This window comes from Microcebus murinus, chromosome 18 (genome assembly GCF_040939455.1).
Source record: "Microcebus murinus isolate Inina chromosome 18, M.murinus_Inina_mat1.0, whole genome shotgun sequence".
Taxonomy (NCBI): Eukaryota; Metazoa; Chordata; class Mammalia; order Primates; family Cheirogaleidae; genus Microcebus; species Microcebus murinus.
This window is the reverse complement of record NC_134121.1, coordinates 12,299,550-12,435,452: the sequence shown is the minus strand read 5'-3', so window position 1 is coordinate 12,435,452 and position 135,903 is coordinate 12,299,550. Positions and strand designations below refer to the sequence as shown.

Here is a 135,903-nt window from a genome sequence, read left to right as displayed (position 1 = left end):
AATGATTCACAACGTGGCACTCACTCTAGCCTGGGCGACAAAGCGAGACTCTGTCTCAAAAAAAAAAAAAAAAAAAAAACATAATACAAATTGAATGGGATCTTTGGGTCTTCCATTTAGGGTTACTCCCTAAATAGTTGCAGAGACTTTATCATTGATGAATAAGACATTCTTTTATTTCCTTTGGTTTTTTTTTAATCCCTATTCCCATTTTACAGATGATGTCTTTTATTTCTTGTGTGGAGTATTTTTTTTTTTTTTTTTTGAGACAGAGTCTCACTTTGTTGCCCAGGCTAGAGTGAGTGCCGTGGCGTCAGCCTGGCTCACAGCAACCTCAATCTCTGGGGGTCAGTGATTCTTCTGCCTCAGCCTCCAGAGTACCTGGGATTACAGGCATGCGCCACCATGCCCGGCTAATTTTTTTTTTTTGTATATATATTTTTAGTTGGTCAATTAATTTCTTTCTATTTTTGGTAGAGACAGGGTCTCTCTCAGGCTGGTTTCGAACTCCTGACCTTGAGCAATCCGCCTGCCTCGGCCTCCTAAAGTGCTAGGATTACAGGCGTGAGCCACCGCGCCCGGCCTTTGTGTGGAGTATTTTGCACTGAGTCCGAAAAGCTGCCTATGGTCACCTTTATGGTAACAGAAAGCATTTCCATTTCAATTCAGCTCAAGTCACCAATCTACTGTCAATATATTTTTTTTTAACAGACTTAATTTCACTTTATTTTTCTCATATAAAAATGCTATGTGGTAGCCACAGCTGGAGCCTGGGTCCTCTGCACAGAGACTCTGGTGTGGGTCTTGACAAGATGGTCGGTGAATTCCTGGTAGGGAGACTTGGTGAATACTGTCTCTTTCCAAAGGTCAGGAGTCAGATAGCTGTAGGTCTTGGAGATGGCATTGAAGGTGGCCTTTGCGAAGTTGCCCAGGGTGGCAGTGCAACCCCTGGCTGAAGTGTAGCAGTCATCAATACCAGCCATCAGCAGCAGCTTCTTGGGCACAGGGCCGAGACAATGCCAGTTCCTCTAGGGGCAGGGATGAGACGCACCAGCACAGAGCCACAGCGGCCTGTCACCTTGCAAGGAACAGTGTGGGGCTTGCCGATCTTGTTCCCCCAGTAGCCTCTCAGCACGGGGACTATGGAGAGCGTGGCCAGGATGATGGCCCCTCGGATGGCAGTGGCTACCTCCTTGGAGCACTTGACACCTAGACCAACGTGGCCATTGTAGTCCCCGATGGCAACAAACGACTTGAACCTGGTCCGCTGGCCAGCGCGGGTCTGCTTTTACACTGGCATGATCTTCAAAACCTCATCTTTGAGAGACGCTCCCAGGAAAAAATCAATGATCTCAGACTCCTTGATAGGCAAGGAGAACAGATAGATCTCCTCCAGGGATTTGATCTTCATGTCCTTAACCAGGCGGCCCAGCTTGGTCACGGGCATCCACTCCTTGTCCTCGGCCTTGCCTCCGCAAGCTCGGCGACCTTGGCCCCCGCCCCAACCACGGCCACGAATGCCGCTGCCGAAGCCTCCACGGAAGCCGCCGCGGCCTCCCATTCCAGGGCCCCCGGGGCCTCCGGGCCCTCCCGCTGCACCGGCGTCATCCGCCATTTGGTGTTTTCCCGGAGAAGAAGCCACTGTCAATTTTAATGTTAATTTTTTGTATTAGAAATATGCTATCAGGGCCAGGCGTGGTGGCTCACAGCTTGTAATCCTAGCTCTCTGGGAGGCCGAGGCAGGCAGATTGCTCGAGGTCAGGAGTTCAAAACCAGCCTGAGCAAGAGTGAGACCCCATCTCTACTATAAATAGAAAGAAATTAATTGGCCAACTAGTGTGTGTATATATATATATATAAAATTAGCTGGGCATGGTGGCACATGCCTGTAGTCCCAGCTACTTGGGAGGCTGAGGCAGAAGGATTGCTTGAGCCCAGGAGTTTGAGGTTGCTGTGAGCTAGGCTGACGCCACAGCACTCACTCTAGCCTGGGCAACAAAGTGAAACTATGTCTCAAAAAAAAAAAGAAAGAAATATGCTATCAGGCTGGGCATAGTTTGCTCATACATAGTTCAAGCCTAGAGCTTTGGGAGGCAGAGGCAAGGAGGATTGAGACCAGCCTGGGCCAGGCGCGGTGGCTCACGCCTGTAATCCTAGCACTCTGGGAGGCCGAGGCGGGTGGATTGCTCGAGGTCAGGAGTTCAAAAACAGCCTGAACAAGAGCAAGACCCCCATCTCTACTATAAATAGAAAGAAATTAATTGGTCAACTAATATATTACAAAAAGTTAGCTGGGTATGGTGGCACATGCCTGTAGTCCCAGCTACTCGGGAGGCTGAGGCAGGAGGATTGCTTTAGCCCAGGAGTTTGAGGTTGCTGTGAGCTATGCTGGTGCCACGGCACTCACTCTAGCCTGCGGAATAAAGTGAGACTCTGTCTCAAAAAAAAAAAATTACTTGACCAACTAATATATATAGAAAAAATTAGCTGGGCATGGTGGCACATACCTGTAGTCCCAGCTACTCGGGAGGCTGAAGCAGGATTGCTTGAGCCCAGGAGTTTGAGGTTGCTGTGAGCTAGGCTGACGCCACGGCACTCACTATAGCCTGGGCAACAAAGTGAGACTCTGTCTTAAAAAAAACAGAGAGAGACCAGCGGGTAACATAGCCAGAACCCATCTGAGGACTAAACTCTGATCTTTTTCTTTTGCTAAAAACTCCTTCCTAAGGAGGCCAGCTGGGTCAGGCTGACAAATGGTAAATTCCCACTAAGCTGGCCAACTTGATTCTGGTATGGCATTAACATCACCTAAAAGATAAGAATTCCCTGACTTAACTCAAGCATCCTAGCAGATGCCTATCATAAATTTAAAATATCTTAAAGCATCCTAGCAGGCGCCTATTGTAAATTTAAAACGTCCTCCTGTTTGGACCTCCCAGAGTGCTCACACCCTTATCTTAAAATAAGCATATCCTTTCTAGTCTTCTAAATAAAGTCTAACTCTCTCAGCCAATTGCCAGCCAAAAAATCTTTTAACCCACCTATAACCTGTAAGCCCCCGCTTGGAGATGCCCCACCTTTTTGGGCCAAACCAATGTATGCCTCTCATGTATTGATTTGTGACTTTGCTTGTAACCCCTGTCTCTCTGAAAATGTATAAAACTAAACTATAAACCAGCCACAGCGAGCCCACTTGCTCAAGGCCTCTTGGCAGTGGCTCCGGGTCATGGTCCTCAAATTTGGCTCAGAATAAACTTCTTTCAAATATTTCAGGGCTTGAATTTTTTCTGTCCACACATCTCTACAAAAAATAAAAAATTATCCAGACATAGTGGTGCGCTCCTGTAGTCTCACCTACTTGAGAAGCTGAGGCAAGAGGATCGTTTGAGCCCAAGACTTAGAGGCTGCAATGAGCTATAATGACACCACGGCACTCTAGCCCAGGCAACAGAGTGAGACTCTGACTCAAAAAAAGAGAAAAGAATAGAAATATGATATTGTTATAAAGAACAGTGAGACTAAGGAATGATATATAATTTACCATGCTTCTGACTTAGAAGGAAACTCTTATGTGCACAGTGCTTTCAACAATACTCTATTAGGTTTTTTTTTTTGAGACAGAGTCTCACTTTGTTGCCCAGGCTAGAGTGAGTGCCATGGCGTCAGCCTAGCTCATAGTAACCTCAAACTCCTGGGCTCAAGCAATCGTGCTGCCTCAGCCTCCCGAGTGGCTGGGACTACAGGGATGCGCCACCATGCCTGGCTGATTTTTTTCTATATATATTAGTTGGCCAATTAATTTCTTTGTATTTATAGTAGAGACGGGGTCTCGCTCTTGCTCAGGCTGGTTTTCAACTTCTGACCTTGAACAATCCGCCAGCCTCCGCCTCCCAGAGAGCCACCGGGCCCAGCCTTGCTTTTTTTTTTTTTTTTTTTTTTAAGACAAAGAGTCTCCCTCTGTTGCCCGGGCTAGAGTGCTGTGGCATCAGCATGGCTCACAGCAACCTCAAACTCCTGGATTTAAGCAATCCTCCCGCTCCCAGACTCTCAATTTCTGTCATTGCTTTTTCTACTACAAGTTGATCCTCCTAGAAGCTCTAGGCCATCTTTAGGGTGGAGCTGAGTCACCTGAAGGGTTTGTTAAAACACAGAGTTCTGATCCTGCTGGTGTGGGACAGGTGAAACACTGCCGCTGGGGAGGTCTTCTGCTCTGGAACACGTTTTTCCAGCATCTGGTCCCACTGGGTGGGGTCCTGCTGGCCCTGCTGGCCCTGCTGGCAGAACCCCCTAGGCAGAGAGTCTGGCCCTGAAGCCTAGGGGTGCATCTGCCTGCATAGTTTATACCCTCTACCTCTGCCTCCAGCCCTCCTCTATGGTTGAGTCATTAGGGCTTTTAGTCGAAATCAACAAAAACCATCCCTGGATTTAAGCAGAGAGGGGGTTTATTGGAAGGCCATAGGTAGCTCCCAGAGCCACCAGGAAGGCAGGATAACCAGGCTCGGAAAACAAGCTGGGTCAAGGAAACTGCAGCGTGGACAGTGGCCAAAACTCACTGCAGATCTGGTGTGGTGAGGACACGGGTGCCCTGCAGGACACGGACTCATGGCCAGGATGGCCATCACCACTGGCCCTGGACGCTGGAGGCCGCTGCTGTCCCTCGGATGGAAGCCCTTTTTCTTGCTGCTTCGATTTGCCCCACTAGCCCTCAACCCAAAGTCAGAGGGGGCAGTCGTCTCCCCCCTGCCTCCCCGCCTCAACCCCTGCCAGGCTCAGCCCGGGTCGTGGGCTCCCTGTCAGCTGCTAGGGGTGCCGGGAAAGTGAACCTGTGGCCTTGAAGCCTCTGTGAGGGCAGAAGTCGCTTCCTCCCACCAACATGCCTCCTCCCCTTTGTCCTCTGAAGAGAAAGGGGCGGCCTTGCTGAAATAAAAGGAAAATATCTAATCCCATAATTTCCTAATATCTAAAGATCAATCTTGAGCTCTCTTTCTCTCCCTAGCTGGCAGGCACTCTGCAGGGACTCTGTTTTCACAAACATCGGAAAGGAGCCAAACAGACAACAAAAGAAATGTAAATCTCTCTCTTTGCATTCCCCGGAAACTGCTTTTAGAATTTGGGTCACAGGGCCGAGCTCAGTGGCTCACGCCTGTAATCCTAGCACTCTGGGAGGCCGAGGCGGGCGCATTGCTCGAGGTCAGGAGTTCGAAACCAGCCTGAGCAAGAGCGAGACTATGTCTCTACTATAAATAGAAATAAATTAATTGGCCAACTAATATATATAGAAAAAAATTAGCCGGGCATGGTGGCGCATGCCTGTAGTCCCAGCTACTCGGGAGCCTGAGGCAGGAGGATTGCTTGAGCCACGGAGTTTGAGGTTGCTGTGAGTTAGGCTGACGCCATGGCACTCACTCTAGCCTGGGCAACAAAGTGAGACTCTGTCTCAAAAAATTAAAAAAAAAAAAAATAGAATTTGGGTCACAGCCTCAAGAGGTTCCTGAGAAGCTCCGGGACCGACTGCAGGGGGCAAACTCCAGGCCTTAGTGTCCTTCGGGAATTGGCATCTCAAGGGTAAAATTGCGCCCCCTGCCATAAGCCTGACTGCATTTCAGAGATAACCAAGTCTCCAGGAGCAGAAAAAGCAAGAAAGACAGACAGACAAAAGGCTATCAGCTGCCTGCTAATGACCCCACTGCCACTTTTGTTTCAACTGACAACAATCACTGGTTTTTTGTTTTTTTTCCTTTCTCTTTGTCATCATAAAATTAGCTAGCCTTCTGGCTGGCACTCCCTTCTCTTTCTCTGGGGTGCCAGCACGTCTCACTGTTCTCCCTCCCTTTCTTGTCTTTCTCATTCTCCGTCCTTCTAAAGGATAAAAGAAACTTTTTTACTTTTAGATCTTAATCTCTACATGAGAAATTTTTCTCCTCCTGTACCGTGAACACATACTAGGCTTTCCACCCTAACATGAAGGCTCACTGAAAAATTAACTTACAAATGGCAGATTGATCAGAGAAAAGACACACAAATTTTATTAACATGTACTTGGGGAGAACTACCTTAGTGATGACCCACCTCCCAGCGAGTGCAGCGCTCACAGACCCTCCTGGCAAGGGAATTCTACTGAGGGGATTACCAGGGAGAATGAATGGATTAGGGAACACAGAACAAAACTTGGACATTATCTTTTTTTTTTTGAGACAGAGTCTCACTCTGTTGCCCAGGCTAGAGTACCTTGGTAGAGTGCCATGGCATCAGCCTAGCTCACAGCAACCTCAAACTCCTGGGCTCAAACAATCCTTCTGCCTCAGCCTCCCGAGTAGCTGGGACTACAGCCATGTGCCACCATACCCAGCTAATATTTTTTTCTTTATATTTTTAGTTGGCCAATTAATTTATTTCTATTTATAGTAGAGACGGGATCTCGCTCTTGTTCAGGCTGGTTTCGAACTCCTGACCTGGAGAGATCCTCCCACCTCGACCTCCCTGTGTGCTAGGATCTGTTCAGATGTGGTCACATGCTTGGTCTTACAGGGAGGGGAAGAAAAAAAATCTTCTTTTTGGTGGGTCTCGATCTTGGGCAGATAAAGGTGAGATGGTTTTGGGGCGAGGTCAGGTCTTGTATGTTCTTAAGTCGTGTTTGGGCTGGTCAGTCAGTGGACAATTACGGAGGCACCGCTATCTGCTCCCCGCTGGCACATGTCTGCAGAGCCTCACCGGCACGCGAGGAGCTGTGCAGGGCAATTTTCATTTTATGAAGAGGAAATTGTAGTTGCATATGAAGAATGTGCTCTGTATTCTGCCTGATCAAGCATCATTCTGAGAAAACATACCAGGCTTCTCTCTCTTTGTTTTTTTTTTTTTTTTTTTGAGACAGAGTCTTGCTTTGTTGCCCAGGCTAGAGCGAGTGCTGTGGCATCAGCCTAGCTCACAGCAACCTCAAACTCTTGGGCTCTAGCGATCCTCCTGCCTCAGGCTCCCGAGTAGCTGGGACTACAGGCATGTGCCACCATGCCCGGCTAATTTTTTCTATATATATTAGTTGGCCAATTAATTTCTTTCTATTTATAGTAGAGACGGGGTCTTGCTCTTGCTCAGGCTGCTTTCGAACTCCTGACCTCGAGCAATCCGCCCGCCTCAGCCTCCCAGAGTGCTAGGATTACAGGCGTGAGCCACCGCGCCCGGCCCAGGCTTCTCTCTTAAACCACACTGGACACCATGGTGATGACCATGACAGTGATTGCTTTGAAGTGATACTTGCCGGTAAATCTAATATTTTGGCTGGATAAACTAAGAAACGTCTATAATCAAGTAATTTTTAGTTTTCTATTTTTTTTTTTTTTTGAGACAAAGTCTCACTCTGTTGCCTGGGCTAGAGTGCCGTGGCATCAGCCTAGCTCACAGCAACCTCAAACTCTTGGGCTCAAGCGATTCTTCTGTCTCAGCCTCTCAAGTAGCTGGGACTATAGGCATGCGCCACCACGCCCAGCTAATTTTTTCTATATATTTTTAGTTGGCAAATTAATTTCTTTCTATATTTTTTAGTAGAGACAGGGTCTCAATCTTTCTCAGGCTGGTTTCAAACTCCTGACCTTGAGTGATCCTCTTGCCTCGGCCTCCCAGAGGCTAGGATTACAGGCTTGAGCCACCACCCCCGGCCAATTTTGAGTCTTCTTATTCCACAAAGATTCAGTCAGTCTGGAATCCTGGAGCCGCTCCAGGGAGCTGTGTCTGGATTCACACTGTGGCATGGGTGCAGCCCATCCACCTCCTGCATGTGTGCTCCGAGTCTCAGTGTCTCACTGTGTCCCCCTGTCCCCTGGGTGGAGAGTGAGGACTGTGCAGAGCTGGGCAGATGTGCCTGAATGCCCTCAGAGCTGTTGGGATAGGGCTAGATTAACACAAGCACAGACTCCGCAGAGCTAAGGAAGGTGTTGTGATCAGCCTGTGGACTTTGATTCTGTTAGGTTTGTTCCAGGTGAGAACTCAAAAAGTATGTATGGGACAGATACCTGCAGGAGTCTAGAGAGTCCCAAGCTTGTAAACCTAACAAACAGCTGCAGGCAGCATTCCTATCCCCCCTATAAGGACAGAACTACCCTCTTCCCTTATCTCTGCAGGATGAGACTGACCCAGGGGTCCCAGAAATCAGTTGTGTAACAAAAAAATTTGGGGGCCCGCCTGGTGGCTCATGCCTGTAATCCTAGCACTCTGGGAGGCCGAGGCGGGAGGATCACTTGAGCTCAGGAGTTCAAGACCAGCCTGAATAAGAGTGAGACCCCGTCTCTACTAAAAATAGAAAGAAATTAGCCAAACAACTAAAAATAGAAAAAATTTGCCAGGCATGGTGGCGTGTGCCTGTAGTCCCAGCTACCTGGGAGGCTGAGGCAGGAGGATCGCTTGAGCCCAGGAGTTTGAGGTTGCTGTGAGCTAGGCTGACACTAAGGCACTCTAGCCTGGGCAACAGAGTGAGACTTGTCTCGGAAAAAAAAAAAAATTATTGCAGTGGCTGTTCTGGCCCAGGTACTCACTCCCCCCTAAGAAGCCATCTATAAAACCCAAGGCTTTCCCCTCCCTCAGGGTGGATGCTCTCTGGCCTCCACATATCTGCAACCAGATGCCCCAAATAAACAGCATTTTGTTACACATGAGGCCTCATGCGTCTCTCCTCAGCTCTGGACCTAGCAGATTCCTAAACATTGGTATAAATAGATCTGTCTTTTCATACACATTTTCAAAGTCAGATCTGTGTAATGTCAACGGAAAAAGCCAAACTCTGTAAAATAATTTTAAAGAGATTTATTCTGAGCCAAATTTGAGGACCATGACCCGGAGCAACTCCCAAGGAGCCCTGAGCAAGTGGACTCCCTGTGGCTGGGTTACAGTTTGATTTTATACATTTCAGGGAGACAGGGGTTACAGGCAACGCCATACAGCAATACGTGAGAGGCATACCATTGGCTTGGCCCAAAAAGGTGGAACATCTCGAAGCAGGGGGTGGAGCTTACAGGTTACAGGTGGGTTTAAAGATTCTTTGGCTTGTAATTGGTTAAAGACGTGAAGCTGTATCTAAAGGCTTGGAATGTTTCAACTTAAGGAGTTGTTATCAGAGATAAGCCACTGAGACATACATTTGTTATGTAAATTGAGGACCCGCAGGTTGGTAGCATATACCCTTAGGCCTGTCAATGGATCACAAAGACTTCTCCAAGAAAGGAGGGGGGCATGATGAGGCACGTCTGACCTCCCTCTTCCTGGCAGACAATTTAGTTTTAGGGTATTCCTTTGGCCAAGACGGGTCTATTCAGTTAGTGGGGGGCGGGGGGCAGGGGCTCAGGGATGAGCCTTAAAATTTTATTTTAGTTCACAGTAACTATTGAGACAAAAGTGTCTGTCGTCTCTCAGTGGCCTCTGGAAAATAACATCTGACAGACTGTTGTGTGGATTTCCCGTTCAGTGTTTGCTGGGGCTCTTTCTTAATTCACCTTTTATTTTCACCTAATTCTTGTCAACAGAAAAAAAGCCAAGTCTGCAGAATAATTTTAAAGAGATTTATTCTGAGCCAAATTTGAGGACCATGACCCGGAGCCACTGCCAAGAGGCCTTGGGCAAGTGGACTGGCTGTGGCTGGGTTACAGTTTGGTTATGGGTAAAGCCATCAATCAATGTGTGGGAGGCATACATTGGTTTGGCCCAAAAAGGAGGGCCATTTCGAAGGGGTGGGGGCTTACAGGTTATAGGTGGGTTTAAAGATTCTTTAGATTGTAATTGGCTAAAGACATGAAGCTTTGTCTAAAGACGTGCAATGTTTTAACATAAACTGTTTACCAGAGATAAGCCACCATTTGTTGCAAATTGAGGGCCTGCAGGTTTGTCTTGCATACCCTTAGGCCTGTTAATGGGTTACAAAGGAAGTCTCCAAGAAGGGAGGGGGGCATGATAAGGCCTGTCTGACCTCCCTCCTCCTGGCAGGCAACTTTGCCCTTGAATATTCCTCTGGCCACGAGGGGGTCCATTCAGTCAGCCGGTAGGGGTTGAGCATTTTAGTTCACATTCTTTAACCAATTGATGAGTATAGAATTTGTGCACAGGGCAGTCTGCCTGACTTGTGAGGAATATCCTGCCTAAATTATGCTGTCAGAGATACTAATGCAGCCTTTGAAAATGAAGTTTCACGTGTGGGTTAAAAAAAAAAAAAGCTGCAGTGGAGGGGGAGGTGTCATTTTCAGGGAGCAGAAAGAATGCCTGTATTAAAGCATTCCTCACCCAACCAGGCAGTTCCTGGCCTGCCGTGTGTCCAGCTCTGTGCTTTTGGGGATGGTGGATGACAAGGACAGAGGTCCACCAAATTCACCTGCATGACCAATGCAGCTAAACAGGTGCCCACTGGGAGGCTGAGCAGTGACCAGTTAGCGCAATCCAAGAGGTTCTTAGCAAAGGATTGAAGACTGCGGCACCTAGTAAAGAGCTTGGTTCTTCAGACATTGTGGAAGAGATTTCAGACTAGCAGAGGTTTGCAAGCTGGCCCTCTGTATCTGTAGCATCTCCCCCTTACGTCCATCATGCACCTGCTGCCAAAAGAATCTTCCAGAAACAGTATTTTATCACGTCACAGGGTGGTTCCAACTCCTTGCTGGTTCCCCCCATCCTTGTAGGCAGGTTCACACGCCCAGTGAAGGCTGGGCCCCCACCCCCACTCCCACCACCCCTGACCCCAGCACACCCTGCAGACAGGTCGCCTACCAGGTGACCTTCACAGCCTTCCTCTGAGATGTTGCCCAGCATCAACAACCGATTCTCTGATTCTCTACACACCAACTGGGTGTTCAACAATTCCATTCAATTCTGACACTGGCTACCCAGAGTTAGCACAGACCCCACAGCTGAAGGGCTCAGTCCCACAAGGCTGCCCACCAGGGCCACCCATACTTCTGACTCTGTAAATCGGATGTTCCCACGATGGCCTCCTACAGGCAGATAATTTGCTAGAATTCACAGAACTCAGGAAGGTACTTCACCTGCATTGACAGTTTACTATAACGGATACCACCCAGGAGCTGCCAAGTAGGGAAGAGGCACAGGGCAAGGTGCAGAGGAAGGGGGCGTGGCGCTTCCGTGCCCTTCCTGAGCGAGCCCCCCTCCCACCTCCATGTGCCTACCAACTACCCACCAGCAGCTGATCAAATCTCATCCAGGAGTTTTTATGGAGCTTAATCTCCAGCCCCACCCACTCTCCTTTCCAGAGGTTGGTGGGTGGGGCTGAAAGCTTCAACCCTCTAATCACTGGATCTTTCTGGTGATCAGGCCCCCATTTGGGGGCCATCTAGGGTCCCCAGCCTAAGTTACCTTATTAACACAAACTCACGTGTGATCAAAAGGACTCATTATGAATAAGGAAAGATGCCCCTGTCACTTAGGAAATTCTGAGGGTTTTAACAGAGCCATGTGCCAGGAACCGGGAACAAAGACCAAATGTATTTCTTATCATACCACCTTTGCCCATTCCCCCGCCAAGTACAGTATATGTTGTTCCCTCCAGCTAGAAACCCTTCTCAAAGGCCTTTCTCCTCCAAACCCTTCCTGACCTTTAAGGCTCAGCTCAGACCTGATCTCTTTCTGACCAGACAGATTTTTTTTTGAGACAGAGTCTCACTCTGTTGCCTGGGCTAGAGTGCCGTGGAGTCAGCCTAGCTCACAGCAACCTCAAACTCCTGGGCTCAAGCGATCCTCCTGCCTCAGCCTCCCAAGTAGCTGAGACTACAGGCATGCGCCACCATGCCCGGCTAATTTTTTCTATATATATTAATTGGCCAGTTAATTTCTTTCTATTTTTAGTAGAGACAGGGTCTTGCTCTTGCTCAGGCTGGTTTCGAATTCCTGAACTTGAACGATCTGCCCGCCTCGGCTTCCCAGAGTGCTAGGATTACAGGTGTGAGCCACGGCACAGTGACTTTATGGGGGAGGAGGGAATGGGCATATATACACATAATGGGTGCGGTGCGCACCCTCTGGAGGGATGGACACACTTGAAGCTCTGACTTGGGTGGGGTAATAATATACCGTATTTCCCCGAAAATAAGCGCTACCCATAAAATAAGCCCTAGCAGGATTTCTAAGCATTTGCGCAATACAAGCCCTACCCCAAAAATAAGACCTAGTGATGGGCGTGGCTACGCATCATATCTGCACAACCCATGCATTTTGTGGCTGAGCGGGAAAGAAGACGAGCAGCCCTTCTTATCTGCCCCATCGTGACAGCTACTATCCCAGAGGTGACCGGAAAGGTGTGGGCAGCCCCACCAACCAAATTGGCTCCCCCTGTTAGGTCCCGGCCATTCTGTGCGTGCTGCAAGCTGAGACTTTGAGGGGAAAATAACATATCCCCTGAAAATAAGCCCTACGGTGTCTTCTTGAAGAAAAATAAATATAAGACCCTGTCTTATTTTCGGGGAAACACGGTGCATAATCTAAACATTTATAACCCCATGATATGCTGAAATTAAAAAAAATATTTTAAGCAATAAAATATTTGTTAACACAAATAATATATTTTTGTAGGTGTAAAGAAAGAGGATTCCCAGAAGGCAGATGAAGGCCCAGGACAAGACCCTGTCTGGGTGTGGTGATGGGGAGGCCGTGCCCACGGTACTCCACATTTTGGAGTTTATCCTAAGGGGAGAGGATACAGCCATTAAACTGGGTTCGAGTCAGGGAGGAATGAAACTTGTGTTTTATTTATTTATTTTTGAGACAGAGTCTCGCTTTGTTGCCCAGGTTAGCGTGAGTGCCATGGCATCAGACTAGCTCACAGCAACCTCAAACTCCTGGGCTCAAGCAATCCTTCTGCCTCAGCCTCCCGAGTAGCTGGGACTACAGGCATGAGCCACCATGCCCGGCTAATTTTTTCTATATATATTAGTTGGCCAATTAATTTATTTCTATTTATAGTAGAGAGGGGTCTCACTCTTGCTCAGGCTGGTCTCGAACTCCTGACCTTGAGCAATCCGCCCGCCTCAGCCTCCCAGAGTGCTAGGATTACAGGTGTGAGCCACTGTGCCCTGCCGAAACTTGTGTTTTAGAAAGATTGCTCGTGGCCTGGCCAGGTGGCTCACACCTATAATCTCAGCACTTTGAGAGTCTGAGGCCAGAGGATCGCTTGAGGCCAGAAGATTGAGACTAGCCTGGGCAACATAGCGAGACTCTGTCTCTACAAAAAAAAAAAAAAAAATTAGCCAGGCCTGGTGGCACACGCCTGTAGTCCCAACTACTTGGGAGGCTGAGGTGGGGAATATAGTGAGTTATGATGATGCCACTACACCCTAGCCTATGCAACAGAGCGACACTCTGTCTCTTAAAATAAATCAGAACAGACTGGAGAGAGCACAGAGGAGTCAGGGAAACTGGCTGGAGACTCCTGGCTCCTGCGGGCAAGAGACTATGGCAATTGCCTTGATCCGTTTGGCCTGCTATAAACTGTGTGGCGTTTAAACAACAGCCATTTGTCTTTCATAGTTCTGGAGTCCATGGTATCTGGTGAGGTTCAGAGGTTTGCTTTCTAGCTGTGTCCACACATTGTGGAAGGTGCTAGCTAGCTCTCTGGGGTCTCTTTTACAGGGGCACTAAGCCCAAAAGAGTGTAAAAGAGAAACCTATATCTCGACTTACAACACTTGACACCAAATGTGTGGGTTTCCACATGAAGCAATTCAGTTCTCTGGCAGATACCAATTGGCTGTCCTAAGATTTAATTCAGTCTGACACTAACTACCCAGGGCTTGTGCAGATCCTGCATATTAAGGCTCAGTTGGACGAGACTGCCCCCAACTTCAGACACCAGTTACAAGTATTAGGCACCCAGAGTGCTCACATTTGTGTCTGACTTGGCTACAAATTGGAGGTTCCCATGACCTCCTCCTCAGGTTCCATATTTGTTCCAATGGCTCACATAACTCGGGAAACACCTCCACTTATGTTGACTGGTTTATTTCAAAGGATATCATAATGATATGGATGAACTGCCAGATGAAGGGGTGTATATATAGGAGGAGTCTGGAAGGTCCCAAGCACAGGAGCTTCTGTCCCCATGGAGTTAGGGTGTGCCACGCTCTGGCACATGGATGCACTCCCCAGCCTGACAGCAATCCTATGTACTCCATAGTTCGGGAGTTTTTTAATAAAAGTTTCATCACTTAGGCAAGATCAATTATTAACTCCATCTCCAGTCACTTTCCTCTTCCCAGAGGCCGGGGGGTGGGACTCACCGTCCCAAGCTTCTAAGCAAGGCTTGGGACTTCTGATGATAAGATCCCAACCGGGAGCCCACCAAGAGCTGCCTTATTAAAACAAAAATTGCTTCTATCATCCCGGAAATTCCAAGGGACTTAGAGGCTCTGTGTCAGGAACAGGGGACAGAGACCAAACATAGATTTCTTATTCTGTCACGGAATGCATAAGAAGCATTCACACAGCCAGGCAGCAGATATTCCCAGCATCTTTCGTAATAAAGGAAGTCAGCAGTTCAGCAGGGTGGCCCTTCATCTCAAGTTTCCTGTGCTGAAGGATTGTTGCGTGTGTTTGATCTGAGGAAAAGAAAGTGTTACAAGAGTATAATAAATATCCAACCAAGATTTCCTTCAGTTTTAAAGTCTACAGGAGAATATTCTGAAAAATAAAACAATTCAGGGACTATAACAAAGCAATTACGGCCCCTTTCTGAAAAAAATTACTAGAGAGATGAATAAAAAAGATGACAGGGTAGAAGCAGTGGTAAAAAGACTAGACACTAGCCATTTACACAAATAAACAAGACTACACAACTGGGGGAATTATATAGTTATGTGCTGTATAACTACGTTCTAGTCAACAACAGTCCTCAGGCCGGGCGCGATGGCTCACGCCTGTAATCCTAGCACTCTGGAAGGCCGAGGCGGGCGGATCACTCAAGGTCAGGAGTTCGAAACCAGCCTGAGCAAGAGCAAGACCCCAGTCTCTACTAGAAAGAGAAAGAAATTAATTAGACAACTAAAAATATATAGAAAAAATTAGCCGGGCGTAGTGGCGCATGCCTGTAGTCCCAGCTACTCGGGAGGCTGAGGCAGCAGGATTGCTTGAGCCCAGGAGATTGAGGTTGCTGTGAGCTAGGCTGATGGCATGGCACTCTATCCCGGGCAACAGAGTGAGTGAGACTCTGCCTAAAAAAAAACAGCCTGCAAATGCAATGGTGGTCCCCTAAGACTATAACAGAGCTAAAAAATCCCCATTACCTAGTGCTGTTGTAGCACAATTACTTTATTTTTCTATAGATTTAATGTAGCCTAAGTGAACGGTGTTTATAAGTCTACAGTAGTGCATGGTAATGTCCCAGGCCTTCACATTCACTCACCACTCACTCCCTGACTCATCCTGAGCAACTTCCAATCCTTTAAGCTCCCTTCATCGTAAGTGCCTTATACATGCATACCATTCTTTCTTTGTTTGTTTTTCTTTCTTTTTTATATTAATTTACAATATTTTACTTTCTTTTTCTTGTTTTGACCAAAGATGAGTGAATCTATCTGCGCATGTTTCTTCTTTTTTGAGACAGGGTCTCACTCTGTTGCTCAGGCCAGAGTGCTGTGGCATCAGCCTAGCTCACAGCAACCTTCAACTCCTGGGCTTAGGAGATCCTCCTTCCTTAGCCTCCAGAGTAGATGGGACTACAGGCGCGTGCCACTGAGCCCAGGTAATTTTTTCTATTTTTAGCAGAGACAGGGTCTCACTCTTGGTCAGGCTGGTCTCAAACTCCTGAGCTCAAACGATCCTCTGGCCTCAGCCTCCCAGAGTACTAGGATTACAGGTGTGAGCTACTGCACCCGACCTATTCTTTATCTTTTATGCTGTACTTTTACTGTACCTTTTCTATGTTTAGATATATTTTGATACACAAATACTTAGCACTGTGTTACAATTGCCTACAGTATTTGGTGCAGTAACATGCTGTACAGGTTTGTATCCTAGGAGCAATAGGCCATATATTAATATATAGCCTAGGTGTGTAGTAGATTATACCATCTGGGTTTGCATAAGCGTGCTCTATGATGTTCGCACAATGACTCATTTCTTAGAATGTATACCCTTTCGCTAAGCAATACTTGACTGTATTTGCAGAACAGAAAGTAAATATTATAAATGCCGACAAAATAAAAAGGTTAAAAGCCACATGCAGGTGGAACGGCAGACAAGATATCCTAAATAACTCTCCTAATTGAGACTAAAATCCTGGATGAAATATTTTGCCCAAAAAACCCCACAACTTTAATTTAAAAATGCTCCTTCATTGGCACAAGTACTAGAAGTATTCCTACAGAGGCCAAAAATGAAGTGACAGCAGGGAGCTTGGAGATAACTGAGTGCCAAAGTCAGCCTTTCTCCCCAAGGGTTTCTGTAAAACACAGGAGACCTTGAGTTTTGTCCCGAAGTTTCTCTGGGATGTTGTAGAGGACAGAAGATAAAGCCCTGGGCTCTACCAAGATAATGGGGGCTTTCTGCATATGGCAGGGACCTCCTACCACCTCAGTGTAAAGGCATATAAGAAAACAAAAGCAGGCCAGGCGCGGTGGCTCACTCCTGTAATCCTAGCTCTCTGGGAGGCCGAGGCGGGCGGATCCTTTGAGTTCAGGAGTTCGAAACCAACCTGAGCAAGAGCGAGACCCCGTCTCTACTATAAATAGAAACAAATTAATTGGCCAACTAATATATATACAAAAAAAAAAAATTAGCCGGGCGTGGTGGTGCATGCCTGTAGTCCCAGCTACTCGGGAGGCTGAGGCAGAAGGATCGCTTGAGCCCAGGAGTTTGAGGTTGCTGTGAGCTAGGCTGACGCCACGGCACTCACTCTAGCCTGGGCAACAAAGTGAGACTCTGTCTCAAAAAAAAAAAAAAAAAAAACAAAAGCAAAAACCCATTTCAGGTAAGAAGGCAGCAAGAAAACTTGCCTGTCTTAATCTTGGACAGGTTCTCAGTGAAACCTCGAGTCAGTCATGCCATACTTTGTGCTGGAAGGAAGGTACATGGCCCGTGTAGCTCAGGAAAACCTTAACAACAGAACTCAGAGAGTTCCTGGGTTGGTGGTGCAGCCAGGTGCCAGGCAGGAGCAATACACATTCTCGCTAGAGGAGCACAAGAATCAATCAATCACGGACTCAAAGGTCTCCCACAGATAAAGTTCCAAGGAAAAAGAGAACAGCTCACAATCAAAAGCTGTCAAGCAATTAAGGCGCGATGAAAGAGTGAGAAGAGACAAGAGACTGCAGAATTACACCTACAACCTAGAATTCAATAACCAGTAACACCATCTTTCAAGAACAAAGTTAAAAAGAAACAAGTCACAAAAGGCCACATACTGTGATTCCATTTACACGAAATGTCCAGCATAGACAGTTCTATACAGACAGAAAGTAGATTAACGGTTTGTTTAGAGCTGGGGGTGGGGTATGAGAGGATGGGGGAGGCCATAGCTAAAGGATATGAGGATATGGGTGTCACTTGAAGTACTACCTGGCGGGGGAGGGGGGGTTCTTTTTTTAGAGACTGAGTTTCACTCTGTCGTCCAGGCTGGAGTGCAGTGGCATGATCATAGCTCGCTGCATCACTGCAGCCTCTAACTCCTGGCCTCATGGCCTCAAGCGAGTGATCCTCCTGCCTCGGCCTCCCAAAATGCTGGGATTAAAGGCATGAGCCACTGTGCCTGGCTAGGGTTTCTTTTCTTTTTTTTTTTTTTTTTTTTTTTGAGACAGAGTCTCAAACAGAGTCTCAGACAGAAAAAACTAGCTGGGCATGGTGGCACATGCCTGTGGTCCCAGCTACTTGGGAGGCTGAGGCAGGAGGATTGCTTGAGCTCAGGAGTTTGAGGTTGCTGTGAGCGAGGCTGAAGCTACGGCACTTACTCTAGCCTGGGCAACAGAGTGAGACTGTGTCTCAAAAAAAAAAAAAAAAAAAAAAAAGAATAACAGTACATATATATATAAATATCTCTCTTTTTTTTTTTTTTTTTTTGGGACACAGTCTCACTCTGTTGCCCAGGCTAGAGTGAGTGCCTTGGCATCAGCCTAGCTCACAGCAACCTCAAACTCCTGGGATCAAGTGATCCTTCTGCCTCAGCCTTCTGAGTAGCTGGGACTACAGGCATGCGCCACCATGCCCGGCTAATTTTTTCTATATATATTAGTTGGCCAATTAATTTCTTTGTATTTATAGCAGAGACGGGGGCTCGCTGTTGCTCAGGCTGGTTTCGAACTCTTGACCTCGAGCAATCTGCCCGCCTCAGCCTCCCAGAGTGCTAGGATTACAGGCGTGAGCCACCTCGCCTGGCCCTTGATATTGATAGTAGCAGAACCTGTGCAGGTAGATGGATGGGGAGGGTGTATATAGGAACTCTTTGTATTTTCTGCTTAGTTTTGCTGTGAACCTAAAATTGTTCTAAAAAATAAAGTCTATTTTTAAAAATGTATTGCTTTAAATGCTTTCATTAGGGAAAGCATGCCTGAGAGTTCCACCTCCAGTTTGATGAAGTAAGCTCCTAACAGACTGATGGTCCAACAGAAAACAGGGGTAAACTCTGAACAAAATGACAGTAAACTACCTGAAGGCTCTGGAGTGAACAAAAGCAGGCAGATTTTGGAGGGAGGCCGCACCTCTAGTGTGGAGCATGGTGGCTACAGTGATCTGATAGAAAAGCCACTGTTTTTCTGGCAAGAAGAACAGGAGGACAGAGGCCAGGATAACCATAGCCCCAGGAAGTGAGTGGGAAATCCTGGAAAAGAGAGTCAGAGAAGGGAAGCCCCGGTTGGGTGCCGTGGCTCACGCCTATAATACTGGCACTTGGGGAGGCCAAGGCAGGAGGATCACCTGAGGCCAGGAGTTTGAGAACAGCCTGGACAACATACCAAGACCCTGTCTCTTCAAAAAATAAAAAAATTAGCTGGGCATGGTGGCGCATGCCTGTAGTCCCAGCTACTCAGGAGAATGGAGCAGGAGGATTGCTTGAGCCCAGGAGTTGGAGGCTACAGTGAGCTATGATGCCATAAGAGTGCCACTCTAGTCCTATCTCAAAACAAAACAAAACAAAACAAAACAAAACAAAACTCTCAGCAGAGAGAGGGAGAGACAGACACACACATACACAGAGTTGATACTTACCGTTCATGGATTCCAGATTTACAAACTCACGTACTTCCTCAAATTCATTTATAACTCTGAAATCAATACTTGTGATTATTTGTGCAGATATGTGCAGCCTGGCAAAAAATGTGAGTCACCCAACACATATGTTCACAGCTGAGGATAAACAAAGCAATGCTCTGCCTTCTTGTTTTCTATTTTCTCAGCGTGTTTAGTGACACGTTTTTTCATATACATTTTTTTGACACAGAGTCTCACTCTGTTGCCTAGGCTGGAGTGCAGTGGCATCATTAGAACTCACTATAATCTCCATCTCCCATCAGGAAATCCTCCTGTCTCAGCCTCCCAAAATTCTAGAACCACAGGCATGCCAACATGCCCAGCTAATTTTTTTATTTTTTATTTTTTGCAGAAATGGGGTCTGGCTACATTGCCCCATGCTGGTCTCAAACTCCTGGGCTCCAGTGATCCTCCCACCTCAGCCTTCATAAGTGCTGGGATTATGGGCATGAGCCACATTGCCACATTTTTCATATTTTATGCTTTTTGTTGATGATTTTGTTGGTTTAAATGCTCCCTCCACCAGCATAGTGCTGAAATGTTGTCCGGTGTTCCTAAATGCAAGCAAGCTGTTATGTACCTTACAGAGAAAATATATGTGCTAAATAAACTTCATACTGGCATAATTGATAATGCTGTTGGCTGTGAGTTCAATGATAATTAACAACATATATTAAATAAGGTAAAACAAGGTTATATATGGAAGAGTTCATAAAAATTCTGTGACCAGAGGCTTTCAGGAGTGAGTCTAACTGTATTTTTCCTAGGAGCAGCAGTTTACAAAACATAACTGTCACAAATAGTCGACTACATATACTAATAAAAATTCTAGAACTGAAAAATACAGCATCTAATATAAAGAGTTTAATGGATAGGCTTAATAGCAGATGACAGAGGAAGGTCAGTAAACTTGAAGATAGATAAATAGAAATTACTTTAAAAAGATAAAAAGGAGAAAAGATTGCAAAAAAATTAATAAGAGTCTCAGGAACCTGTGGGGCAAAATGAAATAGCCAAATATGCATGTTATTGGACTCCCGGAAGGAAAGAATAGAGCAGAAAATATGTTTGAACAAACTATCTAAAAACTTCCCAAACATGGTGAAAGACATAAATGTTCAGAATTAAAACTCTCAGGGAGGCCAGGCGTGGTGGCTCACCCCTGTAATCCTAGCACTCTGGGAGGCTGAGGCAGGTGGATTGCTCAAGGTCAGGAGTTCAAAACCAGCCTGAGCAAGAATGAGACCCCGTCTCTACTATAAATACAAAGAAATTAATTGGCCAACTAATATATATAGAAAAAATTAGCCAGGCATGGTGGCGCATGCCTGTAGTCCCAGCTACTCAGGAGGCTGAGGCAGCAGGATTGCTTGAGTCCAGGAGTTTGCGGTTGCTGTGAGCTAGGCTGACGCCATGGCACTCACTCTAGCCTGGGCAACAAAGAGAGACTTTGTCTCAAAAAAAAAAACACAAAATAACTATGCCTGTCATATTGAATGGCACAAGTCTAGGTGAAGAAAAAAGAAAAAAATATTTTAAATAAAATAAATAAATAAAAAGAAAACTAGGCCAGGCGCGGTGGCTCATGCCTGTAATCCTAGCTCTCTGGGAGGCCGAGGCGGGCGGATCACTCGAGGTCGGGAGTTCGAAACCAGCCTGAGCAAGAGCGAGACCCCCGTCTCTACTATAAATAGAAAGAAACTAATTGGCCAACTAATATATATAGAAAAAATTAGCCAGGCATGGTGGCTCATGCCTGTAGTCCCAGCTACTTGGGAGGCTGAGACAGAAGGATCGCTTGAGCCCAGGAGTTTGAGGTTGCTGTGAGCTAGGCTGACGCCACGGCACTCACTCTAGCCTAGGCAACAAAGCAAGACTCTGTCTCAAAAAAAAAAAAAAAAAAAAAAGAAGGATTGCTTGAGCCTAGGAGTTTGAGGTTGCTGTGAGCTAGGCTGACGCCATGGCACTCACTTTAGCCTAGGCAACAAGTGAGTGTCTGTCTCCAAAAAAAAAAATAAAGAAAAAGAAAAAAAAAGAAAACTATGCCTAGGCTGCACGCAGTGGCTCACACCTGTAATCCTAGCACTCTGGGAGGCCGAGGCAGGAGGATCGCTCAAGTTCAAGAGTTGGAAACTAGCCTGAGCAAGAGCAAGACCCCCATCTCTACTAAAAATAGAAATAAATTGGCCAACTAAAGGTATATTTAAAAAATTGGCCAGGCATGGTGGCACATGCCTGTAGTCTCAGCTACTCTGGAGGCTGAGGCAGAATAATTGCTTGAGCCCAGGAGTTTGAGGTTGCTGTGAGTGAGGCTGATTCGACAGCACTCTAGCCCAGGCAACAGAGTGAGACTCTTGTCTCAAAAAAAAAAAAAAAAAAAAAAAAAAACCAAGAAGAAAACTATGCCTGGGCACACAGTGATGGTTAATATTATGTGTCAGTTAGACTGAAGGAACATGCAGGTAGCTGGAAAAACACTGTTTCTGGGTATGTTTGTGAGGGTGTTTGTGGAAGAGATTAACATTTAAATCAGGAGACTGAGCATAGAAGATTCTCCCTCCCCAGTGTGAGTGAGCATCATACACTTCATTAAGAGTTCAGACAGAACAAATAGGTGGAGGTAGGGTCAGTTCTCTTTCTCTCCTTGAGCTTGGACATCCATCTTTTTTTTTTTCTTGAGACCGAGTGTCGCTTTGTTGTCCAGGCTAGAGTGAGTGCCATGGCATCAGCCTAGTTCACAGCAACCTCAAACTCCCGGGCTCAAGCGATCCTCCTGCCTCAGCCTCCCAAGTAGCTGGGACTACAGGCATGCGCCACCATGCCCGGCTAATTTTTTCTATATATATTAGTTGGCCAATTAATTTCTTTCTATTTATAGTAGAGACAGAGTCTCACTCTTTTTTTTTTTTATTTCAGCATATTATGGGGGTACAAATTTTAAGGTTTCAAAAAGTGCCCCTCCCCCCCTCCCCCCACAAGTCTGAGCTTCCAGCATGACCATCTTCCTGATGGTGCACATCTCACTCATTATATAAGTACATACCCGCCCCCTTCCCTCCTCCCACCTGCCCAATACCCTATTACTGTAGTACCTATGTGTCCACTTAGGTGGTACTCAGTTTAATACCAGTTTGCTGGAGAATATATCTGGTGCTTGTTTTTCCATTCTTGGGAGACTTCACTTAGTAGTATGGGTTCCAGCTCTAACCAGGAAAATATAAGATGTGCTATATCACCGTTGTTTCTTAGAGCTGAATAGTACTCCATGGTATACATATACCACATTTTATTAATCCATTCTTGTATTGATGGGCACTTGGGCTGTTTCCACAGCCTTGCAATTATGAATTGTGCTGCTATAAACATCCGGGTGCAGGTGTCTTTTTTGTAGAGTGTCATTGGGTCTTTTGGGTAGATGCCAGTAATGGGATTGCTGGATCAAATGGTAGATCCACTTGTATCGCCTTAAGGTATCTCCATATTGCTTTCCACAGAGGTTGAACTAGTTTGCAGTCCCACCAGCAGTGTAGGAGTGTTCCTCTCTCTCCGCATCCACGCCAGCATTTATTGTTTGGAGACTTTTTGATAAAGGCCATTCTCACTGGGGTTAAGTGATATCTCATTGTGGTTTTGATTTGCATTTCCCTGATGATTAGAGATGTTGAGCATTTTTTCGTATGTTTGTTGGCCATTCTTCTGTCTTCTTTAGAAAAGTTTCTGTTCAAGTCTTTTGCCCACTTTTCAATAAGGTTATTTGATTTTTTCTTGCTGGTTTTCGTGAGTTCTAAGTAGATTCTAGTTATCAGGGGGTCTCGCTTTTGCTCAGGCTGGTTTCGAACTCCTGACCTTGAGCAATCCGCCCACCTCGGCCTCCCAGAGAGCTAAGATTACAGGCGTGAGCCACCGCGCCCGGCGTTGGACATCCATCTTTTCCTGCCCTTGTACACAGGAGCTCTTGGTTCTTGGGTCTTTAGACTCTGGGACTTACACCAGCGCCAGCCACTACCACCACCACCACCATCACCACCTCCACCACCCACCTCCAGTTCCCAGGCTTTGGGACTTAGAATGAATTACACCAACTTTCCTGGTTTTTCAGCTTACAGAGGGTACGTTGCCAAACTCCTTGGCCTCCATAATCCAGTGAGCCAATTCCCATAGCAAATCCCTCTTATACGTCTATGTGTGGCATGCTGGCTCTGTTTCTCTGGAGAACCGTGAATAACACATGCACCAAAGTCAAACTGTTGAAAACAAAAGATAAAAAGAGCCAGACGGGGTGTCGCTCTTGCTCAGGCTGGTTTTGAACTCCTGACATTGAGCAATCTGCCCGCCTCGGCTTCCCAGAGAGCTAGGATTACAGGCGTGAGCCACCTCGCCCGGCCCCAAAATGAACTTTTAAGGAGTTCTTGTAAACTTCCTTTTGAGTCACATCAACTGAGGAAATTGTCCTAATTATCCTTGTGAACATGACTTATATAAGGTATCTAAACAGTGTCCCAGGAGTATTTGGAACAACTGAATTATATAAAAGGATTTTGTACATGTTAAAAGGAAGGCTACCAGAGTGTATTGGCATTGGGAAAATTCTTGTCTTCCAGTCTGATATAAGTGGCTGTTGGGACAATGAAGCCAGCATGAAGAGACTATAAAAGCATCTGCTCTGAAACATTTTGTGGGTGCAACTCTGGCCAGCACCTGCTTTTACAATAACTGCCAGCGTTTGTATGGTGCCTCCTTCATGCCTTCATGCCAGACACGGTCCTGACCCCTTAACATGCATTAATCCAGTCATCCTCACATAGCCCTTAGCAGGTAGCTACTGCTATCATCCAATTCTTCAGTGAGGCATTTAGAGTGTCTTTTATTTTATTTATTATTTTTATTTCCATTTTTAATTTTGTTTTTTAATTTATGTTCTTTTTTTATTTTTATTTTATTTTTATTTTTTTTTTTGGAGACAGAGTCTCGCTTTGTTGCCCTGGCTAGAGTGAGTGCCATGGCATCAGCCTAGCTCACAGCAACCTCAATCTCCTGGGCTCAAGCAATCCTGCTGCCTCAGCCTCCCAAGTAGCTGGGACTACAGGCATGAGCCACCATGCCCGGCTAATTTTTTTTTTGTATATATATATATTAGTTGGCCAATTAATTTCTTTCTATTTATAGTAGAGACGGGGTCTCGCTCTTGCTCAGGCTGGTTTCAAACTCCTGACCTTGAGCAATCCGCCCGCCTCGGCCTCCCAGAGTGCTAGGATTACAGGTGTGAGCCACCACGCCCGGCCTCTTTTTTTTTTTTTTTTTTTTAAATCTTCATACTCACCACTATATTAATGAGGAAAAGCTTTACCTAGAGTTTAAATCAATTGCTTCAGATACCACAGCTAGTAAGTGGCGGCTCCAGGATTTGAACCCAGGAGTCCTGGTCCCATCATGTGTAGCTTTAACCAGCTACCCCGCCCCCCCCCAAGACTCTATTCTTAAAGGAGAAACTCATATATCTGATCTTGCCATTTTTCCTTTTGGAAAGGGGGCTTAGATTACTTTCTTCTCCAGCTACTAGAAACCTTTGCAACATCTCCAATTATTTGCAAAGAAAAACACTTTTAACTTTTTTTTTGAGGGAAAATGTCAAACATACACAAAAGCAGAGGGAAAACTCTAATGAATTCCCACGTTCCCATCGCCCGGCGTCACCAGCTTCCAGCACACGGCCATTCTTGTCCAGATCCTGCACATTTTTCTCCTCTGTTCAATTATTTTTAAAGCAAATCCAGATATGTTTTATAAAATGACTTTTTTTTTTTTTAAGAAAAAATAATCACAATTCCTTGCCCCAAGTCATGCCCCTGCTGGCAAATTGACGGTTTTCTTCCTGAGTCTCGGTTCCCTGTCTGCTCATTTTCCAAATGCAGATGAATTTCTGCATGGTGTGATGCTGTCACCCTCACGATGTCCATGGCCCATTTTCTGTGACTCTGTACTCTTGGCATCTCTCCAGGTTGCTCTGAAGCCTGAAAACGATCCTTCTTTTTTTTTTTTTTTTTTGAGACAGAGTCTTGCTTTGTTGCCCAGGCTAGAGTGAGTGCCGTGGCGTCAGCCTAGCTCACAGCAACCTCAAACTCCTAGGCTCAAGCGATCCTTCTGCCTCAGCCTCCCGAGTAGCTGGGACTACAGGCATGAGCCACCATGCCCGGCTAATTTTTTCTATATATATTAGTTGGCCAATTAGTTTCTTTCTATTTATAGTAGAGACGGGGTCTCGCTCTTGCTCAGGCTGGTTTCGAACTCCCGACCTCGAGAGATCCGCCCGCCTCGGCCTCCCAGAGAGCTAGGATTACAGGCGTGAGCCACCGCGCCCGGCCCGATCCTTCTTAATGACCGAGGACAGGCTGGGGTTGCTTGGCAATCCTGTCCTCTGAGGTAGGACACTTTCGTCTGCGTGTGGCTTTTTGCCATGACCATGGCTTCTTACCTTATTGGGTTTATTTTCTTGATCCCTCTTTACTCAAATCAGGTCTGGCTTCTTTTAACACTCTTTGCTTGCATGGCCGCGCATGGTGGCTCACGCCTGTAATCCTAACACTCTGGGAGGCAGAGGTGGGAGGATCGCTTGAGGTCAGGAGTTCAAGACAAGCCTGAGCAAGAACAAGACCCCGTCTCTACTAAAAATAGAAAGAAATTAGCTGGACAACTAAAAATATTTAGAAAAAATTGGCTGAGCATGGTGGTGCATGCCTATAGTCCCAGCTACTTGGGAGGCTGAGGCAGAAGGATTGCTTGAACCCAGGAGTTGGAGGTTGGTGTGAGCTATGATGGCACCACTACACTCTAGCCTGGGTAACAGAGGGAGACCTTGTCTCAAAATGCAAATAAAAAAAATTAATAGAGTGAGTTCTGAAGGGTTTTTTCTTCTTAAGTTGAAGCACATGTGATTTCTTTTCCTGTTAACTTTTCTTTTTTTCCACAATAGGTTTTACTGGCCTAAAGGGTGAGATGGGAGGCCAGGAGCCCAGGGAGGAGGCCAGGCAGAGACAAGTGTGAGAAGACAACATTGGACCAAGGCAGAGCAGTAAAGGAGAAGAAGAGGGCAGGCTTGAGACGACCAGGAGTCCTCGAGGCCAAGCTGTGGAGGTTCATGGGCCGGGCTGGGGTGGGGATGGGGAGGGAGACATCCAGACTGGGGCACAGGGCTCTCTGGGAGCCTGGAGGGCCACCTGAGACAAGGACTGAGGGGAAGAGTGGGCTTGAAATTTGGGACATGGTGAGTGTTAGCAGCCCAAGGATCAACAGTTGAGGGGTGGGTAGGACTGCACACTTCTGATCAGAAGGGCAGAAGATAGTAGGACATCTTGAAAGTGCTTAAAAAAAAAGTCACATCAGGCCAGGCGCAGTGGCTCACACCTGTAATCGTAGCACTCTGGGAGGCCAAGGCGGGCAGATTGCTCCAGGTCAGGAGTTCGAAACCAGCCTGAGCAAGAGCAAGACCCTGTCTCTACTATAAATAGAAAGAAATTAATTGGCCAAATAAAATATGTAGAAAAAATTAGCCGGGCATGGTGGCACATGCCTGTAGTCCCAGCTACTCGGGAGGCTGAGGCAGGAGGATCGCTTGAGCCCAGGGGTTTGAGGTTGCTGTGAGCTAGGCTGACGCCACGGCACTCACTCTAGCCTGGGCAACAAAGCGACACTCTGTCTCAAAAAAAAAAAAAAAGTCACATCAGAATCCTACATCCAGTGAAGAGATCCTTTAGGGATGAAGGCAACATAGACATTCTCAGATGAAAGAAAACTAAGATCCTTCGTCATCAGCAGCACTGCTCTGTGAGAAACACTAAAGGAACTTCTTCAGGCAGAAGAGAAATGATGGGTGGGAAGGACTCAGACTTTCAGGAAGGAATGAGGGTGTAGAAAAGGCTAAATATTTAGGCAAATATCCAAGACTATTGTTTTCCTGTCAGTTTCTTTAAAATGTAATGTAACTGTTTAAAGATATTAATAAAAAGCAACCAAATGTTAATGAAACCATTAATAGAATTGTAGAAAAGGGCTGGGCTGAGTGGTGGCTGACGCCTATAATCCTCCCACTCTGGGAGGCTGAGGCGGGTGGATCATTTGAGCTCAGGAGTTCGAGACCAGGCTGAGCAAAAGCGAGACCCCATCTCTACTAAAAAACAGAAAGAAATAAGCTGGACAACTAAAAATATATAGAAAAAATTAGCCAGGCATGGCGGAACAAGCCTGTCGGCCCAGCTACTTTGGAGGCTGAGGCAGGAGGATCGCTTGAGCCCGGGAGTTTGAGGTTGCTGTGAGTTAGGCTGACACGATGGCACTCTAGCCCAGGCAACAGAGCAAGACTTTGTCTCAAAAAAACAAAACAAAAAAGAATCGTAGAATAAACTCAAAGAATGTAGAAAGGCAGGAAACTATATAGCTAAGAATAGAAATTAGTGAATTAGATTTGACCATGCCATAGAGAAAGAGTTAACAAACCAAAAATTCATTGTTTAAAAGTAAACAAGAGCAATACTCTGGTAAGATGGCTAGCTAGATAAAAAGAGAACCAAATAAACCTTGCAGGAAACAAAATGGTGAAATAACTCCAGAAATAGCAGAAATCGCCAGGGAAGGTGGCTCATGTCTGCAATACCAGCCCTTTGGGAAGCCCATGAGGGAAGATCACTTGAGGCCAAGAGTTCAAGACCAACCTGAGCAACATGACAAGACCCTTTCTCTACAAAAAATTAGCTGGGCCTTGTGGTGCCCACCTGTAGTCCCAGCTACTCAGGAGGCAAAGGAAGGAGGATTGCTTGAGCGTGGGCATTTGGGGTTGCAGTGAGCTATGATCTCACCACTGTACTCCAGCCTGGGAGACGGAGCAAGGCCCTGTCTCTAAACAAAGAAAGAAAGAAAAAGAAGAAGAAATATCATAAATCAAACAGAAAATAAAAACTAATAAGGTATTAGGAACAACTGTATTGGAAAATAAGTTCCTAAATCAAAAAGAAGTGGCTAGTGCTATAATTAATTGAATCAGTACATAACCATCTTTCCACAAAGAAAATACCTTGCGTCTAGCCCTGACCACAGTCCAAATGAGCACTACCAGATATTTAGAGAACAGATAATCTAATACTCTTTGAAAAAGAAGAAAATCCCAAACACTTTCTTTCTTTCTTTTTTTAGACAGAGTCTTACTTTGTTGCCTTGTTGCCCAGGCTAGAGTGAGTGCCATGGCGTCAGCCTAGCTCACAGCAACCTCAAACTCCTGGGCTCGAGCAATCCTTCTGCCTCAGCCTCCCGAGTAGCTGGGACTACAGGCATGCGCCACCATGCCCGGCTAATATTTTTATATATATATATATATATTAGTTGGCCAATTAATTTCTTTCTATTTATAGTAGAGACGGGTCTCGCTCTTGCTCAGGCTGGTTTCGAATTCCTGACCTGGAGCAATCCACCTGCCTGGGCCTCCCAGAGTGTTAGGATTACAGGCGTGAACCATCTCGCCCTGGCCCCCAAACACCTTTTGAGGCTAGCAAAACCTTGCAGGAAAAATGTTTCATAAAATTTAATATTCATCCATAATAAGATCTCTTAGCAAACTATTGACAGATAAAGAAGGGTATTTCCTTAACTTGATAAAAGGGTTTTTTTTAAAAATCAAACTGTAGTACATATTGTACTTAATGGTAAAACAATGAGAGCATTCTTTTTTAAGATCAAGAGCAAAGATGAGTTAGTCTCCTAGTGAACAACTTGCTTAAATTCCTCAGAGTGCAGTAACCCAGGAAATGAAAGTTACAATTATTGGAAAGGAAGAAAAAACTTGGCACTATGTGCATGTAATATGATTGTGTATAAAACAAAAAAATCTGGTCATGAATTACCAAATTATTAAGAGAGATTACAACGTTTGCTGTATATAAAATTGATATACAAAAAGTGATTTTATTTCTGTAGATCCAGATATTAGAAAATGAGGTATTAAAAATACACTGTATCCGCTGTGGCTCACGCCTGTAATCCTAGCTCTTGGGAGGCCGAGGCGGGCGGATTGCTCAAGGTCAGGAGTTCAAAACCAGCCTGAGCGAGACCCCGTCTCTACTATAAATAGAAAGAAATTAATTGGCCAACTGATATATATATAAAAAATTAGCCGGGCATGGTGGCGCATGCCTGTAGTCCCAGCTACCCGGGAGCCTGAGGCAGAAGGATCACTCGAGCCCAGGAGTTTGAGGTTGCTGTGAGCTAGGCTGACGCCACGGCACTCACTCTAGCCCGGGCAACAAAGTGAGACTCTGTCTCAAAAAAAAAAACAAAAAACAAAAAACAAAAAAAAACAAAACAAAAATACACTGTATCATATCAATAAAAATGGAAAGAATGTAGAAACAAATCTAACAAAATAAGCACAAATTATAAAGAAAAACTATACAATTTTATTAAAGAACAGAAAAGAAAAACTAAAGAAATGGAGAAAATTGGCCGGGCCAGGTGGCTCACGCCTGTAATCTTAGCACTCTGGGAGGCCGAGTCGGGTGGATTGCTGGAGGTCAGATGTTCGAAACCAGCCTGAGCAAGAGCAAGACTCCGTCTCTACTATAAATAGAAAGAAATTAATTGGCCAACTGATATATATATAAAAAATTAGCCGGGCATGGTGGCGCATGCCTGTAGTCCCAGCTACTCGGGAGGCTGAGGAGGCTGAGGCAGGAGGACTGCTTGAGCCCAGGAGTTTGAGGTTGCTGTGAGCTAGGCTGACGCCACAGCACTCTAGATCAGGCAACAGAATGAGACTCTGTCTCAAAAAAAAAAAAAAAAAAAATAGAGCCCAGAAACATACCGAGGTACATATGGAAATAATTTAAACAGAGAAGATAGGTAATTTGAAATGGATGGGTCATTTAATAAATTATGCTGGGACAATTAGTTATCCATGTGAAAAAATATGAAATTGGATTTCTTCTTTCCACCAAATAAAAATCAATTTTAGATTGATGAAAGACCTAAGTGTATGAGGCAAAACTATAAAACTTTGGGAGGATGATATGGGAGAATATTGTATAGGGTAAGGATACGTTTCCTAAATAACATACAAAAAACATAAGCTGGCCGGGCGCGGTGGCTCACGCTTATAATCCTAGCACTCTGGGAGGCCGAGGCGGGCAGATTGCTCAAAGTCAGGAGTTCAAAACCAGCCTGAGCGAGACCCCGTCTCTACTATAAAAATAGAAAGAAATTAATTGGCCAACTAATATATATATATGAAATTAGCCGGGCATGGTGGCTCGTGCCTGTAGTCCCAGCAACTCGGGAGGCTGAGGCAGTAGGATTGCTTGAGCCCAGGAGTTTGAGGTTGCTGTGAGCTAGGCTGACGCCACGGCACTCACTCTAGCCTAGGCAAGAAAGCGAGACTCTGTCTCAAAAAAAAAAAAAAAAAAAAAAGGCCGGGCGCTGTGGCTCACGCCTGTAATCCTAGCTCTTGGGAGGCCGAGGCGGGCGGATTGCTCAAGGTCAGGAGTTCAAAACCAGCCTGAGCAAGAGCGAGACCCCGTCTCTACTATAAACAGAAAGAAATTAATTGGCCTACTGATATATATATATAAAAAAAAAAAAAAAATTAGCTGGGCATAGTGGCGCATGCCTGTAGTCCCAGCTACTCGGGAGGCTGAGGCAGAAGGATCACTCGAGCCCAGGAGTTTGAGGTTGCTGTGAGCTAGGCTAACGCCACGGCACTCACTCTAGCCTGGGCAACAAGCGAGACTCTGCCTCAAAAAAAAAAAAAAAAAAAAAAAAAAAAAAAAAAAGCTATTTTTAAAATAGGTAAATTCAACTACAATAAATTACGAATTCAAGACACTATACAGTGTGAAAAGCCAAGCCATTAAATTGGAGGGATAATTGAGAAAGGATTTGTATTCAAAATACATAACTCTCTCCCACAAATCAATCCCCAAAAGACAAGTAAAGAGGAAAAAATGGCTAAAAGAGAAACATACATTTTCGGAAGTAGAAATAATTGGCCCTTAGTCATAAGATGCTCAGCCTCTTTAATAGTTCAGGAAATGCAAATTAAAAGCCTAATAAAATACTATTTTACATCCAATAAGCAAAAATTTTGTTTTTATAGTTTTTTTTAATTACAGGGTCTTACACTGTTGCTCAGGCTGGACTGCAGTAGGACGATCGCAGTTCGCTGTAACCTCAAAGTCCTGGGATCAAGCAATCCTCCCACCTTAGCCTCCCAAGTAGCTAGGGCTACAGGTATGCACCACCAGGGCTACCTAATTTTAAAATTTTTGTAGAGACAGAGTCTCAATATGTTGTCCAGACTCATCTCGAACTCCTCTCCTCAAGTGATCCCCTGCCTTGGCCTCCCAAAGTGCTAGGATTACAGGCATGAGCCACTGGGACTGGCAGCAAAAATTTAAAATTCGGGCAATACCATATATGGAAGAGATTGTGGAACAAGGGAATTCTCATCCATTATTGGTGGGATTGTAAACTACCAGAATCATTTTGGAACAGTTTGGTATTACTTAATGTCTTTTTTTTTTTTTTTTTTTTTGAGACAGAGTCTCGCTTTCTTGCCTAGGCTAGAGTGAGTGCCATGGCGTCAGCCTAGCTCACAGCAACCTCAAACTCCTGGGCTCAAGCAATCCTCCTGCCTCAGCCTCCCGAGTAGCTGGGACTACAGGCACGAGCCACCATGCCCGGCTGATTTTATATTATATATATTAGTTGGCCAATTAATTTCTTTCTATTTTTATGGTAGAGACGGGGTCTCGCTCAGGCTGGTTTTGAACTCCTGACCTTGAGCAATCCGCCCGCCTCGGCCTCCCAGAGTGCTAGGATTACAGGCGTGAGCCACCGCGCCCGGCTACTTAATGTCTTAAGTCTGTTTGTGCTGCTATAATAAAATACCTGAGACTGAGTAATTTATAAACAATAGAGATTTACTTCTGTCAATTCTGAAGGCTGGGAATGCAGAGATCAAGGTACTGGCAGGTTCGGTGTCTGGTGAGGGCCTGGTTTCCACCTCCAAGATGGTGCCCTGTTTTTGGGTCCTCACATAGCATAGCTGGGAGGGTGAAGGCGGAGGAACGCTGGTTGTGTCCTCACATGGTAGAACAGTGGAAGAGAAAAAGTCTCTCTGAAGCCTTTTTTATAAGGGCCTCAATTCATTCACGAGGGCAGAACCCTCCTGATCTAATCACTTCTCAAAAGGTCCTACATTTTAATACCACCACAATGGGGATTAAGTTTCAACATACATTTTGCAGGGGACACACATTCAAACCATGGCACCTGGGACACATCCAGTGATCCAGCAATTCTACTTCCAGGATATATCCAAGAGAAACTCACGCATGTGTGCACCATTGGACAGGTACAGGAATTTTCATGGTGACACCATAATAAATAAATATCCACTGATAGCATGGATAAAGTATATGTAATTTTTTAAAAAATAGAGTCCAGATCTTGCTCTGTTGCTAGAGTACAGTGGTGTCGTCATAGCTCACTGCAACCTCCAACTCCTGGGCTCAAGTGATCCTCCTGCCTCAGCCTCTTGAGTAGTTGGTACTACAGATAGGCACCACCACGCCTAGCTAATTTTTAAAAAGTCTTTTGTAGAGATGGAGTCTTGCTATGTTGCTCAGGCTAGTCTTGAAATCCTGGCCTCAAGCCACACTCCCACCTTGGCCTCCCAAAGTTCTGGATTACAAGTGTGAGCCACAGCGCCAGGCCTATTTTTTTATTTTTCTAGATACAGGGTCTCACTCTGTAACCCAGGCTGGAGTGCTGTGGTGCAATCATAGCTCACTGTAACCTCAAACTCCTGAGCCCAGGCAATCCTTTTGCCTCAGCCTCCAGAGTAGCCGGGACTACAGGTGTGCATCACACTTGACTAATTTTTTAAAAAAATTTTGGTAGAAATAGCGTCTTGCTATGTTACCCAGGCTGATCTCCAACTCTTGGCCTCAAGCGAGCCTCCCAGCTCAATGTCCCCAAGTGCCAGGATTAAAAATCACTGTACCTGGCCTAAATGGTTTTTTTAACAGTATAACATCACCAACTGATCAATAGTTTTCATGTTTTTCACATTAAAGGGACCTTTTGGAATATTTCTTGTGGAAGAATCACTATGATATTCTGTAAATTCAAGTTTCCCTTCACACTTTTCTTAATTACTGAATGTATTAAACAGCATATAAAAAATCCCATTCTTATTGCACTCCAACTTAAGTGACATACTTTATCTCTTGCCAGGCGGTGTGGCTCATGCCTGTAATCCTAGCACTCTGGGAGGCCAAGGTGGGCGGATTGCTTGAGGTCAGGAGTTTGAAACCAGCCTTAGCAAGAGTAAGACCCCGTCTCTACTATAAATAGAAAAATTCATTGGCCAACTTATATAGAAAAAATTAGCCAGGCATGGTGGCGCATGCCTGTAGTCCCAGCTACTCGGGAGGCTGAGGCAGTAGGACTGCTTGGGCCCAGGAGATTGAGGTTGCTGTGAGCTAGGCTAACGCCATGACACTCACTGTAGCCTGGGCAACAAAGTGAGACTCTGTCTCCAAAAAAAAAAAAAAAGTATGTAGGGAAAAATACCAAAAGAAAGTATGCCTCCTAGTGGTGGGATGAAGGGTGATCGTTTTTCTGGTTTTCCATTACACCTTTCCATACTTTTCCAAATATCTACGATAACCAGGAAAATGGGTTAGAGAACTGTTATGTTCAATATTGCCTTAATGGAGGGCAGGGGCTGTATCTGTTTTGCTCACTGCAAATCCAGTAGAGAGCAACACCTGGCACACAGTGGGGACTCAGTATTTGCTCAATGAACAACTATGTCTGTTCCCACTTTCCTGCCCCCCGACCCCCAGCAGAGATCAACTACAACACCCTAAATGGCCAACAGCAGCCTGGGATGGGGAGGAGCCTGGGTGTTCTTGCCTCCCCTGAATCCCTCTCAAGCAAATGATGCACACACTTTTGGTCAAAATTAGTAAACTTTATTTAAACTTCAGAAAAATAAAATAACAGACAGAAGGCAGCTTTAGCTTTGTTCTTCCGGAGGATCAGATGCTCTCAGACCCAGAGCAGGAACTACCCCTAAAAAGTTAAAACACCCTTTCCCCCCAGTCAAGCCACAGGCCAGGAAGGATCTCCAATCGGGGGACAGGCACGGGGTAGGTGGGGTAGGGAGAACACCACGAGACTGGCGGGTTCTGAGACAGCACAAGTGGAGAACAAGACAAGAAGTCCCATCGCAAATGGGATCCAGAATTTCAACAGGAAACTTTGTCACAAGGAGTTATATACAAGGAGGCTGGGCCGGGCTGCACCCCACGAGGGAGGCGAGAGGACCTCAGAGCACACTTGAGCTGTCCTGGGCCCTAGCCCGCTGCTGCTGCTGCACCAGGCTCACCCTCAGTTCTCCTCATCGCTGTCGTCCGGGCTGATGGCCGGACTTGTGAGGCTGTAGGTGGGGCTGGTGGGGGAGTAGCCAGGGGAAGTGGGGGAGTAGGTAGAGCCTTTGGGGGAGGTGGGTGAATAAGTGGGGCTGGTGGGCGAGTACTTGGGGGAAGTGGGCGAGTAAGTGGGGCTAGTAGGCGAATACTTGGGGGAGGTTGGGGTGTAGACGGGAGAGGTTGGGGAGTAAGTAGGGGACGTCGGGGAGTATTTGGGGGTGGTAGGTGAATAGGTGGGGCTGGTAGGAGAGTACTTGGGAGAGGTGGGTGAATATTTGGGGCTGGTAGGCGAGTACTTGGGAGAGGTGGGGGTGTACTCTGGTGAGCTGGGACTGTAGGAAGGACTGGTTGGGGTGTACTTGGGCGATGTAGGGCTGTAGCTGGGAGAGCTGGGGCTGTAGCTGGGAGAGCTTGGGGTGTAGGTCGGAGACTGTGGTGTATACCGTGGACTGGAAGGGGAATAGCTTGGTGAGGTTGGGGAGTAGCTGGGTGATGTTGGGGAGTAGCTTGGAGAGGTTGGGCTGTAGTTAGGGCTGGTTGGTGTGTAGTTGGGACTAGTAGGCGAGTAGCTAGGTGATGTCGGGCTATAGCTGGGTGATGTCGGGGTGTAATTAGGACTGGTTGGAGAATAGTTAGGGCTAGTGGGTGAGTAACTTGGGGAAGTGGGTGAGTAGCTGGGAGATGTGGGTGAATAGCTTGGAGAGGTGGGTGAGTAGCTGGGGGATGTGGGGGAATAGCTGGGTGAAGTTGGCGAGTAACTGGGAGATGTTGGGGAGTAGCTGGGAGAGGTGGGCGAGTAGCTGGGAGAAGTGGGCGAGTAGCTTGGGGAAGTGGGCGAGTAGCTGGGAGAGGTTGGGGAGTAGCTGGGGGAAGTCGGGGAGTAGCTGGGCGAGGTCGGGGAGTAGCTAGGGGAGGTCGGCGAGTAGCTGGGAGATGTGGGTGAGTAGCTGGGAGACGTGGGGCTATAGTTGGGACTGGTTGGGGAGTAGGATGGAGAGGTAGGGGAGTAGGAGGGTGAAGTGGGAGAGTAAGAGGGACTCTGGGGGGTGTAGCCCCCTGGGGAGCGGGGCTCGTAGGCAGGTGACGTTGGTGAATAGCTGGGAGACATGGCACCACCTGTGGGAAAGAAGCCAACAAAGGGGATAAGCAATGGGAAAACTCGCCCAGAAGGACGGACCAAGAATGAAATGAACTTGGTCTGCCAGACAGCAACGACTCACCTGGTGAGGGGATGTATGGGCTTGAGGGGCCTGGGGAGCCCGGGGAGCCCGGTGTGGGGGACCAGGCAGGGGAGTAACCTGGGCTGAAGCCACTGGCATCTGAAGCAGCACTGGGAGAGAAGCCGGCTGCTCCTGGGGTCATTCCACTCCCTGCAGAGTTAGAGAAACAGGTTAAACCCAGAGCTGCAGCCCCGCCCCCCCATAGCTTCTCCCAGCCCTCGGTGGCCTCTGGAGTTCCAACAATGGGTAGCATTCATGGTCCTAGCCCACCCACCTCCGAACCACCAAGAGGGCCCTCTTCCTGGGCCAGGTTACTCACCAACACTGGGGGACCAGGCACCATAGGCTGGGGTTGCACCCTGGTTCCAGGGTGTCATGGCAGGAGAGATTCCTCCCATGGGACTGGGCGCTGAGCCAAAGAACATGCCAGTGGCTGCAAAGAGGCACACAGAGACGAATGAAGACAGGAACAGCACCCAGGGATTGGCGACACCCTCCCACCCATGGCCTGCCCCACCCTTAGACCCAGCCAGGTGCTGTGCGGCCGGGGCCCTCATACTCACGTCCAGCAGCGCCCAGGCCAGGGATGTTGGTGGGGATCTCCATGCCGTACTTGCACTTCTCTGCATCAAGCAGGAGGTCAAAACAGCCAGTGCCGGCTGGAGCGAGCTGGCCCAGCATGATGTTCTCAGAGACCCCCTTCATGGGGTCGCTCTCGCCGTGTGCGGCTGCTTCCATAAGCACATCCACCTGAGCAACCAGAGAGCACAGGCCACATCAGACCCCTCCACACACGGCGATCAGGTGCTGCGCCATCGTCGCAGCCCAACCACCCAATGCCCGTCCTCCCACAGCTCTCCCTCCTTCCGCCCTGCTCAGAAGTTCTGCCATTACCGTTTCCTCAAAGGAACATTTCATGAGAGGGCCCGTGTCCTGGCGGTTGACTCCATGTCGGGTGATGGCCATCAAGTGGCCGCGACAAGTCATGGTATCACACAAGAGAGCCAAGTGCCGGTAATTGACATAGGAGCCATCGAAGGAGATGACATGGTAGAGCTCCCGCTCCAGGGCCTTCCGCACAGCCTCGATGCCCAGCACCTGGCCCGGGGAGAGGGGAGGGTCAGGACTGAGCAACTCTGCTCTCTCCTCTCTGCTCCTGCCGCCACCCGGACGCAGAGTGGTCAGAAGCAAGTGCATCTCACACTCAGAAACGGGACTCAGACAGCACCAATCAGAGCCTGAGGCAATCCTGTGAGTGGACAGCATGGCGTGAGGGGCCTGAGAACGAGCCAGAGATCCAGGAAAGGCCCTGGGCAGGGTGCCGGGGGCTCACCGTGAAGATCTCCACGATGTCGTTGGACGTGGTGCGCACAGGGTCCACGTCCTTCTCACTCAGCACCCGCATCAAGCTCACGCCGTCCGTCTCCAGGATCCACTCCTGCAGGGCCTTGAACTCCCCGTCCTCTGTGATGATGATCTTCTTCTTGTTGTCCGTCTGCGGCAAGTGCATGTACACCTGGAGGGGGACAGAGCGTGTTTAGGTTGGGCAGGGCGGCTTGGAGGGGGAGGCGGGTGGGGAGGGCTGTGGGGAGGGAAGGGCCGACCTTGCTGATCTGCTCGATGCCCTGCAGGGTCATATCCGTCAGCATGTTCGACTCGATGCAGCGCAGGAAGACGTCATCGTCCATCTTGTCCACCACCTCTTCCTCCTACAATGAGCAAGGTTGGCACTCTGAGAATCCACTGGTCCCTTCCCTGGCTCTCACCCAAACCGTAGCCTCCTCCAAGACCTGCAAGTCGGCCACCACACTTTGCCCCTCGGTTCCAGTGAGACTACTTCTTATCATGGTTTTACAATATTAAAAGAAACCCAAGAAAAGGCACCCACCCACACCCCACCACCCTAACACAACTTCCACTTTCGTTTCATCCTGTCTAGCGTGAGTGCCCAAAGGCGGCACCCAGGCGCACAGCACTCCCTGCTCTGCTGTCTCGGCTGCCATCTCTTCCAATGTGGGTACACCGTGTCCATCAAGATGCATCACAATTTCCTTCACTGTTCTCTGACAGTGCAATAGTTAATGAGTCCTTGAGTTTTTATTATTAGTACCAGGCACCCACACGTGCTGAACAATTTCTTAGGAGCCACACCCAGGCGTGAAGTCACTGGGCAAGCACTTTAATGCGTCTTACTATACCTGCTGTCACACGACTTTCCCCAGGACACAGCAATTCCTACTGCCCAATCTGCCCCTAACTCTGGCCCCTGGCCTCATAGCAGAGGTTTGTATTGCCCTAGGCAAACAAGCTGCAGGAGCCTTGAGGAGAAGAGTGCCAAGTGACATGGCCCTGAAGACTGTCACTTGTGTTAGGGTGGTGGGATGTGGGTGCCTTTTCTTGTTTAATATTATAAAATCACGATAAAAAGCATTCTTTTTCTTGAGACAGAGTCTCGCTTTGTTGCCCAGGCTAGAGTGAGTGCCATGGCATCAGCGTAGCTCACAGCAGCCTCAAACTCCTGGGCTCAAGCAATCCTGCTGCCTCAGCCTCCCGAGTAGCTGGGACTACAGGCATGCGCCACCATGCCCGGCTAATTTTTTCTGTATGTATTAGTTGGCCAATTAATTTATTTCTATTTATAGTAGAGATGGGGTCTTGCTTTTGCTCAGGCTGGTTTTGAACTCCTGACCTCAAGCAATCCGTCTGCCTCGGCCTCCCAGAGTGTTAGGATTACAGGCGTGAGCCACCGCGCCCAGCGGATGATAAAAAGTATTCTGACTCCCATTTCAATGCATTTATTTTATCTACTTGCTGCTGCTTCAGATTTCAAAGATTTTTGCTGTTAAAAGTTTTAAAAATTACTGGTAACCACCATTCCCTGTTCCTTAATTAGTGGGTGTGACCAGCCTGCAGTGCTGCCTGCAGCTCAATCTCTCCAGCCACTAATGCAATTTAACGATTTTCTGTGTCTGATTTTCTGTATCAGCTTCCTTTACCTCCTGCATCTTGTTTTCATCACTGTTCATGATGCGAATACGGAGCACCAGCTTCTCTGCATTATCATCGTTAAAGATGCAATTCAAGTCATCGCCAAAACCTAGTGAGGGCAGGAACGAGTGTGAGAAGGGCTGCATTTACAGGACTTGCTTCCTGGTCACTGTCCACTTGCAGCTCTCCCCCAGCAGGGCTCTCTTCTGGCTCTCCCTCCTGACAGACCCCCCTTAGAAAGAAGGAAGGGGAACACCAGGAAGAGAAAGGGAGTACAGGAGGGACGTGGAGAGTCTGAGGACCAGGGAACAGTGACCCTGGAGAAGAGATGCCTTAGAGGCACAGAACTGGCACGTGGGTGGTGGTGAGGATGGGGGGCTCTTTCAGATCCAAGTGCAGTGAACACAAAAGAGGTGGGAGCCCAGGTAGCGCTCCTGAGCCAGGCAGGCCCTCCTAGCCTCACCTGCATTGATCTTTTCAGCAATCTGCTCCATGGTCAGCTTCCGGTCAGTCATGTGCTTCCGGTCCAGCTCCACCCGCAACAGCCAGGGGGAGATTCGGGCCACATCAAAGTCAGGCATCTCGTAGTAGACGTTCACCCACTCCTGATCCTCTGCCACCACCGTGCTCTGGGGGTTGGGGTCATAGTAGATAGCTGTGTTGGCAGTCACCTTCCTCAATGTTGTATGCTCCAGGCGGCACAGAATGTCCTGAGAAGAGACAGGGATTAATGACCCAGGCATCTGGGTAGCTCCAAGTCCTCTTCAAACCCTCCTATTGAGGGAATCCCCAAACTCTATTCAAGGGAAAGCGTTCACTTCCTTTTCTCCCTGCCAAGAAGCCCATCGCTCCAGACCCCTACCTTGGCTCTCTCAGCATCTCGCGCAGATTGGCCCAACAGGAAGACGGTAAGTGAGGGGGTCTTTGGCTTCTTGGAAATGTTGATGAGTTCCTTAAGTCTGGGCACACCCAGCGTCACATTCTTGGCAGACACACCAGCGTAGTGAAAGGTGTTCAAGGTCATCTGGGTGGCAGGTTCTCCAAGGGACTGTGCAGCCAGAGCTCCCACCATTTCCCCAGGATGGGCCTATGGAAAAGCTAGCATCAGACAAAGCCATCCCCTGTCTTCTGGTGAATGAGTGGGATGGGGTCAGAGCCAGGACTATAATCTAATCTTAAGGGACATGGGGCAGATGAGCTGGAAAAAGGCAGAGAGACTTAACTAGTAAGTCTTATTTGATCGTCTTCTTCCTCAGACAGAGCCCACTTACACCATTTGGCACCTGATGTGCTACGCATCCAGAAAAGGCTGCTATACCAGCTACAATCCGAATTTCTAAACATATTAAAGTTATAGGGGAAAAATTCATTTTTTAATACTCATCTAAACAGGAAGCTGCCCATATGCATTATTTTAATTGATATATAAACACATACCATAGAATTTAACCTTTTAAATTGGAATCTTACAATACGTAGCCTTTTCAGACTAGTTTCTTCCATTAACCACTTCAGTACGGCGCTCACCAGCTGCGAAACCTTGCCCACAGCCGGCACTCATAGTCCGCACAATAGTTTGTGCTGTGCATTGACGACAAATCCGTTTTGCTTTTGTGTGATGAGGAAAGCTTTAAAGCACTGAAAGCTTGTTTTACTTTACAGGCAGCTTAATGTAAATCAGAATAGGTAACATATACATATATGTTTTTATTATGTTATTTTTAAATGTTCACAATTTTATTTTGATAAATGAAAAATTAGAAAAGTCATATCACGGCTGTCAGCTAAAGTCGACGCTGGGCTGTGCGCGTTCATCTGTGGCTAGCGACTATAGTGACGCTCGTACCGGAGTGGTTAATATGCATTTAAGGCTTATCACTATCTCTTGTGGCTTGATAGCTTATTTTTTATAGCTGAATGATATTCCCTTATATAGACAGATCGTTTTGTTATCTGTTCATCAGTGGACATTTAGGTTGTTTTCACTGCTTGGCTATCATAACAGTGCTATGAACACTTGTGTATAGGTGTTTGTGTGGACATGTTCTCAATTCTCTCAGGTCTATACCTTGGAAGGAAAATGCTGGACCATAGGGTAACTCTTTCATTTAACCTTTTGAGGAGCTGCCAGACTATTTCCTAAAGCCACTGCACCTTTCCTGCCAGTACGTAATGTATGAGGGTTCCAATTTTTCCATATCCTCTACTTTTCTTTTTTTTATGAGACTGAGTCTTGCTCTGCTGCCCCAGGTAGAGTGCAGTGGTGTCATCATAGCTCACTGCATCCTCCAACTCCTGGGCTCAAGTGATCCTCCTGCCTCAGCCTTCCAAGTAGCTGGGACTATACGTGTACACTATAATGCCTGGCTAATTTTTCTATTTTTAGTACAGACAGGGTCTTGCTCTTGCTCAGGCTGGTCTCAAACTCCTGAACTCAAGTGATCCTCTCACCTTGGCTTCCCAGGGTGCTAAGATTACAGGCGTGAGCCACCACGCCTGGCCTAAGTTTTAAATTTTGGTGAAGTCCAATTTATCTATTTTTTCTCTTGGCTGCTTATGCTTTTAGTGTTATACCTAAGAATTAATTCATTGCCTAATTCATGGTTATGAAAATTTATCTTTATGTTTTCTAAAAGGTTTATAGCTAGCTCCTAAACTGAGGCATGTGATGCATTTTGAGAGCTTTATATATGGCGGGCAGCAGGAACACAACTTCAGTCTGTTGCATGTGGATATCCAATTGTCCTAGCACCACTTGCTGAAAAGACTACTCTTTGCCCATTTAATTGCCTTGGTACTCTTGTCAAAAATCAAATGACCATAAATGTGAGGGTTTATTTCTAGACACTCAATTCTATTCTATTGATCTATAAATGTATCCTTATGACAGTAGCACACTGTCTTGATTACTGTAGCTCTGTAATAAGTTTTGAAATCAGGAAATGTGAGCTCTTCAACTTTTTTCTTTTTAAGATTGTTTTGGGAATTCTGGGCTCTTTGAATTTCCATATGAATTTTAGCATCAGCTTGCAAATTTCTCCCAAAAAGGCAGCTGGAATTTTGACAGCAACTGTATTGAATCTGTACATGACTTTGGGGAGTAATGCCATTTAGCAATGTTAAGTCTTCCAATCCATGAACACGAGATGCTTTTTAATTTATTTAAGCCTTAAAATCTTTCAATGGTGTTCTGTAGTATTCTCTAATGTATTTTTATAATTACTTAATTGTAAAACTGAATTTACAGTAAATAGATTTCAGAGGCACACCTATAATTATAATGCTTTCCTCTTCTTCTATTATGCTGTAAAATCCTTAAACACAGTAAAAGCATGTTCCAATTATCTATGAATCTTTTCTACTTACTCCTTCCAATTCCCCACCTCTAAATTAGAATGCTTCACACAACAGCCATTTTAGGAAAATAAAAACAATACTAGGCTGGGCACAGTGGCTCACACCTGTAATCCTAGCACTCTGGGAGGCTGAGGCGGGCAGATTACTCAAGGTCAGGAGTTCGAACCAGCCTGAGTAAGAGCGAGACCCAGTCTCTACTAAAAATAGAAATTAATTGGCCAGCTAAAAATACATGCATATATATATAAAAAAAATTAGCCGGGCATGGTGGCTCATCCCTGTGGTTCCAGCTACTCAGGAGGCTGAGGCAGTAGGCTCGCCTGAGCCCAGGAGTTTGAGGTTGCTATGAGCTAGGCTGACGCCACGGCACTCTAGCCCGGGCACCAGAGTGAGACTCTGACTGAATAAAAAAGAAAGAAAAACAATATTATTTCACATCCCAGTCATGTCACTTGTTTCTTGTATGACATCACTCTCTCCAATGAAGCTGTGTCTGCAACCTGGAACTAACAATCCCTCCCCTGCTACAGTCATTTTAGGGTTGCTGTGGTATAAAGACACAGCATGCCAAACACAGGACTAGGCACACAGCAGTCTCACAGTGAATGAGAGCTATTATTAGGTGATTGTGGACAGAAGTGGGCTGTTTTTGGAAACCAGAGAAGTCAATAGGTAAAAAGAAGAAAAGGCTGAGGTGAGAAGTACAACACTCACAATGGCTTGGTTGAACTTTGACTCTATCTCCCCAAGCAGCCAGTCGAAAGCCTCTCCACTGAGCCGAAACTCCTCAGCCATGCGGCGGGAGCACAGCGTGGATCGCAGGTGGATGTTGAAGAGCAGTGTGGCATTCTCCTGGGCCTGCCGGCTTAGGGGGTCATCCCCATTCACAATCACCAGCTTCTTGCTCAATTCCTTGACTCCTGGGGGCCAAATGGGGGTGAAGAGATCATCAGACCAGGGCCCAGCAGACCCCTACCCCTCAGCCTTGCCCAGAGCAAGTACTTACCCTCCACTACTTTGATGGGGTGCAGGTCGGATGGAAGGCGAGGGTTGATGTGGAAGATTTTCTGAGCATTCCAGATCATGCGCAGCAGGTTACAGGGGAGGACAACCTGAGGCAGGAAGGGAGGGAGGGATGACTGTGAGTCAGGCGCCAACCATCCAAGGCAGCCCTTCTCCAGCATAGCACTTCCCACCCACACGCACCTTGCTGTCGCCAGTTGGGAAAATGACCCTGAGCACCTCCCGATCCTCACGCATCTGTTCAAATTCCCGCTCCAGCTCGTTCTGTATGTGTGCATTGCTCAGCACATCCTTCACCAGATCCTCCTGCAGAGTCCGCCGCAGAGCCCTCTCATTGGTATAATCAAAGCGGAATCTGCAAGTGGCAAGCGGTGGAGTCAGGGAGCAGGTGGGCTCTGGGGCAGGATCCCCATAAGTAGCACAATGAGGCTGCTCTAGATAGACGACCCACCAGGTACAGGGCTTTAGGGGCCAAGAATCCTGGACTGAGAAATATAAGATCCAGGCCCAAGGACTGCCAGTGAGTGGGACCTTCATATGTGCCTGCACATCTGTGTTTGAACTGTGCCATCACCAGGGACAAAAAGGGAGGACCAATGTCAAATCTGCCTCTATTCACCGCCTCCTGCATAACACAACAGCTGTTTCAGCAGGGTACGGAAAGGGCACTAAAAGGTAAGATTCCCCGAAAGACATATTCTAGGCCATCTCTCTGGGGTGGGGATAGGAATCCTATAGCTCAGGTGAGAGCCCCCCGCCTGCCCGCCTCCTCACTTCTTCTCAAAAGCCTTGTTGGAAGGCTTCAGCGTGGCCAGGTTTTGGAACTCGACGCTCTCGCCCGCCAGGCCGTCCTCGCCGTAGCGCAACTGCACCACCTGGTTGATAGAGTTCCGCACGGTCGCGTCGTACTTCACCATCACGGACTCCATGGACTTGATCAGCCGCCGCTGGATGTATCCTGTGGGGAGGCAGTCAATTGTAGGACCCACAGCAAGAAGAGGATGACAAAGCACAAAGATCCAGTCTGGGCCCCAACCTTCCTGATTCCCAGAAGAGCCAGCCCCCCATCCCTGAGGTCTTTTAATGAAAACCATGTCCACGGCCAGATGAACGGAGGGCCTAGCAGAGTCCCATAGAAACTACCCCAAATGACAGGCCAGAAGCAAAGGCCCCGAGGCTCTATCCCTCCATCATGGGATGCGGTAAAACAATCATGACAAGGGCATTTGCTTAACTTGAGTCTCTATTCATTCCTCGCAGGCCAAAATCACACCTCTGGGAACAGAGGCCTTTAGCCTGAGAAGTCCTACTGTCCACCCATCAGGGGTTTCTCAGCCTGTGGCATTCCCTGGTACCAGCCCAGGGAAGAACCCCGAATGGCCAGGCACAGTGGCTCACACCTGTAATCCTAGCACTCTGGGAGGCTGAGGCGGGCAGATCGCTCAAGGTCAGGAGTTCGAGACCAGCCTGAGCAAGAGCGAGACCCCATCTCTACTATAAATAGAAAGAAATTAGGCCGGGCGCTGTGGCTCACGCCTGTAATCCTAGCTCTTGGGAGGCCGAGGCGGGCGGATTGTTCAAGGTCAGGAGTTCAAAACCAGCCTGAGCAAGAGCGAGACCCCGTCTCTACTATAAATAGAAAGAAATTAATTGGCCAACTGATATATATATAAAAAATTAGCCGGGCATGGTGGCGCATGCCTGTAGTCCCAGCTACCCGGGAGGCTAAGGCAGAAGGATCACTCGAGCCCAGGAGTTTGAGGTTGCTGTGAGCTAGGCTGACGCCACGGCACTCACTCTAGCCTGGGCAACAAGCGAGACTCTGTCTCAAAAAAAAAAAAAAAAAAAAAAAAGAAATTAATACTAAAATATATCAAAAAAATTAGCAGGGCATGGTAGCGCATGGCTGTAGTCCCAGCTACTCGGGAGGCTGAGGCAGGAAGATCGCTTGAGCCCAGGAGTTTGAGGTTGCTATGAGCTAGGCTGATGCCATGGCACTCTAGCCCGGGCAACAGAGACTCTGTCTCAAAACAAAAAACAAAAAAAACTTGAAGAAGGCCTCACCCGTCTCAGCTGTCTTGACAGCTGTGTCAATGAGCCCCTCACGCCCACCCATGGCATGGAAGAAGAACTCAGTGGGCGTGAGGCCAGCCAGGTAGGAGTTCTCCACAAAGCCACGGCTCTCGGGCCCATAATCATCCTTAATGAAGTGAGGCAGAGTCCGGTGCTTGAATCCAAATGGAATCCGCTTGCCCTCCACGTTCTGCTGCCCGACCACAGCAATGACCTAGGAAACAAACAAGGCAGGTGCATCTAACTCTCTTTGTCTTAAGAATAAGAGCTTCCAAGATTTTCCCTCAACTTCTCCTCACTCCAACATACACACACACACAGCTGTCTTCCTCCCCCAAACCACCTGTGGCTCTATATTTGGAGAGACAAGGCTCCTCACCTGGGAGATGTTGATCTTGGAACCTTTAGCTCCAGACACAACCATAGACTTAAAGTTGTTGTACTCAGACAGGGATTTCTGGGCAGAGGAGCCAGTCTTGTCTCTGGCATCATTGAGAATGCGATTCACCTGATTCTCAAATGTCTGTCGCAAAGTGTTCCCTGGGGTGGGCTCTAGCTCATTATTATGAGCCTTTTCGATAACCTGGAAGCACAGTTCTCAATGAGAATCAATCGCTTTCCCTTAACCCTTACACCCCCCTTCACTCTTGCTGACGTTAAGTTCAACGTCCCCCAAAAGTCCTTTATTCAGTTTCTGCCAGTCTTCCCTCGCACCTCGATTACATCCTGTTTGGCCTTCTTAATAGTGTTCTGAATGTCCTGGTAAGTCTTTGAGTCAGCAATGGAGTCCCCGATGCCAATGGTATGACCTGGAGATGAGGAGAAGCATCAGCAACACCCTTTGCATGGATGGAATTGTAGCCAAGAGACACCAAATCCAAGGAGGAAAGAGAAAGCGATGGGAGAACAGTAAGGGGTGGGAGAAGATGCACATAGAGCCCCTAAACTTACCCTCGATGAGGAGCCAGTTGTTAATGACAGTCTGAATGTTGGAGTAGAAGAGGCGAGTGATGTCATGGCCCATCTCTAGGTAGGAGATGTGGACCAGGGAGCCAGCTGATGTGCCCAGAGACTTCTTGCACAGGATGCCCATTATCAGCTCCCCATTCTCCACCACCACCTGTGGGCAAAAAGCACCTACTCAGGGCCCCTGTTCTGATCCTGGCTCCCATGTCCAAATTCCGTCCCCACATACCCAGAAGCCAGGCCCTACCTTGGTATCACCAGGAGAGATGTGCTTGTAAGGGCCACTGTCCTCATCATCAGGATGGGTGCTGTGAGTACGAATACAATTGATGTGGCCGGGTATGATGAGGGAGAAGATTTGCTTGCCTGTCCACAGGGGCCGGGGCTTCAGGATGGCCGGCTGTGGGACCTTCCCGTCCCATGTGGACAGGAACATGAGGAGGTTCATCACTTCACCCTGTAAGACAAAGAGTAAAAAGACAGGAAGTCAGATTGCAGGCCTCACATCTCAGGAATGTGAGAGGAATGTTGGGGAAGCTTCCTTATCCCAGGGGAAAGCCAGGTTTTGGAGGTAAAGAGATGCCAGAAAAAGTGTTTTTCTAAACTTTTAATAAAAAATCCATGGTAATAGTGAAATTTTTGTTTTAGTTTTTTTTTTTTTTATATAGAGACGGGGTCTCGCTATGTTGCCCAGGCTGGAGTGCAGTGGCTATTCACAGTCGCGATCCCACTACTGATCATGTTTTAGTTTTTTTTAAGGACAAATTTCTCTTTTTTTTTTTTGGACAGAGTCTCACACTGTTGCCCTGGGTGGAGTGCAATGGTGTCATGATAGCTCACAGCAACCTCAGACTCCTGGGGGGGCTCAAGTGACCCTATTGCCTCAGCCTCCCAAATAGCTGGGACTGACTACAGGTGCGTGCCTCCAGCTAATTTTTCCGTTTTTAGTACAGAGTCTCTGTCTTGCTCAGCCTGGTCTCAAACTCCTAAGCTCAAGCGATTCTCCTGCCTCAGCCTCCCAGAACACTAGGGTTATAGGCGTGAGCCACTGCACCCACCAATTTCTTTTAATAATTAGAAAGTAAGTAAAGGTAAAAATAAAGAAATACAAAAATAAAATTTTTAACAAGTCCTATTTACTTTTCCCTTCACCTGTACTTTATAGATGATACCTGAAATTATATGAAACGTTAAGGAATTAAATGGGTAACTAAAGTCTATACCTTTTTTGGTCTGTGATCTTTCCTAACCCCCTTTCCTTCCTCCTCACCAGAAGAGGCCATCTCACATGAAGATCAATGCAGAACACGTCAGGAAAAAACCTACAGCTCTTCCTGCCCAGTACCCCTCTGCCCATCAGAGCCAGGTTCCATATGGGCCACATACTCGCTCCAGGAAGACGTCTCTCTTGGTGAATTTGCGCACTGCCGTGAGTGTGTCCTGCACAATGCCCATGACAGGCCGATTGCTCTGGGGGGTGACAATCATGCGAGGCACCATGGCCAGCTCCTGGATCTCCGCCCGCGTCTCCAGAGACTGTGGCAGGTGCAAGTTCATCTCATCCCCATCAAAGTCTGCATTGTATGGAGTTGTCACACTACAGCCAAAGAGAGAACTGAGTTAGGAAGATGTCCACAGCAAAACCCAGGGAGCAACCCAGACCTTGCCCAATCCCAGCCAGCAGACTGACCTAAGATTCAAGCGAAAAGTAGACCAGGGGAGGATGCGGACCCGATGCCCCATCATGGACATCTTGTGCAGAGTTGGCTGCCGGTTGAAGATCACAATGTCCCCGTCGCACATGTGCCGTTCCACCTTGGGAGGTGAAGTAAAGAAGAGGTCTCAGTGTAGAAGGTACGTGCTAAGAATGAAATGACAGTGGACCTAAAGTCCTTTGCAGACTGAAAGAGATGATGCTGTGGTGTCACTTTACTTGAAACACTTATTATCAAACACCCCCTCCGGGCCATGATGGGCCTGGCCAGACACTAGGTTATCCAGAAAGGAATGAAACGTAGTACCCACCAATCTCGAGCAACTCAAGTCTGGGGAACAAACCAAGAGAGACTCTAAACACAAGGCTATCTGTGTTGTTCTTCCATGGATCCCTCTCTTTCCTGCCATATGCATACTGCCCCTCAGTTTGCCCAACCCCACCCTGCATGCCAGTGGCTGGCAGCTCCCAGCACACCTGGGACAGCACAGCCTTTAAAAAAGACAGCCAACAAGTCTAGATCCTAAGGATCAGGACAGCCTCTGATGGCCCACCCTGGCCTGTTACGTGCCTTATAGCCAGTCTGCAGGTGAAGGTCACTGGGCTTGGGGTGGAAACGCAAGTCAATACGATCACCATTGTCTCGGATGATGTACTTGGCCCCTGGGTACTGGCTGTTCCCTCTGCGCACTAGTTCTTGAAGTCTAGGAAGGAAAGAGGTGCAGTAAACAAAATGCTTCCCATCAGCCTCTGATGCTACCCTCAGCCCAAAGCCCTGAGTGAAAGTCACACTTCTTTTTTCAAATTTTTAAATTTTTGCAGCATCTGAATTTAAGAGAAAGTCACACTTCTAAACCTCAATGCTCCCCGCTCCTTGCTCCAAGTCCACTCCTCTAGGTGGGGAGAGCACACTTCTCTCAAAGCCTCACCACTGAGGCCATGTCTCCCCTAGGAAAGGGGAGTCCTCCTCCAGGCAGGGCGTCTGAACTGAGGCACACCTGTCAATGTTGAAGGGGGTGACAATCTCCGCAAAGGTCATGTTGGCGGCAATGGAGCGTGGCACGCCAACCTGGTCGATGGAGAGGTTGGGGTCGGGGGTGATCACAGTGCGGGCTGAAAAGTCCACTCGTTTGCCCATCAGGTTCCCTCGTACCCGACCCTCCTTGCCCTTCAACCGCTGCTTCAGGGACTTGAGGGGACGCCCAGACTTCTGCATGGCCTGTGAGGAAACACGGGGTGGGGGCAACCCAGCAGTCAGCACTGAGCCCTCCTCCAGACCTCTGAGGCATCAAGCCAGCCCCCACTCTGGCTCTAGTCCACAGGTGGGTTGGGAGTGTGCTAACTCACACGGGGCAAGCCTGGCAGCTCGTTGTCCACCATGGTGGCCACATGGAACTGGAGGAGCTTCACATCCTCTGCAATGACATGGGCCGCTGCGCCATTCTGCTCATTGCGCCGCAACTGATTATTGATCTTCACGATGTCAGCCAGTTTGTGAGTCAGGTCATCCTGTGGTAGGAAGCCGGAATCATCACAGTCCAGCCACCGCCGACAGCGCCCAGCAGGCATGTGCGGGGCACCCGGCGCAGCCCGTCCTCACACCACCCCAGGAGGCAGGGCTGCTCACTCATTTACAGATGCAGAAGACCCTCTGTGACCCTTAACCGTGCTGAGAGCCTCAACAAAGGTCATAAAGCTAGTAAATGGCAGAGTATCTTCAAACCCAGATTTGTCTGCCTGTCCCCCTGGCACCCCCACAGTCTCACCTGTGGGGCTTCCTCCCTCCCCCCAGCTGAGAGGTGAGCCCCGGAGCTGCTGACCTGGTTACGGGCAGAGCCCTGCATCACAACGGCAGGCCGCACAGAGAGGGGGGGCACAGGCAGCACGGTGACAATCATCCACTCAGGCCGCGCGTAGCGGGGCTCCATGCCCAGCACGAAGCACTCCTCATCGGAGATGCGCTTGAAGATCTCATGCACCCGCTCCGGACTCAGCAGGATCTTCTTCTCCTGAGAGTCCTCATTAACATGCTTCCACTCTGCGTACAGCTCCAGACCAGAGCGCCGGATCCTGGGCTGGTACCGCCCACAGCCACCGTGGCCCTTTGGCAGGGGGGGGGGGGCGCGCCATCAGAGCCCAGAGGTCGGGCCATTTCCCTCCATACCAGGCCAGCGCCTGCTACTCCTCCATGTCCTTCCTGTTCCCGTTTCCTCTGCAGCCTCCGCTCGTTCTTCCCTCCAGGCCTCTATGCCACCTCCTGACCCCTTACTCCCCCAGTCTCTGCCAGCCCCAGCTACCTTTTCTTTGGTCAGATCCTCATCACCCTCAGGTTGCTCCACGCCGAACTTGTTGTCCATCTCCTCCCCACCCTCGCAGATGTTTTTGCCCTTGCAAAGGTCGTAGACATGTGTGAGCCGCTTCTTGGGCTGCCCCTTGGACTTAGCCAGGATGTCCTTGATCTTTGGATTATTCTGAGGACAGGAGAGGAGAGTCAGTTGGGGTTGTCTCCCTGCCCCTACCAAGCAGCCTCCCACCCCCAGGCCAGGGCCCATCCCCCACTCACAGAGTCCACAAGCAGTTTGGAACAGAAGAAGCAGACACAGCGCAAAACTTTCATTGTCTTCACCAGGAAGCCCACATGAAACACAGGCTTGGCCAGCTCAATGTGGCCAAAGTGGCCAGGACACTCTGTCATGTTTCCTGTGGGACACATACCAGATGCTTTCCTCTCAGCTCCCACTTACCTCAGAAATTAGGTGTCCAGCCCTGGTTTGCTCTGAGAACCAAGCCTCTCTCCTTCCCTTGGGGAGCCCACCCAGCCCCCAGCACTCACCTGCGCATGTCTGGCAGCGGCCAGTCCGCTCAATCACTCCCTGCCTTGGGTCCATCAGTCCCCCAAGCTTGGGGCGGCCTCCCTCGGTCGTCTCTGGGTATTTGATACCACCCTCTGTCACAGACATTCGCTTCTGGAGAGAAGAAAGGCAGGCCAATTGCAACTAAATAGGAGTCCTAGTTTCCAGCCTTCACGGCAGGGGAGCTCTGTACTTAAGGCCTGAGAAAACCCCAGACTACTTACAGAAGAACTAAACTAAGTTTAGCCTGGGTGAGGGGAATGAGGGATGATGTCTGCAAAGGCCAGCTGAGTATCACAAGTCAAAAACTTATCCCAGTCACTGAGTGGACAGTACTCAGAATACGGCTGACTCTGGGCTCCATGCCTACCTCCCTCTAGGACTCAAACCCTAGACATCCCTCTTGTTAAATTCTATGTCACTGACATCCACAGGATTTAACCTCAAAAAGAAATAAAAGTTGTTTCAAGGAAGGGGGAAAAAAAAAAAACCAACCACCAAAAGCCAATGCCTTACTTCTTTCCCCAAGCTGAAAGCAAGCCCATGAATCTGAGATCCTGGCAGGAAGCTCTCCGTATCTGTACCCTCCATGACAGCTCAGGGGTCCTACCCCAAGACATACCCTGCCAACTCTAACTTCCGCCCTTGATGTCTTGTCTCTTCACCCCTGTTTGTCACACCCTCCTTCTCAAGGTGACCTGCCTGAAACCTTCCATGTCCAAATGGAGATTTTTTTTTTTTGAGACAGAATCTCACTCTGTTGCCCAGGCTAGAGTGAGTGCCATGGCGTCAGCCTAGCTCACAGCAACCTCAAACTCCTGGGCTCAAGAGATCCTACTGCCTCAGCCTCCCGAGTAGCTGGGACTATAGGCATGCGCCACCATGCCTGGCTAATTTTTTCTATATATTTTTAGTTGGCCAGTTAATTTCTTTCTATTTTTAGTAGAGATGGGGTCTCGCTCTTGCTCAGGCTGGTCTCGAACTCCTGAGCTCAAATGATCCTCCCATCTCAGCCTCGCAGAGTGCTAGGATTACAAGCCTGAGCCACTGTGCTCAGCCCACATGGAGATTTTATTAAAAGATAGGAGAACCAGGTGCAAGGGGGACAGGCCGGTAGAAATGATTTAGAGAAGGGAATGGCTGGAATTCCAAGGAAGGTGGAGCCAGGACTCAATGGGGCCACTTTAGTGAAGAGATTTAAGAACTCAGCAGATGAAGAGATTTCTGCCCTGGGCTAGAGTTGGTCAAGGCAACCTTTAGCATCCTTTCACACACACACACACACACACAATGGAAACCAAGGACTTTTTTTTTTTTTTTTTTTTTTTTTTTAGTAAAAGGCGAAAGATTTATTCATTTTGAAGAGAAACCAGAGTATTAAGGACTTTTTAATTAGCTAAGGTTTGGTCCATAAAAATTCCAGACGGAAGAACTTAGAAGAATTTAACAAAAAGGCCAGCTGGGCGAGGTGGCTCACGCCTATAATCCTAGCACTCTGGCAGGCGGAGGCAGGAGGATCGCCTGAGCTCAGGAGTTCCAGATCAGCCTGAGCAAGAGCGAGACTCCGTCTCTACCATGAATAGAAAGAAATTAGCCAAACAACTAAAAATAGAAAAAAAAAAATTTAGCCAGGCATGGTGGTGTGTGCCTGTAGTCCCAGCTACTCAGGAGGCTGAGGCAGGAGGATCACTTGAGCCCAGGAGTTTGAGGTTGCTGTGAGCTAGGATGACACCATGGCACTCTAGCCCAGGCAAGACAGTGAGACTCTGTCTCAAAAAAAAAAAAGGGTATTTGATTTGAGTGTCAACTTCAAGCCAGGGGCCAAATTTGTTTTCTGGTCCCAAACATATGCTCCTCCCACTCTACCATGCTGCAGCAGAAATAATTATTTAAACTCTAGAATACATCTTCTTGGTGCCAAACACAGTGCTAACTGATTCATCTCATCTTTACAACTAACTTATAAACTAAGCATCACTGCCTCTGTTTTGCAGATTACAAAACTTGAAAGACCCAAGATCATACAACTAGAAAGTGGTAGAGCCAGATTTGAACCCAAGTCTGTTGGTTTCACTTGTGCATTCTTTCCACTATATCAGCAAACTGCAGTGAGTATCTCCCTAAACATTACATCTCCTTCCACTACCAGCACATCCCTGAAATCACTCCTGCTTAGCCACTAAATGACGGCCTTGAAGTGCTCCCTCACCACACTCCCTCCTCCCTCTCTCTCCCTCCTAGGCCCCTCTGCCTTGGTCTGCTCCTTAAACACCACTGTTCCCCAGGATTTTAGTCCATCCACACCTCACCCTATATGCTGTCCCACAATCTTCACTATACAGGAATAACTTGTTTTATTGCCCTTTGCTTTACTGCATGTTATGGATATTGCAGCATTTTTTACAAATTGAAGTTTTGTGGCAACTCTGCATTGAGTCAATCTATTGGTGCCATTTTTCCAATAGCATGTGCTCACTTTGTGTCTCTGTGTCACATTTGGTAATTCTTGTAATATTTCAAACTTCTTCATTATTATTATTATTATTATTATTAGAGACAGAGTCTCGCTATGTTGCCCGGGCTAGAGTACTGTGGCATCAGCCTAGCTCACAGCAACCTCAAACTCCTGGGCTTAAGCAATCCTTCTGCCTCAGCCCCCCGAGTAGCTGGGACTACAGGCATGCGCCACCATGCCCAGCTAATTTTTTCTGTATATGTTTTTAGTTGTCCAGCTAATTTCTTTCTATTTTTAGTAGAGATGGCGGTCTCATTTTTGCTCAGGCTGGTCTCGAACTTCTGACCTCAAGCGATCAGCCCGCCTCAGCCTCCCAGAGTGCTAGGATTACACGCGTGAGCCACCACACCTGGCTCGTTATTATTATTATATCTGTTATGGTGAACTGTCATCAGTGATCTTTTTTTTTTTTTGAGACAGAGTCTCGCTTTGTTGCCCAGGCTAGAGTGAGTGCCATGGCATCAGCCTAGCTCACAGCAACCTCAAACTCCTGGGCTCAGGCAATCCTACTGCCTCAGCCTCCCGAGTAGCTGGGACTACAGGCACGCGCCACCATGCCTGGCTAATTTTTTTTTCTACATATATTTTTAGTTGGCCAATTAATTTCTTTCTATTTATAGTAGAGACAGGGTCTCGCTCTTGCTCAGGCTGGTTTCGAACTCCTGACCTGGAGCAATCCGCCCGCCTCGGCCTCCCAGAGTGCTAGGATTACAGGCGTGACCCACCTCGCCCAGCCCATCAGTGATCTTTAATGTTACTACTGTTATTGTTTTAGAGGGCCATGAACCACATCCACATAAGACAGCTAACTTAATTGATAAACGTTTAAGTTCTGACTGCTCCACCAACCAGCTGTTCCTGTCTCTCTCCTTCATCTTGGGCCTACCTATTCCCTCAGAAACAACAACACTGAAATTAGGCCAATTAATAACCGCACAATGGCCTCTAAGTGCTCAAATGAAAGGAAAAGTTGCATGCCTCTTTAAATTAAGAGCTAGAAATTATTAAACTTAGTGAGGAAGGCATGTCAAAAGCAGAGACAGGGCCAGACATGGTGGCTCACGTCTATAATCCTAGAACTTTGGAAGGCCAAGGTAGGAGGATCACTTGAGCCCAAGAGTTTGAGACCAGCCTGGGCAACACAGCAAGACCCTGTCTCTACCAAAAATAACAACAAAAAAAGAGATAGGCCGAAAGCTAAGCTTCTTGTGCTAAACAGTTTAATCAAATTGTGAATGTAAAGAAAATGTTCTTGAAGGAACTACTCCAGTGAACACACAAATGACACCACAATATCCTTACTGCTGATATAGTGGGCCAGACAGAAGATCAAACCAGCCATATTCCCTTAAGCCAAAGCTTAATCCAGAGCAAGGCCCTACCTCTCTTCAATTCTATGAGAGCTGAGAGGTAAGGAAGGTGTAGAAAAGTGTGAACCTGGCGAAGGTTTACAAGGTTTAAAGAAAGAGCTGTTTCCATAACATAAAAGTACAAGATGAAACAGCAAGTGCAGGTGTAGAAGTTGCAACAAGTTATCCAGATGATCTAGCTAAGGTCACTGACAAAGGTGGCTACACTAAACAACAGATTTTCAATGTAGATGAAACATCTTCTACTGGAAAGAAGCCATCTAGGACTTTCACAGATAGGGGAAGACAACACTTGGCTTCAAACCTCAAAGGACAGGCTGATTCTCATTAGGGACTAATGCAGCTGGTGGTTTTAAGTTGAAGCCAATGTTCATTTACCATTCATCCTACAGCCCTTAAGAATTATGCCAAATCTACTCTGCCTGTGCTCTCTAAATGGAACAACAAATCCTGGATGACAGCACATCTGTTTACAGCATGGTTTATTAAATATTTTAAGCCCACCGTCTGACCCACTGCTCAGAAAAAAAGATTCCATCCAAAATATTACTGCTTACTGACAATGCACCTAGTCACCCAAGAGATATATAAGGAGATTAATGTTGTTTTTTTGGTTGTTGTTTTTTTTTGAGACAGGGTCTTGCTTTGTTGCCCAGGCTAGAGTGAGTGCCGTGGCATCAGCCTAGCTCACAGCAACCTCAAACTCCTGGGCTCAAGCAAGCCTACTGCCTCTGCCTCCCGAATAGCCGGGACAACAGGCATGTGCCATCATGCTCAGCTAATTTTTTCTATATATATTAGTTAGCCAATTAATTTATTTCTATTTATAGTAGAGGCGGAGGTCTCACTCTTGCTCAGGCTGGTTTTGAACTCCTGACCTCGAGCAATCCACCTGCCTCGGCCTCCCAAAGTGCTAGGATTATAGCAGGCATGAGCCACTGCACCCGGCCTGATTAATGTTGTTTTTATGCCTGCTAACACAACATCCATTCTGGAGCCCATAGATCAAGGAGTAATTTTGATTTTCAAGTATTTCTGATTTTTTTTTTTTTGGAGACAGGGTCTCCATTGACCCAAGTGCAATGGCATCATCATACCTCACTACAACCTCAAACTCCTGGGCTCAAGTAACTCTCCTGAGTAGCTGGGACTACAGGCATGCACATCATGCCCAGCCAATTTTTCTATTTTTTGTAGTCATGGTGTCTCACTCTTGCTCAGGTTGGTCTCAAACACCTGCCCTTAAGCAATCCTCTTGCTTCAGGGTCCCAAAGTGCTAGGATTACAGGTGTGAGCCACTAAGACTGTCAGGTATTATTATTTAAGAAATACATTTTGTGGCCGGGCGCAGTGGCTCACGCCTGTAATCCTAGCACTCTGGGAGGCCGAGGCGGATGGATTGCTTAAGGTCAGGAGTTCAAAACCAGCCTGAGCAACAGCGAGACCCCGTCTCTACTAAAAATAGAAAGAAATTAATTGGCCAACTAATATATATAGAAAAAATTAGCCGGGCATGGTGGCGCATGCCTGTAGTCCCAGCTACTCAGGAGGCTGAGGCAGCAGGATTGCTTGAGCCCAAGAGTTTGAGGTTGCTGTGAGCTAGGCTGACGCCATGGCACTCACTCTAGCCTGGGCAACAAAGCGAGACTCTGTCTCAAAAAAAAAAAAAAAGAAATACATTTTGTAAGGCTATATAGCTGCCATAGATAGTGATTTCTCTGATGAATCTGGGAAAAGTAAACTGAAACCTTCTGGAAAGGATTCACCATTCTAGATGCCATTAAGAACATTTGTGATTCCTGGGAGGAGATCAAAATATTAACATTAACAGGAGTTTGGAAGAAGTTGATACCAACCCTCATGGATGACTGTGAAGGTTCAAGGTGGAGGAACTAACTGCAGATGAAGTGGAAACAGCAAGAGAACTAGAATTAGAAGTGGAGCCTGAAAATATGACTGAACTGCTGCAATCTCACAATAAAATGAATGCATAAGTTGCTTCTTCCAGCCTGAGCAAGAGTGAGACCCCATCTCTACTAAAAATAGAAAGAAATTAGTTGGACAACTAAATATATATATCGAAAAAATTAGCCAGGCATGGTGGTCCATACCTATAGTCCCAGCTACTCGGGAGGCTGAGGCAGGAGGATCACTTGAGCCCAGGAGTTTGAGGTTGCTGTGAGCTAGGCTGACACCATGGCACTCTAGTCCAGGCAACAGAGCAAGATTCTGTCTCCAAAAAAAAAAAAAAAAGAAGCTGCTTCTTACAGGTAAGCAAAGACAGACAATAGTTTTTTGAGGTGACATATAATCCTAGTGAAGATGCTGTGAACATTGTTGAAATGACAACAAACGATTTAGAATATTACATAAAATTAGTTGATAAAGCAGTAGCAGAGTTTGAGAGGACAGACTCCAATTTTTTCTTTTTTTTTTTTTTGAAGACGGAGTCTCACTCTGTTGCCCAGGCTAGAGTGGCGTGGCGTCAGCCTAGCTCACAGCAACCTCAAACTCCTGGGCTCAAGCAATCCTTCTGTCTCAGCCTCCCGAGTAGCTGGGACTACAGGCATTCACCACTGCTAATTTTTTCTATACATATTTTTAGTTGTCCAGCTAATTTCTTTCTATTTTTAGTAGAGACTGGGTCTCCCTCTTGCTCAGGCTGGTCACAAACTCCTGACCTTGAGTGATCGTCCTGCCTCAGCCTCCCAGAGTGCTAGGATTACAGGTGTGAGCCACCGCACTGGCCTAGACTCCAATTTTGAAAGAAGTTCTATTGTAGGTAAAAAACTATTAAACAGGCCAGGCGCCTGTTTGATAATTCAGGCCTTTCCTTTCTAGTCTTCATCAGAGTGTCCCCATGGATCACCAACCTGTCCCTCTCTAATCCATCCATACCACAATCAGGGTGCTTATTCTAAAATGGAAATCTAATCATACCTCTTTTCCTCAGAATGACATCTAAACTCAGTAAAACAGCCAACCAAAAGGATTTTTATGCCGTTCCCACCTTCATTTCCCCAAGCTCCACACCTTCCTGTTTACTCCTCAGTAACACAATCCCCTGGGGTCCCCTATCACCAGCACAATATATGCTGCATTCCTCCCGGGTTTTCTACTTGCCAGTGCCTCTCTCTGCTTGGAATCCCTTCCCACTGGACAAACTCCTATTTCAGGACTCAGCTCAGGCACTGCTTCCTCCAAGAAGCCTTTCCACAGCCTCCCCAAGGTGGACAAGGGCCCCTCCTCTGTGCTTCCATAGCCCCTTTCACTGCACATCCAACACTGCAATGGAATCATCTACCAGGGTTCTGTCTTCCCTGCAGATTATAACCACCTCTCCCGAGGGGTTGGCCAGTGTTCTCTTTCAGGTATTGCCGCTGAGGTCACAGAACAAGAGGGCTGCCATAGAATCTCAGTAAACACTCATTTCTTTCATCTGCCTTCAGCAAAGCAGACAGAGTCCTTACAACTTGGCCTCAACTCACTTTTTTTTTTTTGAGACAGAGTCTCGCTTTGTTGCCCAGGCTAGAGTGCCATGGCGTCAGCCTAGCTCACAGCAACGTCAAACTCCTGGGCTCAAGCGATCCTCCTGCCTCAGCCTCCCGAGTAGCTGGGACTACAGGCATGCACCACCATGCCTGGCTAATTCTATTTATATATATATATATATATATATATATATATATATATATATATATATATATATATTAGTTGGCCAATTAATTTCTTTCTATTTATAGTAGACACGGGTCTCGCTCTTGCTCAGGCTGGTTTTGAACTCCTGACCTCAGAGCAATCCGCCCACCTCGGCCTCCCAGAGTGCTAGGATTACAGGTGTGAGCCACCGCGCCTGGCCTCAACTCACTTTTACAGCTTTATTTGGTATCACATTCTCCTAACCCCCATACTTGTGTTCCATATATAATAGGCTTCTCTAAATTCCTTTTGCTTCGTGTATCCCCTTTGGAGTAAACTTCTATTCATTCTTTAAGACCCAGTTCAGATATTACATCCTTGTAAAGTCTTTGGTAACTCTTCCTAGCCTTATCCACACCCCAGCGAGGTTCTCAGCCCAACTTTAATTACTTGGTTACACATCTCTCTCTCTCCAACCAGACTGTAATCCTTGAGGACAAGGATCATGTTTTATTTATCTTTATATCCTTAGCACCTAGCACAATAATCGGCACATGGTAGGGGCTCAGTAAATATCTGCTGCATATATAGGAAATCCCTCACTAGATTATAAATAATTAGAAGGATAATCTTCTGACTCATCAATTCTACCTAAAAGAGTATATTACTGCTTTAAATCCTTCTCTGAGTAAGTTAGGGTATAAAGAAAATGTTATGCAGTCCATGGCAGACAGCTGTTTTTAATGAACAGGGGTCAATCTGCACATGGCAACATCCAAATCCATCTTATGACAGTAAAGACAACCGCTCTATCTCAAAGCCAACTCAGAGTCCTCTTTACCTCCATAACCCTCCCCCAAACTTCCAGAAAATACTCTAGCCTCAATACTACCTGTTTCACAACAAGAGGGCCCCTACTCCTCCACCCTCCTACCGAAAGTCAAATCATCTGTTAGACCAGCAAAATACAGAAGCACCATACACACTGCAAGCCATGTACAGCACTATCGCAGTCCCCTATAATCCTACACCCCAGAGATAACCCTGTAATGTTTTATCAACAGTGTTCCATACTTTTTAAAAATGCACATATGTTCCCATTTTAACATAAATAGGACCTCATTCTGCAAACTCTTCAGTAACTTTTTCATTTATCTAGCGATTCCTTAACATTATCAGTTTACAGTGCCCCTACTGTCTCAGTAAGTTTCACAGCAGTCCCTAGGCCAAAAGAGAGCCACTTATTTATTAAGTACCTAGATCCAAACAACTTAAGTATTTATGTCCTAGTAACTTCCTAGCCATTTGAAAAAATAATATACATAAATTGAAAACAAATCTTAATATATTAAAATAAAAATATTTTTATTTCTTTCCCAACCATAATTACTTACTTATGGCACCTGTTAGGCACTGCACAACTTATCAAACCTTGGAATCAGAATGGACAGCACCAATCTAATTTCTTGTACCAACTGATTTTTGCCAGTACCTAGCAACTGCTAAAAACCCAGCTTTACAAAGATATGACGTCATGGAAAGGATTTAGCGCCATCTAATGTTGAAATTGAACTACCTGGAATGGGTAGTTTCCAGGGCATCTGAAAAATGCACCTGTGCTTGTCTTGAAATTTTAAAATATCTCACTATGCCCTTGTGAGTTTGCTCAGGTGCATCAGCACTGTTTGGGAACAGCATATTTAACCTACTGGGACGGTCTGGTTCTACTGTAAGAAGACACCTTGAGTTATTCAATAGGGTTCCTGTCAGCAAATATTTAGGTATTTGTCATTTTCAAAGAATATTACCAAAAAAATCCTTCTACATGTATCTTCGCATATCTGTCAATTTATTTCATTTACTTATTCAAATAATTTTTATGACTCGCTTATTATGTGGTAGGCACTATATGAGATGCTGAGGGAACAAAGGTGAACAACACAGACAAGTTCCCTCATGAAATTTACATTCTATCCAGGAAGCAAGAAACAGAAAAACTAATCCTTTCGGCCAGGCGCGGTGGCTCACGCCTGTAATCCTAGCTCTCTGGGAGGCCGAGGCGGGCGGATTGCTCGAGGTCAGGAGTTCGAAACCAGCCTGAGCAAGAGCGAGACCCCGTCTCTACTATAAATAGAAAGAAATTAATTGGCCAACTAATATATACAAAAAATTAGCCGGGCATGGTGGCGAATGCCTGTAGTCCCAGCTACTTGGGAGGCTGAGGCAGGAGGATTGCTTGAGCCAGGAGTTTGAGGTTGCTGTGAGCTAGGCTTACGCCACGGCACTCACTCTAGCCTGGGCAACAAAGCGAGACTCTGTCTCAAAAAAAAAAAAAAAAAAAAAAAAAACTAATCTTTTCAGGAGTGAGAGACTGTGAAGGAAAATACAGTAAAGGATAGAACAGGGGGCAGGGTCCTATTTAAATAGGATAGTCAGGGAAGAGCTCCTATAGATATGATATTTTTTTTTTTTTTTGAGACAGAGTCTCGCTTTGTTGCCCAGGCTAGAGTGAGTGCTGTGGCTTCAGCCTAGCTCACAGCAACCTCAAACTCCTGGGCTCGAGTGATCCTTCTGCCTCAGCCTCCCGGGTAGCTGGGACTACAGGCATGCGCCACCATGCCCGGCTAATTTTTTTTTTTATATATATATCAGTTGGCCAATTAATTTCTTTCTATTTATAGTAGAGACGGGGTCTCGCTCTTGCTCAGGCTGGTTTTGAACTCCTGACCTTGAGCAATCCGCCCGCCTCGGCCTCCCAAGAGCTAGGATTACAGGCGTGAGCCACAGCGCCCGGCCTATAGATATGATATTTCAACAGAGAAAATACTAACATAAAGGAATAGGCATGCAGAGGTTTGGGCGATGTTGTTCCAAGCAGCAGGAACAGTGAATAACAAAGTCCTGAAGGCAGGAATAAGCTTGCAGTGTTAGAGGAGCAAGCAGTCAATGCCATCAAAGGATAGGGAAGGCCAGGCGTGGTGGATCACTCTGGGAGGCCGAGGCAGGAGGATTGCTCAAGGTCAGGAGTTCAAAACCAGCCTAAGCAAGAGCAAGACCCTGTCTCTACTATAAATAGAAAGAAATTAATTGGCCAACTAATATATATAGAAAAAATCAGCCGGGCATGGTGGCGCATGCCTGTAGTCCCAGCTACTTGGGAGGCTGAGGCAGCAGGATTGCTTGAGCCCAGGAGTTTGAGGTTGCTGTGAGCTAGGCTGATGCCACAGCACTCACTCTAGCCTGGGCAACACAGTGAGACTCTGTCTCAAAAAAGAGAAAGGAAAGGAAGGAAAGGAAGGAAAGAAAGAAAGAAGGAAGGAAGGAAAGAGAGAGAGAGGGAAAGGGAAAGGGAAAGGGAAAAGGACAAGACAAGACAAGACGAGACTGGCAGTTGAGAAGGAGAGGCAAGGCCGGCCCGGTGGCTCACGCCTGTAATCCTAGCTCTCTGGGAGGCTGAGGCAGGCTGATTGCTCAAGGTCAGGAGTTCGAAACTAGCCTGAACAAGAGCGAGACCCCATCTCTATTATAAATAGAAAGAAATTAATTGGCCAACTTATATAGGAAAAAATTAGCCAGGCATGGTGGTGCATGCCTGTAGTCCCAGCTACTCGGGAGGCTGAGGCAGCAGTATTGCTTGAGCCCAGGAGTTTGAGGTTGCTGTGAGCTAGGCTGACGCCACGGCACTCACTCTAGCCTGGACAACAAAGTGAGACTCTGTCTCAAAAAAAAAAAAAAAAAAAAAAAGAAGGAGAGGCAAGTAGGAGCCAGATAATACAGGACTTTTTAGGCCAAAGGAGTTTGAATCCTCTGGAGAGAATACCATGCAGATGAATACCTCTCTAGTTCATTCTAGCTGTTCTGCAAACTTTAGGAAGACCAAGTAGGAGCTAGAGCAACTGCAGTAGTTGCTCTGGCCTCTAGATGCACAGTAAAGATGATAGTGAGGCGGAATATGCGGGCACACAGTGGTGGGGATGGTCATAAATCGCTGGATTCCAAATGAACATAGTGGCTCACACCTATAATCCCAGCACTTTAGGAAGCCAAGGAGGAGGGGAATGTTGCTTGAGGCCAGAAGTTCAAGACCTGCCAGGGCAACATAGCAAGACTCCATCTCTACAAAAAAGAAAAATTAGCTCCATGTAGTGGTACACACCTATAGTCCCAGCCACTCGGAAGGCTGAGGCAGGAGGATCACTTGAGTCTAGGAGTTTGAGGTTGCAGTGAGCCATGATCATGCCACTGCAAGAGCAAGACCCTGTCTCAATCAATCAATCAATGGCTGGACTCTAGACTTACTTGCAAAGGCAGAACTGACACTCTGGCAGATGGACTAAGTGGAGATTGTAAGAGAATCAAAGATGGCTTTTAAGTTTTCAGCCTGAGTAACTGAATAAATGGAGAAATTATTTTCAGAACCATTCAAGACTGGGAAAGGGACATGATTGAGGGAAGAAATTACGTTTTTATTTAAGAATGATTTTTTAAGGCCGGGTGCAGTGGCTCACGCCTGTAATCCTAGCTCTTGGGAGGCCGAGGCAGGCGGATTGCTCAAGGTCAGGAGTTCAAAACCAGCCTGAGCAAGAGCGAGACCCTGTCTCTACTATAAATAGAAAGAAATTAATTGGCCAACTGATATATATATAAAAAATTAGCCGGGCATGGTGGCTCATGCCTGTAGTCCCAGCTACTCGGGAGGCTGAGGCAGAAGGATCGCTCGAGCCCAGGAGTTTGAGGTTGCTGTGAGCTAGGCTGACGCCACGGCACTCACTCTAGCCTGGACAACAAAGTGAGACTCTGTCTCAAAAAAAAAAAAAAAAGAATGAATTTTTAGAAATGGTATTGTTGGGTTAAGGGATATACATATTAAACAGTTGATAAAATTGTCAGACTAGCCTCCAAAAACAGTATACCTATTTATCTTTCTACCAACAATGTATAAGCATGCCCATATCACAATATTTTTGCCAGCAGGAAAAAATCAGATAAGCAAAACAATTTTAATGTGCACATTTTTATTAGTAAGCCAGCTTTTTTATTGGTCATTTATTTGTACTACTTCTGTGAACTGCCTATTCATATCCTTTATCTTTATCCATTTTTCCAGTAGATATATACTTTCCTTACTGATTTGTAAGTGTTCCTTATATATTAAGAAATCTAGGCCGGGCGCGGTGGCTCATACCTATAATCCTAGCACTCTGGGAGGCCAAGGCGGGCGGATTGCTCAAGGTCAGGAGTTTGAAACCAGCCTGAGCAAGAGCAAGATCCCATCTCTACTATAAATTGAAAGAAATTAATTGGCCAACTAATATATACAGAAAAAATTAGCCAGGCATGGTGGCACATGCCTGTAGTCCCAGCTACTTGGGAGGCTGAGGCAGCAGGATTGCTTGAGCCCAGGAGTTTGAGGTTTGAGGTTGCTGTGAGCTAGGCTGACGCCAGGGCACTCACTCTAGCCTCAGCAACAAAGCAAGACTCTGTCTAAAAAAAAAAAAAAAAAAGAAATCTAACCGTGTCCACCACATTGCAAATATTGTTTCCCAGTCTGTTTTTCAGCTTTGCCCATGGTGCCTCTAATAAATAGAAGTGGTTCTGATTTTCTTGTAGTGAAATCTGCCTTGTTCTTCCTTATATTTATATTGCTTGGCTCATTTTAGGCACCATTTAAAATTTACCTGTAGATAAGTCATTACTATTAAGGATTTTTGCCTTGGGGTAACAGCTCCCAAAAGCCTTTCTGTCACCTAGGCCAGAGTGCAGAGGCATGAAACCTCAAACTCCTGAGCTCAAGCAATTTTCTTGCCTTGGCCTCCCAAGTAGCTGGGACTATAGGCATGAGCCACCATATCTGACTTATTTTTCTATTTTTGTAGAGACAGGGTCTCTTGCTGAGGCTGGTCTTGAACTCTTGACCTCAAGCATTCCTCTTGTCTCGGCTCCCAAAGTGTGAGCCACAATGCTTGGCCCTTTAAGGGGTTTTTAAAGATTTAAATCTTAACTTCAGCTGGGGCTCGGTGGCTCATACCAGTAATCCTAGCACTCTGGGAGGCCTAGGCAGGCGGAACACTCAAGGTCAGGAGTTTGCAAACAGCCTGAGTAAAAGTGAGATCCCGTCTCTACTAAAAAATAGAAAGAGGCCCGGGTGCGGTGGCTCATGCCTGTAATCCTAGCACTAGCACTCTGGGAGGCTGAGGCAGGTGGATCGCTCAAGGTCAGGAGTTCAAAACCAGCCTGAGCAAGAGCGAGACCCAGTCTCTACTATAAATAGAAAGAAATTGGCCAACTAATATATATAGGAAAAATTAGCCAGACATGGTGGTGCATGCCTGTAGTCCCAGCTACTGGGAGGCTGAGGCAGGAGGATTGCTTGAGCCCAGGAGTTTGAGGTTGCTGTGAGCTAGGCTGATGCCAGGGCACTCACTCTAGCCTGGGCAACAAAGTGAGACTCTGTCTCAAAAAAAAAAAAAAAAAAAGAAAAAAGAAAGAAATTAATTGGCCAACTAAAAGCATATATAGAAAAAAAAATTCGCTGGGCATGGTGGTGCATGCCTGTAGTCCCAGCTACTTGGGAGGCTGAGGTAAAAGGATCGCTTGAGCCCACGAGTTTGAGGTTGCTGTGAGCCAGACTGACACCATGGCACTCTAGCCTGGGCTAGAGTGAGACTCTGTTTAAAAAAAATAAATAAATCTTAACTTCATCTGGAATTTATTCTGTGGTATGGGTGAAGTCAGGACGTTCTGACTCCTGATATAGCTGAACCCTCTCTGCCAGCAAAATTATCCACAAATATAGCCACTTAACTTTATTCTCTCCATCTAACTAGCCTCCTCTACTTAGCTCCATAAAGGAAGAAGTCCAAGTCACCAGCAGCTCTCCCCCTAGGACTATCCTCCTCTCTCTGCTTCCATTCTTACCCTTCCCTGCAATCAGTTCTTCACAGAGCTACCACAGGAGTGTTGTGTTTTGTTTTGTTTTTTAACTGTAAACTTGATGTCACTCTCCTGCTTTTAATTGTCCCATGACTTCCTCCAGGAAACAGAATTAAATCCTGATTCCTTACCATGATTTACAATATCCCATGTTTCTCCAGCCTATTTCGGTAACACTCTCCTCGCCTACTAAACTCCAGCCACACTGGCCGCCTTTCAGCCTCTAGGACAGGCCAAGTTCATTTCTCCCTCAGATCCCTTGCACTTACTGTTCCTTCTGCCTGAAAAGCTCTTGCCCTAGAATCTATGGTCTAGATGACTGGCTGCTTTTTATCATTCAGGTAACGTCACCTCCACAGACAGGCCTTCCCAGACCCTGACACCATCCCATCCAAAGCGGGCCCCACCTCAGTGACTCTCCCGGCATTACCCTGTTACACTTTATTCCAAGCACTTGCCATTAACTGAATTATCTTGTTGACTCATTTATTCATGTTTATTGCCTGTCTCCCCTGCCTTTTTCCACAGAAAGTGCTCTGGAAATCAGGGTCCTTGTCTGTCGTGTTCAGCTCTGTATCCCCAGAGTCTACTGTGGCTATTATATAGCAAGTGTTCGATTAATATCTGTAGAAGGGGCGGGGGAAATCTGGGGTTTGTCTTCCTACCCAAACTTGCAAAGACTCCCTAGGATCCGTCTGATCTCGTTCAACGTCAGTAACTTTAGAGCGTGAAATCAGTCACCCCTCTCTCCCTCCTTCGCACATTCCAGCCAGGCCCCCATCTCCGACACTAAATGTGCTCAAATCCATGCAAAATCTAACTCCCGGAGGCTCGAGGCTGGACCCTGTATCGCCTTGGCGCTGCTAAGCCAAGCTTCTAGCCGGTCACCAGCAGACAGCGGGAAGTGCCAAGTTTCCGCGGCCACCGTCCAGCCCCGCCCGCAGGCGCAGGGAGGAGGAGGAGGGGAGGGCAGAGCAACTTACCAGTTCATCCGGACTAAGGACTCCGAACTGCACTCTCTTGATGATGCGCAGCGGGCATGCGCTGTCCCCGGAGGGGGGGCCACCCCCGTGCATCGCGGAGGCAGGCGCGCTGCGCAGGCGCAAACCTCACTACAAAAAGCCTGCGCCGCCTCCGCCTAGGTGCTCAGACCCCGTCGGGGCGGCCGCCGGGAAGGACCTCCCCGAGTTGGGAGGAAAAAGGCCGAGGAGGGGGAAGGTGGGGGAGGGAAAGAGGCGGGGAAATAAAAAGGAACGAAAGGAGCTTTTCTCTCCCTTTCCGGAGATTTTTTCGGCTCGCAAAAAGAAAAAAAAAAAGAGGAGGGGAAGGAAAAGGTTTTGGGGGTAGGAAGAAGAAAGAGGGTAACGAATAAATAAGTAACCGGGCTCCTGAACGGCAGAGGTTACGGCAGTTTGTCTCTCCCCCTTCCGGGAGCCGCCTTCTTCTCCAACCGTCCCGGCCGCGCTCTCGGCGCTTCTGAGAAGCGAACTCGCCGGATGACGCCTTTTATAGATTCGCCCCTGCATCCCCGCCCCTTCCTTTCCCGCCCTCCCTTGCGCTACGGGGCCGCCTGCGCCGGCCCGCACGGGGCGCGCGCTCGAGCCGTTGATCCTCCCTCCGCGGCTCCCTGGTTGGGCGGCCCTTAGAATGACGGGGAGGGGGGGATTTTTTAAATCCCGCCGCCTCCCCTCGCCGCTCCCTCCTGCGCTGAGGTTTAAGGTTTGAAGGACCAAGGGTAAAATTAGGCCGCTTTTATTCTAGTTTGGAGCACGGTTTCATCTTCAGCGGAGGTCTTTCATTAAAACACCCCCCCTCCAATTTGGAAAATGGTCTGTTCTGCGAATCGGTAATGGAGGCGGGTCCAGTTGGGTGCTCCCGAGTGGGTTCCTGGGGGGAGTGCAGGGGCAGTCCTTGGTCATGAATATGCAGTCTCGCGCTGAATATGCATGAGCAGATCAAGATGGCGAGGCCAATTGCTTGTCCGGAAGTAGCCGATATTTGTCAAGCGGCCTCCAGAGATGAGTGGGCATCTCTTGGCCTCTAAGGGAGCGCTGTACCAAGTCTTAGTCCTGGATCCCCGGCCTGAGCCGCTCGGAGAGGCCTCAGCTTGGAGGCCTGCTCCCGAAGGAGGCTGGCCACTGTCCGGGAGAGATCACTGGACCGCGACAGTCCGGGAAAAGCAGATTAGGCATGGGGCGGGACACGAAAGCCCTGGGGGATTTGGGGTCAAGGAATCTGAACATTAGGCAATCTTCCACCTTCTAGAATATTTCAGAAATAAGATGGAGGGCTGGGATCCCAAGGGATTCTCCAATAAGAGCAACTGTAGGACTTCCACTCTCCCTCCAAAGCAGAAATGACACCACTGCACAGCCACATTCAGAGTAATCCTTGTTTGATGTCAATGTCACATTACCACCCCAAGGTGGGGCACAACCACGAGGAAAGGAAACCTTGGCCCAGCGGGAATCCCCTCCCCCAGTGCAGCTGCTTGCTCTGTCTTCGCCCTAACACCTGGGAACACTCCAGCCCCAATGCTCTTCTCTCTGCTGCTGAGGGAAGTCCTCCCCATGGCCCACAGCCTGCCTGCCTCTGCCCCTTGGATCTGCTCCTCAGACTTTATCCCTTAGTTAAGACCTGATTCCTAGGACCTGGCCTAGACTCTACATCCCTTGGTCCCCGGGCTTGTTTCCAGGTCTTCCATGTACTCCCTCTCTCTCCACCATCTCCCCAAGTCACCCTTGACTCCAAGAGGTGTCCCTCTCCCACACCAGTTCTTTTCCAGTCACTGATTTGCCCATGTTTGTATTTCAGTCTCTCTATTTACCCCTGCCCCCCCAACCCCCAGGCTCTCAAATTTGATGTCACTCCTCCACCTGCCCTTCCTTCTCACAGCTGAGGTTCTGGGCCGTGATGATGGCAATGCTGCCCAACACAACCCCTGCCCCCATGATGTCAGAAGGTGCCACAGTCTCATAGAGCACGTAATACTGCAGCATCAGGGCCACCACCACCTCAGAGTGCAGGACAGCACACACCAGGGCAGGGTGGGCCTTGGTGACTGCATAGCTCACACACACAAAGGAGACCAATGCAAGGATCCCCACTGCCCCCACACAACTCCAACTCAGAGGGTCATTAGGCAGCACAGGGGTCTGCAGCACAAAAAGGCCTGGCACAGAACCCAGCAGCCCCACCAAGCCAAATAGGAAGGCCACTGTCGGCAGGCAGGAGGGGAAGTGCAGGGAACGATAGACCAGAAGCCCCAGCGACAGTGCCAGGCCTCCCAGGAAAGCCAGTACATAGCCCAGAGCAGTGTAGAGGCCCGTGGTCCCCTCCTGCAGTGTCCCTAGTCCAGGTCCCACAATGATGATTAGTCCCAGGGTGCTGCCCAACAGTCCACACCAGTCGTAGCCGCTGAGACCCTGGCTCTCGAGGCAGAGGGCAAGGAGAGCAGAGCAGACAGTGGAAGAGCCTTTGCGAACTGTGGCAGCATTGCCAGCAGGCACCACCTGAACAGCACTGTAGGCACATCCAATGCTGAGGACGTTGAGCAGGGCGTGGAGGCAGGCCCGGCCTCGGACATCAGGAGGTCCCAACAGTGGGTCGCCACGCAGTTTAAGTAGCAGGGCAATGGGGAGATGAAAGAGGCATCGGCAGATGAGCAGCTCCAGTGAGGGAAAGTGGGAAGCCTGGTAAGCCATACGGGAGAAGGGGCCCACGAAGCCAGCGGGCAGGCCCCCACCCAGCAGGGCCACGAGCAGGCCCTTGGTGGCATCGGAGGGCCGGCAGCAGCGCTGGTGCGAGGGGAGGCTGGGCGGAGTGGAGGGCGGCGATGGCTGGGTGAAGTCGGGCAGGTTGAAGTAGGGGTGACTGCCAGCCTGTTAGGGAGAAAGGAGCTCGGGCATGAGGGCAGCCACAGCCTGGGGAGCCTGGGACAGGGCAATGCCAGGCTGGGGGTCCAGGACCCTGTGGGACAGAAGAGGGGCAGGCTCTCTTGCTGAGGAACTCTTAGGAAGAGTTCCTAAAAACCCTAGAAAGGGCCTGAAAGATGGATGAGGTGGTACAATGTGGGCCTGGAGCATCTAAAGCAGGAAGCAGGGAGTGAGCAGTCCTGAAGCATCGTATTTCTCTGGGTAAGTTGTTCCTGGGAGGAGAAAAAGGACCCAGGGATGCTCTGTTGGTTTGAGGAAGGGCAGGTGGCCTCAGATGCTGTGTGTCTGTGTGATGTCACAGGTTCCAGCGACATCTGGGTACAACATGATGAATTTCATTTGTGAGTGTCTCTAGGGTAGCTGGGAAGTTTTATGGGAGGAGGGGAAGGGGAGCAGCCAGGAGCTACAGGGAGGGAGTGTTGCCCTATGTCCCCCCTGGCCCCCACACTCACCATCTTTCCTTGGACTTCCTCCTCTCCTCCTGGCTCTGGGGGCCTGGGCCCCTCAGAGCTCCAGCCATTGTGACCTGGTTGGAGTGGGGGTGGGGTTCTTCCCTGGAACCTTCCTCAGGTGGTGGTGGGCCTATTTTCTCATTGATTCCAACTCTCCATGTTTTATATTTATGTCTCCATGACTCCAAAATTTGTCTGATTTTTTTTCTCCTTATGACTAGCTCTGTGGCTTTAAATTGTTTATTTATGTTTTGCTTTGATTCAGAAAGGTCTTAAGGAAAGGGGCTCTGACAGCTGGCTCCTCTGACTCCTCCTGAGTTTTTAATTTTCCAACACCAAGGGAGGAGTCCTTCCCATTGTCCCTGCGGAGTTTCAGAAATGTGTTTCTTCTGTGTGCTTCCACCTGGTGTTTTGTTGGTGCTGTCCAAGGAGGCCCACACCAACGGCTCTGCATTTATGCACAAGTATATAAATGTGGATATTTCTATTGGTGGGGACAAAAGTCCCAAGCTGCATGTTCATCTGTGCTGGTGGTCAATGATGTGTGCCAGTGGTGTAGCGCTGGGGCCTTCCTTGCCGGTGGCCTGGTGTGGGTCCCTGAACATTCCTTGGGAGTGCGTGTGTGTGTGTCCAGGGCTGTCCCTGTCAGTGTGCTGCCCCTACGTCTGTGGGTCCCACTGGGGCTGATTGTGAATCTGCCATGTTGTGTGTCTGCGCCCTGACAGCAAGTGTGTTTTGCTCTCAGGCGGTGTGCACAGCCCAGCGAAGGGCGTGTGTGGGGAGTCCCTTCCCAAGGAGTGGGTGGTCGTGAGACCCTGCGGGGGGTGCTGCAGCGCGCCGCGCCCCGCTCGGTATCCACCCGCCCGGTGGCCCAGCGTGGCTCGGTGTCCTGCGCGGATCCGTCCCGGCGAACGCCGTCGGGCGCTCGGAGCCTAGTGTTGGTGTCGGCTGCGCTGCGCCGGCCTCCTCTCGGCGGCGGCGGCGCTGGGGGGGGACTGTTTCCGGGGGTGGGGGTGGGGGTAGGACCGGGGCGGGGGGAGCGATGATGTCAGCGGCGGCGGCGGCGGCGGCGGCGGGGCCGGGCCGGGGCCAGGCGCTGGGGGGGCCGGGGCCGGAGCCGGAGCCGGAGCCGCAGCTGGAGGCGGGCGACACCGGAGCGGCCGGGGGCGGCCAGGGTGATGAGCCGGGCCTGGCGGACGCGGCGCCATCGCAGTCAGGTGGGCCCCGGGGCGAACCGGGCAGGGCCAGGGCGGACCGGAGCCAACTGCCGGGCCCCCTTTCCCGCTGCCCGGCGCCGCGGGGGCCCCGGCCGCGCCCGGCGCCCAGACCGCTAGCCTTTGGGGTTGACCTGGGGGCTCAGGGGTCGGGGGCTGAGCCTGGCCCCGCCCCCGGGCGCGCGCGGCGACGCTGGGGGGCGACTAAGGGGGCCCGGGTATGGCGTCCGAGCGAGCAGCGGCGGGGGGGCGGGGGTGGGACGCGATCGCCTGGGGCAGTGGAAGGGGACGTGCTTACTCCCTCTTTGAAGGGTTAATTCTGCAGCCTAATGTCCCCCTCCCCCAGTGGGGCAGGTTGGGGGTGGGGTGGGGCGGGTGTGAGCCCGGGCAAGCGCTGCAAGCTGCTGGGAGGGCGATGGCGTAGGAGCCAGGCAGAGAGGGGGAGGGGTGGGCCGCCCAGCGCCCCAGAGTTGGGGTGTGCGGGGTGCGCAGGGCGAACTGGGGCCCCGGAACCGCCGCGCCGTCGGGGCAGGGTTGTGGCTGTGAGTTTTGGAGATTGTGTCTCGTGCTGTGTTGTGGGTCAAGGTAAACCTCTCCTGGGCACCACGGTTTGCTGGTCTGGCAGCAGGGATCCAGATAGTGCCCTCCCTGGGCTATGGAGATAGAAAACCAGGAGGGGTGTCCAGTGTTGTGGGGCAGAATTACAAGATGTGGCCCTGTGGCTTTGGGTGACAGATGGGCATTCTAAGCAGGGCACGATACTGCTGTGTGCGGAGTTTTTTCAGTGTGGGGTTGTATGTATGTTTTCTACCAGCATGTGTTTTTTTGCATGTATGTCTTGTGTTGCACATACAAACTGTTTATGAACTGTTTTCTGCACATCTGGCATGGTGTATTGTGTTGTGGAGGGCGCCAGAATGCAGGGTGTATGTGCCCATTTGGAGGGGGTGGTTGTAGACCTTTGAGTCAGAAGGCGTCATGTCTGGGTCCCATTTCTGTAGCCTTGCTGAGGTGTGGTCCAGTTGTGGAGGACAGGCCAGAAGATGGGTTTGTGTGTCTGTGATGAGCGAGTCACTTGGGGGCTGCACATCTAGAACTCAGATCCTGCAGATCATGAGGGGATGAGAAAGCCCAGGGTGTGTCTTGGGTGCCCGTAGCTCAGCTGACATCGGTGTGAGGGGCTTAGGGTAGGATGTGCCAGTTGTGTTTATGGGATCTTAGGCAGCCAAGCAAGAGGAAGGTCTTGTGTTTGCAACATTCTCCATGGGATTCTTTTGTGACGTTGTTTGTGGGAGCCTGTCTGGGCTGCTGGGCTGGGAGGCGAGCTGGTCAGAAAACACATGGGAGGGAGGTGGCATGACAAGGGCAGTGTGGGCCTCAGACCTGAGAGACCAGCTGCAAGCTGTGTGTGTGTGTGCGTGCGTGCCTACCTTCTGCGCGCTTTAGTGGTGGTGGGACTGCCGGGGGCAGAGGGAGAAGGCTGTGGGGGGGAGATATGTTATGAGGAAGGTGCCAGATAAATGCGGGGCAGAGCAAGGGCAACAGGCGGAGGCATGGGTGTTGTGGGGTGGCCCAACTAGTCTTCTACAGGGTCGGTGTGCTTGCCCCGAACTGGCCTGCCTGGCGTGTCAGGGTCACCCGGAGGAGAGGCTGGGCGGCTGCAAGGGAAGTGAGCTTAGACAGAGTGGCTCCCTGGCCATGTTTATGTAAAGGCCGGGTGTGACTCTTGTCACTAAAATGGAAAAAAGAAACGTGAAGTTTTCAGCCTCCTCCCGCTTCGCCCCCACCCTCTCTCTGCCCCCCTTGCGGGTATCTCTGACGCACGCAGGGCCCCACTGCTGCAACTGTGGAAGGGCCTCGGGTCGGAATTCGCTCGCTAGGCAGATTCCTCAGAACAGGTTTTCCTCACCTTTGGGGCCTGGGCCCTTCTGTAGGAGTGTGTGTGTGTGTGTGTGTGTGTGTGTCTCCAACCCTGCACACCACTGTGTACTGTGCCTGGCCTGGCAGGGAGGATGTGTACACACTGGGGACGGGAGGGCACAGGGGCCGGGAGGGGGCTGGCTGCTGTGCAAAGCCTGTACAACAGGTGCGATGACGATGACAGTGGTGAAGGAGAAGGAGCCCTAGATTAGAGCTGAGTTCTGGCGGCTCTGCCACTTCCTTACTGGCACTTTACCCAAGTGAGCCTCAGTTCCTCATCTGTAAAGTGGGGCTAATTACCTGCCCTACCTGTCTTCCAGCAGCACATGGGTAACAGACCTGGAAAGTGACTACAGTTTGGGGGCTGTGCCATTGCCATCCCCCGTCAGTCTTCTGCTAGCACTGAGAATCCCCTTCTCTAGACTTTCCTAGTAACAGTAGCAGCAAACACTTATTTAGCACTGACTGTGTACCAGGCACTGTTCTCAGTGCTTTTACATGCGTCACTCAATCCTCACAACTGTGCAAGTAGGAGCTCTAATTACCTCCCTTTTTCAGGTGATGCAGCCAAGGCCAAGAGAAGTTAAATAATTTGCCCAAAGTCACTTAGCTAGAAAGAGGTAAAGCTATATTTGAATGCAGGCAGTCAGGTTCCACATCCTGTGTTCTTAAACTGTTGTACTCTGCTGCCCTTCTGGAGCATTCGATGGACCTTTCTGCACCCCCACACACACGCACACGCCCTCTTCTCCCCAATTTCTGCAGGTCTCAGCAACTGCACCAGTCCATCTCAGAAAACCCGTGTGCTCAGGGAGTCCCAGCCTAGGGCGTGAGATGCTAAATCTCTGCTGCTGTATAATGTGGGTGCTGGCCATAGGGGTACAAAAGGCTGATGAGTCAGAGAAGAAATTGTCCTTGTCCTGTGGGTCAGGGAGGGCCAAGGAGGTGGCATTTGGGTTAGATCTTAACATTCTGGAGGTATTTGAGAAGAGATCGGGGAAAGGACATTTCTGGCAGGAGAGCCGGCACGGGCAGAAGCATGGGGGTGTAGGATGTGTAGAAGCTGGAGAGCACACTGGGTGTGTTTTTCTTTTTTAGAGATAGGGTCTCACTGTGTTGCCCAGGTTGGACTCGAACCCCTGGGCTTAAGCGACGCTCCTGCCTCAGCCTCCTGAGTAGCTGGGACTCCAGGTACGTGCCACTGTGTCTGGCTCACACTGGGTGTTTGAAGAGAGCACAACATAAGGCAAGATCAAAAAGGAAGATTGAAGCTAGACCAGAGCCCTTAAATGTCTGGTGGAGGAATCTGAACTTTATTCTGGAGTCAGCAGGGACCACTGAAGGTTTCTGAGCCCAGGCGTGGTGATACCTGAGCTGTCATTAGGGATGTTGACCCTCAGTGGGAGGAGAGTTGGGTGGAAGAAGGTGAGCCTGGAGGCTGGGGGATAGTTGGCAGGCCATGGCCTGGGACTGCCGGAGTATTAACAAGGACCTGAGCTAGTTTGGGGACCAGAGGCGGGTTGAAGGGAAGGCTTCCAGAGCTATTCCCAAGCTCTGCCACAGTTTCAGCCAGACTTATGACTGCTGGATGTGGAGCAAGGGAAAGGGTGGAGTCAGACATGACACATTTAGCACTTAGCACGTGAGACCTTGTGTGGTGATTTATGTAACCAGCTGGCTGCCATAGGCCCCTTCAGGGCAGGAGCCAGCAGTATGGCACAGGGAAAGATTCAGCATCTGGGGTCAGCTGGGCCTGGATTCAAATCTCCACTGCTACTTACAGGCTGTGTGACCTTGAGCCAGGTACATCCCTCTCTGAGCCTGTTTCCTCTACAGTAAAATTGGGATAATACCCCATTATTTCAAGATGGCCTTTGAAACAGGATGGTTTGATGATGCCCGATATTGAGAGGAGCTTTCTGCCTTGTAGGTGGGTGGGCCCTCCTGGCCAAGGTATCTCTTCCTGTCTTTGAGGTAAGATGTCATATCTGAGAAAATGTTGCCAGTGACCCCTGAGTCTGGGGTACACAGACTGGTGTTCCTTTTTTTTTTTTTTGAGACAGAGTCTCACTCTGTTGCCCGGGCCAGAGTGCCGTGGAGTCAGCCTAGCTCACAGCAACCTCAAACTCCTGGGCTCAAGTGATCCTTCTGCCTCAGCCTCCCAAGTAGCTGGGACTACATGCATATACCACCATGCCCGGCTAATTTTTTCTATATATTTTAGTTGGTCAATTAATTTCTTTCTATATTTTAGTAGAGACAGGGTCTCACTCTTGCTCAGGCTGGTTTCGAACCCCTGACTTTGAGCTATCCCCTGCCTCAGCCTCCCAGAGTGCTAGGATTACAGGCGTGAGCCACCGTGCCCAGCCCAGACTAGTGTTAAAGTCTCACTGTTCTCAGTTCTGTTTTTTTTTATGTTTTCTTTTTTATTTATTTATTTATTTATTTATGTTTTGAGACAGTCTCACTCTGTTGCCCAGGCTAGAGTGCTGTGGCATCAGCCTAGCTCACAGCAACCTCAAATTCCCAGGCTCAAGCAATCCTTCTGCCTCAGCCTCCTGAGTAGCTGGGACTACAGGCATGCGCCTCCATGCCTGGCTAATTTTTTCTATGTATTTTTAGTTGGTCAATTAATTTCTATTTTTAGTAGAGACCGGGTCTCGCTCTTGCTCAGGCTGGTTTTGAACTCCTGACTTTGAGGGATCTGCCCGCCTCCGCCCCCCAGAGTGCTAGGATTACAGGCATGAACCACAGCACCCAGCCTAGTTCTGTTGCTTTTAATGGGTTCCTCCTTGGAATGTGTGTGTGTGTCTCTGTCTGTGTAAATAAAGGTAGAAAAACAAAATGGGTGGCCGTTTTGAGGCTATCATTAAAGGAGGCAAGGCAGGTGAAGCACCCAGAAGTGTATCCGGCAAATTGTGAGTGTCCCAGAAGTGGTCAAGTACTCAGTCCAGTACTGAGGATGCTTCTTTCCTGAGGGTGGATGGACTCCAGGCAGACTTTGAGGGCAGGCTCATTCATTTCCAAAACATGTTTTACCTCCCATTATGTGCTAGGACTATTCTAAGGATTGGGGATACTGCAGTGAACAAAGCCAACAAAAATCCCTACTCCCCATCCTTTGGAGCTTACATTCTAGACATAAATGAGCAATATGGTTTTTTTTTTTTTTTTGAGACAGAGTCTCACTTTGTTGCCCAGGCTAGAGTACCGTGAAGTCAGCCTAGCTCACAGCAACCTCAAACTCCTGGGCTCAAGCAATCCTAATGCCTCAGCCTCCCAAGTAGCTGGAACTACAGGCATGCACCACCATGCCCAGCTAATTTTTTCTATATATATTAGTTGGTCAATTAATTTTTTTCTATTTATAGTAGAGACGGGGTCCCACTCTTGCTCAGGCTGGTTTTGAACTACTGACCTCGAGCAATCCACCCGTCTCAGCCTCCCAGAGCGCTAGGATTACAGGCGTGAGCCACCGCGCCTAGCCAAGCAATATGTTTTACTAAGTGCCAAGGAGAAAAATAAAGTAGGGTAGGGGGGATAGGAAGTTATGGGAGGTGGGGGGTGACCAGGGAAGGCCTCCAGGAAGGTGACTTTTGAGTCAAGGCTTAAAGGAAGTGGGGCAGTGAAGCACAAGGCTATCTGGAGGAAAGCACATTCCAGACAGAGGGAACAACAAGAGGTAGAGCATGTCTGGTAGCCATGCGCAGATTCCCCACCTCAGTGGCACCTCTGAGGTACAAGCAGTCAAGAGGAGAGAAACAGAACAAACAAAACATTTAAAACCACAGAGCCACCAAACTTACCACAAAGCCCGATTTCTGCCTCTTTTTCTTCAACACTTCTCCCTACCGTTTTCTGGGGCCGAGTTCCAAGATCTAGGTACTGCCAGTCATTAGCTCATTTAATCTTTACAACTGCCCCACAGAGTGAGACCTATTCATCACTCCCCCCTTATAGACAAGGAAACTGAGTATAAAGACGCTACGTAACTTGCCCAGGGTCACAAAGCTAGTATCTTCTCCACCTCCCATCAGCCCTTGCAGGGCAGTAGCCAGGCATAGGGCACTGGAACTCAGGAGAGCTGAGTCCAAACCCCAACTTGGTTAGCGCTTGGTTCCCTCGACCTGAAAGGGAGGAGTTTGGAGTATTCAATTTCTCTACACCAGAATCCTCACTGTGGTCACTGAGTGTTGGAATGAGGTGATGCAGATAAAATGCTTAGCACTACACTTTGCACATAATAAGTATTTCATAAATGGCAGCTACAGAGACCATGATGATGATGATTCTGGGTGATGTCCAATGGCCAGTCCAGCTTCGTATCTTTGTTGTTCTAAGAAGCCCTGTCAGGCCTTGTTCAAGTATTGTAGCAGTCAGGTAGCCACCAAGCACACCGAATATGGTGTGGGTGAGCAGGGCTGGCCAAGGGGGTGAACGGGGACTGGAATTGAACCTCAACTTTGTTCACCTGTGCAGGCTGCTATCTCCTGGGGGAAGGGGCCTTCTAATTTTCAGAAAAGCACCCGATGGGATATTGGTGCCCTAGCAGGGGACTTCATTGTGGTATGGTGAAGTCATCAGGAACACAGGCTTTGGAGCCAGACTTCCTGGGATCAGATCCCAGCCTTGCTACTAACTGGTCATATGGCCTTGGGCATCTCTAGCATCTCTGAACCATAGTCTGTCATTTTAAAGTAGGGAAGCTAACTTTTACCTTTCAGAGTAGTGATGAGGAGCAAATGAGATGCTATTAATACAAATAAAGCACTGACTCTTGGGGTCCCAGTGGGCCAGTGGCTGTCATGGAAGGGAGTGGGAGGCCTGAACACTAGCCATGGGATTCCCAAATTGTCCACGATTCAGCAGCTGACAAGAAAGCATTTGACCCTGATCTATGCCTGACAGTCAGGGTTGTTAAAACTTTTGAATATCACCCCTGTTTACCACCTTCCTTCTTCCTATCCAGGATAGATGTCAGAAAAATCTTTTGGGGCATGTGAGATGGGGTATGTGTGAGGGGAACGCCTCTGAATCCAGATAGTATGTGTGATAAGTGGGAAAAGAACATTTTTCAGGGGATTGTATGAGGGACTCCTGATGCAGGATACCTGTTGGGACATGTGTGACTCAGGGCATTTGGAAGATGCCCCCAAAGAGAGGCGAGAGCTCCCAGGCTTCGTGGAGGGCAGATAAGAAGGGCTCAAGAGCTCTGCTCTCAGGTCAGCAGGCCTGGATCTGCGAACAGACTTCCCTCACCTGTTATCACCAGGTCTGTGTGACTTTGGATGAGCCGCCCAGCAAGAGGTGAGGTAGGGGTTGCAGTTCCCCTCTTTTTAAGCCAAAGTCCCTAAGCCACCAGGTCTCAGTAAGGAGTGAGGCCCAAGTCTCCTCACTCCTAGTCTGGTTACCTTTCCAGTGCCCTCCAGAGACTTGATCAAGCTGGTATTTGTATGAGTCAGTGGTCTTCAGTGGTCACCTGGCAACTGGGCCAGAAACACCCCCCCTCTAAGATTAATGGGGTTTGGGGTATGTGAAGAGGTCCCCTCCTAATTTGAATACCTACCATATTAGGTCCAATAAAAAAGCTCATACAAATATATTTACTTTTTTGTTGTTTTTGAGACAGAGTCTCACTCTGCTGCCCAGGCTACAGTGCCGTGGCGTCAGCCTAGCTCACAGCAACCTCAGACTCCTGGACTCAAGCTATCCTCCTGCCTCAGCCTCCTGAGTAGCTGGGACTACAGGCATGCGCCACCATGCCCGGCTAATTTTTTCTGTATATTTTTAGTTGGCCAATTAATTTCTTTCTATTTTTAGTAGAGATGGGTCTTGCTCTTGCTCAGGCTGGTTTTGAACTCCTGACCTTCAGCGATCCATCCGCCTCGGCCTCCCAGAGTACTAGGATTACAGATGTGAGCCACCACACTAAAATATATTTAGATGTAAACAAGACCACTATGGTAAAAGACAATCTTTTGATTTCCTCTGAGCCCCAAAATTGGACCAAAGGGACTTGAGAGTGATCTGCCAGGCTTCCCTGAAACTATGGGATTGAACTGTGCTGCTGTATTGTTTGGAGGTGAATCAGAATATGCAAATTATCTTGTTGCTGTTAGTCTCTGGGCCAGCAGAACACGGCTCTGCAATAATGTGTGTGGCTCCCTAGATTTGATAGTACACAGCTAAACAAGTAACCTGACAAGGCTCCTGGGAGAGATCAGGATTTGCAGAGCAGCCCAGATGTCCTCTCTGACCCCAACACTGTGCCACTTCCCACTTCCTGAGGTCCTTTCCTTCCCAGTTTCCTTCCTGAGGACGCTTTCCTGCCTCTTCCTCTAAGTCCCCCGACATGGTTTCTGTTTCTCTACAGAAAGAACAGGCCCAGCAGAAGGGACTCGCTGAGCCACCGCCCGCTCTGCTCCATGTTGGCTGTGCTCTCAGGTAAGACGTGCTGAGAGAACCGCAGCTAGGAAAATTAGACCCAAGGCAGCAGGCCAGCGAGGGCAGCCATTTTGTCTAGGCTGGGGAGTTCTGCGAAATGGCTATCAGTAGTTGTGGGAGCTTCCTCCTTCTCCCAGTGAGAGAGAGATTTCCATTGCTTACTTCTCTAGGCTGTGGCTTTAGAGGTCATGGCCCCTTCACCTTCACCATGACCTGAGGTATCCCTGGCCTCTTCCAGCCCTAGATGTTAGACATACTGGCCTCTGACATTGGCCAGACTTGGGTGGCTAAGGGTTAACTTCTGTAACCTGAAGTTATTCAGCCTTCTACTAGTTTTTGACCAGTCCCTGACCCCCTCCTAGCTCACCTCCCTGATCTTAGAGGGCCCTGTCCCTCTGCCCAGCCTCTAAGACTCTGAGACTCTTCCCTGGCCTTTTCTGCTGTCTAGGCTGGAGCCATGCCCCCTCCTGCAGAGGTGACGGACCCGTCCCACGCCCCTGCCGTCCTGCGCCAGCTCAATGAGCAGCGGCTCCGTGGCCTCTTCTGTGACGTCACCCTCATAGCTGGAGACACCAAGTTCCCTGCTCACCGCAGTGTCCTGGCTGCTTCAAGTCCCTTTTTCAGAGAGGCTCTGCTCGCTTCAGCCCCACTGCCCCTCCCACCAATTACTGGGGGCTCAGCTCCCAACCCTGCTGCCACCACAGCTGCCTCTTCTTCTTCCTCTTCTTCCTCCTCTTCCTCCTCCTCCTCCTCCTCTTCCTCCTCCTCCTCTCCCCCTCCAGCCTCTCCCCCTGCTTCATCCCCACCCCGAGTCCTGGAACTGCCAGGGGTCCCAGCAGCTGCCTTTTCTGATGTCCTCAATTTCATCTATAGTGCCCGGCTTGCACTACCTGGTGGCGGAGGGGACGGGGCAGCTGTAGCAGAGATCGGAGCTTTGGGACGTCGGCTGGGCATCTCCCGCCTGCAGGGCCTGGGGGAGGGAGGCGATGCCTGGGTCCCTCCCACCCCAGCCTCCATGGCCACCTCACATCCTGAAGACAACAGCTTCGGGCCTGGGCCTAGACCAGCTGTGGAGTGGGAGGGTGACGGGGCTGAGGCCCAGGGCCCTGACTTACATCCCCCATTGTCCCGGCGGCCCCTCCCCTGCCCCCGATGTGGAAAAAGCTTTATCCATCCCAAGCGGCTGCAGACCCATGAGGCCCAGTGCCGACGGGGTGTCAGCACTCGGGGGTCTACAGGGCTGGGGGCCGGGGGCTCTGGCCCCGGTGGTCCTGCAGGAGTGGATGCCTCAGCTCTGCCCCCGCCCGTGGGCTTCCGAGGCGGCCCCGAGCACGTGGTGAAGGTGGTGGGCGGCCACGTGCTGTACGTGTGTGCGGCCTGCGAGCGGTCCTACGTGACGCTGTCCAGCCTGAAGCGACACAGCAACGTGCACTCATGGCGGAGGAAGTACCCCTGCCGCTACTGCGAGAAGGTGTTCGCCCTCGCTGAGTACCGCACTAAGCACGAGGTGTGGCACACCGGGGAGCGCAGGTGAGTAGCCAGGGGCCAGTACTCAGAGACCACAGGGACAAGGGAGGGAATAAGCAGTGCAAGGGGCCTAGACAGTCATCCTGAGACTAGCCCTGCTTACCCTCACTCACCCACCTGCCTCCCTCCAGCCCCAGTTCCTTCAGCTGATGTCAGTCAGCACCCCCTCTACATGCTGTGTCCCCTAAAAGGAAAGAGAAATTTGCCTTCACTGGAAAGGACTGTGGAAGTGCAGGCATGCCCGGCAATAGTTACAATACTCAGAACAGTGTCTTGTATTTCCATATGCAGCCCCGTTCATAAGTCATTTCCCTGTTCTGTCATTCGGGCTTCAGAAGGTGGCTGTGTGAGTTAGGCTGGGTCCCACATGGAACAGCTGAAGCCAAGTCTCACAGCCAGTGGGGGGTGCTGAGCTTAGGATGGTGGCCCTCCTGAGGCTGGCAGGGTGAGACAAACAGCATGAAAGGGGGCGAGCAAATGACTGGGGAAGTTGTAGGCTTGTGTGGAGGGCAGTAGAGGACCTGGGAAGCTGAGGCCCTACCTTCAGGGCCCTTGACTCAAGTGGCTCTGTTCCTGCCCTATTCCCTGCTGTCCTGGCCCAGGTACCAGTGCATCTTCTGCTGGGAGACCTTTGTCACTTATTATAACCTGAAGACCCACCAGCGAGCCTTCCATGGCATTAGCCCGGGCCTCCTAGCCAGTGAGAAGACACCCAATGGAGGCTACAAGCCCAAGCTCAATACTCTCAAGCTGTACCGCCTACTCCCCATGCGGGCAGCCAAGCGGCCCTACAAGACCTACAGCCAGGGAGCTCCAGAGGGCCCCCTTTCTCCAAACCTCAACACACCGGCCCCTGTGGCAATGCCAGCCAGCCCACCACCCAGACCTCCACCTGTCCCAGAGCCTGGCCCCCCACCCTCTGTCATCACCTTTGCTCACCCAGCCCCCTCTGTCATTGTCCATGGGGGCAGTAGCAGTGGTGGAGCGGGGGGTGGGCCGGCCAGCACGGGAGGGTCCCAGGCTGCCTCGGTCATCACTTACACTGCTCCCCCGAGGCCTCCCAAGAAACGGGAGTACCCACCTCCTCCCCCAGAGCCTGCAGCCACACCCACCAGCCCAGTCACAGTGGTCAGCCCAGCCACGGCTGCAGGGCCAGCCACGGCCACCACCACAGAGGAGGCCAAGGGCCGGAATCCACGGGCTGGGAGGACTCTGACTTACACAGCCAAGCCAGTGGGCGGGATTGGCGGGGGCGGGGGTCCCCCTGCAGGGCCGGGCCGGGGCCCCTCTCAGCTACAGGCTCCACCTCCACTGTGTCAGATCACTGTGCGAATCGGGGAGGAGGCCATTGTCAAGCGCCGCATCTCAGAAACTGACCTGCGTCCTGGGGAGCTGAGTGGAGACGAGGTGGAGGAGAGTGAGGACGATGAAGAGGAGGAGGAAGACGAGGAGGAGGAGGACGAGGAGGAATCAAAGGCTAGTGGGGAGGACCAGCTCTGGAGACCCTACTACTCGTACAAGCCTAAGCGCAAGCCTGGAGCTGCCGGAAGTGGCGGTGGTAGCAGTGGGCTGCCCCGAGGCCGCCGGCCACCACGTTGGAGGCAGAAGCTGGAACGGAGGAGCTGGGAGGAGACCTCAGCAGCCGAGAGCCCAGCAGGGCGTGCCCGCACTGAGCGGAGGCACCGCTGTGGGGACTGTGCCCAGACCTTCGGCACCCTGAGGAAGCTGCGAAAGCACCAGGAGGCCCATGGTGGGGGCTCCCACAGCTCCCGGGCTGGACGGAGGCCTTCCACCCGCTTCACCTGCCCCCACTGCGCCAAGGTGTGCAAGACGGCAGCCGCTCTGAGCCGCCACGGGCAGAGGCATGCTGCTGAGCGCCCAGGGGGCACCCCCACACCTGTCATTGCCTATTCCAAGGGCAGCGCTGGCACCAGGCCTAGGGATGTCAAGGAGGAGGCCCCCCAAGAGATGCAAGTCTCCTCATCCAGCGGGGAGGCAGGTGGCGGGAATGCTGCTGCTGAGGAAGCTTCCGAGACTGCCTCACTCCAGGACCCTGTCATTTCAGGGGGTGAGGAGCCCCCGGTGGTGGCAGGAGGGGGCAACTATGCATACCCACCTGTGCAGGAATTTCCACTGGCCCTCATTGGGGGCAGCCGGGATCCTGGCGGTGGCAGGGGGAAACTTGGGAATGAGGGGCCAGGGGTTGCTGGTGAGGAGGACCGGATAGAAGGGATGGGGGCTGCCAAAGTCACCTTCTACCCTGAGCCCTACCCACTTGTCTATGGCCCTCAGCTCCTTGCAGCCTACCCTTATAACTTCAGCAACTTGGCTGCTCTCCCAGTTGCTCTCAACATGGTCCTACCTGATGAGAAAGGAGGGGGGGCCCTTCCCTTCCTACCAGGGGTCTTTGGCTACGCAGTGAATCCTCAAGCGGCACCCCCTACTCCCCCAACACCACCCCCCCCAACTCTTCCTCCACCAGTTCCCCCTAAGGGAGAAGGGGAAAGGAAAGGGCTTGAGAGAACCCAAAAGGGAGATGTGGGGTGAGCTCTGGGACCAGGTCCCCCTTTCACCAGATGCCACCCTCCCTGAACCCTCCACCACTACCAGCTCTCTGGCCTCCCTGCCCCTTGGGAGCCCCTCCACACTCTTGTGCAGGGACTTGGGGGCTCCTGGAGCTCAGGGGTCAGGCTGCTTTGTGTGAGATTGTAGTTTTCCCATCTCCTGGGAAGGGATCTTTGGTGGTTCCCCTCTCAAGCTTCCTCCAGGGAATGGCCTCCATGAGGGGCAGGGCCAACTCCCATCCTTACTCCAGCCCTTCGGGCAACTGAGCAATATACTTATCTGAATCTCTACTCACGGCCCCCACCAGCTCTGAATGTCTAACCTGCTCCTCTGATTTGTAAACCTAGGGGGAAACCATCTCTCTCACCTAATGATCCCCCCTTGTTCTGAAGCTTTCTCTAAGCCCTCCCCCGGATGCTTCCTAGCACATTCCATTCTTTATGGCCCAGGGCCTGGACCAGACCATTGTGAAACCTGAACCCACACACCTGGGAGCGTGGCTTTGGATTCCATTCTTCCCAAGAGTGGGTTTCTCTGTCCTTGTCTCCTTTGCGTGAAGATGCCATGCCTTCCTTGGCTTCCATGCCTTTGGATCTTCCATATTCTTCCCCAAACCCCTAGACTTTGGAGATGGCCTCTCCCAGTCCAGGTCAAGGAGGTGTTGGGGGGAGGGCTACCCCTCTGTTCATAGCTGAGCACTTTCCCAGCCCAGGGTAGAGAAATCTTGGCCCTATCTTGACCCCCAAATCCAGTGATCCCCAGATTCTTCCAAGGCAGAAGAGGTGAATAGGTCATACCTCTTCCTGTCTCTACCTATGGCCTCTTCTGGGCTAAACCAGATTTGGGGGCCAGGAGGGAAGAGCTCCATGTGGGATGGAGAAGGGAATCTACTTTCTCCCTGTTTTTTTCCTGATGGTTTCTCCCAGACTAGACCAAATAGCCAGAAAAAAGATGGGGGTCGGATGGGTGGGTAAGCCCAAGATTTGCACATGACCTTCCATCCTTACCTTTACCCTCATCTTCCCTCACCAATCACTCCAGATGGTTTTGGGGGAGCCATTCTATTCTGCTGGTGGGCTTTGGGGTATCCCCACCAACTTTCCCTCCAGAATAGCACCTTATACCCCGTCTTTGACTCAGTTCCCCACACCCAAAGATCCCAGCCTAGGGATGGGGTGCAGGGACGATAGTCCCTAATCCCTAATTTGCACTAGTTAACCCTGGTCAGGGGTCCCTATACTTCCTTCCAGTGGGGGAGATGAAGAAATGTTTGCTCCTAATTCTCTTTGAAAACTGGGCCTCCCTGCTCTGTGATTGGATGAACATTTCCCATCCTACTCACCTCCCCACCAAAAAAACAGCTCACAAGGGAGAGCCTGTTTGGGGGAGCAAATTTGACAAATGGGAATTAGTGGAGTGCTTGTTTAAAAAGGGGAAAAGTTGCTGTCTTCAAATGGCAGCCTTTCCCCAGCTACTGTTTTATTGGGCCAAGATGGCTGCCCTTGCAGCAGTTGCTGGGAGGGCAAGATCATGGCTTCTGGAGGGAGGCGAGTTTAGAGGATGGCCAGGAGCATCCTGCCTCCCTCTACCCCTCCCAGCCCACAGGAAAGGGGAAGTTTTCGACAGGCTCCCTGAATGTTAACCATGGAGGAGACACTCCTTCATTCCTCTGTCTCTTTGCACTTTTCTTGGTCTTGGCCACAGCCTGAGTGAAGAATTTCCTACTGAATGTACCAAGTTCCAATTTTTAAGGGGGCGAAAAGTTTCAAACAGGGAAAAATGCAAAAAAAAAAAAAAAAAATCACTAAAAATTCTCACAAATCTTGTTTCTGGCACTTTAGAAAAACTGCGAAAAAATACATAATAAAGAATACATATATATATCTACACACAAATTATATATATCTATATATACAGCGGAACCACAAGAGAGACTGAGGAAGGCCTAGAGGCAGGGGCAGATGTGATGACAGTGCCCCTATATCCTTAACCTGTACTCCTCTGAGGCAAACAGGCATGGGACAATGGAAGGGGTTAAGGATGGATTGGGGAATTTGAATTTCAGAATAGGTCAAAATTCTAAAACTATGGACATTTTGGGAGAATTGAGATTGTAGACAATTATTATTTTTTAAATATGATTAAGGAAAATAGCTTCCAGAATTTGGTGGTTCTGGGCAACAAATGAGATTGTGGCTAAGTGGAGATTAAAATATATGTATTTGAGCTGGGGAATTTGAATATTGTGAGTTTCAGATGTTGGAAATACGGGATTTTGCAGTTTTGTCTTTTGAAAATGATCAAGTCTTGTCAGTTTGTGCCCTCCTTCCCCACGTTCCCTGGGAAGAAGGGTGACGGCAGAGTGGGAAGGCCACTGGTTCTGTGCCACAGCACGCAAGATTTAGAATTCTACAGACTCTAGCTCTATACGTAGTGAGGACCCAGATTTAGAGAAACTGACCAGTATTTATCTCCGCATTTGTGTGTGTGTCCAACTCTCTAGGCCAATAAACCAACAAGACAAACAAACTGTGCTCCACAGTGGGATGCTAGGTGCAATTATTTGCGTGGCTGGTGGGTCTGGGGGGAAAAAGACATGCTAACCTTGTCCCACAGGGATCCCTGGGAATTGCAGCCTTATGCTCCCTCTTAGGATAACAACTTCCAGCAATGTAGGTGTGAGGGCTTGTTGACTCTAGGTACTTCGCTGTAATTGCTGTAGCCAGTAGTCTTAAGCCGACCTGGTTCCAACCTCCAGGCAGAAACATTAACAGATAAGTTCACATAGCCTGATGTACACAGCTGCTGGGCGCATGATCTGCATGTCCAGAATGGCCAGCCCTACCTTAAACCAGGTCTAACCCTTTTTCCAAATTGAAAGGAAACTGAGGCACAAAATGTGTGATGGTCATAAGACACAACCTTTCTTTTTCACACTCCCAGCCTACCCATTGGCTTTGACTCTTTGCCCCTCCTCCTTCCCCTGTATCTCTCCAAAATATACATACATACAGTTATGGGAGGATGGGCAGGTAAAATGGGTGAAGCCGGTGAGGTGGGGAGGGGCTTTGAGGAATTCTGGCACAAATAACTTGACCTGAGTAGGCAGCCACTAATCAGCTCTAGCATATTGCTGCCAACAGGGGAATTAGGCCTACTGGTACTATGGTTTTTCAAATTTTTTTCAAGGGAAGCCAGAAATCGAAATTTCTCTGTGAAATATCCAAATTTTAAAAGTAGCCAAATGGCCGGGCACTGTGGCTCATGCCTTTAATCCTAGCACTTTGGGAGGCCAAGCTAGCTCCAAAACCAAAGTTCCAAAACCAGCCTAATCAAGAGCTGAGACCCTGTGTCTACAAAAATTAGAAAAATTAGCCAGGTGTGGTGGTGCACATCTGTAGGAGGCTGCGGCAGGAGGCTCACTTGAGCCCAGGAGTTTGAGGCTGCAGTAAGCTATGATGATGCCACTGCACTCTAGCCTGGGTGACAGAGTGAGATTCTGTCTCAAAAAAAAAAGTAGCCAAATAATTCAATTTAAAATCATGCAGGCCAAACAAAACACAGTTGCAACCTCTGATATATACTGTATAGTACTTCTGTTCCCATTTTCTCATCTGATCTTCAGACAACATTATGGAGCATATACTATTATTAGTTTCATTTTACAGTTGTGGAAACTACATACAGAGCAGTTTGTTTGAGCACCAAAGCTACAACTTGGAGATCTTCAAAATGCTTTTTTTCTTATTACAAATACATGCTTTTAGAAATTACCTTTTTTTCATTCTAAAGATATTACTCATTACAAAATATAATTACAGAAATGTAAAAGTAGAAATGACCGCTAGTCCCAACATGCAAACCAAAGCACTATTAATTGGTGTATTTCGTTCTAGAAATTTTTTCCTTATTTATTCAACAAATGTTAAGCACTTAATATAGGTCAGGACCTGTGCAAGGTGCTGGGAATATATAGTGAACAAGACACATTTCCTACCTTCATAGTGCTCACAATCTAGTTCTTGTTCTTTTTTCTATTTCATTGGGGACCTTAGATGTTGATACCCAAAGAAGCTTCTTCAGGAACCCAAGGAAAAAAGAAGCTGATAGTGCATTTCGGGTGGGTTCAAGGCACCCGTTAGCCCAGCCCCCAGTCCAACTTCAGCTTCCTGCCCAGAAACAAAATAAGAGGGCTGGATTCCTAGTGAAGGAGTTCAGAGGCAGAGCAGGACAGGGCTTGACGGTACCGCAAAACTCTCAGGCCAACCGCCCCAGGCCCAGGTCTCTGCCCTGGAGACCTCAAGGAAAAGGGTCGGGAGGGGGCAAGTGGTACGTGGCGTCCAGGAAGATGACCAGGGTCCCAACGCTTGTGAAGATGATGAAGGTCCACAAGAAGAGGCGGTCCACTACCATGGCCACAAACTGCCAGTCCTCCTTCAGCTGGAGGGTAGGCAGAGAAATCTTCCACTTCCTGAGCTGCAGGCCCACACCCCCAGGGAAGCCCACCCCTACGCCTCCACGCCCCGCCTGGGCTCGCCAACCACAGGTTTGAGGCAAGAGCCGGCTGCGCAACAAGAAAAACGTGACTGCCGGTGATGGATGGGAGTAAAGAACCAGTCGGAAGGCAGGGGGCGGGACCAAGTGACGCAAACGTCCAATCAGAAATGAAAATAAGTGCTGGGGCGGAATTTGCGGGTGGAGCCAAGGCCACCGAGGCCGCGCCCTGCTCCACCCTCTGGACTTACCGCATCGTGGTCCTCCTGTTCCTGCAGCTGTCGAGCGATGTAGCTAATAGAGGAAACGACCTCCCGCAGCTCAGGCGGCAGCCCCACGGCCCGGTGTGGACCATCGATAAATCGCCGCAGGTCCGGGGCAGACAGTTCAGGCTGAAACCTGGAAGAGGCGTGACCGTTTGGCCGCGCCCCGGGCGCAAAGACAAACAGCCAGCGCCGGCGATCAAGGGCCCGCGCCACCTGCCTCCTCAACAACCTGCTAGTTCTCAAAACCTGAGAGGGCCTTCAGGTTCTCCCCGACAGCAGTGACCTCTCCAGCCTCCTGCAACTTCTTCCACCCCTCTAAGCTTTAGTGCCCACCCTCCCACAAAGTGAGCAGCAAGAGATACTACAACTCCCATGATGCGCAGGACGCCATCTTCCGGGAGCGCGGCCGCCCGCTTCCGCAGTCTAATGAGAACCAGAGTTCTCTGTCTCCCTTCTCTGTGAGTGATGGGTGTAGGTCCCACCTGTTGGGTTTGGGGAAGAGAAAATCACTCGGCGGCTTCCGGATGAAATATTCATCTGTTCCCCGGCCCCAGCCACTTCCTGGAGTAGAAGAGTGAAGGGGCTCTGGCATCTGATCTTTTTCAGGTTTGGGCCTCTTCAGACCCAGGTACAGAGGGAGTTTGTGAATGAAGATCTGCAGAACAGAAGAAGAGGCGTATTGGAGGGCGCTCTCATGCTTTCACACCAGAAGGGAAGCAGCCAACCACCCCCACTCCACATGCCCATTCCCGTGCGGTGCGTGCACATGGTTCCACAGAGCAACACGAACAAGGAAATGCAGCTATACAGCCTTAAGAGCTGTTTTAGTGGGTTGGGAGGCATCCTAACTGGAAAGAGAGGTTCCAAGGGCTTCCACCTTGACAGTATCTAATTCTTTTTTTTTTTTTTTTTTTTTGGAGATAGAGTCTCACTCTGTTGCCCCAGCTAGAGTGCCATAGCGTCAGCCTAACTCACAGCAACCTCAAAGTCCTGGGCTCAAGCAATCTCCTGCCTCAGGAAATTGGGGTTGGTGGGAGGGAGGAGTGATGTCTGGACAAAAAGCTAGGTACTAGGTTTCGGAGTTAACACAAGTTGAAGGAGGAGATGTCTCTTACCAGACGGACCCAAAAGGGCATTTGGTGGGTGTGGGGTGAGCGATGGTGCAGGTTGAGAACCACAACACTGAGGATGACGGAAAAAGTGACGAGGACCATGGTAAACATAAGGTACTTGATAATAATGGGGACCGCCAGGGAGGTCTCAGGCACTTTGTCTGCCAGCAGCAGGAGGAACACAGTAAGGGTCAGCAGGGCAAAGATTGAGAGCCCCATCTTCTCTCCTTGGAGGGCAGAGGGGAAAGCATAAGGGTTAGGCTTTGCCAGAAGGAACTCTCTATGGCATAATCAGTGGCCACTCAAAGACAGGCTTTTGGAAGGGCCATCTGCATTAGTACCTCCAGCCTGGACCTCTCCCCTGGACTCCAGACTCATATCCACCTGCCTGCTCAGCCTCTCCACTTGGATTTCCAGTAAGCATCTAAAACTTAACATGTCCAACACCTAATTTTCTTATTCTCTTACCACCAAAGTTGCTCCTCCCCTAGACTTCCCTATCTCATAAGTGACAACTCCTTCTTTCCTGTGGCTCAGACCAAATTCTTTTTGAGTCATTCTCAACTCCTTTCTCTCTCTTCTTTCTCCCCCCACCCACCATATCCAATCCTTAGCAAACCCTATTGGCTCTACCTTCAAATATATCCTGAAACTTCAGGAATTTGCATGTCATCCTTGCGCAGGGGCCATGCTAATCTTCTCTGTATTGTTCCAATTTTAATATACGTGCTGCCGAAGCGAGCACAAATATATCCTGAAACTGATGACTTATCACATCTACCACTACCACCCTGGTCCAAATCACATACTTACCTTACCATAAATCCTGCCCTTCTGGTCAAAACAACCTTGATGTTATTTATATGTTAAACACTTGCTCACCATAAATCCTGCCTTTAGGCAAATTTCTGCCTTTCACTCAGGGGAAAGTGCCTTTCCCCACTTCACAGGTGGTATACATTTCTTCCCTGTGGTATTTTTTTTTCTTTTTTTTTTATTGAGACAGACTCTTACTTTCTTGCCCAGGCTAGAGTGAGTGCCGTGGCATCAGCCTAGCTCACAGCAACCTCAAACTCCTGGGCTCAAGCGATCCTACTGCTTCAGCCTCCCGAGTAGCTGGAACTACAGGCATGCGCCACCATGCCCAGCTAATTTTTTTTTGTATATATATTTTTAGTTGGTCAATTAATTGCTTTTTGTTTTTAGTAGAGACGGGTTCTCTCTCAGGCTGGTTTCGAACTCTTGACCTCAAGCGATCCACCCACCTCAGCCTCCCAGAGTGCTAGGATTACATTCCCTGTGGTATATAAACCCTGGGTCTGAGAGGTAACAGTGCTCTGATCCACCATCTTGAGGCTGCCTGAGATATGACTTCTGTCCATAAGACCCTATGAAATGTTTCTTTCAGAGAAACTGAATTTGTCAGCCTCTTTCTTCAGCCTCTCAGCTCCCTTGGCCTTTGGGGGTAGGTTTTCATATACCTAATCACCAGGGAACACCTCCATTAGAATATAAACTTAATGAGGTCAGAGATTTTTCCCTCTTTTATTCACTGATTCATTCCCAGTGCCTAGCACATTACAGATACTCAACAAATGTTGTTGCATGAATGAATGGACATTAGTAGCTTTTTCAGGAACTGTATAGCAATTTGAAGGCTCTAAAAATGAGACAAAGTATACAAGGATATGCCAGGTGGCTGATTATTCCTGTGACATACAACAGGCATTACAAACTTCATGGAAGGTATTGAAATACATTTTGTGGTCTATTCTACTGTATTCCTATAATGTTGGGTTCCAAGATTTGTCCTGCTCTAGGCAGAAGTATGTTCTAGAGCTGTAGCACTCTCCTCTAAACAGAGGACTTGGTGCTATAGAGGAGGAAAGCTCATTTTGAATACCACAGTTAAGGCTATCAGGTTTCTGAATCAGACTGGCACTGACCAGGGTTACAATAATGACACTGCCTCTCTCTAACTGTGTAATGTCAGGCAAATTCCTTAAACTCTTTCAGCCTCTTTACCCTCCTCTGTAAAATGGAAATGACAATTCAGTACTTATCTGAGAGTTGTTGTAAAGATTGGAATTGAGTTAATACGTGTAATATGGTAATTGAATTACCTTATAGCAAGTGCTCAAAAATAGAAAAAACTGAAACAAAAGCAGCTCAAAATCCAGTGCTTACATAGAACTTACTGAGTAGCAGGCATATAGTTCTATATACCTGGTGCATCCTCAAATTAATATTGTGCAATAGGGACAATGATTGATCCCAATTCCAGATCAGGAAACTGAGACTCAGAGAGATTAAGGAATTTGTCCAAGTTTACATTATACTGCCTCTTAGAGAAATTTTAGCTATTATTGTATTTCCAAGGGAGGTAGAATGTTGAAGGACTAGTAGGTGTCTGAAAAGTGGGTGGAGGACGCTAGGAATGAGGAAAAGGAAGGTGACAGTTATCTAAGCCTGGAAGTTTGTGGTAGAAATTCCATGGATGAGTGGCTAGGACACTAAAAGGAAAGAGTTCAGATTTCATTGGCTAGAGGGAATCCAGCAGCCAAAGAGAGGCAGAGCCTGAAGTTGAGTCCACTGGTGGGAGAGAAAACTTGGGTGGGATTGTTGAAGCCTAAGCCATGATGGTTTCAGTTGGCAGGAAAACCCTGCCTGGATTGAGGATAAAGAGGAAGAAACTGAACTAATGATAAAAAGGGGCAGGACCCTTTCCCCCTTACCTGCATCTGGTGGCAGGTAGAAGACAAAAATGGCCAGGAGAGTGATGAGGATGCATGGGGCAATGACGTTGACCAGGTAGAAGAGAGGCTTCCGGCGGATGATGAGGTAGAAAGTGACTTCTTGATGCTGTCCTTCCCTTCCTCCCCTAGGATCCCCTGGAGGCTGGATAAGCCGAGAGGGTTTGTGGATAATCTCCCATTGGCCATTCTCTGGGGGTAGAGTGAGCAGAAGGGGACACAGATGTAGGAGCTGTCCTGGTTAGTGCCAGGTATGGCTTGCTATGCCACATCCTGGACCTGGGGCAGGGGGCTGATGTGATAAGGGACTAGCTATACACACTGGGCTGGGAAGCCCATATCTAATAAACTTGGACAAGTCTCCATTTCCATATTTATAAAATATAGATAGTCATACCCATCTTGCTGACCTCACAGGGTTGTATTGGGCATTGCTGACAGAGTATATTTATCAGCATGTTAGAAACTGGAAATCATAGAGCCCATGGATGTGGGAGTCAAGCCCACTCACCAATGAAGGTCCCTTCATGAATGTGAATTTCCTGCTGCTCTTGCCCATCAGGACCTAGGCCTGTCTGCAGGCTGATCTCAGAGCTGTCATAGCTGTAGGAACTGAACACCATAGTGCAGTTCTGCCAGTCAAAGGGGAAGTAGGTGACCTGGATGGAGGGGTGAGTTACTAGAGCTATCAGAGAACTGGCCAGGGCTGGTGGAGTCTGTGAGGTCATTGGGGGAGGTCACACAATATGGGGCACCAGGGAGATAGAGGTCACCAGAGGAGGTCGCAGGGAAGTGGGGTCACAGAGGAATTGGAAGGTTATTAAGGGAGGCCATTGGGAAAATGGAGGGGCATCATGAGGAAGACTGGGAACCAAAGAAAGTGTACAGAGAAGATGACACAATGGAAAATCAGGAGGGCAAATGAGAGATGAGAGTCACAGGGGATAATGGAGGCCGGATGGGAGAAGCTGGGGAGTCATGCCGTCTAAGGAGAAGGAGAGGGAGGGTTTCTAAGAGCTCCTTCAGCTTCCCATGCGGAGCCCAGAAACCTGGATGCTGCAGCTGCTGCGATAGATGCCTGGGGGTTGCCAGCGAACAGAGCCGTCGGAGGACACCACGACGTTGATGTACAGAGCGACATCAAAATTTCCGTCATTGCTGCAGGGAAGGGATCCTCTCATCTGGGATCGGGACCTGCCCTCCGGAGGCCCCGCCCCACCCCACCCCACCCCCAGCCTTGGGAAGATCTTACTTGTTCAGCAGCACCACGTCAGGTAGCCACACAGACTCTGCCGTGATGCGGAGCAAATCGATGCCGTCGTACTCCGCAGGGTCCCAACTCAGTCTGTAGTCAGTCCACTCCTAGAGAAGCAGAGGCTGAGGGGCTGTCGCGGCTGGAGGTCAGGAGGGGACTTGGGATATTCGAAGGAAGCTCAGGAAGGGAGTGCAAGGGAGAAGAGCCCGCTGGCAAGGGGGCGGGGTGCTGGCTGGCTCCGCCTTCACTTACTGTGATCCACAGCAGCTAATTTCCCTCCCTCCACCCCCCGCACGGGCCCCAATTTTTCACTCTGTAAAAATGAGGAGGCTGCATTAGCTAGCCTCTAAAACAGTGGTTTTCAAACTACAGTTCGTGACCCTTTGGTGGATGGGGGATCAAATTAGTGGCCCCAAAACAGTGTTGGAAAAAAAATTAGAATGAAAAATGCATGCGGCGCAACTTTCTTAGTGAAGATAGGTATTGTGTTTTTTTCAAGCTTCTGTTTCAGTAATAAATGTGTTTTCTGAGGTTGTGATATAAAAAATAATCTTACTGGGCTAGACATTCGAGGAAATTGTTAAAGGCAGCGAGACACCCTTTCCCACACCGGGGGACCTCCATACCAGGTCTAAGTACACCTTTGTGCTCATCTCTTCATCCTTCTCGTTCTAGATGGGAAAAATTTAGGAGCAGAGGTGAAGTAGAGTGGAGAGAAAAGAGAGGGCTCAGCAGACCAACCTCTCCCTGGAAACTCCACCCCCTTTTCTGATCCCCACCCTCTTAGGTCCAAGGCCCACCTCCTAGAAGCGGAGTTAGCTTAAGCCCCGCCTCTCCCTCAGAAACACCCTTCCAGCTGTCCGCCCCCGCCCAGCCCCTGCCTAGCTCGGCCCGGCCCCGCCCACAGCTCGAAACCCGCCCAGCCCGGAGTCTCCGCCCACTGCCGTTCAGAGCCGCTATTGGGCACCAAGCTCCGCCCCATCCCGCCATAACCTCCTGTGGCCCTGCCTCAAGGTCGACACCCCCACCCAGCGCCAGTCCGTTGGCCTTCGGCCCCTGCTCTTCTTCTAGATCCACCCGGAGGCCCGTTTGTCACCTACCCGACTCTACAGCAGTTCTACCTAGCAGCCACGCCCACAGTTTGTCCATTGGTCCGATTTCCACCCAATCTTCGCTAAAGGCTCGGCTATTTCTCAGCTTGGCCCCGCCCAGGCCCCGCCCCCAGCATGTCCATTTGCCCCACCTTGCCTAAAGCCACGCCCCCCAGCCTGTGGACCGGCCTGACCAAACCCCCCGCGTGCGCCCTCACCAGGCTGATGAGTTGCGCCAAGCTGAGACCAATGCTGACCCCGACTCGGTCTCCCAGCTCCCGCGCCGGCCGTACGGAGCTATCATAGCCGGAGAAAAGTTTCTCGCGGAGTCGGCCCTCCGCCTCTGAGCCGCGGACACCTGGGGGAAGGGAACACTAACTGAAACCCTGGTGTCCAGCCACGACTGCTGCCCCTGTCACCGTCCCTTCGGAGCCCACACTCACCTGGGATGAGCGGCGTCCCCAGAGCCCCCAGCAGCAGGAGCAGCAGTACCCCTGGGGTCATAGCCTGGCCACGTTGCTCAGTGAGTTCGCTCGGAAAGCTGTCGGGACCGCCAGCGCAGGGGAAGTGACCAGGCGCCCAGGAATGTGCACCTGTTGTTGGGGGGCAGCTGCCAGTCCACCTGCCCCGCCCCCAGACTTGATCCCGCCCTGAGCAACTGCCGAAGCCTGCCACCCACAGATGACAGACAATATTTCAGTTGTATAAATCGTCTTTAATTGAGAAAGCGTGGAGTGAAGACCCAGTCTGCTGGGAGCAGAGCCAGGAGATGGGTGGAGCCTGAGCGGGCTTTGTGTGGGTGAGGGGGGCATCTGTTCCTCTTGCAACGAGCCAAAAGTAAAACAGCCCGGGGAAAGTGCCCTGCTTTTGAGCCCTAGCTATGCCTTAGGGCTTCCTCAGTCTATCCTGCCCAAGGCTGAGGCTACTGAGTCTCCCTCCTAGTTTACTAGTAGGTTCCCAGTCTTTCCAGGCCTCCCCATTAGCTCCCCATGTTTTTCAGAAAAATCTAGACAGGTCCTTTTTGGGTACCCCAAAGCCGGCTGAGGTGATAAGCTGTAAGGTAAAGCAAGTTCTATTTACTTAGAAGCTCTGGGGGTGCATGAGGTCTCAAGCCCAAGAGGTCCTCACCCTCCTTGACCTGACCTGTATGGGAGAAGGGTGGGACTTATTGCTGAATTGGGGTCTCCTCACGGAGAGGGCCAAAGCTGTGTCCCATTTGTCCTTTTCATTCTAGACCCATTACCCTAATGATCTCAGCTTTAAAGGGGACCTGGAAGGAATTCCTGCTGAGGTAGCTAAATATTCATGTCCCCCCAACTCAGACACAGGTTCATTCATGCCATGGTTTTGGCCCCTTCCCCATCCCAACTTCCCTACTATGAGCCAGGAAGCCTTCCCTAAATTCTGCCCATGCCCAGACTTTGTTTCTTCTGGCAGGACCCCAGCTGGGGTCCTGGGGTCCAGCTGGGTTAAAGGAACATGTACAAATAAGATTATTATTGTATATGGAAGAATAAGATTTTTAGAAAATTATCTTTAAAAAGCAAGAAATGGTTTTTGATTCATCCAGAACTTAGTTCTTAATGAATCATAGCTGGGCCCTTTCCAGAGCTCATCCTTAACAGGTATCACTTGAGAAGGTGGGAGGGTGGGTCTAGGATGTGCTCTAGAGCAATATTATGGCTATATAGGCCCCAGTTCCATCCTGGGAAAAGGGCTGAGAGTTATGGTCTATGTCCTAGAGCTGGAATTCAGGAGAAAGTATGGCTCCATAAAGGTCTAGAATACCATGCTCTCGAATTGGATATCTCTGGAAGAATGTTAAACCTGTGGTGATCTGAGAGTCGTCCTAGTTTAGGTCAAGGCCAGCAGCTAGCCAAGGCTCAAATCCAGCCTCTCTCTACTTGGAAATGAGGGGTCCATCAGGGTCAAGGATAGAATACTGATGGAAACAGAAAAAAGCCTGGCAGCATGCTGGCTTACCAGCACAGAGCCCTAGTGCAGAAATGGCCCTGGCTGGGATGTCTGGTGTTCCAGAACTTGTTCAGACCAAGGTAGAAGGTATAGTAGGGAAAGAAGGAAACTAATCCTAAGCTCCACTGGACCCATACATCTGTGGCTCAGTAGCAATAAAAAGGGGCAGAGGGCTCTGGGAACTGGCTAAGCCAGGGTTGGGGTGAGTTTATGCTCTGGCTCTGTCAGTTTGGCAACCCCCAGCGCCATCTCAGGAAAAGGCTTTGAGGGTGTGTGAGTGTGGAAAGAAAAAAGTGATCAGCTAGGACCATTTTCAGACATCCCACTCTCTGACCCTCTCCCTGGCCCAAGGATCTAAGGGTCTCAGCAGCCCTGGAAGTGACAGCCAGTCCCCAGGCCCCCTCAGGGTAGAGTACCTGGTGGGACCTGGCTGCTTAGGGCATGTGTGTGGCAGCAGGGGTGAGAGCAGGACTGGGAGACAGGCTCTTGTGGTGGCTGGCTCAGTGGGAGTGCAAGGAGCCTCCAGTCCAGGGACTACATTTCAGGGGGCAGGGGGACTGGAAGGGGAGGTCTCAGGGACACTGTGGAGAGAAGGCTCCCGGTACATGGCCACTGTGAAGGGGAGAGAGAGAGGAGCAGGGAAGGAGAGTTAGGCACAGAAAGACCCAAGCAGAACCAGTGCTCTGAAAGGGCTCCCTTCCCCTATACTCACCCTCTAGTAACCCCAACCCAATGGAGAAGTGCTCCCCAAACCCCTAAAGGCCAAAGCCTTCCTGGCTTGGCCTGTAATAACAGGGTCCTCTTAACACTTGTAGCCTGAGCTTTGTGTCCCTAAATGTCAAGGTCAATACCCACCCATATGGCCCACATTTCTTGAGTCTATATACCCACCCTCCAGGAGCTTGGGCACAAAGTGGGCGGCTGCCTTGGTCTTCTTGACTCGGTTTCCCTTCATGACCCGGCCCTCCTTGTCCAGGCCTAGGTACCAGGCCCGGCCAGAACGGCGCTGGCGGTAGAGAGCAGAGGCATACAGGACATAGTAATTCTCAAAGACGCATTCCTTAAAGCGACACTCAGCTGTGAAATGTGGCTAAAGAGACAAAGACCCAGAAAGGCACATACAGACAGAGAGACAAAAAGACACATCACTGGGCAGAAGAGAGCCCTTAGAAAGAATAAGCCAGGATATAATCCAGACATTTCTGGCAGGAGGGAGAGGGCAATTTCTGAGTCTATGTAGGAACTGGGAGCAAAGGGAGGACAAGAAAGAGCCTGGTGGCCCCTGAGGATTATGAACTAGATTTGGGGGGTCTTGGAATAAGATTCCTTCTCTCCACTCTACTCCCAACCTCTCACCACCCCTTATCCTGAATGACTCTAGAGAAGTGAGCAATAATGAAGTCTGGAGGAGGTGGGATGAGAGGCAGGAGCCCTAAAAGGCAAAAAGAGCTGAACATTCAAAGAGCTGGGGGTATGTGGGGGGCTGTGTGAGGGTTAGGGATTGGAGAGACCCTGGAGAAAGTGCTCTGGAGTGGGCAGTAGTGACAGGCCATCAGCAAAGGCTGGAGGGAGAGAGAGGGAGTCCTGGCTGCAAAAAACACGTGTGTAGTTGAGGAAGGGGAATCCGCAGTACCCGAGGCCACTCAGCCCCGTTGTCTCACCGAGCTGTAGAGCAGCCCCTCGGCATTCATGGCCATGTAGTGACCCAGCTTGGCACTCTGGATGGTGACGACACGGAGCCCCACAGGGATCAGGTTGAAGTGGGCTGGAGGTAAAGAAAGGGGACATCAGTACCCAGGCCGGTAACTCTCACCTGAGCTCCCCCTATCCCAGTTCCACTTCTTCCCTTGGGGGTCAGGGAGACAGAGTGACAACAGAACCTGAAGAGGGAAGGAGATTGTTGCCTGCTATCCCCAGTCTCCCCCTGCCCACCCGGCAGGCGGCTTCCCCTCTCACTGAAGGAGCTGGTGTCCTCCTGGGTGCCCTGGATACTCCCGTCGGGATTCGCCTGGAGGTAGAAACCCTGGCGGCAGAACAGTTTGGTGACGATGCCTTTGAGCTGAGGCTCTAGAGAGAGAAATTCATCTTTGAAAATGACATCTCTGTTCCCAGAAACATTCCTACACTAGGCGGGATCAGAGGAAAGAAAGGAGAATGAGTGGAAGGAAGAGGGTCTGAGGCCTTGGCTCCCTTCCCCTCCAGCAAGCTCTCTCCCACCTCTCTTTGACCCCTGGGGGAAGCTAGGGGTGTGGGTCCCTTTAGTTTCCTCCAACCACCAGCTTTCAGTTTAATTTATTGAAATTTATTTAAATGGCTTAATTCCTACCCTACAGCTCAACCAGAAGGGGGGAGGGGAGTGGGAGGAGGAAGGGGAGAGAGACATCAAACGCAGCGGACAGAGGAGACAGGGCTACTGAAGGAGCAGTGTTTGCAAGTGTGTGTGTGGTGGTGGCAAGTGGACCACAGGGTAGGGGCTCTCATGAGTGGGGGTGAGACAGGGCCTGACGCTGACTCAGCACCTGCTGCTACTGCGGCTGCCGCTGGCTTGGCGCGGGCCTTGCCTTGGCCCAGCGCCGGCCTGTCTGACACTGACCCATCTGTCTGTCTGTCAGTCTGCTGGCTCGCGGGGGCCCAGTCCTCCCTGAGGCTCAGCCTCTCCCCTTCAGCCAGGTAACCAGCCTGGGGTGGGGGGACCTTCGGTACCTTATGAAGGAAATGGGGGGAGAGGGCTGAGGAGGTGGAGAAGCAGGCTGAGTCACGTGGGGGCCCTGTCCCACTCAGAGGGTGGGCTGCGGATTGTACCATTACGGACGGGGGAGAGGGCGCGAGGGGCTACCCCTAAGAGAGCTGGGAGAGGGCGGGAGCGGGGGCCAGAGTCCTCTCTGAATGTAGCACCTGAACAGGGACCACACGCTAACCCTCACAACTCTCCTCCCCCGCCGCTTGCTCTCTGCCACTTCCCTGTCCCCCCTGGTAAGTGGTACGACCCCCAAGTCTCCGCGCCCATCTCCAGCGGTGAACTGTGTCTGAGTTCCTACCGGCGTAGGGTCCCCTGAGCCTGTGGGGCCCAATTTCGGAGTCACGCGGGGGTAATGGGAGTGGGCGCCCAGTTCCCGTCTTGAAGCGCAGGTCACGGGAGGAGGGCGCAGAGAGGGCTGGCTGGCGAGGTAGCTGCAAGGACACCCGAGGGAGAGCTGGGGAGATTGGCTCTCCGCCAGGAGAGCTCGACCGGGAGGAACCGCGCCAAGGCGTGGAGAAGCGGGAGAACCGGGAAGGGGGGCGGGGCGGGGCGGATGGAGCCGCAGAAACCCTCGGGGTGACCCAGGCGTCCGGAACCCCCAATCTGGTGTCCTCCGCTCCAGATTGAAAGAATCGCGAGAGCCGGCACGTAGGCGAGGACGGTGGGGGTAGGGACTCCTGTGTTGGGGGGGCGGGCAGGAACTGTGAGGTTTCGGGGCATCAGACTTAGCCGCTCAAGCCTTCCGCTTGCCCTCGAAAGCAAGGAGACTCCGGGTTATGGACAAAAGAGAAGAGAAACTGAGGCATAGTCTGGTAGGGACTTTGTCGTCCTGGCCCACCCCTTCCACTTTCGGGGAGTCCCCTCAGCCAGGCCCTATTCTTCAGAGTCCCTAGCCTCAACCTCCCAGGCAGAGAGACCTCTGGCTCGGAGACCTGCCCCAGCCGCACTCACCAGGGCCGCGGTCCGGCCGCGCGGGCCGCCCCCCGCACAGTCGCACCTTGGACAGCAGGATGAGGAGCTGCTTCTGGCAAAGGGACTTGGTGCCGCGGGGACACACGCGCCGCTGCGCCGACACTGGCCGGCTGCCCCCGGGCTCGCGGACCTCCCGCTTCTGCCGGATCAGGCTACTGGCCAGCGCCGCCATGGCGCCCCGGGAGGAGACACCCCCAAACCGGCAGGCGCCCGGAGCGCGCTGGGCTCCCCCAGAGGAGCCCGCTCACCAAGGCATGCTCTTGATGCTCAGGCCCGGACTCACTGCCCCACCCACAGGACCTGGGGATAAGCCCCAGACTCCCTGCACCCTATCCCCTCAGCAGCCAGTTCCCACCCTTGGGACCCCTGCTAGCTGACCCTGCAGCCTATGCACTCTTCAGTTCACCCCACCCTCGATTTTGCCCCCTACTGAAAACTCCCCTCCTCTCCAGTGTCTGTCCCCACTTCCCCTACCCCAAAGCCAAGACCCCCCAAATTTCCAAGATATGGTTCCAATATCTCCCGGCACCTTCCCACTCTATTTCGAGGGCATACTGCTGCCAAATACACTCTTGTAATCTAAAGGGGTGGGACCTTATATTTGGGGATATTAGCTTACCCTACCCCTACTGGGGCGCTGCCAATGTCAGTGAGGAACCCAAGCTTGATGTTTTTTCCTTTGCTACCCACTAAATGGAGATCCCCCACTTATTCTCACTGAACCCCCCCATAATATGTCTCAGAATATCTAGGTTGTCCAGGTTCAGTGAGGATTCCCAGATCCTCTGGCTGGACAATATCCTTTTCACCAAGTCACCCCTATTCCCAGCAGCTCAGGGCTGCGGCTGCCCGGACCCTTTCAGCACCTGGTCACCCTACACTCCTTTCGAAGTCACCTCCAAATCCGCCCTTCCTAGTGAATACACCAGGTGGTTGTCTGGAGGGCCCTCTGTCACCTCGAAATAAGGAGCAGCCTTTTTTTTTCTGGCTGGCCCTTAAATTTCTGTGGGGACAGCTGGTGCTGTATAGATCCCACGCCCTCCAATCGAACCAGCCCCCCAAGAAGAGTGCACCCACGTTGTCACCAGTCCCCAAATGTGAACAGGCCCCCCTACAAGTCTGAGAACATCAGAGCTTCCTGCGACAGGGCTTCCTCATTCTCCCAGGGACTGCCTACAGCACCCCCTCTTTCCCCGACGCCCCTCAACCTGTCCTGTCCTGTTGATCCGGCGACGGGTGGCGCTGGCTCCGGCTCCGGCCTCCTCCCTCCCTGTCCCCCGCAAGCGGAGCTTCCCCCCACAACCGGCTAGGCGTCCCGGACCCTCGGGAAGGAGTGACAGTGTCTCTGCAGAGCGCCCCGGTCCGGCGAAGTCGGAGCACTGGGCCTGGCGGCTGGACCAGGCAGGGCAGCGGCGGCAGCGGCAGCGGCAGCGGCAGTGGGAAGCTGAGGCGGCGGCGGCGGCGACAGCAGTTCCCCCTCCTCGGAGAGCCGGCCCGGGGGCGGGGCAGGGGGCGGAGACGCTGGGAAAGAGGAGGGTGAAGCTGGGCATGAGGAACCCTGGGGTTCCTTGGAAGCTGAGAGTGGGGACTGTGTCTTAGAGGCAGGTGGATCCGACGCAAGGCCGCACGTCTCGGGGTTCGGAGAAGAAGGGACGCTCAGAGTCGCCTCCCGAACGGAGCCCTGGATGCAGAGGAGAGGTTGGGCTTAAGATAGATGGAATGGCGGACGCCCGGAGAATAAAGAGAGGGACCCTACTGGGATGGAAGTGAGGACAGAACTGAATGAGGAAAGTGGGGGGAAAAACTGGAGAAATGGGGGAGGGGTGGTGGTGACATCCAGTCTGCGGCGAAATTTGGCCTTCTAAATTTCTTTGCTTTTGTGTAAGCTAAATTGATCAGTCCCTGGTCTTCGTATCTTTCCTTTCCGCGTTTTGGTAGCAAATATATTCCTTCCGTTTCTATTGACTCCTAATAGAAAAGACCAAAAGAACTGGGGAGAGATGGTTGCTGAAAGCTGCCCCCGGTGGGGAGGAGCGCTGGCCACAAATTTGGAGCGTGGAGAGGCCAGAATGAGACGACCTGTACCAGGGGCGGGGTGGGGTAATGGGAAGGAACCGAGGAGGTTCTAGAAAGGGAACTTTGGGCCCAGGGCAAACAGTCAGTCCCCCAGACGAAGGGCAAGCAGTCCCCTCCACATCCCACTCGCCAACGCAAGCACTTTGCACTCTGGTAGGAGCAGCGTCTTTAATGGGCCCCGCCCCCCACGCCCGCTAAGCCGCCCCCCTTGCGCGCAACCTTGGCCTCCTCTACGGCGGTCCGCAGGGCCCGGGCAGGGTCCCCGCGGAGCCGGGCCAATGCCCCGAGCAGGGTAGCAGAGCCGTCCCCCGCACAGAGCTTTCGGCCACTCAGAAAATAGTGAGGCAGCGTCCCGGCCTCGAGCACACGGCCCAGCTCGTCTAGCAGCCCGAGGCAGCAGGCTCCCGCATTTTCTGGCCGCGCCAGGTAGAGCGCGGGCAGCCGCTCGCACGCCCAGTACAGCAACGTCCGCAGGAGGTAGGGCGCCGCGGCCCGGGTTCCAGCCACCAGCGGGCGCAGTAGCGCCTGGGCCGCCGCGTGCGCCTGCAACAGCGGCGAGGGTATGCGCGCTTTGAGCGCCAGCTCCTGGCGGGCGAAGCAGAGCTGCCAGCTGGAGGCGCCGGCCCGCTCCGTGCCGCCGCCGGGCACCAGGTAGAAGGAAGCGGACTCCGAGGCCAGCGGACCGGCCCACGAGTGGCTACGAGCCCCCTCGGGCCAGCCAGCCACCGACACCACCGGGATCAGGTCGAAGAGCAGGACGCGGCGCGGGGGCCCTGGTGTAGCCAAGAGGACGGTGGTGAAACCCGCGTGGCGAGCTGCGTGGACCAGGAGCGGGGCGCCCGGGACAGGGATCAAGGACTCGGCGACTGCGGCCAGCGTAGCGAAGAACCAGGAAGCCACCTGGGCGGGGCACAATGTGGGCCACGCCTCCCAAGCCTCCGACGGCTTCGGGACTGGGCTTTCGACGGCGGCCTCGGTGGCGTCACTGCTCAGTGTTTTCACTCGGTCGGGAGAGCCAAGGTCGGTGACGTCATACCGCGGCGACTCGGACACCGAAACGTCACCAGGTGCCTTTTCCAAAGGCACTAGCGGCTGGTGCTCAGCGACGTAGCGCGGCTGGTCCACCGAGCTTTGCCAGTCCTTGGTACTTTCTGTGCTCTCGGTTGGGTGGATCAAATCACGTCCTCCAGGGACTGGAGGTCCTAGGCAATCCTGCCACGTTTCTCGGACGGAGGTGCCACACACCAGCTCCGGGAGGCGGAGCCGTGCGTAGCAAGAGTCCAGGTCCACTTGCAGCTCCCGCCCAGTGCTGTCCAGCGAAAACACGGGCACTAGGAGTGTGAAGCCGGCGTCGTAGTGAGGTCCCCGGGCGTAGGGACCCAGGGGCGCGTGCCCCAGATCCAGGGAGCCCTCGCGAACCCCACCACGAAGAAGCAAGAGCTCTGCCCGGGGAGGAAAACGGGGATCCCGGCGGTGAACTAGACCTAAAGAAAGAGAAGAGATCGTGAGGGCGTCGTCCAAAGGGGCGTGGGCGTGGCGAGGCTGAGAGCTGTGAGTTCCCAAAGGCAAGAAGGGTTACTCACCAAGCAGAGAGAAGACAAAATCCTTGGCCCGGAGAAGGTCTGCTCCCGGCTTGGGCCCGTCACTCCAGCTCTCCTGTACGCCCAGCTCCTGGATCAGCTGGGTCAGTTCCTGCAGCTGGGCCCCAGAGCAAAAGTCGATGTCCGTGAGCGGCCGGGCTGGGGCTGGGGGTGGTGGACCCCACCAGGGTGCACTTCCCCAGACCGCGGAAGCCATGCAGCTCTATCGCTTTGGGCTAGGGAAACACGGAAAGGAGCCTAGGTGGGCCTTTCCTCTGCAGCCAAAAAGTCGCCCTCGATCCTCCCTCTTTCCGAGGCCGAGCGAATGTTCCAGACACAGTCCACTAGTAGGTCCGCAGATGATGGGTTCTATATTTAGTCTTCACAATGAACAAATAAATACCTCCTCTATTCTTGCCCTTTTCTAATATGCAGGTCCCCGCCCCCGTGAACCGGCTCACCTGAGTCAGCAGGTAAAAAGTAGCTGTTGTGCCCCTTCTACGAAATACAGTAGCCAGTCTCTGCCGCCGCCCCTAGTCTCTCCCCTTACGTCTTTTTCGCAAGAGGCGTATCGGTCTGCGGCTTCCCCCTTAGGGGCAGATGCAAGGGTGGGGAACAGAAAGGATAGGACAATTCAACAGGTAACTTCTTCCTGATGCCTACATAGCCACGCCCCTAAAATTTGGGCCTTCCCCTTTCTGGAGGCTGTAGGGGCGGCTCCGCCCGGGTCCCGCCCCCAGTCAGAGTTCAGTCACTCCTTTCGCCCTGCTGAGCTCTCGCGTTATCCTGGGAATTGTAGTTCGTTTCCCGCGCTACTAGGGCGTTGGAGCCACGCCCCCGCATTCTTTCTCGTTCCGCTGAAGTAGTGCCTGATGGAAGTTGTAGTTTCTCTGGAGATAGACTATTCTGTGTCTTTTCAAGCCCAGTTCAACCCCACACAGACATTCCTTGGGGTTGGAGTAAAGGCGTAATAGGATGGATAGCTGAATAGCAAACAATAATGAGGGATATACTCTAGGACCTGGGGAGAGATGGGGCCCCTGCATCCCATGTATGAGTACAGGAGCCTTGGTCATTTAGATCTAGCAAGTTTCCTCCGTGCAATTATAACTTCCTCATTTTGTGAACGAGGAGATGGCAGCCTTGAAAGTTTGCACATGACTTGTCCACGGTCAGAGCTAAGCCAGGGAAGTGTTGGAAAGGGGTTCCCTGACTGGGTGGAGAAGTATCTTCTTGTAATCAATGGTGGTAATGTTAGGCAGGAACAGACAGGTGGCCACCCAGAAATGAACATCTGACTCATGTAAGAGATGTACATATTAGTGATGCCCACCTCAGGTCACTCCAACCTGAGTTGTGGCAGGGAAAATACTTTGGAGTCTCAAAATTTATGCGTGTACACAGAAGAGTTATCAGGGCTGAAAGTCAAGTCCAGAAGAAATTACCAGTTGGGCTGGGGCAGGGCAATGGGAAATTATCAAGGGCAAGAAATTGCTTTCAGCAACCTATGCTATCGGAGACCAGAACACAGCTGTGACTCCTGATAGGCCCCAAAGACAGGATAATGGGACAGAAAGGTAGGAAACCAGGGGCCAGCTCACAGATCAGACCAATCCGTCACTGGGCTAGGACTTCTTATGTTCCTTCTGCATGCGGTCTGTCTCCAGAGTGGGGTAGGCCTAGTCTATGGGCAAGTGAATTAAGCAGGGACACCTAGAAAAATTAGAGACCTATAAAGGAAGGGACTCCTGAAATCTGGAGCTCAATTTGGAAAGCCCAGACCTCAGGGATTCCTAGTCACTGACACACAACCCCTCAGTAACCAGGGTTGGGGTTCCCTGGGAGAACTGAGAGCATGAAAACACAGCCTAGAATTGGGGAAGTAGGTTTCCATACATATACATCTGGTTGTGACCCGAGGGCCAGATCAGAAGAACACAGTCTGGGGTAAGCAGGCATCAGGCATTCCTACATCTCACCTCCTCTCCAGAAGGTGGCTTCTGAGCCACTCCTTTTTTTTTTTTTTTTTTTTGAGACAGAGTCTTACTCTGTTGCCCGGGGCTAGAGTGTGGTGGCATCAGCCTGGCTCACAGAAACCTCCAACTCCTGGGCTCAAGCAATCCTCCTGCCTCAGCCTCCCGAGTAGCTGGGACTACAGGCATGTGCCACCATGCCCAGCTAATCTTTTCTGTATATTTTTAGTTGGCCAATTAATTTCTTTCTATTTTTAGTAGAGACGGGGTCTCATTCTTGCTCAGGCTGGTTTCCAACTCCTGACCTTGAGCGATCCTCCCGCCTCAGCCTCCCAGAGTGCTAGGATTACAGGCGTGAGCCACCGAGCCCGGCCTGAGCCACTCTTCAAAAGAACTAAATTCTCTGGACTCTATGGGAGCTTTGAAGACGTTTAGAGTGGATAACAAGGGAAAGGAAAGTTCCTCTAAACTCTCAAGCATTGCTCTCTAATAGAATTTTTGCAGTGATGGAAATGTCCTGAATTGTTGCAGTCCAATACAATAGCCACTAGCCACATGTGGCTATTGAGCACTTGAAATGTGAACAATTAATCTAAGAAACAGAATTTTACATTTTATTTAATTGTAATTTACATTTTAATAGCCACATGTAGCTAGTAGCTACTGTATTGGACAATGCAGCTCTAGGGCCTTGAGGATAATGGGCTTAGCTAGGTGGCTATGGAGAAGGAGGAGGGACATGATAGTTCCAGTCCTAATCAGGTTCTGTGGGTGGCTAGCATCAGGGATGGGGTAGGGTAGATGTCCTCAAACAACCACAGAACTCTTCTCTTGCCTCTTTATTCTTGATGCACATTTGTCCCCTCTTTGTCCAAGGTCCTCATCACATTTTGATATCCCCACTCCTTGATGGCTTCCCCTGAGTTGCAGGGTGCCTCTTGGCGAACGCGCCTGGGAGACAGAGCTTCACACTTGTCCCTGCCCATTGTCAACTGTCTCTGGCGGGCATCAAAGACCACATGCCCTCCCCGGGTACCTGGTCCGGGGTAGAGGTACTTCCCATTGATTTTGGGAGGCATAGATACCTGACGATAGTTCTGGAAGCCTGAAGGAATTGTATCCACAGGGCGGAACACCCAGTCTTGGCTGCCTGCCCGCCGGCAGGATGGCTGCAGCTCTATTAGTACAGGTACCTCTGAGAAGGTTTGCAGGTCACTGGAGATCACCTGGGTCTTGTAAGGGCAGGAGTTCTGATTGAGTGGTGCAGAAGTGCAGGATATGTGCTGCTCTTTATCCTCCTTCTGAGGAGCCTTCTTGGATGCAGATTTTATCTGGGACTGTGTTGACTTTGAGGTCTGAAGTGGGCATAAGCCTTGGACAGCTTTGGCAGCTAGAGCAAGGTTTGGGCCCTTGTGGAGGCCAGATTCCTGGGTAAGGCCTGAAATCTTGGGGAAGCCAGAGTCTTGGACAACAGTGGGGTCCTTATGAGGGCCAGGATCTTGATTAATTCCTGGGTACTTGTGGAGGTTAGGGTCTTGGCTATATTCTGTTCTCCTGTAAACTCCAGCATCTTGGGTAGGCCTCAATCTCCTTTCACCTTCAGTAGCTTGGGTAAGGCCTGGACTCTTGTGGCGTTTAGAATCTTGAGTAAGACCTGGGACCCTGCAGACACCACAACCCTGGCTATGGCCTGGATTGTTATAGTCTCCTGAGTCCTGGGTAAGGGCTGAGCACTTTGGGAGATCAGAGGTTTGAACAAGGCCTGGCCTCTTGTTGACTTCAGAGTCTTGGGCAAGGTATGAGCTATTCTGTGGTCCAGAGTCTTGGGTAAAGCCTAGGGTCTTATAGACTCCTGGATTTGGGACACTGCCTATACTCTTGTAACCTCCAGAATTTTGAGAAGGGCCTTGGTTCTTTTGGTGGTCAGTTGCCTGGCAGAGATCTTGACTTTTGTAGACTATAGTCTTTTGGTTTTGTTCAAGATTCCTACAGACTCCAGAATCTTGCATAAAGCCCAAACTCTTCTGGGAAGTTTGGGTAAATGGTATGTTCCTGTGGAGGCCAGAGGGTTGGGTGAGACATGGCCTCCTAAAGACACCAGCATCTTGAGTAGGACCTGGGCCCTTTTGGGGGCCAGAATCTTGGGTGATGCCTGGATTCTTGTGAAGGCCAGAGTCTTCAGAAGGTCTTGGATTCTTGCAGAGATAAAGGTCTTGGGTAAGGCCTGGGAACTTATGTAGGCCTGGATCTTGAGCAAGACCTGGATTCTTGTGGAAGCCTGGATCTTGGGTAAGGCCTGGGTTGTTGTGGAGGCCTGGATCTTGGGTAAGGCCTGGGTTCCTGGGAACTCTAGAGTCTTTTGAAGGGCATGGGGTCCTTTGAAGGCCAGGGTCTTGGGTAAGGCCTAGACTCTGAAGTTCAGAGCGTTGGGATTGGATCTGGATTTGGGAAATAGCGGAGAACTGGGGAGGCATGAGGAGTTGGGAAGGAGGGATGCACTGAGGAGAGTTGGAGGTTGGGAGAAAGGTGGGGGTTTGTGTTAAGGTGGAGGGCTTCTGATGATTGATAGGTTGAGGAAGGACAAAGGATCTAGGGGGAACAAGTGGCAGGGAAAGAGTGCATGGTGGAGGAAGGTTACACAGTGAGCTCCGGGCAGTGGTTGGAGAATGAAAGCAAGGTTTAGAAGATGCAGTATCCTGAGAGTAGACCAGGACCTTGGGGTAGACTGGAGACTGGGAATCTGTATCCTTCCTCTCAGAACTGCAAGGATGTAAGTTGCAGTAAGGGAAGGTCTTGGGCTGGGAGAACTTGTCTTTGGCATCATCTGAGATCTGCCATGCCATATTTCCCAGCTCCAGGTAGCCCAGTATGGATCCCATATGAAGCCTGGCACTGTCCTCACTTTGTTGCTTTGATGTTTGCTCAGATATACCAGAGTTCACCAGGCTCGGACCCTCTTGGAGCCTGGAGAAGAAACTTAAGTCCTTTCTGGAATACCCAGAGTTCTGGGGTGTACACATACGGAAGAAGTTCTGCTTTGCCCTACGGGCATCATAGACCACATGGCCAGTGGAGAGGCCATGGCTAAAGGCAGACAGGGTAGAAGGAATAGGAGTTAGGATAGGGGTAGTGGTGGTGGCAGGCACAGGAGCCTGGGGTGGAGTAGTACTCACAGCCATGACATGTGCTGGGGCAGGGGTTGGGGCAGGGTCTGGTGCAGGGGCTGGTGTAGGAGCTGGTGTATGAGCTTGGGCAGTAGCAGTGGCTGGGGCTAAGGTTGGGGGAGGGGCTGGGGCAGAGTTAGGGGGAGGGGCTGGGGCAGAAGTTGGGACAGGAGCTGGGGTGTGGGCATGGGTATGAATTGGATGAGAATGGTCTGGGACATATGTGGAGGCATGGGATGCTCTGTGCTCAGGGGCCTGGGCCTGGGAGTGGGTGAAGGCATGTGTGGGGGTGTGGACTGGGGCAAGGGCTGGGGCAATGGCTGAGGTATAGCCAGGGCTGGGGGCCTGGGAGTGGGTGTGCTCAAGGGTATATGTCTGAGAGTGGGTCTGGGCCTGAGCTGGGGCATGGGCTGGGGTGTGGGCTTGGGTGTGGTCTAGGTTCTGGGCTGGGATGTGGGCTGAGGAGTGGACTGGGGTAGGAGGTGGGGTAGGGGGTGGAGCAGGGGTAGGGGCTGGAGCAGGGGTTGGGGCATGGGATTGGGTATGGGCTGATGCATGCTCAAGGTTCTGGGCCTGAGAGCGGGTGCACTGAGGGGTATGGGCTGGGGAGTAGGTCTGGGTGTGGGTGGGAGTGTGCTCAGAGGTGTGGGCTGGGGAGTGGGTCTGAGCCTGAGTTGGAGCCTGGGCTGGGGCATAGTCTGGGGTCTTAGTCTTGCTCTCTTGGGGCAAGCGGAGTGGAACCATGTCCAACTTGCTCATCTTTGGGAACTGGGAAGATATCTCTGGCCTGGAGAGGAAGGAGGTTTGGCTCTTTAAGGCTGTGACCTGAGGGGCCTCCCCAGCTCCCATCATCCCCTCCTTCCACAATCCCCATGGAGCCTCCATGGGAGCCCCAGCATGTCCACAGTGAGGAGGCATCCAGCAGCACCTAGAAACCTTCTCATCATTCGTGTCTGGCATCCAGGAGTCAAGGTGGTTAGCATGCCTGAGCAGGAAGCTTGGGCGACGATGGAAGCGAGAAGAGACTCTTGAGCACAGGTTCTTGGGATCCGTGGAGCAGCGCATACACATTGGGTGGCTGCCTATACCACTGGGTTGCTTGTCTGCAGGGAGAGGTGAGACAGGTCAGGGCCTGGGTTCCTTAGGGACTGAGAACCGGGACAGGGATGGAAGAAAGGGACAGGCCCACATCCCTGGGAGCCCATGCCAGGGCCCACTCACCTTTGGGGAAAAAATGATGGAAAAGAGTCCTCAAGGTGCTCTTCAGATGCCTCCAGAGCTGAAGGGAGCAGGAGAGGGGAGAGTCCGGAGGTAGGGTGAGCCCTGGAGTCCAGCCCTTGTCTGGCCATATCCCAGCAGCCCTCCCCTCTTGGCCTCTTTGAGACCCCAGAGCTCCCCCAACCCTGCTGCCCAGACCCCGCCCTGACCAGAGTCACCACGTTGATCCCCACGTTGAGCAAGATGAAGCTGCCCAGAATCAGAAGAATTGAGTCTCCTAAGTCCTGGCACTTCCTGGGGTTGGTGCCAGAGCATACTTGGGCTCCGTGGTGGGCTCGCTCACCCATGGCCTGGGGTCCCAGGACTACCTGGGCCCCCTGGCCCCCACATACTCACTAGGAGCCAGACTTCTGTGGTGGGGGAGGGGAGAAGGACCGAGTCATAATGAGGCAGGTGGTTGGGGTCATAATGAGGGAAGTCAAGGAAAAGGAGGGCCCAAGGGTGGAGTTCTCTGGCAACCAGCTTTGAGTAATCTGAACATGGACAGTCAATCAGGGCCTGGGAGCCAGTGCACCTGCCCTCTCTCAGTCACTCCCTTGCTGCCCAGAGGCTGACCGACTCACTCACTCACTCACTCCATCATTCCTGCAATTTCCACTGACAATCCTGAGCCCTTCACCCTTGACCACACCTGAGCCTGGGAAGACCTCAGCCTCAGAGCCCTAGGGAAGGCCCAGCTGGAATCCAAAGCTGTGGCCTTCTTCCACCCTACACTGGGCCACAAGCCTGGATCTGCCTGGACATGGAACTCCCAGGTCTCGATTTCTGACTTTAGTGTCTTGAATGGGGCTGAACATCTCAGCCCCCTTTGGGAACAGGCAGAGCAGAGAGCCAGGTTGAGTGGCCAGAGATTTGGAGGGGTTCGGAGCCTGCCCCTGCAAGATCTACTTAGTGCATGATACAGGACCAGGAGGGGCATGGCCACTAAGCTAAGGGGAGGCTCGCACCAAGAACAGGACGCCGATTTCTCATTTCAGGAAGTCAAGGGCAGGGATGCAGGCTGGCAGAATGAGTGGCACTTCCAAAGCACAGACCACTACAGCATTTCCTGGACTGTTTTTCTTTATTCCTTTCTCCATGTCCTGCCCCACACCCCACGTTTGCCCTGTCAGTTGAGTTTCCCAGTCCGGCTCCTGTGCAAGGAGGGCCTCGAGGCTGAGGTGGAAGGCAGTGGCAGTGAGTTGGCCCGTGCTCTGCCCTCCTGCACCTGCCGCTTCAGCTCCACGCTGTCGTACACCTGGTAGTTAAAATTGCCCCCTGGATTCCGGCTGAGTGGGACGAAGGTAGTCGGGGGTGGAGCGGAATCAGCAGCCTGGGCTTCAGGCATGGGCTGGGAGGAGTGGGGGACCAGGGCAGCTGGGGCCCGTTGGTGTGAGTTCTCGCCCAACATCGTGACGGAGGCAGAGGTGGTCAGGGAATGCCGAGCAGGTGGAGCCTCAGCCCAGTCGGCCACCCGGCGCCGGACCTCGTAGGCATCCCGGGAGCTGTAGCCCAAGTGTCCCATGGATGGGTGGGGGCTGCGGTTGGGCTGGCTGTGAGCATGACTAGGCAGGCTCCGCCGGCGGGACTGTGGAGAACAGTGCTCCCGGTAGCCCTGGGCCTCGGGCCGGGTGTTCCGGGACACCAAGGCAGGTGGGGGCTCAGAGGTCTCCACGCCACGCCGCCGCTGATCCCAGGAATCATACAGTATTATGCCCGATGAGGGGTAAGGGCTGTGCCCCCCAGGGCCCCAGGAAGGGTTAGGGGGCAGCCGGCGGAGAGGTGGAGAAGACGAGACCCACTGCTCGGCCTCCATATTGCCCCAAATTTGGGATTGTGAGGGGGGCCCATAGGACTGCAGCCTCAGCTCAGACTTGGCCTCCACGCGCTTGGGCATGCGGCGCAGCTCAGGTGACAGGTAGAGAGAGGGTGGGGGCAGGCTGGCCAGGATTCCACCCTGGCGGCCCCACAACCTCACGTTGGAGTGCAGGCCCACTTGTGGATAGGGCCCACCCCAGCCCCGACGTGGGTACTTGGTATATGGAAAGGCCAGGTCATCCTCCTCCTCCAGGTAGGTGTCTGGGTCCTCCCGATCAAAGAAGGTCTTTCGCCTTAGCTGTGGCATCTTGCGCCTGTGATGGTTAGGGAGAATTGAGCGGCCGTGCTGGTTACGGAAGCGTGAGTGGCCATGGGAGAGTCGTCTGTGGTTCTGTGGCCTCTGCTGGTGGCTGTAGCGGCGCTGGTGCTGGGGGCGGCTGCGGCTGCGGCTGCGGTGGCGGCCACGGCTGTGACTGCGGAGGCAGCGGCTGTGGTTACTGAGACCATGGCAGGAGGAAGAGGAGTAGCGTGCGGGTCGGGTCATCTTCACCTGTACAGGGTCCATGATGCAGTGGATCTGGACGTCCTGGACCTTGGCTGGGAGGCCTTTGGAGGAACTTTCACCAGGCCGAACATCGTCTGGGGAAGGCAAGAGTCCACGAGGTCAGGGCAATCATCAGAAGAGGTCAGGGTTGGGCACACTGGGCCTGGGTTTCTAGGGCTGTGGGCTGGGGGTGGGGGTCCCCTTCCTCTCCAGCTGCCATACTTACTCTTCTGATTTGTGCAATCGATCATCTTGTCTAAGGTGTTCTGTAGCCCATGCCACATCTAGGGGCAGGTAGAATGGGAGTGAAGACTAGGCTCTGCATCCCAACAGCACTACAGGTGCACATGGAGGTGCAGGCTGCAGCTGGCTCCCACCCTTAGCCCTCTTCACCACCCCTGGGGGTGGTCCACAACCATCACTGACCACAGTTGCCACGTTGATGCCAATGTTGACAAGAATGATTAGGCCCAGCAGCAGAAATAAGATGTCCTCGGCATCCTGGGGACTTTCTTGGTATTGATTGCAGCACCCCACGGTGTTATGCCACAGCTGGTTTTCCATGGTGGGGGGGTCCTAGGGCCACCTGGGCCGCACCCCCCCCACCCCACCCTCCCAGCCCCGACCCACACTGCACTCATGCCAGTACCTGGAGATACCTACTGGCTGGTGAGGGAGCCAGGTCATAATGGGGCAGGTTAGGGAGCATCACAATGCAGAGGTGGAAGCCTTTCTATCCACCCTGCTGGCCTTCTACACGACTATCTCTGCCCTTGGCTCCCACTTGATGAAGCTCAGTCCCCAGGTATCCCAGGCAGTCTGTTCCTCTGTCGCCATGAGGCTTGCTTAGCCCCACACCTGATTCCTGATCTGAAAATATGGTAGCTGCAGTCATGAGACAGTCTTCACAGGGTTGAGTCATACATAAAGGATTTCCTCCATTTCATTGTTCTTTGGAGACATTATAGAGACATTATAGCTCTGGGGCCAGCAGCAAGGATGACGTGGTTGGATGGGTGACAGCTAGAGTGCCTTCAGGTGTTACCCTGCTGTCACAATCCCTCCCTATCCTGCCCATCTTCCTGTCATAATTCCTTTAGCACCCATCCATGCCCAACTCTTCCTGCAGCCCTAGGTGTTGGTGGTCCCTGATCCCACTGGCCCCTTCCCTTCAGAGCCAGACTGACTTCTTTGATGAAGTTGCCCCTGCAGCAACCAAGCCCAACCATGGTTTCTCTCCTGCCTGACCAACTGCCTTGACGCTTGACCCACTCCCACTCCAAGTTGAAAAAATGTTAGCTTAAGAAAAACCTTAAGGCCAAGCGAGGTGGCTCACGCCTGGAATCCTAGCACTGTGGGAGGCTGAGGCGGGCGAATCACTCAAAGGCAGGAGTTCAAAACCAGCCTGAGCAAGATCGAGACCCCGTCTCTACTATAAATAGAAATAGATTAATTGGCCAGCTAATATATATAGAAAAAATTAGCCAGGCATGGTGGCGCATGCCTGTAGTCCAGCTACTCGGGAGGCTGAGGCAGGAGGATCGCTTGAACCCAGGAGTTTGAGGTTGCTGTGAGCTAGGCTGACGCCAGGGCATCTAGCCTGGGCAACAGACTGAGATTGTCTCAAAAAAGAAAAAAGAAAAACCTTAAGAAAACCACATGAAATTAACAAAGCACAAAATATGTGCAATTGTTGCTATGACAAAAGGAGTCTTTGATGTAAACCAGGTTCATCACTAGGGTCTGTGGAAGTGGAGGCCTGGGGACAGCAAGCCATCTGTCTACACAGTGAACTACCCAGTAGAAATAGAGGGAAGGCCAGTGAGCATTTCCCATCAAGCCTCCAAACACATAGTAGATGGTCAATATATACCCACTGAATATGATTAGTTTAAGATGAGCAATAACATTGAGTGTAAATGATGGAGAAGTAGGGCGATTTGCAAAAGGTCTGTCTGCTTCCTGGCATCTGTGTAGTACGGAAGGTCAGGTCCACCTCACTCACACTCACTTCAGTCTGGACTCACTCCTGTGGCTCTTTCTTCCCAAATTGTTTGTGTGAGTGTATGTGCATGAGATCCCAGTGGTCTAGGAGTAGGGCAGGGCCTGACTTTCTAACCATGAGCAAGTCACTTGGCCTCCCTGAACCTCCGTCTCTTTATCTATGACATGGTGGACTAATCAGAGGGTATCACAGAGGGCTGTGATATGATGGTGAGGCAGACCTTGCAAATGTCCCCAGTATTTCATCTTCTGCTCCAAACCTGCTCAAGGGTACAAGAGCTTCAGGTTCTGACTGGGGAGCTGTCAGATACCCTCACTCTCAGCCATCGCTCCCCAAAGAAACTAAGGCTTAAGTGGGAACCACCCCTCACCTGTGGCTGCAGCCTCAACCTGGGCTCTGGCAGGGACCAGCGCTCTGAGGAGGTCACTCTTGTAGTGCAGGACTGCCCAGGGATGTGGACTGGGTTTTGGGGGCTTCTCTGGGCACTAAGGAAAACAGGGTAGGGGCAGATGGGAGCCCTGGAACCAAGAGGGCCTAGGAAAGGGCTGAGGACAAGGCCTATGGGGGCAAGAGGTTGACCAGGGTTCTCAGGGCTCTCAGGGCCCTGTTGCCAAGGAGATCCTTCCCTTCGCAAGCCGGGCTTCCAGGCGTTGTGCAGGCCCCGGGACCCCCCCACACCACCGCAGACCACCTCCTCTCTCCTTTTTATTTTTCCTAGTCACCTCCCATTCAGAGAACAGTACACCCAGTCTTTGCCTGTCCCCTCAGCAGTGCTAGATCCAGAGGCCAGGGGGTAACAGCGGGATAGGGCCTCCACCTCCCGGGTCAGTTCCCGAAGTCGCCGCCTCACGTCCCGGGCATCATACACTATTCGGCCTGAGGAGCGGCGCCGGGGGAATTCGGGGACGACTGCTGGGCCCAGGACAGGTGTGGGGGCAGGTTGAGCCTCCACCTCTGCCACTGTCCCACTGTTCTCGTGGCAGGGGGCCTCAGGGCTGGGGGGTGGGGGGTTCACAGGGTACACATAGGCCTCTAGACCCAGCTCTGACCGCATCTCTGATTTGAGGGGCCTTTCTTCTGCCGTTGATTGGAAGCGGATGGTCTGGGGAGACACCTCTGGAGTGTCCCGAGTCCAGGGAGCCCAGGTCTCCTGGGTGGGCTGGAAGCTTTCCCAGTCCTGGGGGTCATCCCAGTGGTAGGAGCAGATTGCTGGGTACTGATGTCGGGGCTTCTCATCGTCAGTGTCAGGGGCCCAAGCAACTGGGCGGTGGGCACGGCGTGCCGGAGAGGCTCGATGGCGATGGCGGCGAGAGGGAGGCGGGGTCACCGTCATTTTCACAGGGTCCATGGTGCATCGAAGGTGGACTGCAGGGGGGCTCTGCTTCTTCGAGGGCTGGATCTGCTTCTCAGCTGAGCATGACTTAGGAGCTTCTGTGGATCAGGGAGAGGTGAAAGGCTAGCGGGAGACTCCTATGGGGTCCAGGGCGGGGCTAGAGAGGCGGGGCTCAGGGAGAGAAGCTGCATAGCTGTGGTGTCTGGCAGGGGAGAGCGGGAGGGAAGGGACAGCTTAGAGCTGGGGCTGGAATGCCTAGTTTCTGCCCCTTCTGTGCCCCAACCCTCATCCCTGGGCCCTACTGCCCCCAGCCCTGGCCTACCTTTCTCACAAATGATATGATGGAACGCTTTGTGTAAGACGCCACGGAGTCGGCTCCAGAGCTAGGTGGGGGAGGACACAGTGACCCCAGGCAGACCCTGGCTGCCAGGCGTGCCCCAGCTATCCCACCAGCACCCTCCCGCCCGGCCCTGCCCTGACCAGGGTCACCATATTGATGCCAATGTTAATGCAGATGATGAGGCCCAGCAGCAACAGGATGGAGTTGCCCAGGTCTTGGCAGTTGTTGGTGTTGGGGTTGTGGTATGAGGCCCACCCAGGCCGAGGCCGCTCAGCCATGGCCATGGGGTCCCTAGGGCCACCGGGGCCCTCAGGCCCCCACCCCACAGTGCCCACAGTGCCCACCAGCCTGCCTGCATGTCCCAGAGGGTGCAGGCAGGTCACAATGGCGCTGGGGCTCTCCCTCACAATGTGCCAAGGGGCTACTCTGAGTCCTGGGCCTGTGGTTGATCCTCTAGTCTGAGCCCAGGCTGTGGCAGAGGCCAAACCCTTCACCTTGCATGCCTCTCCTATAGCCAGCTGTCTGGACTGGCCTATTGGCCCTCTGGCTTGTTTGGCATCTGCCCCCATCAGCCCCTGGCCCTCCTTCTGGAACTAGACAAGGCTCCAGCCTCTGCATAGACATGAGTCCTGATCTTAACTCTTCACACAGCCCCATTACCATGGCAACCTTACCCCAGCACCCACTCCCCCTCAGACCTCCTAAAAAGAAGGGCTGGGGGTCAGGTCCCCCTTCTTCATTCAGTCACTTCCCCAAGGCTTGTTTCTTCAGAACCATATGCCCCCAACATAGCAGGCACAACCAACAGTTAAACTTTTATATTTACAATATTCTCTTCATCTTTTGCCAGGTTTAAAAATGTGTACAGAGCCGCAAAGGGTTGGGGTAAGGATACGGACTGTCGGGATTGTTCTGGGGAGAGGGGCTGGGCATTGGAGTCCGTGGCTGAATCATGGGGTCCCCCAGCCCCCCTCCCGTGCCCCAAATCTGGGGGCATCTGTCTACAGGGTTCAGGGCCCAGGTCTCTAGCATTTGGAGGGCATGGCTGTTTGGAGAGGAGCTAGACCAGGCAGGGGAAAGGGTCAGAAAAGAACTAAGTTCCCATGGATGGAGGTAGGAGAAGAAGGGGCAGTAAAGAGGCAAAGTTTCTAGGGACTCAAGACCAGGGATTCTGGATTTGGGTGTCAGTGGAAGACAGCACCCCACCCCTACTGAAGTTTGGCACTAACATCCCACAAAGGGCCGGCAGAGGATGCATCCCTCCTCTGCCCTCTCCACTGGCGTCCCTTAAACCCTTCCTGACATCATTCTTTTCCCCAGAGGCTCACACCCAGGGACCTCTGGGCAGTCACCTCACACTTTTCAAAACCTTTCAAATTTTTCCTGCTGGTGTCTGCCCAAGCCCCATCCCCTCCTGTCCCCTCCATCTGTTCCTTGGCACAGCTGACCTCATTCTCCCCAGCCTGTCTGGTGAGACCTTCCTCCCGCTGCCTCCCCTCCAGCCTCTACTGCTCCTTGCCATCCCTTCAGCCAAGGGGACACAGGTCAAAATTGAGGGGGGTCAGCTGAGGGGAGAAGGCTGGTCTGACACTGAGATGGGGACAGCTTCAAAGAGAGACAGCGATGGAGGAGAATGGGGAACTGAGACAGAAGGGGACATGACCTGGTGAGCAGAGAAGAGACACAGGTGGGAGCCCCCTTTGCTGCTGCACCCCCTCCCCACCATGTCCCCTGCTTGGGTTTGGGACTGGGGAATCCTTGGCACATTTTCGGGGTCTTTCCCCCTCAATCCCACCTATCCAGTTTGGCACAGATGAGCAATGATCTCAGGACTGAGGGAAAGGCTGTCCTCAGATCCTGAGGAGGGCTTTGGTCAAACATGCATGGCCTCTGCGGGTGGCATGTGCCCTGCCCCGCCCCCACTCAGCATCTCTGGGCCAGGGAGGGCTGAGCCCTCCCTCAGGGTTTGTACATGCCCTCGGCTCTGTCAATCTCCCATCCCCATCCCCGGGAGGCTGCTCCCACCGGCTGTGTGAGGAGGAATTGAGTACTGGGCATGAGGCCTGGGAGCCGCAGGGGAGTGCTGTGGAGAGAGGGACCCTCTGCCTGGGAAAACACACATCCACATGCAAAAACATGTTTCCACTCAGAAATGTATCCTGGACCATGGGAAAACAAGTTTCCAGGCAGCACCGGGATGCCCGGATCTCCTCCCTTCCCCCTGGCGGGAAATCTGTGTCTGTCCTCTGTGGAAGGTGAGGGCCTTCCTGGGAGAACATGCTTCATCTGACTTGTGCCACGGGGGAAAGACATGCTTTGCGGGGGCAGGGGGCAGGGCAGGGGCGAGGGGGGCTGTGATTTCCTCGCTGCTTCCCAGGTACCACCCTGTGTCGTCTGGTGGCCAAGGGTCACTGTATGTGAACACACCACTTCCAGGGTCTCCATGGGGAGGGAGGGGGAGGAGGGGGAGAAGGCATGAGGGAACAGGATTCTGGGGTACAAATCCCCGCGGAAATTCTTCGAGGGGGCCAACATGTGTCCAGGGCGGCAAAAAAAAAACCTCACCCTGCACATGGGAAAACACACCCCCTTGTGAGAAAGCACACCTCCACGTGGGAAAATACTTCCACATTTCCACACACCGAAGACTGGTGTCCCAATGGAGGGGAAAAACACCCTCCAGTTGTTCAAAGGCCCAGGTCCAGAGAAGAGAATGAGCCTCTCTGCATGGGAGAAACACACATCCCAGTGAGGAATCCCATGTCCACCTTGATGCTGCTCGACGACGTGTGACAACTCCACAGGAGAAAAGCCTGTTGCCAAGTCCTCCTCTCTGCCTTCAGAGTGGTCGGGCCAGGGAGGGCTGGGGAGGAGGGCCTCCCCGAGCCGCCCCCTATACCCGAGTAGTGGAGTGGGGGTGGGGTAGCGTGTTGTTGTGGCTGGTAGCAGTGGGGGGAGGCGGGGGGAAGGGCCCAAAGGGATGGAGGGAGGGCGGTGGCGGGGGTGGCGGCGGCCCCAGGCCACTGGGCAGCAGGGTCAGGGCCCCGGGGGCCAAGAGAGGCACATCGTCCGGTGCCCGGCGCAGGGCCAGGGTGTAGTCGGGTGGGCAGGCAGGGCGCAGGGCCTCAGCAGGGTCCGCCCCGACGCCACCACCCCGCTTCAGCTGCAGTGACACCAGCTCCTCCTCTGGTGGCAGCTCTCGGCCAGCAGCGGGGAGCAGGGGGCCCCCACCAGGCACACCTGAGCCTGAGCCACCAGGTGGGCTGAGCCTCCTGCATCGAAGCTCCTGCCGACGGTCCCGCTTGTAGTACAGGGCAGCAAAGGCCAGGATGTTGAGGAAGAGGAGGGAGGCGCCCACGGCCACAGTGACACTAAGCTCCGTGGAGTAGTCCCGTGAGTCCCCAGGGAAGCGGTCATAGGCCCTTGGGCCTGGCTCAGGCTCAGGCTCAGGCGGCAGGGTGGCAGGCGGTGGGGGCCGGCGCGTGCCCGGGGCGCCAGGGGGCGGGCGAGGTGGCCAGCGTGTGGCATAGGGAGGCAGGCGCGTGGTGGTGGTGAAGAGCTCCGTGTGCAGGTTGTGCAGGTGGGGCACGAGCTCCAGCCAGAAGGCCACCTTGTTGGCACGGTAGTTGTCACGCACGCGCGGCTTCAAGCCAATGTGCAGGTACTGCTTCTCCTTGGTGTTGAACTTGCTCCACACCACTTCCTCAAAGCGGTTGGGCTTGGTGTGGATGAACTTGGTATCCTGTGGCACTGGCTGGTTAGGGTCGCTGTGGGCACAGGAGGGCAGGGACAGGAGTGAGGGCAAGGCTCTCAAGGAGGGTGGGTGGCAGTTGGGGGGAGCAGGCAAGCTGTGGAGAGACGGGGAGACAGCGAGAAAGCCAGAGAAAAAGTCATAGAGGCAGAGATGGATACAAAGAGACAGAGAATCTGCCAGGGACGGGAACAGAGAGACACACAGGGATGGAGACAGACTGCCAGAGACAGACAGATATGAGGACAGAGGGGCAGAGACGGACAAAGAGATAGCCAGGGAGAGGCAGAAGCTGCGACTGAGTGAGACAGAGACAGAAAGGAACAGGGAGACAAAGACACATGAGAGCCAGAGACGGAGAGATAGCCACAGTGAAACCAAGCCCGCACCCGGATGTGGCAGAAAGTAAACAGATCAGAGAGCAGAGGGGATGGGAGAGATACCAATGGGATTCAGGACAGACAGAGACAAATAAACAAACAGACACAAACTCTTACACACACTGAGACACACACACCCAAATAGTCAGAGGAGCAGAGCTCTGGATAGCGGTGGGGGGAGTGGGAAGGCAAGGGAGGGAAGAGGGACAGACACGAAACCAAAGCCACTAAGTGAGCCCACCCCCAGGAAGGACAGGGACCTCTCTGTCTAACGCTGCTGATCTTCAACACTCATCTCAGTGCCTGGTACAGAGGTGTTCAGCAGGCTACTGAGCAAGAGTGTCTTAAGAAAGAGGATGGCCGCGTGAAGGAGGGAGGGTGCCCCAGCCCTAACCAGCCCCACCCAGCCCCTCTGACCCTCACCCAGTCTTGGCGAAGTTGGTCCAGTAGGTCATGACTACGGCACTGAGCATGACGTCATTCTTGGAGAAGTTGCAGGGGAAGAGGTCGGTGGCACCCACCATGGGCACACCAAAGACATAGGGCAGCTCGTCTCCGTGCGCCGCGTCTGCCCACTCAGGCCGGCCCTCAGCCTGGCAGTGGTGGTAGAAGGTGTAAAAGTAGACAGGGGACTGGTAGTCGGCGTGCAGCTTGGCGGTGGCCACAGCCGGTGCCACCCACTGGTGGTCAGTGAAGAGCGCCAGTAGGGTTTTACGCCGCATCTCGCCATTGTCCCGGTCGGCCCAGTCCGTGTACATAAACTTGATGGTCTCCCGCAGCACGTCCTTGCCCTCTGGGTAGCCATACAGGTTGTCCACAAAGTTGGAGACGGTGAAGTCGAACGCGCTGGCGGACACGCCGTCCTCACTCTCTGCAGAGTCTTCTACAAACTTGAGGCCCTCTCCCTGGTTGACACCGATGAGCATGTCGTAGTTGAGGAATTCTCCTTGCTGCATGAGGATCTCAGGGTCATCAGGGACTACATCGCCGTCCACCACGGGCCCGAAGGCGATGTGGTAGCTGGGGAGAAGGGGTCAGGGTCTCACTACCTGCTCACTGGCCTCCTCTCAGCCCATGGCCAGCTAAGCTCACACGCAGGTGCTTCCCTCCGCCTGGAAGCCCTTCTCTCCTACTAGAAACCTCCCCTGAGACTTTCAGGGCACGTGGCCCCTCCAGAAGTTTTCCTGAAGCACTTTGTGGCACCCTGTGCTCACTTGTTCTGTTCAGGCACCCCCAGTGAGGGAAGGCTTGCAAGAGGAGGTCACTAGAGGGGCAGGGGCCTGAAGCCCACCTCTCCTTGCCAAATGGAACCACAGGCACCTCTCACCTCAACCTCCTTGGAACCAGAAGGAGAGTGAAGGCCTGGACCCCGCCCCCTCCCACCCCATACCGGGCGGGCTGCACATCCTGGTCCACCAGCTCCCGGGAGGGCTTCCGGCGCAGACACTCCACAGCTTCGGCACTGTCCTCCCGGTCACAGCCCACCTTGGCTGCCAGCAGCCGCGTGTACTTGAGCGGCTGGTAGTTAACAGACCAGCTGGAAATGGCGGTGCCACTCTGGGCAATGGCCTTCTGGAACAGCCCTGGTGGGACAGGCAGACCTCAGGCCAGGCAGTATCAGCCAGAAGGAGGAGGGGGAGCTGGCAGGGTTCGGGTTGTGGGAAGGGGGAAGGATGGGGCAGGCAGGGGTTGCTGCTGGTACCTTCCGAATGGTGGGAGAGGATCAGAAGGTTGACACAGGAGGCCCCTGCCCCAGACCCGAAGATGGTGATGCGCTCAGGGTCACCCCCAAAGTGAGCGATGTTCTCACTGAGCCAGCGCAGGGCCTGAATTTGGTCGAGGAGCCCATAGTTGCCTTTTGCAGCCTGGTCCCCGGTGCTGAGAAAACCTGGGGGCAGAAGAAGGAGGGGGCTCCCTGAAGGTGTCATAGCGCCCTTGTCCCCTTTCTGGGCAGCTCAGTCCAGCCCTGAAGCCATTCTCCTGGGTTTGGAGGAACCCTGCCCGCCAGGCCCACCTCCCAGACTCCACCCCCCAAAGTTGGCTGCCACCCTCACCGAGCACCCCAAGACGGTAGTTGAGTGTGGCTACGATGACGTTGCCATAGGCGGCCAGGACCGAACCATCAAACATGTTCCCGGTGCCCTCCATGTAGGAGCCGCCATGTAGAAACAGCATCACAGGCTTCTTCCCAGAGTCGCGGATATCTGCGTGGGGAGGGGGGGGGCAGGTGGGCCAAGGGGTCAGGGACAAGGACACAGTCAGACCAGAAGCAGCACCGCCCAGCTCCCAGGCCTGCTGAGGACCAGCCTGGAGCTCAGGGGAGATATGTCATTCCCATCCCTGGGGGGCAAGACCGGATTCCCCTCCTCCCTCCCCAGCTAGTCCTGGCAGAAGGTCCTCCACACCCCCTGCCAGCCCGCCCTGCGGCACTTCTCCGAATGCTGGGCAGACCTTCCAAGAAGCCCAACAGAGGCTGGGGGTGGGAGGTGGCCCTCCTCAGGGTACCTGCTGGATCCAGGGGACCCCCTCCCCACACTCATACAGCAAATCTCCTTCCTGCTCCTGGGAAGAGCGAGCTCCTGAGGCTGGAACTAGCGCTAGAGATGCTGGAGGGTCCTGGCATTTCCTCCAACTCAGGCCTTGGGCCTCCGCTCCACATGGTACCCTGGTCTGTGGGTGAGGGGGTGCCAGGCCTAGGGTCCCTGGGGGCTTGGTCTCCTCCCCGCCCTAATTCCTTTCTAGGTCACCTCCCTAGTCACCATGGCAACCCCCAGCCTAATTACTGTGGCAGGAGGAGGCAGGGTGGGAAAGAGCCTGCTTAATGAAGACAGAGTGCAGCTCTCTAGACTTGGACCCCCATAAACTGGCCTGAACCCTGGCTTCTGCAGTGGACCCTTCTCTTGCCATGTCCCTAAAGGATCCCCTAATCACTGCCACGGGTAGTAGTACCTTGAGACACTCCAGACCAAACTGAGGGGCGACTAATTCCAGAAGAAGGTGGGAATCTGAGAGAACTTGCCAGGATCCCCAAGGCTATAGTACCCTCCCCTGCAGTAACCCCCCCCCCATGATTCGGCTACAGTGCCAGGGCTGGGGGTCATCCCCAGCCCACACACCCTCCTCTTCCTTGACACCTGCCATCCTCAACTAGCCTGGACACTCACCAAACAAAAGCCAGGCCTGGGCCTCCCCTGCACACCTGATCCGCAACAACTCTACCCAGCTCCCTTGTTTTGCTAGAAACTTTCCTCCTGCCAGAAGGTCAACCTGCAGATCACTAGACAGCGTCCTTGACTCCCCAGACAGCATCCTGCCTCCTGTCTCTTAGACCTTCTCTGCAGCCTCCATGCTCCTGGCTGCTTCGGCCAGAACTCCGACCTAGGTGGGCAGCACCTCTCTGTGTCTTCCCCAAATTCTGTTCTTGCCTTCATTCTGGAACCCTGAGTGGCTTTCCAGCAGTTTCATGCTAGAATCTCCCTCCCTCCAGGGTCCTGTCCTAAATGTCCTCCGTTCTTCCCCACCCTCACCCCACCCCTCTCCCAGTATTGGGGGGGGTCAGAAAGGGAAGGAGGCAGGAAGAGGGGCTGGGGCAACAAGAATTCAAAACCAACAACAAAAAACAGGATCAAGAAAGAAGAAAGAAAGAAAAAAACAACAACCAAAAAGCAAGAAGCTCTCGGGGCAGATTCAACAAGAAAAGAAAAAACAAAAAGATCCATTTTGGAAAAAAAGAAAAAAAGAAAAAAATTCTTTGCATTTTTTTTTTTCAAAATTTTGTGGTGAAACTTCAAGATATTGGGCCCTGTTTTCAAAAATTTCCAAATTTCTTAAATTCACTTCAAATGTTTGCGTTTTCTGTGTCTGAAAGGCTTTTGGAAATTGCAGGTTTATGATGTCTCAATTGTGTCATCAATTTGCCAACTTTTAAACTTTTTTCAAAAGTCATTTTGCTCCGAATTCAAATTGTTTTTTCAAATGTTACATTTCACAAGTTTCAAAACCGTCCAAATTTCTTTCAAACTCTAAACATTTCATCCAATTCTTTGTTTTTTTTTCTGACATTCCAATTGCTTTTCTTTTTCCACCTTATTTTCACCAGGTTTAGCTTTTCTCGAAGGTTTTCTAGTGGGTCCAACATTGTTTAAATTTTGTTTGAAGTTTTCATAATTCCTTTTTCCAATTATTAAAAATTTTTCTTTTCTTTTCTTTTTCATTTTTAGTTGGGAGAATGACTGAGGGGCCTTGAGCGCTGAGGGGACATTTAGTTAGGGGCAGGGCCATGAACGTCCTCTTATAAGCAACCACATGCAGCAGCGGGATTTTTAAATCTACCTGTGTCTGGCGGATTGAGCGTCGCCTCGTCACGTTTTTTTGTGAGCGGACCTAAGACCGGGAACACAAAACAGAGAAAAAAGGACAATTTTGTGGGGAAAGATGGGGGTCGGGGGAGGTGGTGGATGGGGAGGGGAGGAGAGAAAGCAGAAAAGGGGAGGGTGGGGGAGGCAGAAAAAATAAGCCAAAAAAAGCAAAATTTGTTTGCAAGAAAAAGAAACCAAGAAAAGAGAAAAACGTTTCTACAACCCAATTTTGTTCCCCTCCCCGGAAAAAGTCATGCCCCAAAGAAAAGGCTGGTTTTGGGGGGGTGGGGTGCCTGAGTGGGCTGAGGCCTGTCTTAAGACATATTGACTTGGCTGGAAAGGATTTGGCTTGTCGGTGTGTTTACTAATTGCTGGAAATGAAACGGTGTTAGAAAGGGGTGGGAGGGGAGGGGAAGCCCGCCCAAGCCCAGGAAGACCAAGGCCAGCTTGCCACCCAGGCTGCCTCTCACGAAGGCCCCCTTCAGGGCCAGCCAAGTGCCTGCCTGCTGCCCCACCCAGGCTATAGGAGGAGAGGCTGCAGCAGAAAGGACTCTGCTTCCCTCTGGACCACTCTGGCGGGCAGCGGGCAGCACAGGTTTGGGGCCAGCCTGCCCCTCAGCTCAGCCCCAGCCCTGGAAGCCCTCCATTCCCCACTGGGGGGCTGTGGGTAGGTCAGCTAGAGCTGCCTGCCCCCTACCCAGTCTCACCCACCGGCAATTCTCTTCCGTCTGCACTCATAATAAGCCTGGCTTCTCACCCCAGCTCCCCAGTGTGGGCAAAGCAGGGACAGGGGTCATCAGGTCTTGCCCTCCACTCCAACTCATCCCTCCGCTGTTCCCCCAACCTCACCCCTTACCCAGGCCTCCTCTCCTCCCCGCCAAAATGGTGAACTTCACACCAGGGCCACCAGCCACCCCCACCATCCCACCCCTGCTCCACTGCCAAAAAGTCCCCTCCCCACCTGGGGGTTCGGTCCACACATAGGAAACAGGAAACACAGTGCCCTGCGCCAGCCTGACACATAAGGTGCCGGGAGGCACTTGGAGGCAGGAAGTGTGCCCAGTGTCAGGGAAAGCCCAGACTGGGCCCAGAGAATGGCTCTAGGCTTCTTTCAGATTAGGGGATTGGTCAGGGCAGAGTGAAAACCCAGAGGCCTCAGGGGTTTCCCCAGGCTGATTGGTTTTTCCTCAATGGCATGGGGACCAGCACAGGGAAGGGTGGGCCATCAGGCCCAGGCTAGCTCTGGAAGGCTTCTCCCAACTGGCAGTGAAGGCCCCATGGGGACCCATGGGGAACAGGACCTCGTTGTGAGAGGATGGGGATGGGGATGAAGTCACCAGGGCATGTGTACCCGTGAGAATATGAAGTGTGTGTGCGCGCGCACGCGCGCGTGTGCCTGAGTCAAGCTCTTCCTCCCAGAGCTGGTGTGAAGATTCAGTGAGATCACCTGGATGTGTCAGGCCCCAAGCAGGTCTGCAAGGAGTGATGGTTAAAAATACAGAAGGTGTGGGCATGGGTGGTGTGGGGGCAGGGGACAATCCTTTGGTGGGAAGGGTTGGGTGGATGTTTCCCATGGGGGGTCATGAGATAGGCGGACAGCCTATGTGAAAGTGTGGGGGTGGGGAGTGTTGAGATGCACAGTGTGCGTGGAGGTACTGGGGTGAATGATTCATAGGTAGGACAGCAGCAGACAGGTGGCTCAAGAGAGGGCAGAGGAACGTGGAGCAGGTAGTCCTCATGTGGAGGGCGTTGGGCATTGAGGAGGATGGGAGGAGTGTGTTGGGGTACATGGTCTATGGGGGATTAGGTTGACGAGAATTCACATGGGATTACAGCAGATGATGTTTCTGTGCATTGTGTGTGGGGGTTTAGGAGGCATGGTTTACATGGGGGGGCAGTTAGGAGGTTAGGGTGTATGGCTGGTATGAGGGATATAGGGTGGATGGTCTTGGGGGTGTTGGGATGGATGTGGGTGGGTAAAGGTGCCTGAATTTGGCATAAGAGGATACTGGGTGCAGGGTGCATTCTGCTAGAGCACTTGAGCTGTGATTAGGGTGCAGGGGTGCAGGGTGTGTTGTCACTACCTATAGTATAGTGCAGATGATCTCTAGGTAGGAGTTGGGGTAGACAATGTTTGAGAAGTGTTTTTTTTCCCAAAAGCCATCAGATCAGAATGTTTGAGAAGTGTTGAGGGAGTGGGGGACTGTGGCGTGAGTGGCCACTTGGATCACATAGTCCACATGCAGGGTTATCAGGGTTTAAGGTGTATGTGTGGGTGTTATTAGGGCAACGATCTATATCCAGGGACACCGGAGAGCGTGGGCGTGTGTGGGTGGCGGGGTACACAATTTCAGAGAAGTGCTGGGGAAACAGGCCATGTAAAGGTGTTAAGAGCACATGGTAAGGGTACAGGCTGGTTGGGTACCTGATCTGAGAGTTGAGTAGTTGGGGTTCACAGTCTATTATGGAATTTGAGCACATGATATGGAGGTATTGGGTATGTCAGGGGTGCATTAGGGATTCCTGCAGACAGGCTGATGTGTAAGGTCGCTGGAAAATGGCCTGTGGAGGTGTTGGCGTGGCTTGTTTTGGAGTGGCGAGACGGGTGTCAGAAGGGTAATGTGGGGGCTGTTTGCAAGGCTGGTCTGCTGGGACGGCTGCAATCTGCCTGTTGCCCTCTGTTGTATGTGCTAGCAGGTATCCTGATCAATCTGCGTGTGCTGAGGGTGGCTGGAGAACTGTCCCGAGGGAGCGTGCTGGGGCGTATTAGCTGACTGCAGTGAACAGGAGTTCATTGGTAGGAACAGTCACTCAAGAGCCCAAGGGAGGATGGGGATGGGTGGGCTGTGCTGTGAATGGGGGGCCCTTGGCGAGGAGTTTTCCTGATCCTTCAGGGACATATAGGGGTCAAGGGACAGAACCATGGAGGAGGGTGTGAGGACCACTGCCAAGGGCACCTGGCTCAGTGAAGGGCTCTGGATGGGATGTGATGGATGGATGCTGGCCTGGGAGAGGGGAAGAGTCTACACTGCACTTGGGGTATAGGTATAGCTAAAGTGAGTACTCTGGCAGGGGCAAGCCCGGGCCTGGAGGCAGGTACTTGGGCATTGGATTGGGGGTCTGGGCAGGGTGGCCACATTGAGATGAGCTGGCAGACGCTGTGTGTGCCTCCTGGAGAAGTGTGTGGGTGAGCCCAGTCCAGTGCCTGCTACCTTTACAATGGCTCCCTCTGGGCACAAAGAACTTCTGGAGTGGCTGTCTGTGGGATTGGGATGCGAGCCTGGGACTGCCTGGCAAGCACCTTTACAATCCTCAGAGGGCAGCAGAGGCTGCAGGGACACATGGTCTCCCACAAAGGCCCAGCTCTGAGCCCCGGAGCAGTGCCAGTGCCTGAGAGTTTGTGTGACCGTTTGTGGGCTGTGTCCAGGGGGTGCCTGGCCTTGTGCCTGCGCCCTTACCGTCCTCGGTGGGCACGTAGAGGTTGAGGTACAGGCAGTCCTCGCTCTGGTTCTGCACATAGGTGGCGGCCGCCTCCAAGTTGTCGGTGAACCACACAGGCAGCATGATGGCGGGCAGCGCCCCGTGCAGGTTCTGCGGGCAGGCGGGCGGCAGGGTGGTGGCGTTGCGCACGCCGGGCCACGAGGCGGGTGCCTCAGGCGGCTGGAAGCGGCGGGCGCCCAGGGGCGGCGTGGCGTAGGGCACGCCCAAGAACTGCACGACGGGGCCCAGGATCTCGTTGTTGAGCTCGCGCCGCACACCGCGCACTCGCCCGTAGGCCGTGTTCACCACTGGGAAGCGCTCCTCCCCGAGGCTGCCGAGGCCCAGGCCCGGGCCGCCCGGGGCGCCGCCGCCGGGACCCCCTCCCCCCCGTTGAGCCCCCGCCAGCCCCACCAGACACAGCGCCAGGAGCCACATGCTGATCGGGGGACCCCCCCTCCCTCCCCGGGACCCCCCCCCTCGGAGAGAGAGAGAAGGGGGGGGAGAGGGAGGGAGGCCCCCCTCGCCCCAGGAGGGAGGAGGGGGCAGGGGAAAGGAGGGAAGAGGGGGGTGGGGAGGGTCCTGGGTTAGACTGGACAGAGAAGGGGTCTGTTCCTCTCCATGGAGGGGGCAAGGGGTGGGGAAGGAGGTGGGAGCAGGTGAAGGCAGGCCCGACCTGCGGGAGACAGAGAGGGAGGGACAGGGCGGCAAAAGACAGACAGACAGACAGACAGAAAAATACAGAGGAGAGGTGGAAGAAGGGAAGGGAAATTGGATGGGGCAGACAGAAAGGAATGGGGAAACAGAAGAGACAAGTGGTTAGTGACTTGGAATTCAGACCAAGTTGTCCCTTACCACCCACAGGCTCCCTGGCACCTCCCCCTCCCAGTCCGGCAACCCTCCTCCCCTCAGCAGGGATCCAAGCTGGGGGTAGGGTCAAGATGGGGTAAAAGTCCAGGGCAGGGGCAGAGGAGAGGGAGGGTCAGCGCCCCAGATCCAGCACACCCCCTTTCAGCTGCTCTGTCCCTCCCAGTCAGGCTCTCCTCAGGGACTCAGGAGTCCCAGTTCCCACCTCCCTGGGAGGGAATCAGATAGACAAGGAAGAGAAAATAAAAAATACCAAGTCATTAATTAGCAGGAAGTGGCGGGTTTGTTTATACGTGTTAATTACTCCTGAGCTGTAATTTCATGGTGCTGAACCCCCACCCCAGGCCACACTCAGGCCTTCCTTGGGACTGTACAAGCCCGAGCACCTTCTCACCCCTTCAACACACCATTCCCTAAGGATTTGTGCACCCAGGACCTCTCTCCCCAGGCCCTCTCCATTTCTTCCTTCAGAAGTTGAGGTGTCTTGAGGCCGGGGTTAGAGTAGGCAGGGGATGCTGGAGGGGCAAATCCCGGGACAGATGCGTGATCCTGCAGCCGGTTGCCGGGCGACGGGATGCTGCCCCGCAATGTTACCTCGGCAACGGGCTGCAGCTTTAACCCTGGAGGGGGGGGTCTGGAGCAAGAGGGGAAGGGGCTGGCTTGGTTGTGGGGTCCACTCAGGGCATGAGGAGGGGGCAGGGCCATGAGTCAGAGTGCTAGGTTTCCCTCAACCTTAGCCTAGAGGAAGAAGTATATATGTTGAGGGGAGGGGAAGATTGGGGGCATTGAGAACCCTAAAAGACCTGCCTTTTCCCTCCTTATTGGCCAATCAGAGCTTTTCCTAGTGACCAGGCCTCTGGCTGGGGAGAAGGGATGCTGAGGTGGGCTTGGGAAGGCATCACATGAGCCCACTGACTGCTCCCCTCCCACAATCTTGAATAGCCTTGGACCCCAGACACCTCTTCTTCTTTGCACAGTATTTTGACCCATGTCCTGGGGACAACTCTCAGCTTTCTTCTCATCCCATCCCATCCCATCCCTTCCCATCCATTCACCTCCCCTTCCCCTTGCCAGCCCCCACAGTTGCTGCTGTGATGCCTGGGTGCTCAGGGCAGCAGGGACAGGACAAGGGAAGAGATCAGCCTGAAGGGGCAGGTACCCAGGTCATTTCGGCAAGCCCCCCCTGCCCCCCTCCCAGCCGCCAGAGCTGTTTGCTGACGCGGGGTTTTCAGAGCCAGGCGCCAGCCCGCGGGTGGCTCTCTGCAGGTGTCAATTTATTCCAGAGATGAGGACACAGGAATCCTTACCACACTCCCCCAGCCATGCCCTCCCCCTCTTCAGGTTGTCTTAAGCTCCTGTTCCCCCATCACCTGGAGGGGGCTTGGGGCTAGCTCCCCCAGGATCACTCTTCCTAAGACAGACTGGGCTCAGCTACCATGGCCTTGCTGCCCCCTCTCCCCAACATGGTCTGCCTCTGTCACCCCCTCTCCCTTAGGGTACTTTGGGCCCCTGGCCTTCTCCCTACCAGACAGCTTCTCTCCCTCCTTCCCTCCCACTGGAGGCCCCCCCATCTCTCTCCTCTCCGTAGCGCTCCCTCAGAGCATCTTTCCTGGGCCTCTTCCAGCTTGCTCCAGCTCTTGCCTTCAGTCTCTCTTCATCTCTCTCCTTGGTTTTTCTCATCTCTTTCTCTCTTTCCTCCAAATACCTTCCCCAAATTTCTCCCTCAAGCACCCTCGTGCTCTCTCTCTCTCTCCCCTGTCTTTCCCTGTCTCTGTCTCCCCCATTTTCTCTCCCCATCTCTGTCTGCCACATCTTGCTCCCTCCTCCTCCCCATCCCTCTGCCTTGCTCTCTCCATTCCTGCCCAGGCCTGACTCCCCCAGCCGGGGAGAGTTGAGGGACGGGGGCTCTGGCCGCAGGCCCCCCCTTCCTGCAGTGGTGAAAATGGCTTGGCCGGGAAGGGGAGAAGGAGGGGGAGGGGAGATGGGAACACACGGGGTCTGTGGGCCCATTGAAAGGATCATTCATGGACCGGAGAGAGGCAGAGACAAAGAGACCAAGACGCAGAGACACGGCGAGAGCATCCCTAGGCGGAGACACGCAGACAGAGCAGGCTGGGGGAAACCAGGCGCAGGGAGGGAGATGGGGAGAGGGAGACCCCAGTGGACCGCCCGCAGCCCCCTCCACCCGGCTGGCTTAGCTCCTACCTGGCTCAGCCCTGGGGCCGTGGTGCCTCCATCCAGGGCTCCGAGTAGGGGGCGGACGGCCTTCGGGAGGGGGGCGGCGGCCTCCGAGCCCCCGCGGCCCCGCAGGCCCAGCCCCCGCCCGCAGCGCCTCACCCGGCGGGGGAGGGGGATCGCCCCAGCCCCGGGGGGCGGGGCCGGGATCCAGTCGATCCCCGGGAAAAGGAGATCTAGGGGATGGGGTCAGGGGGAGCCCGAGAACAGGGAACCCCGCAGTGGGGAAGGCAGAGCAAGGAGGGGACAACGAGACAGGACTGGATTGGGGATCCACTGGCTCTGTGGGCTGGCTTCGAGGGACCAGAAGGCGGTCCAGGCGGAGGATCCTAAAGGATCGGGTGCTGGGGAAGGAGTCCACGGTCCACGGCAATCCCCAGGGGCCCGGGAGCGCAGGATCCGCGGTGCAGGGGCAGGGATCCAGCCGGAATCCTCGGGGAGGGGGAGGGATCTAGTCGATCCCGAGGGCGGGCGGGAGGGGGAGGTCTGGGGACTCAGAGGAGGGCGGGAGCCGAGTCCGGAGCCCCGGGGCTGGGGTGGGCCCGGTTCCTAGGAAGGAAGGCAAGGGTAGGGGAGGCTTCGAGGGACGCTCAGCAGCCGGGAGGCCCGGACTCCTGGCTCCGCGCGCCAGGGCCCGCCCGCCCCGCGTCCATCCCAGCCCGAGAGTGATGATCCGCCGGCGGAGCAGCCGCAGCAGCCCCGCGCGTCACCGCGCGGCCGCCTCCCCCGCCCCCTGCCGAGAGAGCGGCGCACACCCCCCGCTCGCACCCGCCTGCCCGCCCGCCCTCCGGAGTGTGGGGGGATTGGAGACGGTGGAAGGGGGTGGGAGTGGACAGACAGACGGATGGGTGGACGTAGCGGGCCGGGGCAGGGTGGAGACATCCCCCCGGATCTCCCACCCTCGGGGCTCTAGTGATCTGGGGGGAGAAGGTCTGAACTATAGGGGGCGGGGCATCATGCGAAGAAGGAGGAGCTTCCTGCTGTGGAGGCGGGGCCATCTTCCAGGGGGCGGAGTTTAACGGGGTGGGTGGGGCTTGGGTATCCAGGGGGCCTCCTCTTTTTGGGAGTGGGGCTGGTTTGAAGCTGAACGGGAGGAGCCTTTGGGGGAAGGGGGCGGAACTTTGCGTGGGGACCGGGATCTTTGGAAATTGGCCGGAGGTGGTGGGGGAGGGTTCGAAGAGGCGATCAACTTGGAAAGTGGGCCAATCCGTGACGCAAATCCTCTAGTCCCGCCCTCAACCCCGCCCCCCACCGCTTCGCTCCTCTGCTCCTAATTGGCTCTGGTTTCTCCGCCCGCCAGACGTCTTCACCACTCCCCAGCAGTTTTACAAAGGCTCCAGTACCCGGGTGAGGACCTGAACGCTGAAATGAGCACGGCCTGGATTGGGCACCTGTGAACCTTATTTGCATGGGTGATCGGGATTGGCTGGCCTCCCGGGTGGCCTGGGCGGTGTTCGTCCAGCGCGTGACCATCCACTGCCATGGCTGGGCTGGGGACGGCTTTCCGCCGCCTGGGCGCCTTGTCCGGAGCTGGGGCTTTAGGCTTGGCCTCCTACGGAGCGCACGGTTAGGGCGCTGGGGACGAAGTTGGGACTGCTTGGGGCGACCTTTGGGGTCTGGTGCAAGGGCGGAGCCTATAGGAATTGCCCAGCCTCCTTGTTACCAGACAGCCCGCGGAATCCTAAACCTTTTAAAGTCGCCCAGCCGGGTCCAGTTGGTTTCCAGTACTGCCCGATGCGTGTTTCCACCAATCGGAAGATTCCTGGGGGGCACCCCTCCTCGCCTGTGTCCACCTGGGTCCCCCACGCGTGGGGGCGGGACTGGTAACCTCTCCCTCTCCTCTCCACAGGCGCCCAATTCCCAGATGCCTACGGGAAGGAGGTGAAGTAACTGCGTCGGGGCTCCTCGACTCGCGGGTCTACTAGGGCAAAAAGTCTGGGGTTCCCGAGAGAAGTTGAGGGGGTGGTGAGGATCTCTGGAGCAGCCAGGGCTGCAAGCCTGGGGTGTGGGAGCAAGCTGGGACTTCAAGGGTAGGGTGGGGGAACGAACTTTGGTCCCATGTGTCACCACGGGATCTCAGGCTCCTATGTTGCTTAGGAAAGTCCCCCCATTTCTCTTTTTCTTACAGCTCTTTGACAAAACCAACAAACACCACTTCTTTCACAGCCTGGCCCTGTTAGCAGTACCGCACTGCAGAAAGCCCCTCTGGGTAATCTTTCTCCCTGTCTAAACCTGACCAAGCCCTCCGCCTCCCCACCCTCCTCAGCCAGCCCTGTACTTACAATCCTGTTTTCTACGTTGTGTCTTCTTCAGGCTGGGTTACTACTGGCCTCCGGAACAACCTTATTCTGCACCAGCTTTTACTACCAGGCTCTGAGTGGAGACCCCAGCATCCAGACTTTGGCCCCTGTGGGAGGGAGCCTGCTACTCTTGGGATGGCTTGCCTTGGCTCTTTGAGCACTCTTTTGTTTAATTACTACGTTTTCTGGGTAATTTTTTAAGAGTTGGAGCAGGAAGGGGATTAAAAGAGAAGAGCAAATAAACTTTGGAGTCTTTGTTTGTCTAACCTCTTGGAGGAGGAAGGGTAGGGATTCAACTTCTGAACTCTCCTAAGACTTAATCAGTGAGCCTTGGGTGTGGGGATTCTGTTCGCTTATTTTAACTTGTTACGAAGTTCTTAAACCGGTGGGCATCAATCAAAGTCATAGAATGCTTGAGGGCTGGGCATGGTAGCTCACGCCTGTAACCCTAGCACTCTGGGAGGTCGAGGCAAGAGGATTGCTTGAGCTAAGGAGTTTGAGACTAGCCTGAACAAGAGCAAGAGCCCATCTTTTATTTTAAAAAATTAAAAAAAAAAAAAAAGAATGCTGGCCGGCGTGGTGGCTCACGCCTGTAATCTTAGCACTCTGGGAGGCTGAGGCAGGCGGATTGCTCTAGGTCAGGAGTTTGAAACCAGCCTGAGCGAGACCCCGTTTCTACTAAAAATAGAAAGAAATTAATTGACCAACTAAAAAATATATATATACAAAAAAATTAGCCAGGTATGGTGGCACATGCCTGTAGTCCCAGCTACTCGGGAGGCTGAGGCAGGAGGATTGCTTGAGCCCAGGAGATTGAGGTTGCTGTGAGCTAGGCTGATGCCACGGCACTCACTCTAGCCTGCGCAACAAAGTGAGACTCTGTCCCCCCAAAAATAAAAAGAATGCTTGGAATAGTGCAGATTCCTACTGAAGCCCTTTTGGGGAGCCTGGGAATCTGTATTTTAATAAGCTCATCTTGTGGTTCTGATGCCCACAAGATTTTGAAGATTACTGTGTTGGTTTTCAGCCCTCTTGTTCCACAGATTTGTTGAGCACTCAGTTACCTAGGAGTGAGGGTTAATGCAAGGCAGGACAGGAGGAGTGTGTCATTAGTTACAAAATACTTTGGGGTTCAAAGCAGGAACAGATCATCATGTATTGGGGATCAGAAAATGCTTCACAGTGCTTGAGATGATCCTTAAAGCTCTGTTGAGTGGAGTCGTTTCCTTGGACAGGCACCGATGCGCTGTTCGTAGTGACCTCTCTTCTCGCTCTCCTCCGCGTGCTCCTCCGCGCGCCGGCAGGATGGCCCACAAGCAGGTCTACTACTCGGACAAGTACTTCAATGAGCACTACCCAGAGAACTTTTCCTTTTTTTTTATTTTTTTTATTTTTTCTTAATCTTTTATATTATTTCTTTTTCTTTATTTTTAAAAACATTTCCCAGAATTCATATGTTGAACCCAGAGAACTTTCCAAACAAGTACCCAAAACCCATCTGATGTCTGAAGAAGAGTCAAGGAGACTCGGTGTCCAACAAAGTCTAGGCTGGGTTCATTAGATGATTCATGAGCCAGAACCGCATATTATTCTTTTTAGACGACCTCTTCCAAAAGATCAACAAAAATGAAGTATACCTGGCATAATCAATTAAATCTTTTCCAAATTTAATGTATATGTGTATATAAGGTTGAAAAATGTACAAATCATTCATCCATACCTGTGCATGCACTGTGTTCTTCACAGCAACAGAGCTCAGTTAAATGTAACTGCAAGTAGGTTACTATAGGGGGTTTACAATAAAATTTCTTTAGTTAGTTTTTCTCTTAATATAAGTGCCTGTTTGACTTTACTTGTTACTTTTGTTAAATAAAGTTTGTATGTTGCAAAAATAAAAAGGAGCTCTGTTGTGTGGAGGAAACACAATGGACAAAGAATGAGGTGGGGAAGGGAGGAGTTTGGGACAGCGTGGGTCTTCAGCGTGAGCTGAGTTTCTGAATTAGGCAAGAAGCAAGTGAGCAAAGGAGGCAAGGCAGGCTGCAGTAGCACTCACAGCATGCAGGGAACTGGAAGATGTTTAGGGGGGCAGTATTTATTAAGCTAGTGGTGATCTTGTGTCAGATGCACATCACAAAAAAGATCAACTCTCAGCAAGACAGACACTGTCCTTTCCTGGAGTTTCCCATGTGATAGTGGAAACAGACTTTAAACAACTAAACACATACATCATTTCGAGTTGCACTATATGCTTGAAGGAAAAGAATAGGGAGGCAGTGGAACAGCTGGACAGTAAAGGGTGTGCCCCTTTAGATGGAAAGGCCTCACCAAGATGGTTCTATTTTTAAATTTCTTTTAGAGGCAGGGTCTCACTCCTTCTCCCGGGCTGGAGTGCAG

The 135,903-nt window shown here is 51.3% G+C and overlaps 11 protein-coding genes, 1 non-coding gene and 1 pseudogene across 19 annotated transcripts; 2 read left to right on the top strand and 11 right to left on the bottom strand.

The window, feature by feature from the left end:
* Nucleotides 1–723: 723 nt before the first annotated feature.
* Nucleotides 724–1,640, bottom strand: LOC142861855 (small ribosomal subunit protein uS5 pseudogene; annotated as a pseudogene).
* Nucleotides 1,641–34,206: 32,566 nt separating this feature from the next.
* Nucleotides 34,207–66,818, bottom strand: POLR2A (RNA polymerase II subunit A). The gene is made up of 29 exons (XM_012776317.2): nt 66,321–66,818; nt 50,862–50,994; nt 50,592–50,728; nt 50,326–50,499; nt 49,849–50,130; nt 49,376–49,537; nt 49,027–49,247; nt 48,600–48,732; nt 48,005–48,129; nt 47,701–47,911; nt 46,562–46,771; nt 46,300–46,468; nt 46,063–46,157; nt 45,728–45,931; nt 45,340–45,562; nt 44,050–44,233; nt 43,459–43,630; nt 43,259–43,364; nt 42,967–43,172; nt 39,758–39,982; nt 39,359–39,605; nt 38,904–39,004; nt 37,512–37,616; nt 37,241–37,423; nt 36,802–37,005; nt 36,471–36,657; nt 36,227–36,340; nt 35,908–36,057; nt 34,207–35,803 (listed from the first exon to the last, which is right to left on the bottom strand). The coding sequence occupies exons 1-29, from the start codon at nt 66,411–66,413 to the stop codon at nt 34,647–34,649; spliced, it is 5,913 nt and encodes a 1,970-aa protein (XP_012631771.1). The 5' UTR covers nt 66,414–66,818; the 3' UTR covers nt 34,207–34,646.
* An 897-nt stretch (nt 66,819–67,715) lies between these two features.
* On the bottom strand, nt 67,716–70,715 carry SLC35G6 (solute carrier family 35 member G6). Of its 2 annotated transcripts, none has more exons than XM_075994126.1 (2): nt 69,725–70,715; nt 67,716–69,484 (listed from the first exon to the last, which is right to left on the bottom strand). In XM_075994126.1, the coding sequence occupies exon 2, from the start codon at nt 69,039–69,041 to the stop codon at nt 68,202–68,204; it is 840 nt and encodes a 279-aa protein (XP_075850241.1). In that variant the 5' UTR covers nt 69,042–69,484; nt 69,725–70,715; the 3' UTR covers nt 67,716–68,201. The 2 variants fall into 2 exon arrangements, with proteins under 2 accessions (XP_075850241.1, XP_012631785.1); XM_012776331.3 differs by having other exon boundaries at nt 67,716–69,218.
* A 50-nt stretch (nt 70,716–70,765) lies between these two features.
* Nucleotides 70,766–85,923, top strand: ZBTB4 (zinc finger and BTB domain containing 4). 2 transcript variants are annotated; one of them, XM_012776340.3, is made up of 4 exons: nt 70,766–70,941; nt 79,232–79,302; nt 79,751–80,832; nt 81,432–85,923. In XM_012776340.3, the coding sequence occupies exons 3-4, from the start codon at nt 79,760–79,762 to the stop codon at nt 83,374–83,376; spliced, it is 3,018 nt and encodes a 1,005-aa protein (XP_012631794.2). In that variant the 5' UTR covers nt 70,766–70,941; nt 79,232–79,302; nt 79,751–79,759; the 3' UTR covers nt 83,377–85,923. The 2 variants fall into 2 exon arrangements, with proteins under 2 accessions (XP_012631794.2, XP_012631797.2); XM_012776343.2 differs by lacking the exon at nt 70,766–70,941 and adding an exon at nt 71,383–78,165.
* A 1,356-nt stretch (nt 85,924–87,279) lies between these two features.
* CHRNB1 (cholinergic receptor nicotinic beta 1 subunit) lies at nt 87,280–94,944 on the bottom strand. 3 transcript variants are annotated; one of them, XM_012776376.3, is made up of 11 exons: nt 94,809–94,944; nt 94,584–94,723; nt 93,901–93,945; nt 93,272–93,381; nt 93,069–93,177; nt 92,531–92,678; nt 92,002–92,211; nt 89,270–89,493; nt 88,637–88,809; nt 88,140–88,287; nt 87,280–87,834 (listed from the first exon to the last, which is right to left on the bottom strand). In XM_012776376.3, the coding sequence occupies exons 1-11, from the start codon at nt 94,867–94,869 to the stop codon at nt 87,694–87,696; spliced, it is 1,509 nt and encodes a 502-aa protein (XP_012631830.1). In that variant the 5' UTR covers nt 94,870–94,944; the 3' UTR covers nt 87,280–87,693. The 3 variants fall into 3 exon arrangements, with proteins under 3 accessions (XP_012631830.1, XP_075850240.1, XP_012631847.1); XM_075994125.1 differs by lacking the exon at nt 94,584–94,723 and having other exon boundaries at nt 94,809–94,893; XM_012776393.3 differs by lacking the exons at nt 94,584–94,723; nt 94,809–94,944 and adding an exon at nt 94,375–94,471.
* LOC142862248 (U6 spliceosomal RNA) lies at nt 89,904–90,011 on the bottom strand. The gene has a single exon (XR_012913324.1). It is a non-coding gene; the product is annotated as a U6 spliceosomal RNA (small nuclear RNA).
* Nucleotides 94,945–95,059: 115 nt separating the features above from the next.
* On the bottom strand, nt 95,060–100,223 carry FGF11 (fibroblast growth factor 11). The gene is made up of 5 exons (XM_012776434.3): nt 100,031–100,223; nt 98,296–98,406; nt 98,001–98,104; nt 97,231–97,429; nt 95,060–96,951 (listed from the first exon to the last, which is right to left on the bottom strand). Exons 1-5 carry the CDS (start codon nt 100,221–100,223, stop codon nt 96,881–96,883), a joined length of 678 nt encoding a protein of 225 aa, XP_012631888.1. The 3' UTR covers nt 95,060–96,880.
* Nucleotides 100,224–102,140: 1,917 nt separating this feature from the next.
* On the bottom strand, nt 102,141–104,399 carry TMEM102 (transmembrane protein 102). Of its 2 annotated transcripts, XM_012776513.2 has the most exons (3): nt 104,169–104,399; nt 103,711–103,943; nt 102,141–103,611 (listed from the first exon to the last, which is right to left on the bottom strand). In XM_012776513.2, exons 2-3 carry the CDS (start codon nt 103,922–103,924, stop codon nt 102,296–102,298), a joined length of 1,530 nt encoding a protein of 509 aa, XP_012631967.1. In that variant the 5' UTR covers nt 103,925–103,943; nt 104,169–104,399; the 3' UTR covers nt 102,141–102,295. The 2 variants fall into 2 exon arrangements, with proteins under 2 accessions (XP_012631967.1, XP_075850239.1); XM_075994124.1 differs by having other exon boundaries at nt 103,711–104,399.
* A 2,105-nt stretch (nt 104,400–106,504) lies between these two features.
* SPEM3 (SPEM family member 3) lies at nt 106,505–110,499 on the bottom strand. The gene is given in 4 exon segments (XM_012776473.3): nt 106,505–106,599; nt 106,601–109,947; nt 110,066–110,123; nt 110,272–110,499. Coding segments are annotated over 4 exon segments (3,579 nt in total). The 5' UTR covers nt 110,410–110,499; the 3' UTR covers nt 106,505–106,563.
* A 667-nt stretch (nt 110,500–111,166) lies between these two features.
* Nucleotides 111,167–113,487, bottom strand: SPEM2 (SPEM family member 2). The gene is made up of 3 exons (XM_012776504.3): nt 112,890–113,487; nt 112,690–112,747; nt 111,167–112,558 (listed from the first exon to the last, which is right to left on the bottom strand). The coding sequence occupies exons 1-3, from the start codon at nt 113,025–113,027 to the stop codon at nt 111,231–111,233; spliced, it is 1,524 nt and encodes a 507-aa protein (XP_012631958.2). The 5' UTR covers nt 113,028–113,487; the 3' UTR covers nt 111,167–111,230.
* A 1,673-nt stretch (nt 113,488–115,160) lies between these two features.
* Nucleotides 115,161–116,498, bottom strand: SPEM1 (spermatid maturation 1). Of its 2 annotated transcripts, none has more exons than XM_012776534.2 (3): nt 116,282–116,498; nt 116,124–116,184; nt 115,161–115,899 (listed from the first exon to the last, which is right to left on the bottom strand). In XM_012776534.2, the coding sequence occupies exons 1-3, from the start codon at nt 116,423–116,425 to the stop codon at nt 115,187–115,189; spliced, it is 918 nt and encodes a 305-aa protein (XP_012631988.2). In that variant the 5' UTR covers nt 116,426–116,498; the 3' UTR covers nt 115,161–115,186. The 2 variants fall into 2 exon arrangements, with proteins under 2 accessions (XP_012631988.2, XP_075850238.1); XM_075994123.1 differs by having other exon boundaries at nt 116,291–116,498.
* A 451-nt stretch (nt 116,499–116,949) lies between these two features.
* On the bottom strand, nt 116,950–131,896 carry NLGN2 (neuroligin 2). Of its 2 annotated transcripts, XM_012776484.3 has the most exons (8): nt 131,180–131,896; nt 128,089–128,783; nt 124,605–124,655; nt 122,327–122,476; nt 121,975–122,160; nt 121,663–121,855; nt 120,696–121,292; nt 116,950–119,908 (listed from the first exon to the last, which is right to left on the bottom strand). In XM_012776484.3, exons 2-8 carry the CDS (start codon nt 128,543–128,545, stop codon nt 119,035–119,037), a joined length of 2,508 nt encoding a protein of 835 aa, XP_012631938.2. In that variant the 5' UTR covers nt 128,546–128,783; nt 131,180–131,896; the 3' UTR covers nt 116,950–119,034. The 2 variants fall into 2 exon arrangements, with proteins under 2 accessions (XP_012631938.2, XP_012631952.2); XM_012776498.2 differs by lacking the exon at nt 131,180–131,896 and having other exon boundaries at nt 128,089–130,005.
* Nucleotides 131,897–132,562: 666 nt separating this feature from the next.
* Nucleotides 132,563–133,752, top strand: TMEM256 (transmembrane protein 256). The gene is made up of 4 exons (XM_012776633.3): nt 132,563–132,775; nt 133,059–133,090; nt 133,338–133,418; nt 133,523–133,752. Exons 1-4 carry the CDS (start codon nt 132,691–132,693, stop codon nt 133,664–133,666), a joined length of 342 nt encoding a protein of 113 aa, XP_012632087.1. The 5' UTR covers nt 132,563–132,690; the 3' UTR covers nt 133,667–133,752.
* The last annotated feature ends 2,151 nt before the right edge of the window (nt 133,753–135,903 follow it).

Coding starts and splice junctions, on each gene's coding strand:
- POLR2A (XM_012776317.2), bottom strand. CDS start 66,413: ATGCACGGGGGTGGCCCCCCCTCCGGGGACAGCGCATGCCCGCTGCGC. Junction 37,424..37,511: donor GCATCGAGCAGATCAGCAAG/GTCGGCCCTTCC, acceptor GTCCCCCTCCAG/GTGTACATGCACTTGCCGCA. Junction 36,058..36,226: donor TGCCTGGTCCCCCAGTGTTG/GTGAGTAACCTG, acceptor CTAACTCTGCAG/GGAGTGGAATGACCCCAGGA.
- NLGN2 (XM_012776484.3), bottom strand. CDS start 128,545: ATGTGGCTCCTGGCGCTGTGTCTGGTGGGGCTGGCGGGGGCTCAACGG. Junction 122,477..124,604: donor GCTCAATCCGCCAGACACAG/GTAGATTTAAAA, acceptor CTCCCCACGCAG/ATATCCGCGACTCTGGGAAG. Junction 122,161..122,326: donor CTACCGTCTTGGGGTGCTCG/GTGAGGGTGGCA, acceptor TTCTGCCCCCAG/GTTTTCTCAGCACCGGGGAC.
- FGF11 (XM_012776434.3), bottom strand. CDS start 100,223: ATGGCGGCGCTGGCCAGTAGCCTGATCCGGCAGAAGCGGGAGGTCCGC. Junction 98,407..100,030: donor GCGGCCGGACCGCGGCCCTG/GTGAGTGCGGCT, acceptor TTCTCTCTCTAG/AGCCTCAGCTCAAAGGCATC. Junction 98,105..98,295: donor GGAGGACACCAGCTCCTTCA/GTGAGAGGGGAA, acceptor CTTTACCTCCAG/CCCACTTCAACCTGATCCCT.
- SPEM2 (XM_012776504.3), bottom strand. CDS start 113,027: ATGGAAAACCAGCTGTGGCATAACACCGTGGGGTGCTGCAATCAATAC. Junction 112,748..112,889: donor GCATCAACGTGGCAACTGTG/GTCAGTGATGGT, acceptor ACCTGCCCCTAG/ATGTGGCATGGGCTACAGAA. Junction 112,559..112,689: donor CGATTGCACAAATCAGAAGA/GTAAGTATGGCA, acceptor TGCCTTCCCCAG/ACGATGTTCGGCCTGGTGAA.
- CHRNB1 (XM_012776376.3), bottom strand. CDS start 94,869: ATGACCCCAGGGGTACTGCTGCTCCTGCTGCTGGGGGCTCTGGGGACG. Junction 92,679..93,068: donor GCAGCAGCTGCAGCATCCAG/GTTTCTGGGCTC, acceptor CCCTCCATCCAG/GTCACCTACTTCCCCTTTGA. Junction 87,835..88,139: donor AACAGGAGGACCACGATGCG/GTAAGTCCAGAG, acceptor CCTACCCTCCAG/CTGAAGGAGGACTGGCAGTT.
- TMEM102 (XM_075994124.1), bottom strand. CDS start 103,924: ATGGCTTCCGCGGTCTGGGGAAGTGCACCCTGGTGGGGTCCACCACCC. Junction 103,612..103,710: donor TTTTGTCTTCTCTCTGCTTG/GTGAGTAACCCT, acceptor CTCTTTCTTTAG/GTCTAGTTCACCGCCGGGAT.
- ZBTB4 (XM_012776340.3), top strand. CDS start 79,760: ATGCCCCCTCCTGCAGAGGTGACGGACCCGTCCCACGCCCCTGCCGTC. Junction 80,833..81,431: donor TGGCACACCGGGGAGCGCAG/GTGAGTAGCCAG, acceptor GTCCTGGCCCAG/GTACCAGTGCATCTTCTGCT.
- SPEM1 (XM_012776534.2), bottom strand. CDS start 116,425: ATGGCCATGGCTGAGCGGCCTCGGCCTGGGTGGGCCTCATACCACAAC. Junction 116,185..116,281: donor GCATCAATATGGTGACCCTG/GTCAGGGCAGGG, acceptor TCCCCCACCTAG/CTCTGGAGCCGACTCCGTGG. Junction 115,900..116,123: donor TCATATCATTTGTGAGAAAG/GTAGGCCAGGGC, acceptor CCTGATCCACAG/AAGCTCCTAAGTCATGCTCA.
- TMEM256 (XM_012776633.3), top strand. CDS start 132,691: ATGGCTGGGCTGGGGACGGCTTTCCGCCGCCTGGGCGCCTTGTCCGGA. Junction 132,776..133,058: donor GGCCTCCTACGGAGCGCACG/GTTAGGGCGCTG, acceptor TCCTCTCCACAG/GCGCCCAATTCCCAGATGCC. Junction 133,419..133,522: donor ACTGCAGAAAGCCCCTCTGG/GTAATCTTTCTC, acceptor TGTCTTCTTCAG/GCTGGGTTACTACTGGCCTC.